Source organism: Ochotona princeps, chromosome 3, assembly GCF_030435755.1.
Source record: "Ochotona princeps isolate mOchPri1 chromosome 3, mOchPri1.hap1, whole genome shotgun sequence".
Classification (NCBI taxonomy): domain Eukaryota; kingdom Metazoa; phylum Chordata; class Mammalia; order Lagomorpha; family Ochotonidae; genus Ochotona; species Ochotona princeps.
The window spans coordinates 299,662-442,436 of NC_080834.1; positions in this window are offsets into that span (position 1 = coordinate 299,662).

Genomic DNA, 142,775 nt, shown 5'->3' on the forward strand with positions numbered 1-142,775 from the left:
GTTTTGGCAGTGTAGCTAACATGTACTTAGTGCTGCAACTGGAGCCAGAGGCTTGGTTTATAAGCGTAGCTGAAAATGGCTTTGGCGCTGAAGTTCTCTCTGAACGTGGAGTTGTCTGCCTTTCAAAGGAGTAGCTAGAGCATTGCTTTGAGTAGAAGCACCATAAGCTCTGTTTCACTATAATGTATTCTATGGCTATTTCGCCCTTTGGGACAAAACTGCTTTTTCGTGCGAAACGGGTTTCATCGTGAAGCTGTTTCTCAGGTGAGACTTCAATGAAGTTGGTTTCAAACAATCGCCATGCTGCCCTGTTTCCCGAAGCATCAGTTTCATCCACATGCTGAGTTGCGTCACTCTAGCTAACATGTACTTAGTGCTGCAACTGGAGCCAGAGGCTTGGTGTATAAGCGTAGCTGAAAATGGCTTTGGCGCTGAAGTTCTCTCTGAACCTGGAGTTGTCTGCCTTTCAAAGGAGCAGCTAGAGCATTGCTTGACTAGAAGCAAAATAAGCTCTGTTTCACTATAATTTGTTCTATGGCTATTTCGCACATTGGGACAAAACTGCTTTTTTGTGCGAAATGGGTTTAATTGTGAAGCTGTTTCTCAGGTGAGACTTCAATGAAGTTGGTTTCAAACAAACGTGATTCTGCCCTGTCATCAACATGCTGCGTTTTGGCACTGTAGCTAACATGTACTTAGTGCTGCAACTGGAGCCAGAGGCTTGGTTTATAAGCTTGGCTGAAAATGGCATTGGCGCTGAAGTTCTCTCTGAACGTGGAGTTGTCTGCCTTTCAAAGGAGCAGCTAGAGCATTGCTTTATAGAAGCAGAATAAGCTCTGTTTCACTATAATGTGTTCTATGGCTATTTCGCACATTGGGACAAAACTGCTTTTCGTGCGAAACGGGTTTCATCGTGAAGATGTTTCTCAGGTGAGACTTCAATGAAGTTGGTTTCAAACAAACGCGATGCTGCCCAGTCATCCGGAGTATAAGCTTCATCCACATGCTGCGTTTTGGCAGTGTAGCTAACATGTACTTAGTGCTGCAACTGGAGCCAGAGACTTGGTTTATAAGCGTAGCTGAAAATGGCTTTGGCGCTGAAGTTCTCTCTGAACCTGGAATTGGCTACCATTCAAAGGAGCAGCTACGCCATTGCTTTCAGTAGAAGCACAATAAGCTCTGTTTCACTATAATGTGTTCTATGGCTATTTCGCACATTGGGACAAAACTGGTTTTTCGTGCGAAACGGGTTTCATCGTGAAGATGTTTCTCAGGTGAGACTTCAATGAAGTTGGTTTCAAACAAACGTGATTCTGCCCTGTCATCAACATGCTGCGTTTTGGCACTGTAGCTAACATGTACTTAGTGCTGCAACTGGAGCCAGAGGCTTGGTGTATAAGCTTGGCTGAAAATGGCATTGGCGCTGAAGTTCTCTCTGAACGTGGAGTTGTCTGCCTTTCAAAGGAGCAGCTAGAGCATTGCTTTACTAGAAGCAGAATAAGCTCTGTTTCACTATAATGTGTTCTATACTATTTCGCACATTGGGACAAAACTGCTTTTTCGTGCGAAATGGGTTTAATTGTGAAGCTGTTTCTCAGGTGAGACTTCATTGAAGTTGGTTTCAAACAATCGCGGCCCTGCCCAGTCATCCGGAGTATAAGCTTCATCAACATGCTGCGTTTTGGCACTGTAGCTAACATGTACTTAGTGCTGCAACTGGAGCCAGAGGCTTGGTTTATAAGCGTAGCTGAAAATGGCTTTGGCGCTGAAGTTCTCTCTGAACGTGGAGTTGTCTGCCTTTCAAAGGAGCAGCTAGAGCATTGCTTTACTAGAAGCAGAATAAGCTCTGTTTCACTATAATGTGTTCTATGGCTATTTCGCACATTTGGACAAAACTGGTTTTTCGTGCGAAACGGGTTTCATTGTGAAGCTGTTTCTCAGAAGAGACTTCAATGAAGTTGGTTACAAACAAACGCGACGCTGCCCTGTCATCCGGAGCATCAGTTTCATCCACATGCTGAGTTGCGTCACTCTAGCTAACATGTACTTAGTGCTGCAACTGGAGCCAGAGGCTTGGTGTATAAGCGTAGCTGAAAATGGCTTTGGCGCTGAAGTTCTCTCTGAACGTGGAGTTGGCTGCCTTTCAAAGGAGCAGCTAGAGCGTTGCTTTGAGTAGAAGCAAAATAAGCTCTGTTTCACTATAATGTATTCCATGGCTATTTCGCACATTGGGACAAAACTGCTTTTCGTGCGAAACGGGTTTAATTGTGAAGCTGTTTCTCAGAAGAGACTTTAATGAAGTTGGTTTCAAACAAACGTGATTCTGCATAGTCATCCGGAGTATAAGCTTCATCAACATGCGGCATTGCGTCACTGTAGCTAACATGTACTTAGTGCTGCAACTGGAGCCAGAGGCTTGGTTTATAAGCGTAGCTGAAAATGGCATTGGCGCTGAAGTTCTCTCTGAACGTGGAGTTGTCTGCCTTTCAAAGGAGCAGCTAGAGCGTTGCTTTGAGTAGAAGCACCATAAGCTCTGTTTCACTATAATGTATTCTATGGCTATTTCGCACATTGGGACAAAACTGGTTTTTCGTGCGAAACGGGTTTCATCGTGAAGCTGTTTCTCAGGTGAGACTTCAATGAAGTTGGTTACAAACAAACGCGACGCTGCCCTGTCATCTGGAGCATCAGTTTCATCCACATGCTGAGTTGCGTCACTCTAGGTAACATGTACTTAGTGCTGCAACTGGAGCCAGAGGCTTGGTGTATAAGCGTGGCTGAAAATGGCTTTGGCGCTGAAGTTCTCTTTGAACGTGGAGTTGGCTGCCTTTCAAAGGAGCAGCTAGAGCATTGCTTGACTAGAAGCAGAATAGGCTCTGTTTCACTATAATGTGTTCTATACTATTTCGCACATTGGGACAAAACTGCTTTTTCGTGCAAAATGGGTTTCATCGTGAAGCTGTTTCTCAGGTGAGACTTCAATGAAGTTGGTTTCAAACAAACGTGATTCTGCCCTGTCATCCGGAGTATAAGCTTCATCAACATGCTGCGTTTTGGCAGTGTAGCTAACATGTACTTAGTGCTGCAACTGGAGCCAGAGGCTTGGTTTATAAGCGTAGCTGAAAATGGCTTTGGCGCTGAAGTTCTCTCTGAACGTGGAGTTGTCTGCCTTTCAAAGGAGTAGCTAGAGCATTGCTTTGAGTAGAAGCACCATAAGCTCTGTTTCACTATAATGTATTCTATGGCTATTTCGCCCTTTGGGACAAAACTGCTTTTTCGTGCGAAACGGGTTTCATCGTGAAGCTGTTTCTCAGGTGAGACTTCAATGAAGTTGGTTTCAAACAATCGCCATGCTGCCCTGTTTCCCGAAGCATCAGTTTCATCCACATGCTGAGTTGCGTCACTCTAGCTAACATGTACTTAGTGCTGCAACTGGAGCCAGAGGCTTGGTGTATAAGCGTGGCTGAAAATGGCTTTGGCGCTGAAGTTCTCTCTGAACGTGGAGTTGTCTGCCTTTCAAAGGAGCAGCTAGAGCATTGCTTGACTAGAAGCAAAATAAGCTCTGTTTCACTATAATTTGTTCTATGGCTATTTCGCACATTGGGACAAAACTGCTTTTTTGTGCGAAATGGGTTTAATTGTGAAGCTGTTTCTCAGGTGAGACTTCAATGAAGTTGGTTTCAAACAAACGTGATTCTGCCTTGTCATCAACATGCTGCATTGTGTCACTGTAGCTAACATGTACTTAGTGCTGCAACTGGAGCCAGAGGCTTGGTTTATAAGCTTGGCTGAAAATGGCATTGGCGCTGAAGTTCTCTCTGAACGTGGAGTTGTCTGCCTTTCAAAGGAGCAGCTAGAGCATTGCTTTATAGAAGCAGAATAAGCTCTGTTTCACTATAATGTGTTCTATGGCTATTTCGCACATTGGGACAAAACTGCTTTTCGTGCGAAACGGGTTTCATCGTGAAGATGTTTCTCAGGTGAGACTTCAATGAAGTTGGTTTCAAACAAACGCGATGCTGCCCAGTCATCCGGAGTATAAGCTTCATCCACATGCTGCGTTTTGGCAGTGTAGCTAACATGTACTTAGTGCTGCAACTGGAGCCAGAGACTTGGTTTATAAGCGTAGCTGAAAATGGCTTTGGCGCTGAAGTTCTCTCTGAACCTGGAATTGGCTACCATTCAAAGGAGCAGCTACGCCATTGCTTTCAGTAGAAGCACAATAAGCTCTGTTTCACTATAATGTGTTCTATGGCTATTTCGCACATTGGGACAAAACTGGTTTTTCGTGCGAAACGGGTTTCATCGTGAAGATGTTTCTCAGGTGAGACTTCAATGAAGTTGGTTTCAAACAAACGTGATTCTGCCCTGTCATCAACATGCTGCGTTTTGGCACTGTAGCTAACATGTACTTAGTGCTGCAACTGGAGCCAGAGGCTTGGTGTATAAGCTTGGCTGAAAATGGCATTGGCGCTGAAGTTCTCTCTGAACGTGGAGTTGTCTGCCTTTCAAAGGAGCAGCTAGAGCATTGCTTTACTAGAAGCAAAATAAGCTCTGTTTCAGTATAATGTGTTCTATACTATTTCGCACATTGGGACAAAACTGCTTTTTCGTGCGAAATGGGTTTAATTGTGAAGCTGTTTCTCAGGTGAGACTTCATTGAAGTTGGTTTCAAACAAACGTGATTCTGCCCTGTCATCCGGAGTATAAGCTTCATCAACATGCTGCGTTTTGGCAGTGTAGCTAACATGTACTTAGTGCTGCAACCCTAGCCAGAGGCTTGGTTTATAAGCGTAGCTGAAAATGGCTTTGGCGCTGAAGTTCTCTCTGAACGTGGAGTTGTCTGCCTTTCAAAGGAGCAGCTAGAGCGTTGCTTTGAGTAGAAGCAAAATAAGCTCTGTTTCACTATAATGTATTCCATTTCTATTTCGCACATTGGGACAAAACTGCTTTTCGTGCGAAACGGGTTTAATTGTGAAGCTGTTTCTCAGAAGAGACTTTAATGAAGTTGGTTTCAAACAAATGTGATTCTGCCCAGTCATCCGGAGTATAAGCTTCATCAACATGCGGCATTGCGTCACTGTAGCTAACATGTACTTAGTGCTGCAACTGGAGCCAGAGGCTTGGTTTATAAGCGTAGCTGAAAATGGCATTGGCGCTGAAGTTCTCTCTGAACGTGGAGTTGTCTGCCTTTCAAAGGAGCAGCTAGAGCGTTGCTTTGAGTAGAAGCACCAAAAGCTCTGTTTCACTATAATGTATTCTATGGCTATTTCGCACATTGGGACAAAACTGGTTTTTCGTGCGAAACGGGTTTCATCGTGAAGCTGTTTCTCAGGTGAGACTTCAATGAAGTTGGTTACAAACAAACGCGACGCTGCCCTGTCATCTGGAGCATCTGTTTCATCCACATGCTGAGTTGCGTCACTCTAGGTAACATGTACTTAGTGCTGCAACTGGAGCCAGAGGCTTGGTGTATAAGCGTGGCTGAAAATGGCTTTGGCGCTGAAGTTCTCTTTGAACGTGGAGTTGGCTGCCTTTCAAAGGAGCAGCTACGCCATTGCTTGACTAGAAGCAGAATAGGCTCTGTTTCACTATAATGTGTTCTATAGCTATTTCGCACATTGGGACAAAACTGCTTTTTCGTGCAAAATGGGTTTCATCGTGAAGCTGTTTCTCAGGTGAGACTTCAATGAAGTTGGTTTCAAACAAACGTGATTCTGCCCTGTCATCCGGAGTATAAGCTTCATCAACATGCTGCGTTTTGGCACTGTAGCTAACATGTACTTAGTGCTGCAACTGGAGCCAGAGGCTTGGTGTATAAGCGTAGCTGAAAATGGCATTGGCGCTGAAGTTCTCTCTGAACGTGGAGTTGTCTGCCTTTCAAAGGAGTAGCTAGAGCATTGCTTTGAGTAGAAGCACCATAAGCTCTGTTTCACTATAATGTATTCTATGGCTATTTCGCCCTTTGGGACAAAACTGCTTTTTCGTGCGAAACGGGTTTCATCGTGAAGCTGTTTCTCAGGTGAGACTTCAATGAAGTTGGTTTCAAACAATCGCCATGCTGCCCTGTTTCCCGAAGCATCAGTTTCATCCACATGCTGAGTTGCGTCACTCTAGCTAACATGTACTTAGTGCTGCAACTGGAGCCAGAGGCTTGGTGTATAAGCGTGGCTGAAAATGGCTTTGGCGCTGAAGTTCTCTCTGAACGTGGAGTTGTCTGCCTTTCAAAGGAGCAGCTAGAGCATTGCTTGACTAGAAGCAAAATAAGCTCTGTTTCACTATAATTTGTTCTATGGCCTTTTCGCACATTGGGACAAAACTGCTTTTTTGTGCGAAATGGGTTTAATTGTGAAGCTGTTTCTCAGGTGAGACTTCAATGAAGTTGGTTTCAAACAAACGTGATTCTGCCCTGTCATCAACATGCTGCATTGTGTCACTGTAGCTAACATGTACTTAGTGCTGCAACTGGAGCCAGAGGCTTGGTTTATAAGCTTGGCTGAAAATCCCATTGGCGCTGAAGTTCTCTCTGAACGTGGAGTTGTCTGCCTTTCAAAGGAGCAGCTAGAGCATTGCTTTATAGAAGCAGAATAAGCTCTGTTTCACTATAATGTGTTCTATGGCTATTTCGCACATTGGGACAAAACTGCTTTTCGTGCGAAACGGGTTTCATCGTGAAGATGTTTCTCAGGTGAGACTTCAATGAAGTTGGTTTCAAACAAACGCGATGCTGCCCAGTCATCCGGAGTATAAGCTTCATCCACATGCTGCGTTTTGGCAGTGTAGCTAACATGTACTTAGTGCTGCAACTGGAGCCAGAGACTTGGTTTATAAGCGTAGCTGAAAATGGCTTTGGCGCTGAAGTTCTCTCTGAACCTGGAATTGGCTACCATTCAAAGGAGCAGCTACGCCATTGCTTTCAGTAGAAGCACAATAAGCTCTGTTTCACTATAATGTGTTCTATGGCTATTTCGCACATTGGGACAAAACTGGTTTTTCGTGCGAAACGGGTTTCATCGTGAAGATGTTTCTCAGGTGAGACTTCAATGAAGTTGGTTTCAAACAAACGTGATTCTGCCCTGTCATCAACATGCTGCGTTTTGGCACTGTAGCTAACATGTACTTAGTGCTGCAACTGGAGCCAGAGGCTTGGTGTATAAGCTTGGCTGAAAATGGCATTGGCGCTGAAGTTCTCTCTGAACGTGGAGTTGTCTGTCTTTCAAAGGAGCAGCTAGAGCATTGCTTTACTAGAAGCAAAATAAGCTCTGTTTCAGTATAATGTGTTCTATACTATTTCACACATTGGGACAAAACTGCTTTTTCGTGCGAAATGGGTTTAATCGTGAAGCTGTTTGTCAGGTGAGACTTCATTGAAGTTGGTTTCAAACAATCGCGGCCCTGCCCAGTCATCCGGAGTATAAGCTTCATCCACATGCTGCGTTTTGGCACTGTAGCTAACATGTACTTAGTGCTGCAACTGGAGCCAGAGGCTTGGTTTATAAGCGTAGCTGAAAATGGCTTTGGCGCTGAAGTTCTCTCTGAACGTGGAGTTGTCTGCCTTTCAAAGGAGTAGCTAGAGCATTGCTTTGAGTAGAAGCACCATAAGCTCTGTTTCACTATAATGTGTTCTATGGCTATTTCGCACATTGGGACAAAACTGGTTTTTCGTGCGAAACGTGTTTCATCGTGAAGATGTTTCTCAGGTGAGACTTCAATGAAGTTGGTTTCAAACAAACGTGATTCTGCCCTGTCATCAACATGCTGCGTTTTGGCACTGTAACTAACATGTACTTAGTGCTGCAACTGGAGCCAGAGGCTTGGTGTATAAGCTTGGCTGAAAATGGCATTGGCGCTGAAGTTCTCTCTGAACGTGGAGTTGTCTGCCTTTCAAAGGAGCAGCTAGAGCATTGCTTTGAGTGCAAGCACAATAAGCTCTGTTTCACTATAATGTGTTCTATACTAGTTCGCACATTGGGACAAAACTGCTTTTTCGTGCAAAATGGGTTTAATTGTGAAGCTGTTTCTCAGGTGAGACTTCATTGAAGTTGGTTTCAAACAATCGCGGCCCTGCCCAGTCATCCGGAGTATAAGCTTCATCCACATGCTGCGTTTTGGCAGTGTAGCTAACATGTACTTAGTGCTGCAACTGGAGCCAGAGGCTTGGTTTATAAGCGTAGCTGAAAATGGCTTTGGCGCTGAAGTTATCTCTGAATGTGGAGTTGGCTGCCTTTCAAAGGAGCAGCTAGAGCATTGCTTTCACTAGAAGCAAAATAAGCTCTGTTTCACTATAATGTGTTCTATGGCTATTTCGCCCTTTGGGACAAAACTGCTTTTTCGTGCGAAACGGGTTTCATCGTGAAGCTGTTTCTCAGGTGAGACTTCAATGAAGTTGGTTTCAAACAAACGTGATTCTGGCCTGTCATCCGGAGTATAAGCTTCATCCACATGCTGCGTTTTGGCACTGTAGCTAACATGTACTTAGTGCTGCAACCCTAGCCAGAGGCTTGGTTTATAAGCGTAGCTGAAAATGGCTTTGGCGCTGAAGTTCTCTCTGAACGTGGAGTTGTCTGCCTTTCAAAGGAGCAGCTAGAGCGTTGCTTTGAGTAGAAGCAAAATAAGCTCTGTTTCACTATAATGTATTCCATGGCTATTTCGCACATTGGGACAAAACTGCTTTTCGTGCGAAACGGGTTTAATTGTGAAGCTGTTTCTGAGAAGAGACTTTAATGAAGTTGGTTTCAAACAAACGTGATTCTGCCCAGTCATCCGGAGTATAAGCTTCATCAACATGCGGCATTGCGTCACTGTAGCTAACATGTACTTAGTGCTGCAACTGGAGCCAGAGGCTTGGTTTATAAGCGTAGCTGAAAATGGCATTGGCGCTGAAGTTCTCTCTGAACGTGGAGTTGTCTGCCTTTCAAACGAGCAGCTAGAGCATTGCTTTGAGTAGAAGCAGAATAAGCTCTGTTTCACTATAATGTGTTCTATGGCTATTTCGCACATTTGGACAACACTGGTTTTTCGTGCGAAACGGGTTTCATCGTGAAGCTGTTTCTCAGGTGAGACTTCAATGAAGTTGGTTACAAGCAAACGCGACGCTGCCCTGTCATCCGGAGCATCAGTTTCATCCACATGCTGAGTTGCGTCACTCTAGGTAACATGTACTTAGTGCTGCAACTGGAGCCAGAGGCTTGGTGTATAAGCGTGGCTGAAAATGGCTTTGGCGCTGAAGTTCTCTTTGAACGTGGAGTTGGCTGCCTTTCAAAGGAGCAGCTAGAGCATTGCTTGACTAGAAGCAGAATAGGCTCTGTTTCACTATAATGTGTTCTATACTATTTCGCACATTGGGACAAAACTGCTTTTTCGTGCAAAATGGGTTTCATCGTGAAGCTGTTTCTCAGGTGAGACTTCAATGAAGTTGGTTTCAAACAAACGTGATTCTGCCCTGTCATCCGGAGTATAAGCTTCATCAACATGCTGCGTTTTGGCAGTGTAGCTAACATGTACTTAGTGCTGCAACTGGAGCCAGAGGCTTGGTTTATAAGCGTAGCTGAAAATGGCTTTGGCGCTGAAGTTCTCTCTGAACGTGGAGTTGTCTGCCTTTCAAAGGAGTAGCTAGAGCATTGCTTTGAGTAGAAGCACCATAAGCTCTGTTTCACTATAATGTATTCTATGGCTATTTCGCCCTTTGGGACAAAACTGCTTTTTCGTGCGAAACGGGTTTCATCGTGAAGCTGTTTCTCAGGTGAGACTTCAATGAAGTTGGTTTCAAACAATCGCCATGCTGCCCTGTTTCCCGAAGCATCAGTTTCATCCACATGCTGAGTTGCGTCACTCTAGCTAACATGTACTTAGTGCTGCAACTGGAGCCAGAGGCTTGGTGTATAAGCGTAGCTGAAAATGGCTTTGGCGCTGAAGTTCTCTCTGAACCTGGAGTTGTCTGCCTTTCAAAGGAGCAGCTAGAGCATTGCTTGACTAGAAGCAAAATAAGCTCTGTTTCACTATAATTTGTTCTATGGCTATTTCGCACATTGGGACAAAACTGCTTTTTTGTGCGAAATGGGTTTAATTGTGAAGCTGTTTCTCAGGTGAGACTTCAATGAAGTTGGTTTCAAACAAACGTGATTCTGCCCTGTCATCAACATGCTGCGTTTTGGCACTGTAGCTAACATGTACTTAGTGCTGCAACTGGAGCCAGAGGCTTGGTTTATAAGCTTGGCTGAAAATGGCATTGGCGCTGAAGTTCTCTCTGAACGTGGAGTTGTCTGCCTTTCAAAGGAGCAGCTAGAGCATTGCTTTATAGAAGCAGAATAAGCTCTGTTTCACTATAATGTGTTCTATGGCTATTTCGCACATTGGGACAAAACTGCTTTTCGTGCGAAACGGGTTTCATCGTGAAGATGTTTCTCAGGTGAGACTTCAATGAAGTTGGTTTCAAACAAACGCGATGCTGCCCAGTCATCCGGAGTATAAGCTTCATCCACATGCTGCGTTTTGGCAGTGTAGCTAACATGTACTTAGTGCTGCAACTGGAGCCAGAGACTTGGTTTATAAGCGTAGCTGAAAATGGCTTTGGCGCTGAAGTTCTCTCTGAACCTGGAATTGGCTACCATTCAAAGGAGCAGCTACGCCATTGCTTTCAGTAGAAGCACAATAAGCTCTGTTTCACTATAATGTGTTCTATGGCTATTTCGCACATTGGGACAAAACTGGTTTTTCGTGCGAAACGGGTTTAATTGTGAAGCTGTTTCTCAGGTGAGACTTCATTGAAGTTGGTTTCAAACAAACGTGATTCTGCCCTGTCATCAACATGCTGCGTTTTGGCACTGTAGCTAACATGTACTTAGTGCTGCAACTGGAGCCAGAGGCTTGGTGTATAAGCTTGGCTGAAAATGGCATTGGCGCTGAAGTTCTCTCTGAACGTGGAGTTGTCTGCCTTTCAAAGGAGCAGCTAGAGCATTGCTTTACTAGAAGCAGAATAAGCTCTGTTTCACTATAATGTGTTCTATACTATTTCGCACATTGGGACAAAACTGCTTTTTCGTGCGAAATGGGTTTAATTGTGAAGCTGTTTCTCAGGTGAGACTTCATTGAAGTTGGTTTCAAACAATCGCGGCCCTGCCCAGTCATCCGGAGTATAAGCTTCATCAACATGCTGCGTTTTGGCACTGTAGCTAACATGTACTTAGTGCTGCAACTGGAGCCAGAGGCTTGGTTTATAAGCGTAGCTGAAAATGGCTTTGGCGCTGAAGTTCTCTCTGAACGTGGAGTTGTCTGCCTTTCAAAGGAGTAGCTAGAGCATTGCTTTGAGTAGAAGCACCATAAGCTCTGTTTCACTATAATGTATTCTATGGCTATTTCGCCCTTTGGGACAAAACTGCTTTTTCGTGCGAAACGGGTTTCATCGTGAAGATGTTTCTCAGGTGAGACTTCAATGAAGTTGGTTACAAACAAACGCGACGCTGCCCTGTCATCTGGAGCATCAGTTTCATCCACATGCTGAGTTGCGTCACTCTAGGTAACATGTACTTAGTGCTGCAACTGGAGCCAGAGGCTTGGTGTATAAGCGTGGCTGAAAATGGCTTTGGCGCTGAAGTTCTCTTTGAACGTGGAGTTGGCTGCCTTTCAAAGGAGCAGCTAGAGCATTGCTTGACTAGAAGCAGAATAGGCTCTGTTTCACTATAATGTGTTCTATACTATTTCGCACATTGGGACAAAACTGCTTTTTCGTGCAAAATGGGTTTCATCGTGAAGCTGTTTCTCAGGTGAGACTTCAATGAAGTTGGTTTCAAACAAACGTGATTCTGCCCTGTCATCCGGAGTATAAGCTTCATCAACATGCTGCGTTTTGGCAGTGTAGCTAACATGTACTTAGTGCTGCAACTGGAGCCAGAGGCTTGGTTTATAAGCGTAGCTGAAAATGGCTTTGGCGCTGAAGTTCTCTCTGAACGTGGAGTTGTCTGCCTTTCAAAGGAGTAGCTAGAGCATTGCTTTGAGTAGAAGCACCATAAGCTCTGTTTCACTATAATGTATTCTATGGCTATTTCGCCCTTTGGGACAAAACTGCTTTTTCGTGCGAAACGGGTTTCATCGTGAAGCTGTTTCTCAGGAGAGACTTCAATGAAGTTGGTTTCAAACAATCGCCATGCTGCCCTGTTTCCCGAAGCATCAGTTTCATCCACATGCTGAGTTGCGTCACTCTAGCTAACATGTACTTAGTGCTGCAACTGGAGCCAGAGGCTTGGTGTATAAGCGTGGCTGAAAATGGCTTTGGCGCTGAAGTTCTCTCTGAACGTGGAGTTGTCTGCCTTTCAAAGGAGCAGCTAGAGCATTGCTTTATAGAAGCAGAATAAGCTCTGTTTCACTATAATGTGTTCTATGGCTATTTCGCACATTGGGACAAAACTGCTTTTCGTGCGAAACGGGTTTCATCGTGAAGATGTTTCTCAGGTGAGACTTCAATGAAGTTGGTTTCAAACAAACGCGATGCTGCCCAGTCATCCGGAGTATAAGCTTCATCCACATGCTGCGTTTTGGCAGTGTAGCTAACATGTACTTAGTGCTGCAACTGGAGCCAGAGACTTGGTTTATAAGCGTAGCTGAAAATGGCTTTGGCGCTGAAGTTCTCTCTGAACCTGGAATTGGCTACCATTCAAAGGAGCAGCTACGCCATTGCTTTCAGTAGAAGCAAAATAAGCTCTGTTTCACTATAATGTATTCTATGGCTATTTCGCACATTGGGACAAAACTGGTTTTTTGTGCGAAACGGGTTTCATCGTGAAGCTGTTTCTCAGGTGAGACTTCAATGAAGTTGGTTACAAACAAACGCGACGCTGCCCTGTCATCTGGAGCATCAGTTTCATCCACATGCTGAGTTGCGTCACTCTAGGTAACATGTACTTAGTGCTGCAACTGGAGCCAGAGGCTTGGTGTATAAGCGTGGCTGAAAATGGCTTTGGCGCTGAAGTTCTCTCTGAACGTGGAGTTGTCTGCCTTTCAAAGGAGCAGCTAGAGCATTGCTTTATAGAAGCAGAATAAGCTCTGTTTCACTATAATGTGTTCTATGGCTATTTCGCACATTGGGACAAAACTGCTTTTCGTGCGAAACGGGTTTCATCGTGAAGATGTTTCTCAGGTGAGACTTCAATGAAGTTGGTTTCAAACAAACGCGATGCTGCCCAGTCATCCGGAGTATAAGCTTCATCCACATGCTGCGTTTTGGCACTGTAGCTAACATGTACTTAGTGCTGCAACTGGAGCCAGAGACTTGGTTTATAAGCGTAGCTGAAAATGGCTTTGGCGCTGAAGTTCTCTCTGAACCTGGAATTGGCTACCATTCAAAGGAGCAGCTACGCCATTGCTTTCAGTAGAAGCACAATAAGCTCTGTTTCACTATAATGTGTTCTATGGCTATTTCGCACATTGGGACAAAACTGGTTTTTCGTGCGAAACGGGTTTCATCGTGAAGATGTTTCTCAGGTGAGACTTCAATGAAGTTGGTTTCAAACAAACGTGATTCTGCCCTGTCATCAACATGCTGCGTTTTGGCACTGTAGCTAACATGTACTTAGTGCTGCAACTGGAGCCAGAGGCTTGGTGTATAAGCTTGGCTGAAAATGGCATTGGCGCTGAAGTTCTCTCTGAACGTGGAGTTGTCTGTCTTTCAAAGGAGCAGCTAGAGCATTGCTTTACTAGAAGCAAAATAAGCTCTGTTTCAGTATAATGTGTTCTATACTATTTCGCACATTGGGACAAAACTGCTTTTTCGTGCGAAATGGGTTTAATCGTGAAGCTGTTTGTCAGGTGAGACTTCATTGAAGTTGGTTTCAAACAATCGCGGCCCTGCCCAGTCATCCGGAGTATAAGCTTCATCAACATGCTGCGTTTTGGCACTGTAGCTAACATGTACTTAGTGCTGCAACTGGAGCCAGAGGCTTGGTTTATAAGCGTAGCTGAAAATGGCTTTGGCGCTGAAGTTCTCTCTGAACGTGGAGTTGTCTGCCTTTCAAAGGAGTAGCTAGAGCATTGCTTTGAGTAGAAGCACCATAAGCTCTGTTTCACTATAATGTATTCTATGGCTATTTCGCCCTTTGGGACAAAACTGCTTTTTCGTGCGAAACGGGTTTCATCGTGAAGCTGTTTCTCAGGTGAGACTTCAATGAAGTTGGTTTCAAACAAACGTGATTCTGGCCTGTCATCCGGAGTATAAGCTTCATCAACATGCTGAGTTGCGTCACTGTAGCTAACATGTACTTAGTGCTGCAACTGGAGCCAGAGGCTTGGTTTATAAGCGTGGCTGAAAATGGCATTGGCGCTGAAGTTCTCTCTGAACGTGGAGTTGTCTGCCTTTCAAAGGAGCAGCTAGAGCATTGCTTTACTAGAAGCAGAATAAGCTCTGTTTCACTATAATGTGTTCTATGGCTATTTCGCACATTTGGACAAAACTGGTTTTTCGTGCGAAACGGGTTTCATCGTGAAGCTGTTTCTCAAAAGAGACTTCAATGAAGTTGGTTTCAAACAAACGCGATGCTGCCCAGTCATCCGGAGTATAAGCTTCATCCACATGCTGCGTTTTGGCAGTGTAGCTAACATGTACTTAGTGCTGCAACTGGAGCCAGAGACTTGGTTTATAAGCGTAGCTGTAAATGGCTTTGGCGCTGAAGTTCTCTCTGAAGCTGGAATTGGCTACCATTCAAAGGAGCAGCTACGCCATTGCTTTCAGTAGAAGCACAATAAGCTCTGTTTCACTATAATGTGTTCTATGGCTATTTCGCACATTGGGACAAAACTGGTTTTTCGTGCGAAACGTGTTTCATCGTGAAGATGTTTCTCAGGTGAGACTTCAATGAAGTTGGTTTCAAACAAACGTGATTCTGCCCTGTCATCAACATGCTGCGTTTTGGCACTGTAACTAACATGTACTTAGTGCTGCAACTGGAGCCAGAGGCTTGGTTTATAAGCTTGGCTGAAAATGGCATTGGCGCTGAAGTTCTCTCTGAACGTGGAGTTGTCTGCCTTTCAAAGGAGCAGCTAGAGCATTGCTTTGAGTGCAAGCACAATAAGCTCTGTTTCACTATAATGTGTTCTATACTAGTTCGCACATTGGAACAAAACTGCTTTTTCGTGCAAAATGGGTTTAATTGTGAAGCTGTTTCTCAGGTGAGACTTCATTGAAGTTGGTTTCAAACAATCGCGGCCCTGCCCAGTCATCCGGAGTATAAGCTTCATCAACATGCTGCGTTTTGGCACTGTAGCTAACATGTACTTAGTGCTGCAACTGGAGCCAGAGGCTTGGTTTATAAGCGTAGCTGAAAATGGCTTTGGCGCTGAAGTTATCTCTGAATGTGGAGTTGGCTGCCTTTCAAAGGAGCAGCTAGAGCATTGCTTTCACTAGAAGCAAAATAAGCTCTGTTTCACTATAATGTGTTCTATGGCTATTTCGCCCTTTGGGACAAAACTGCTTTTTCGTGCGAAACGGGTTTCATCGTGAAGCTGTTTCTCAGGTGAGACTTCAATGAAGTTGGTTTCAAACAAACGTGATTCTGGCCTGTCATCCGGAGTATAAGCTTCATCCACATGCTGCGTTTTGGCACTGTAGCTAACATGTACTTAGTGCTGCAACCCTAGCCAGAGGCTTGGTTTATAAGCGTAGCTGAAAATGGCTTTGGCGCTGAAGTTCTCTCTGAACGTGGAGTTGGCTGCCTTTCAAAGGAGCAGCTAGAGCGTTGCTTTGAGTAGAAGCAAAATAAGCTCTGTTTCACTATAATGTATTCCATGGCTATTTCGCACATTGGGACAAAACTGCTTTTCGTGCGAAACGGGTTTAATTGTGAAGCTGTTTCTGAGAAGAGACTTTAATGAAGTTGGTTTCAAACAAACGTGATTCTGCCCAGTCATCCGGAGTATAAGCTTCATCAACATGCGGCATTGCGTCACTGTAGCTAACATGTACTTAGTGCTGCAACTGGAGCCAGAGGCTTGGTTTATAAGCGTAGCTGAAAATGGCATTGGCGCTGAAGTTCTCTCTGAACGTGGAGTTGTCTGCCTTTCAAAGGAGCAGCTAGAGCATTGCTTTGAGTAGAAGCAGAATAAGCTCTGTTTCACTATAATGTGTTCTATGGCTATTTCGCACATTTGGACAACACTGGTTTTTCGTGCGAAACGGGTTTCATCGTGAAGCTGTTTCTCAGGTGAGACTTCAATGAAGTTGGTTACAAGCAAACGCGACGCTGCCCTGTCATCCGGAGCATCAGTTTCATCCACATGCTGAGTTGCGTCACTCTAGGTAACATGTACTTAGTGCTGCAACTGGAGCCAGAGCTTGGTGTATAAGCGTGGCTGAAAATGGCTTTGGCACTGAAGTTCTCTTTGAACGTGGAGTTGGCTGCCTTTCAAAGGAGCAGCTAGAGCATTGCTTGACTAGAAGCAGAATAGGCTCTGTTTCACTATAATGTGTTCTATACTATTTCGCACATTGGGACAAAACTGCTTTTTCGTGCAAAATGGGTTTCATCGTGAAGCTGTTTCTCAGGTGAGACTTCAATGAAGTTGGTTTCAAACAAACGTGATTCTGCCCTGTCATCCGGAGTATAAGCTTCATCAACATGCTGCGTTTTGGCAGTGTAGCTAACATGTACTTAGTGCTGCAACTGGAGCCAGAGGCTTGGTTTATAAGCGTAGCTGAAAATGGCTTTGGCGCTGAAGTTCTCTCTGAACGTGGAGTTGTCTGCCTTTCAAAGGAGTAGCTAGAGCATTGCTTTCAGTAGAAGCACCATAAGCTCTGTTTCACTATAATGTATTCTATGGCTATTTCGCCCTTTGGGACAAAACTGCTTTTTCGTGCGAAACGGGTTTCATCGTGAAGCTGTTTCTCAGGTGAGACTTCAATGAAGTTGGTTTCAAACAATCGCCATGCTGCCCTGTTTCCCGAAGCATCAGTTTCATCCACATGCTGAGTTGCGTCACTCTAGCTAACATGTACTTAGTGCTGCAACTGGAGCCAGAGGCTTGGTGTATAAGCGTAGCTGAAAATGGCTTTGGCGCTGAAGTTCTCTCTGAACGTGGAGTTGTCTGCCTTTCAAAGGAGCAGCTAGAGCATTGCTTGACTAGAAGCAAAATAAGCTCTGTTTCACTATAATTTGTTCTATGGCTATTTCGCACATTGGGACAAAACTGCTTTTTTGTGCGAAATGGGTTTAATTGTGAAGCTGTTTCTCAGGTGAGACTTCAATGAAGTTGGTTTCAAACAAACGTGATTCTGCCCTGTCATCAACATGCTGCGTTTTGGCACTGTAGCTAACATGTACTTAGTGCTGCAACTGGAGCCAGAGGCTTGGTTTATAAGCTTGGCTGAAAATGGCATTGGCGCTGAAGTTCTCTCTGAACGTGGAGTTGTCTGCCTTTCAAAGGAGCAGCTAGAGCATTGCTTTATAGAAGCAGAATAAGCTCTGTTTCACTATAATGTGTTCTATGGCTATTTCGCACATTGGGACAAAACTGCTTTTCGTGCGAAACGGGTTTCATCGTGAAGATGTTTCTCAGGTGAGACTTCAATGAAGTTGGTTTCAAACAAACGCGATGCTGCCCAGTCATCCGGAGTATAAGCTTCATCCACATGCTGCGTTTTGGCAGTGTAGCTAACATGTACTTAGTGCTGCAACTGGAGCCAGAGACTTGGTTTATAAGCGTAGCTGAAAATGGCATTGGCGCTGAAGTTCTCTCTGAACGTGGAGTTGTCTGCCTTTCAAAGGAGCAGCTAGAGCATTGCTTTACTAGAAGCAGAATAAGCTCTGTTTCACTATAATGTGTTCTATGGCTATTTCGCACATTTGGACAAAACTGGTTTTTCGTGCGAAACGGGTTTCATCGTGAAGCTTTTTCTCAGAAGAGACTTCAATGAAGTTGGTTACAAACAAACGCGACGCTGCCCTGTCATCCGGAGCATCAGTTTCATCCACATGCTGAGTTGCGTCACTCTAGCTAACATGTACTTAGTGCTGCAACTGGAGCCAGAGGCTTGGTGTATAAGCGTAGCTGAAAATGGCTTTGGCGCTGAAGTTCTCTCTGAACGTGGAGTTGGCTGCCTTTCAAAGGAGCAGCTAGAGCGTTGCTTTGAGTAGAAGCAAAATAAGCTCTGTTTCACTATAATGTATTCCATGGCTATTTCGCACATTGGGACAAAACTGCTTTTCGTGCGAAACGGGTTTAATTGTGAAGCTGTTTCTCAGAAGAGACTTTAATGAAGTTGGTTTCAAACAAACGTGATTCTGCATAGTCATCCGGAGTATAAGCTTCATCAACATGCGGCATTGCGTCACTGTAGCTAACATGTACTTAGTGCTGCAACTGGAGCCAGAGGCTTGGTTTATAAGCGTAGCTGAAAATGGCATTGGCGCTGAAGTTCTCTCTGAACGTGGAGTTGTCTGCCTTTCAAACGAGCAGCTAGAGCATTGCTTTGAGTAGAAGCACCAAAAGCTCTGTTTCACTATAATGTATTCTATGGCTATTTCGCACATTGGGACAAAACTGGTTTTTCGTGCGAATCTGGTTTCATCGTGAAGCTGTTTCTCAGGTGAGACTTCAATGAAGTTGGTTACAAACAAACGCGACGCTGCCCTGTCATCTGGAGCATCAGTTTCATCCACATGCTGAGTTGCGTCACTCTAGGTAACATGTACTTAGTGCTGCAACTGGAGCCAGAGGCTTGGTGTATAAGCGTGGCTGAAAATGGCTTTGGCGCTGAAGTTCTCTTTGAACGTGGAGTTGGCTGCCTTTCAAAGGAGCAGCTAGAGCATTGCTTGACTAGAAGCAGAATAGGCTCTGTTTCACTATAATGTGTTCTATACTATTTCGCACATTGGGACAAAACTGCTTTTTCGTGCAAAATGGGTTTCATCGTGAAGCTGTTTCTCAGGTGAGACTTCAATGAAGTTGGTTTCAAACAAACGTGATTCTGGCCTGTCATCCGGAGTATAAGCTTCATCAACATGCTGCGTTTTGGCAGTGTAGCTAACATGTACTTAGTGCTGCAACTGGAGCCAGAGGCTTGGTTTATAAGCGTAGCTGAAAATGGCTTTGGCGCTGAAGTTCTCTCTGAACGTGGAGTTGTCTGCCTTTCAAAGGAGTAGCTAGAGCATTGCTTTGAGTAGAAGCACCATAAGCTCTGTTTCACTATAATGTATTCTATGGCTATTTCGCCCTTTGGGACAAAACTGGTTTTTCGTGCGAAACGGGTTTCATCGTGAAGCTGTTTCTCAGGAGAGACTTCAATGAAGTTGGTTTCAAACAATCGCCATGCTGCCCTGTTTCCCGAAGCATCAGTTTCATCCACATGCTGAGTTGCGTCACTCTAGCTAACATGTACTTAGTGCTGCAACTGGAGCCAGAGGCTTGGTGTATAAGCGTGGCTGAAAATGGCTTTGGCGCTGAAGTTCTCTCTGAACGTGGAGTTGTCTGCCTTTCAAAGGAGCAGCTAGAGCATTGCTTTATAGAAGCAGAATAAGCTCTGTTTCACTATAATGTGTTCTATGGCTATTTCGCACATTGGGACAAAACTGCTTTTCGTGCGAAACGGGTTTCATCGTGAAGATGTTTCTCAGGTGAGACTTCAATGAAGTTGGTTTCAAACAAACGCGATGCTGCCCAGTCATCCGGAGTATAAGCTTCATCCACATGCTGCGTTTTGGCAGTGTAGCTAACATGTACTTAGTGCTGCAACTGGAGCCAGAGACTTGGTTTATAAGCGTAGCTGAAAATGGCTTTGGCGCTGAAGTTCTCTCTGAACCTGGAATTGGCTACCATTCAAAGGAGCAGCTACGCCATTGCTTTCAGTAGAAGCAAAATAAGCTCTGTTTCACTATAATGTATTCTATGGCTATTTCGCACATTGGGACAAAACTGGTTTTTCGTGCGAAACGGGTTTCATCGTGAAGCTGTTTCTCAGGTGAGACTTCAATGAAGTTGGTTACAAACAAACGCGACGCTGCCCTGTCATCTGGAGCATCAGTTTCATCCACATGCTGAGTTGCGTCACTCTAGCTAACATGTACTTAGTGCTGCAACTGGAGCCAGAGGCTTGGTGTATAAGCGTGGCTGAAAATGGCTTTGGCGCTGAAGTTCTCTCTGAACGTGGAGTTGGCTGCCTTTCAAACGAGCAGCTAGAGCATTGCTTGACTAGAAGCAGAATAAGCTCTGTTTCACTATAATGTGTTCTATACTATTTCGCACATTGGGACAAAACTGCTTTTTCGTGCAAAATGGGTTTAATTGTGAAGCTGTTTCTCAGGTGAGACTTCAATGAAGTTGGTTTCAAACAATCGCGGCGCTGCCCAGTCATCCGGAGTATAAGCTTCATCAACATGCTGCGTTTTGGCACTGTAGCTAACATGTACTTAGTGCTGCAACTGGAGCCAGAGGCTTGGTTTATAAGCGTAGCTGAAAATGGCTTTGGCGCTGAAGTTCTCTCTGAACGTGGAGTTGTCTGCCTTTCAAAGGAGTAGCTAGAGCATTGCTTTGAGTAGAAGCAAAATAAGCTCTGTTTCACTATAATGTATTCTATGGCTATTTCGCACATTGGGACAAAACTGCTTTTTTGTGCGAAACGGGTTTCATCGTGAAGCTGCTTCTCAGGTGAGACTTCAATGAAGTTGGTTTCAAACAAACGTGATTCTGCCCTGTCATCAACATGCTGCGTTTTGGCACTGTAGCTAACATGTACTTAGTGCTGCAACTGGAGCCAGAGGCTTGGTTTATAAGCTTGGCTGAAAATGGCATTGGCGCTGAAGTTCTCTCTGAACGTGGAGTTGTCTGCCTTTCAAAGGAGCAGCTAGAGCATTGCTTTACTAGAAGCAGAATAAGCTCTGTTTCACTATAATGTGTTCTATACTATTTCGCACATTGGGACAAAACTGCTTTTTCGTGCGAAATGGGTTTAATTGTGAAGCTGTTTCTCAGGTGAGACTTCATTGAAGTTGGTTTCAAACAATCGCGGCGCTGCCCAGTCATCCGGAGTATAAGCTTCATCCACATGCTGCATTGTGTCACTGTAGCTAACATGTACTTAGTGCTGCAACTGGAGCCAGAGGCTTGGTTTATAAGCGTAGCTGAAAATGGCTTTGGCGCTGAAGTTCTCTCTGAACGTGGAGTTGGCTGCCTTTCAAACGAGCAGCTAGAGCATTGCTTTCACTAGAAGCAAAATAAGCTCTGTTTCACTATAATGTGTTCTATGGCTATTTCGCCCTTTGGGACAAAACTGCTTTTTCGTGCGAAATGGGTTTAATTGTGAAGCTGTTTCTCAGGTGAGACTTCAATGAAGTTGGTTTCAAACAAACGTGATTCTGCCCTGTCATCCGGAGTATAAGCTTCATCAACATGCTGCGTTTTGGCACTGTAGCTAACATGTACTTAGTGCTGCAACTGGAGCCAGAGGCTTGGTTTATAAGCGTAGCTGAAAATGGCTTTGGCGCTGAAGTTCTCTCTGAACGTGGAGTTGTCTGCCTTTCAAAGGAGTAGCTAGAGCATTGCTTTGAGTAGAAGCACCATAAGCTCTGTTTCACTATAATGTATTCTATGGCTATTTCGCCCTTTGGGACAAAACTGCTTTTTCGTGCGAAACGGGTTTCATCGTGAAGCTGTTTCTCAGGAGAGACTTCAATGAAGTTGGTTTCAAACAATCGCCATGCTGCCCTGTTTCCCGAAGCATCAGTTTCATCCACATGCTGAGTTGCGTCACTCTAGCTAACATGTACTTAGTGCTGCAACTGGAGCCAGAGGCTTGGTGTATAAGCGTGGCTGAAAATGGCTTTGGCGCTGAAGTTCTCTCTGAACCTGGAATTGGCTACCATTCAAAGGAGCAGCTACGCCATTGCTTTCAGTAGAAGCACAATAAGCTCTGTTTCACTATAATGTGTTCTATGGCTATTTCGCACATTGGGACAAAACTGGTTTTTCGTGCGAAACGGGTTTCATCGTGAAGATGTTTCTCAGGTGAGACTTCAATGAAGTTGGTTTCAAACAAACGTGATTCTGCCCTGTCATCAACATGCTGCGTTTTGGCACTGTAGCTAACATGTACTTAGTGCTGCAACTGGAGCCAGAGGCTTGGTGTATAAGCTTGGCTGAAAATGGCATTGGCGCTGAAGTTCTCTCTGAACGTGGAGTTGTCTGCCTTTCAAAGGAGCAGCTAGAGCATTGCTTTACTAGAAGCAGAATAAGCTCTGTTTCACTATAATGTGTTCTATACTATTTCGCACATTGGGACAAAACTGCTTTTTCGTGCGAAATGGGTTTAATTGTGAAGCTGTTTCTCAGGTGAGACTTCATTGAAGTTGGTTTCAAACAATCGCGGCCCTGCCCAGTCATCCGGAGTATAAGCTTCATCAACATGCTGCGTTTTGGCACTGTAGCTAACATGTACTTAGTGCTGCAACTGGAGCCAGAGGCTTGGTTTATAAGCGTAGCTGAAAATGGCTTTGGCGCTGAAGTTCTCTCTGAACGTGGAGTTGTCTGCCTTTCAAAGGAGTAGCTAGAGCATTGCTTTGAGTAGAAGCACCATAAGCTCTGTTTCACTATAATGTATTCTATGGCTATTTCGCCCTTTGGGACAAAACTGCTTTTTCGTGCGAAACGGGTTTCATCGTGAAGATGTTTCTCAGGTGAGACTTCAATGAAGTTGGTTTCAAACAAACGTGATTCTGGCCTGTTTCCCGAAGCATCAGTTTCATCCACATGCTGAGTTGCGTCACTCTAGCTAACATGTACTAAGTGCTGCAACTGGAGCCAGAGGCTTGGTTTATAAGCGTAGCTGAAAATGGCATTGGCGCTGAAGTTCTCTCTGAACGTGGAGTTGTCTGCCTTTCAAAGGAGCAGCTAGAGCATTGCTTTACTAGAAGCAGAATAAGCTCTGTTTCACTATAATGTGTTCTATGGCTATTTCGCACATTTGGACAAAACTGGTTTTTCGTGCGAAACGGGTTTCATCGTGAAGCTTTTTCTCAGAAGAGACTTCAATGAAGTTGGTTACAAACAAACGCGACGCTGCCCTGTCATCCGGAGCATCAGTTTCATCCACATGCTGAGTTGCGTCACTCTAGCTAACATGTACTTAGTGCTGCAACTGGAGCCAGAGGCTTGGTGTATAAGCGTAGCTGAAAATGGCTTTGGCGCTGAAGTTCTCTCTGAACGTGGAGTTGGCTGCCTTTCAAAGGAGCAGCTAGAGCGTTGCTTTGAGTAGAAGCAAAATAAGCTCTGTTTCACTATAATGTATTCCATGGCTATTTCGCACATTGGGACAAAACTGCTTTTCGTGCGAAACGGGTTTAATTGTGAAGCTGTTTCTCAGAAGAGACTTTAATGAAGTTGGTTTCAAACAAACGTGATTCTGCATAGTCATCCGGAGTATAAGCTTCATCAACATGCGGCATTGCGTCACTGTAGCTAACATGTACTTAGTGCTGCAACTGGAGCCAGAGGCTTGGTTTATAAGCGTAGCTGAAAATGGCATTGGCGCTGAAGTTCTCTCTGAACGTGGAGTTGTCTGCCTTTCAAACGAGCAGCTAGAGCATTGCTTTGAGTAGAAGCACCAAAAGCTCTGTTTCACTATAATGTATTCTATGGCTATTTCGCACATTGGGACAAAACTGGTTTTTCGTGCGAAACTGGTTTCATCGTGAAGCTGTTTCTCAGGTGAGACTTCAATGAAGTTGGTTACAAACAATCGCCATGCTGCCCTGTTTCCCGAAGCATCAGTTTCATCCACATGCTGAGTTGCGTCACTCTAGCTAACATGTACTTAGTGCTGCAACTGGAGCCAGAGGCTTGGTGTATAAGCGTGGCTGAAAATGGCTTTGGCGCTGAAGTTCTCTCTGAACCTGGAATTGGCTACCATTCAAAGGAGCAGCTACGCCATTGCTTTCAGTAGAAGCACAATAAGCTCTGTTTCACTATAATGTGTTCTATGGCTATTTCGCACATTGGGACAAAACTGGTTTTTCGTGCGAAACGGGTTTCATCGTGAAGATGTTTCTCAGGTGAGACTTCAATGAAGTTGGTTTCAAACAAACGTGATTCTGCCCTGTCATCAACATGCTGCGTTTTGGCACTGTAGCTAACATGTACTTAGTGCTGCAACTGGAGCCAGAGGCTTGGTGTATAAGCTTGGCTGAAAATGGCATTGGCGCTGAAGTTCTCTCTGAACGTGGAGTTGTCTGCCTTTCAAAGGAGCAGCTAGAGCATTGCTTTACTAGAAGCAGAATAAGCTCTGTTTCACTATAATGTGTTCTATACTATTTCGCACATTGGGACAAAACTGCTTTTTCGTGCGAAATGGGTTTAATTGTGAAGCTGTTTCTCAGGTGAGACTTCATTGAAGTTGGTTTCAAACAATCGCGGCCCTGCCCAGTCATCCGGAGTATAAGCTTCATCAACATGCTGCGTTTTGGCACTGTAGCTAACATGTACTTAGTGCTGCAACTGGAGCCAGAGGCTTGGTTTATAAGCGTAGCTGAAAATGGCTTTGGCGCTGAAGTTCTCTCTGAACGTGGAGTTGTCTGCCTTTCAAAGGAGTAGCTAGAGCATTGCTTTGAGTAGAAGCACCATAAGCTCTGTTTCACTATAATGTATTCTATGGCTATTTCGCCCTTTGGGACAAAACTGCTTTTTCGTGCGAAACGGGTTTCATCGTGAAGATGTTTCTCAGGTGAGACTTCAATGAAGTTGGTTTCAAACAAACGTGATTCTGGCCTGTTTCCCGAAGCATCAGTTTCATCCACATGCTGAGTTGCGTCACTCTAGCTAACATGTACTAAGTGCTGCAACTGGAGCCAGAGGCTTGGTTTATAAGCGTAGCTGAAAATGGCATTGGCGCTGAAGTTCTCTCTGAACGTGGAGTTGTCTGCCTTTCAAAGGAGCAGCTAGAGCATTGCTTTACTAGAAGCAGAATAAGCTCTGTTTCACTATAATGTGTTCTATGGCTATTTCGCACATTTGGACAAAACTGGTTTTTCGTGCGAAACGGGTTTCATCGTGAAGCTTTTTCTCAGAAGAGACTTCAATGAAGTTGGTTACAAACAAACGCGACGCTGCCCTGTCATCCGGAGCATCAGTTTCATCCACATGCTGAGTTGCGTCACTCTAGCTAACATGTACTTAGTGCTGCAACTGGAGCCAGAGGCTTGGTGTATAAGCGTAGCTGAAAATGGCTTTGGCGCTGAAGTTCTCTCTGAACGTGGAGTTGGCTGCCTTTCAAAGGAGCAGCTAGAGCGTTGCTTTGAGTAGAAGCAAAATAAGCTCTGTTTCACTATAATGTATTCCATGGCTATTTCGCACATTGGGACAAAACTGCTTTTCGTGCGAAACGGGTTTAATTGTGAAGCTGTTTCTCAGAAGAGACTTTAATGAAGTTGGTTTCAAACAAACGTGATTCTGCATAGTCATCCGGAGTATAAGCTTCATCAACATGCGGCATTGCGTCACTGTAGCTAACATGTACTTAGTGCTGCAACTGGAGCCAGAGGCTTGGTTTATAAGCGTAGCTGAAAATGGCATTGGCGCTGAAGTTCTCTCTGAACGTGGAGTTGTCTGCCTTTCAAACGAGCAGCTAGAGCATTGCTTTGAGTAGAAGCACCAAAAGCTCTGTTTCACTATAATGTATTCTATGGCTATTTCGCACATTGGGACAAAACTGGTTTTTCGTGCGAAACTGGTTTCATCGTGAAGCTGTTTCTCAGGTGAGACTTCAATGAAGTTGGTTACAAACAAACGCGACGCTGCCCTGTCATCTGGAGCATCAGTTTCATCCACATGCTGAGTTGCGTCACTCTAGGTAACATGTACTTAGTGCTGCAACTGGAGCCAGAGGCTTGGTTTATAAGCGTAGCTGAAAATGGCATTGGCGCTGAAGTTCTCTCTGAACGTGGAGTTGTCTGCCTTTCAAACGAGCAGCTAGAGCATTGCTTTGAGTAGAAGCACCAAAAGCTCTGTTTCACTATAATGTATTCTATGGCTATTTCGCACATTGGGACAAAACTGCTTTTCGTGCGAAACGGGTTTCATCGTGAAGATGTTTCTCAGGTGAGACTTCAATGAAGTTGGTTTCAAACAAACGCGATGCTGCCCAGTCATCCGGAGTATAAGCTTCATCCACATGCTGCGTTTTGGCAGTGTAGCTAACATGTACTTAGTGCTGCAACTGGAGCCAGAGACTTGGTTTATAAGCGTAGCTGAAAATGGCATTGGCGCTGAAGTTCTCTCTGAACCTGGAATTGGCTACCATTCAAAGGAGCAGCTACGCCATTGCTTTCAGTAGAAGCAAAATAAGCTCTGTTTCACTATAATGTATTCTATGGCTATTTCGCACATTGGGACAAAACTGGTTTTTCGTGCGAAACGGGTTTCATCGTGAAGCTGTTTCTCAGGTGAGACTTCAATGAAGTTGGTTACAAACAAACGCGACGCTGCCCTGTCATCTGGAGCATCAGTTTCATCCACATGCTGAGTTGCGTCACTCTAGCTAACATGTACTTAGTGCTGCAACTGGAGCCAGAGGCTTGGTGTATAAGCGTGGCTGAAAATGGCATTGGCGCTGAAGTTCTCTCTGAACGTGGAGTTGGCTGCCTTTCAAACGAGCAGCTAGAGCATTGCTTGACTAGAAGCAGAATAAGCTCTGTTTCACTATAATGTGTTCTATACTATTTCGCACATTGGGACAAAACTGCTTTTTCGTGCAAAATGGGTTTAATTGTGAAGCTGTTTCTCAGGTGAGACTTCAATGAAGTTGGTTTCAAACAATCGCGGCGCTGCCCAGTCATCCGGAGTATAAGCTTCATCAACATGCTGCGTTTTGGCACTGTAGCTAACATGTACTTAGTGCTGCAACTGGAGCCAGAGGCTTGGTTTATAAGCGTAGCTGAAAATGGCTTTGGCGCTGAAGTTCTCTCTGAACGTGGAGTTGTCTGCCTTTCAAAGGAGTAGCTAGAGCATTGCTTTGAGTAGAAGCAAAATAAGCTCTGTTTCACTATAATGTATTCTATGGCTATTTCGCACATTGGGACAAAACTGCTTTTTTGTGCGAAACGGGTTTCATCGTGAAGCTGCTTCTCAGGTGAGACTTCAATGAAGTTGGTTTCAAACAAACGTGATTCTGCCCTGTCATCAAATGCTGCGTTTTGGCACTGTAGCTAACATGTACTTAGTGCTGCAACTGGAGCCAGAGGCTTGGTTTATAAGCTTGGCTGAAAATGGCATTGGCGCTGAAGTTCTCTCTGAACGTGGAGTTGTCTGCCTTTCAAAGGAGCAGCTAGAGCATTGCTTTACTAGAAGCAGAATAAGCTCTGTTTCACTATAATGTGTTCTATACTATTTCGCACATTGGGACAAAACTGCTTTTTCGTGCGAAATGGGTTTAATTGTGAAGCTGTTTCTCAGGTGAGACTTCATTGAAGTTGGTTTCAAACAATCGCGGCGCTGCCCAGTCATCCGGAGTATAAGCTTCATCCACATGCTGCATTGTGTCACTGTAGCTAACATGTACTTAGTGCTGCAACTGGAGCCAGAGGCTTGGTTTATAAGCGTAGCTGAAAATGGCTTTGGCGCTTAAGTTCTCTCTGAACGTGGAGTTGTCTGCCTTTCAAACGAGCAGCTAGAGCATTGCTTTCACTAGAAGCAAAATAAGCTCTGTTTCACTATAATGTATTCTATGGCTATTTCGCACATTGGGACAAAACTGCTTTTCGTGCGAAACGGGTTTCATCGTGAAGATGTTTCTCAGGTGAGACTTCAATGAAGTTGGTTTCAAACAAACGTGATTCTGCCCAGTCATCCGGAGTATAAGCTTCATCAACATGCGGCATTGCGTCACTGTAGCTAACATGTACTTAGTGCTGCAACTGGAGCCAGAGGCTTGGTTTATAAGCTTGGCTGAAAATGGCTTTGGCGCTGAAGTTCTCTCTGAACGTGGAGTTGTCTGCCTTTCAAACGAGCAGCTAGAGCATTGCTTTGAGTAGAAGCACCAAAAGCTCTGTTTCACTATAATGTATTCTATGGCTATTTCGCACATTGGGACAAAACTGGTTTTTCGTGCGAAACGGGTTTCATCGTGAAGCTGTTTCTCAGGTGAGACTTCAATGAAGTTGGTTACAAACAAACGCGACGCTGCCCTGTCATCCGGAGCATCAGTTTCATCCACATGCTGAGTTGCGTCACTCTAGCTAACATGTACTTAGTGCTGCAACTGGAGCCAGAGGCTTGGTGTATAAGCGTAGCTGAAAATGGCTTTGGCGCTGAAGTTCTCTCTGAACGTGGAGTTGTCTGCCTTTCAAAGGAGCAGCTAGAGCATTGCTTGACTAGAAGCAGAATAAGCTCTGTTTCACTATAATGTGTTCTATACTATTTCGCACATTGGGACAAAACTGCTTTTTCGTGCAAAATGGGTTTAATTGTGAAGCTGTTTCTCAGGTGAGACTTCAATGAAGTTGGTTTCAAACAATCGCGGCGCTGCCCAGTCATCCGGAGTATAAGCTTCATCAACATGCTGCATTGTGTCACTGTAGCTAACATGTACTTAGTGCTGCAACTGGAGCCAGAGGCTTGGTTTATAAGCGTAGCTGAAAATGGCTTTGGCGCTGAAGTTCTCTCTGAACGTGGAGTTGTCTGCCTTTCAAAGGAGTAGCTAGAGCATTGCTTTGAGTAGAAGCACCATAAGCTCTGTTTCACTATAATGTATTCTATGGCTATTTCGCACATTGGGACAAAACTGGATTTTCGTGCGAAACGGGTTTCATCGTGAAGATGTTTCTCAGGTGAGACTTCAATGAAGTTGGTTTCAAACAATCGCGGCGCTGCCCAGTCATCCGGAGTATAAGCTTCATCAACATGCTGCATTGCGTCACTGTAGCTAACATGTACTTAGTGCTGCAACTGGAGCCAGAGGCTTGGTTTATAAGCGTAGCTGAAAATGGCTTTGGCGCTGAAGTTATCTCTGAACGTGGAGTTTCTGCCTTTCAAACGAGCAGCTAGAGCATTGCTTTCACTAGAAGCAAAATAAGCTCTGTTTCACTATAATGTGTTCTATGGCTATTTTGCCCTTTGGGACAAAACTGCTTTTTCGTGCGAAACGGGTTTCATCTTGAAGCTGTTTCTCATGTGAGACTTCAATGAAGTTGGTTTCAAACAAACGCGACGCTGCCCTGTCATCTGGAGCATCAGTTTCATCCACATGCTGAGTTGCGTCACTCTAGGTAACATGTACTTAGTGCTGCAACTGGAGCCAGAGGCTTGGTTTATAAGCGTAGCTGAAAATGGCATTGGCGCTGAAGTTCTCTCTGAACGTGGAGTTGTCTGCCTTTCAAACGAGCAGCTAGAGCATTGCTTTGAGTAGAAGCACCAAAAGCTCTGTTTCACTATAATGTATTCTATGGCTATTTCGCACATTGGGACAAAACTGCTTTTCGTGCGAAACGGGTTTCATCGTGAAGATGTTTCTCAGGTGAGACTTCAATGAAGTTGGTTTCAAACAAACGCGATGCTGCCCAGTCATCCGGAGTATAAGCTTCATCCACATGCTGCGTTTTGGCAGTGTAGCTAACATGTACTTAGTGCTGCAACTGGAGCCAGAGACTTGGTTTATAAGCGTAGCTGAAAATGGCATTGGCGCTGAAGTTCTCTCTGAACCTGGAATTGGCTACCATTCAAAGGAGCAGCTACGCCATTGCTTTCAGTAGAAGCAAAATAAGCTCTGTTTCACTATAATGTATTCTATGGCTATTTCGCACATTGGGACAAAACTGGTTTTTCGTGCGAAACGGGTTTCATCGTGAAGCTGTTTCTCAGGTGAGACTTCAATGAAGTTGGTTACAAACAAACGCAACGCTGCCCTGTCATCTGGAGCATCAGTTTCATCCACATGCTGAGTTGCGTCACTCTAGCTAACATGTACTTAGTGCTGCAACTGGAGCCAGAGGCTTGGTGTATAAGCGTGGCTGAAAATGGCTTTGGCGCTGAAGTTCTCTCTGAACGTGGAGTTGGCTGCCTTTCAAACGAGCAGCTAGAGCATTGCTTGACTAGAAGCAGAATAAGCTCTGTTTCACTATAATGTGTTCTATACTATTTCGCACATTGGGACAAAACTGCTTTTTCGTGCAAAATGGGTTTAATTGTGAAGCTGTTTCTCAGGTGAGACTTCAATGAAGTTGGTTTCAAACAATCGCGGCGCTGCCCAGTCATCCGGAGTATAAGCTTCATCAACATGCTGCGTTTTGGCACTGTAGCTAACATGTACTTAGTGCTGCAACTGGAGCCAGAGGCTTGGTTTATAAGCGTAGCTGAAAATGGCTTTGGCGCTGAAGTTCTCTCTGAACGTGGAGTTGTCTGCCTTTCAAAGGAGTAGCTAGAGCATTGCTTTGAGTAGAAGCAAAATAAGCTCTGTTTCACTATAATGTATTCTATGGCTATTTCGCACATTGGGACAAAACTGCTTTTTTGTGCGAAACGGGTTTCATCGTGAAGCTGCTTCTCAGGTGAGACTTCAATGAAGTTGGTTTCAAACAAACGTGATTCTGCCCTGTAATCAACATGCTGCGTTTTGGCACTGTAGCTAACATGTACTTAGTGCTGCAACTGGAGCCAGAGGCTTGGTTTATAAGCTTGGCTGAAAATGGCATTGGCGCTGAAGTTCTCTCTGAACGTGGAGTTGTCTGCCTTTCAAAGGAGCAGCTAGAGCATTGCTTTACTAGAAGCAGAATAAGCTCTGTTTCACTATAATGTGTTCTATACTATTTCGCACATTGGGACAAAACTGCTTTTTCGTGCGAAATGGGTTTAATTGTGAAGCTGTTTCTCAGGTGAGACTTCATTGAAGTTGGTTTCAAACAATCGCGGCGCTGCCCAGTCATCCGGAGTATAAGCTTCATCCACATGCTGCATTGTGTCACTGTAGCTAACATGTACTTAGTGCTGCAACTGGAGCCAGAGGCTTGGTTTATAAGCGTAGCTGAAAATGGCTTTGGCGCTTAAGTTCTCTCTGAACGTGGAGTTGGCTGCCTTTCAAACGAGCAGCTAGAGCATTGCTTTCACTAGAAGCAAAATAAGCTCTGTTTCACTATAATGTATTCTATGGCTATTTCGCACATTGGGACAAAACTGCTTTTCGTGCGAAACGGGTTTCATCGTGAAGATGTTTCTCAGGTGAGACTTCAATGAAGTTGGTTTCAAACAAACGTGATTCTGCCCAGTCATCCGGAGTATAAGCTTCATCAACATGCGACATTGCGTCACTGTAGCTAACATGTACTTAGTGCTGCAACTGGAGCCAGAGGCTTGGTTTATAAGCTTGGCTGAAAATGGCTTTGGCGCTGAAGTTCTCTCTGAACGTGGAGTTGTCTGCCTTTCAAACGAGCAGCTAGAGCATTGCTTTGAGTAGAAGCACCAAAAGCTCTGTTTCACTATAATGTATTCTATGGCTATTTCGCACATTGGGACAAAACTGGTTTTTCGTGCGAAACGGGTTTCATCGTGAAGCTGTTTCTCAGGTGAGACTTCAATGAAGTTGGTTACAAACAAACGCGACGCTGCCCTGTCATCCGGAGCATCAGTTTCATCCACATGCTGAGTTGCGTCACTCTAGCTAACATGTACTTAGTGCTGCAACTGGAGCCAGAGGCTTGGTGTATAAGCGTAGCTAAAAATGGCTTTGGCGCTGAAGTTCTCTCTGAACGTGGAGTTGGCTGCCTTTCAAAGGAGCAGCTAGAGCATTGCTTGACTAGAAGCAGAATAAGCTCTGTTTCACTATAATGTGTTCTATACTATTTCGCACATTGGGACAAAACTGCTTTTTCGTGCAAAATGGGTTTAATTGTGAAGCTGTTTCTCAGGTGAGACTTCAATGAAGTTGGTTTCAAACAATCGCGGCGCTGCCCAGTCATCCGGAGTATAAGCTTCATCAACATGCTGCATTGTGTCACTGTAGCTAACATGTACTTAGTGCTGCAACTGGAGCCAGAGGCTTGGTTTATAAGCGTAGCTGAAAATGGCTTTGGCGCTGAAGTTCTCTCTGAACGTGGAGTTGTCTGCCTTTCAAAGGAGTAGCTAGAGCATTGCTTTGAGTAGAAGCACCATAAGCTCTGTTTCACTATAATGTATTCTATGGCTATTTCGCACATTGGGACAAAACTGGATTTTCGTGCGAAACGGGTTTCATCGTGAAGCTGTTTCTCAGAAGAGACTTCAATGAAGTTGGTTTCAAACAATCGCGGCGCTGCCCAGTCATCCGGAGTATAAGCTTCATCAACATGCTGCATTGCGTCACTGTAGCTAACATGTACTTAGTGCTGCAACTGGAGCCAGAGGCTTGGTTTATAAGCGTAGCTGAAAATGGCTTTGGCGCTGAAGTTATCTCTGAACGTGGAGTTGGCTGCCTTTCAAACGAGCAGCTAGAGCATTGCTTTCACTAGAAGCAAAATAAGCTCTGTTTCACTATAATGTGTTCTATGGCTATTTTGCCCTTTGGGACAAAACTGCTTTTTCGTGCGAAACGGGTTTCATCTTGAAGCTGTTTCTCATGTGAGACTTCAATGAAGTTGGTTTCAAACAAACGTGAATCTGCCCTATCATCCGGAGTATAAGCTTCATCCACATGCTGCGTTTTGGCACTGTAGCTAACATGTACTTAGTGCTGCAACTGGAGCCAGAGGCTTGGTGTATAAGCGTAGCTGATAATGGCATTGGCGCTGAAGTTCTCTCTGAACGTGGAGTTGTCTGCCTTTCAAAGGAGCAGCTAGAGCATTGCTTGACTAGAAGCAAAATAAGCTCTGTTTCACTATAATGTGTTCTATGGCTATTTCGCACAAGGGGACAAACCTTCTTTTTCGTGCGAAATGGGTTTAATTGTGAAGCTGTTTCTCAGATGAGACTTCAATGAAGTTGGTTTCAAACAATCCCGACGCTACCCTGTCATCAGGAGCATCAGTTTCATCCACATGCTGAGTTGCGTCACTCTAGCTAACATGTACTTAGTGCTGCAACTGGAGCCAGAGGCTTGGTGTATAAGCGTAGCTGAAAATGGCTTTGGCGCTGAAGTTCTCTCTGAACGTGGAGTTGGCTGCCTTTCAAAGGAGCAGCTAGAGCATTGCTTTCCTAGAAGCAGAATAATCTCTGTTTCACTATAATGTGTTCTATGGCTATTTCGCACATTGGTTCAAAACTGGTTTTTCGTGCAAAACAGGTTTAATTTTGAAGCTGTTTCTCAGGTGAGACTTCATTGAAGTTGGTTTCAAACAAACGCGATGCTGCCCTGTCATCCAGAGCATCAGTTTCATCCACATGTTGAGTTGCGTCACTGTAGCTAACATGTACTTAGTGCTGCAACTGGAGCCAGAGGCTTGGTTTATAAGCGTAGTTGAAAATGGCTTTGGCGCTGAAGTTCTCTCTGAACGTGGAGTTGTCTGCCTTTCAAAGGAGCAGCTAGAGCATTGTTTTGAGTAGAAGCACAATAAGCTCTCTTTGACTATAATGTGTTCTATGGCTATTTCGCACATTGGGACAAACTGGATTTTCGTGCGAAACGGGTTTCATCGTGAAGCTGTTTCTCTGATGAGACTTCAATGAAGTTGGTTTCACCCAAAAGCGATGCTGCCCAGTCTTCCTGAGTTTAAGCTTCATCAACATGCTGCGTTTTGGCACTGTAGCTAACATGTACTTAGTGCTGCAACTGGAGCCAGAGGCTTGGTTTATAAGCGTAGCTGAAAATGGCTTTGGCGCTGAAGTTCTCTCTGAACGTGGAGTTGTCTGCCTTTCAAAGGAGCAGCTAGAGGATTGCTTTCAGTAGAAGCACAATAAGCTCTCTTTCACTATAATGTGTTCTATGGCTATTTAGCATATTGGGACAAACTGGTTTTTCGTGCGAAACGGGTTTAATCGTGAAGCTGTTTCTCAGGCGAGACACCTCAAAGGAGTTGGTTTCACACAAACGCCATGCTGACTTTTCATCTTGAGAATAAGCTTCATCCACATGCTGAGTTGCGTCACTCTAGCTAACATGTACTTAGTGCTGCAACTGGAGCCAGAGGCTTGGTTTATAAGCGTAGCTGAAAATGGCTTTGGCGCTGAAGTTCTCTCTGAACGTGGAGTTGGCTGCCTTTCAAAGGAGCAGCTAGAGCGTTGCTTTGAGTAGAAGCAAAATAAGCTCTGTTTCACTATAATGTGTTCTATGGCTATTTCGCCCTTTGGGACAAAACAGCTTTTTCGTGCGAAACGGGTTTAATCGTGAAGCTGTTTCTCAGGTGAGACTTCAATGAAGTTGGTTTCAAACAAACGTGATTCTGCCCTGTCATCCGGAGTATAAGCTTCATCAACATGCTGCGTTTTGGCACTGTAACTAACATGTACTTAGTGCTGCAACTTGAGCCACAGGCTTGGTTTATAAGCGTGGCTGAAAATGGCTTTGGCGCTGAAGTTCTCTCTGAACGTGGAGTTGTCTGCCTTTCAAAGGAGCAGCTAGAGCATTGCTTTACTAGAAGCAGAATAAGCTCTGTTTCACTGCAATGTGTTCTATGGGTATATCGCACATTGGGACAAAACTGGTTTTTCGTGTGAAACGGGTTTCATCGTGAAGCTGTTTCTCAGGCGAGACACCTCAAAGGAGTTGGCTACAAACAAACGCCATGCTGCCCTGTCATCCAGAGCATCAGTTTCATTCACATGCTGAGTTGCGTCGCTGTAGCTAACATGTACTTAGTGCTGCAACTGGAGCCAGAGACTTGGTTTATAAGCGTAGCTGAAAATGGTTTTGGCGCTGAAGTTTTCTCTGAACGTGGAGTTGTCTGCCTTTCAAAGGAGCAGCTAGAGCATTGTTTTGAGTAGAAGCACAATAAGCTCTCTTTGACTATAATGTGTTCTATGGCTATTTCGCACATTGGGACAAACTGGATTTTCGTGCGAAACGGGTTTCATCGTGAAGCTGTTTCTCTGATGAGACTTCAATGAAGTTGGTTTCACCCAAAAGCGATGCTGCCCAGTCTTCCTGAGTTTAAGCTTCATCAACATGCTGCGTTTTGGCACTGTAGCTAACATGTACTTAGTGCTGCAACTGGAGCCAGAGGCTTGGTTTATAAGCGTAGCTGAAAATGGCTTTGGCGCTGAAGTTCTCTCTGAACGTGGAGTTGTCTGCCTTTCAAAGGAGCAGCTAGAGGATTGCTTTCAGTAGAAGCACAATAAGCTCTCTTTCACTATAATGTGTTCTATGGCTATTTAGCATATTGGGACAAACTGGTTTTTCGTGCGAAACGGGTTTAATCGTGAAGCTGTTTCTCAGGCGAGACACCTCAAAGGAGTTGGTTTCACACAAACGCCATGCTGACTTTTCATCTTGAGAATAAGCTTCATCCACATGCTGAGTTGCGTCACTCTAGCTAACATGTACTTAGTGCTGCAACTGGAGCCAGAGGCTTGGTTTATAAGCGTAGCTGAAAATGGCTTTGGCGCTGAAGTTCTCTCTGAACGTGGAGTTGGCTGCCTTTCAAAGGAGCAGCTAGAGCGTTGCTTTGAGTAGAAGCAAAATAAGCTCTGTTTCACTATAATGTGTTCTATGGCTATTTCGCCCTTTGGGACAAAACAGCTTTTTCGTGCGAAACGGGTTTAATCGTGAAGCTGTTTCTCAGGTGAGACTTCAATGAAGTTGGTTTCAAACAAACGTGATTCTGCCCTGTCATCCGGAGTATAAGCTTCATCAACATGCTGCGTTTTGGCACTGTAACTAACATGTACTTAGTGCTGCAACTTGAGCCACAGGCTTGGTTTATAAGCGTGGCTGAAAATGGCTTTGGCGCTGAAGTTCTCTCTGAACGTGGAGTTGTCTGCCTTTCAAAGGAGCAGCTAGAGCATTGCTTTACTAGAAGCAGAATAAGCTCTGTTTCACTATAATGTGTTCTATAGCTATTTTGCACATTGGGACAAAATTGCTTTTCGTGCGAAACGGGTTTAATTGTGAAGCTGTTTCTCAGGTAAGACTTCAATGAAGTTGGTTTCAAACAAACGCGGCGCTGCCCAATCATCCGGAGTATAAGCTTCATCCACATGCTGCATTGTGTCACTGTAGCTAACATGTACTTAGTGCTGCAACTGGAGCCAGAGGCTTGGTTTATAAGCGTAGCTGAAAATGGCATTGGCGCTGAAGTTCTCTCTGAACGTGGATTTGGCTGCCTTTCAAACGAGTAGCTAGAGCATTGCTTTGACTAGAAGCAAAATAAGCTCTGTTTCAGTATAATGTGTTCTATGGCTATTTCGCACAATGGGACAAAACTGGTTTCATCGTGCGAAACGGGTTTAATCGTGAAGATGTTTCTCAGGTGAGACTTCAATGAAGTTGGTTACAAACAAACGTGATTCTGCCCTGTCATCCGGAGCATCAGTTTCTTCCACATGCTGAGTTGCGTCACTCTAGCTAACATGTACTTAGTGCTGCAACTGGAGCCAGAGGCTTGGTGTATAAGCGTAGCTGAAAATGGCTTTGGCGCTGAAGTTCTCTCTGAACGTGGAGTTGGCTGCCTTTCAAAGGAGTAGCTAGAGCATTGCTTTGAGTAGAAGCACCATAAACTCTGTTTCACTATAATGCAATCTATCTATTTCGCACTTTGGGACAAAACTGGATTTTTGTGCTAAGCGTTCGTAATTGTGAAGCTGTTTCTCACACCTCAAAGGAGTTGGTTTCACACAAAACGATGCTGCCCTCTCATCCAGAGCATCAGTTTCATCCACATGCTGAGTTGCGTCACTCTAGCTAACATGTACTTAGTGCTGCAACTGGAGCCAGAGGCTTGGTTTATAAGCGTAGCTGAAAATGGCTTTGGCGCTTAAGTTATCTCTGAACGTGGAGTTGGCTGCCTTTCAAACGAGCAGCTAGAGCATTGCTTTCACTAGAAGCAAAATAAGCTCTGTTTCACTATAATGTGTTCTATGGCTATTTCGCCCTTTGGGACAAAACTGCTTTTTTGTGCGAAATGGGTTTCATCGTGAGCTGTTTCTTAGGTGAGACTTCAATGAAGTTGGTTTCAAACAAACGTGATTCTGCCCTGTCATCCGGAGTATAAGCTTCATCAACATGCTGCGTTTTGGCACTGTAGCTAACATGTACTTTGTGCTGCAACTGGAGCCAGAAGCTTGGTTTATAAGCGTAGCTGAAAATGGCTTTGGCGCTGAAGTTCTCTCTGAACGTGGAGTTGTCTGCCTTTCAAAGGAGTAGCTAGAGCATTGCTTTGAGTAGAAGCACCATAAGCTCTGTTTCACTATAACGTATTCTATGGCTATTTCGCCCTTTGGGACAAAACTGGATTTTCGTGCGAATCGGGTTTAATCGTGAAGCTGTTTCTCAGGTGAGACTTCAATGAAGTTGGTTTCAAACAATCGCCATGCTCCCCTGTTTCCCGAAGCATCAGTTTCATCCACATGCTGAGTTGCGTCACTCTAGCTAACATGTACTTAGTGCTGCAACTGGAGCCAGAGGCTTGGTGTATAAGCGTAGCTGAAAATGGCTTTGGCGCTGAAGTTCTCTCTGAACGTGGAGTTGTCTGTCTTTCAAAGGAGTAGCTAGAGCATTGCTTGACTAGAAGCAAAATAAGCTCTGTTTCACTATAATTTGTTCTATGGCTATTTCGCACACTGGGACAAAACTGCTTTTTTTTGCGAAATGGGTTTAATTGTGAAGCTGTTTCTCAGGTGAGACTTCAATGAAGTTGGTTTCAAACAAACGTGATTCTGCCCTGTCATCCGGAGTATAACCTTCATCCACATGCTGCGTTTTGGCACTGTAACTAACATGTACTTAGTGCTGCAACTGGAGCCAGAGGCTTGGTTTATAAGCGTAGCTGAAAATGGCTTTGGCGCTGAAGTTCTCTCTGAACGTGGAGTTGGCTGCCTTTCAAAGGAGCAGCTAGAGCGTTGCTTTCACTAGAAGCAAAATAAGCTCTGTTTCACTATAATGTGTTCTATAGCTATTTCGCACATTGGGACAAAACGATTTTGGTGGAAACGGGTTTCATCGTGAAGCTGTTTCTCAGGTGAGACTTCAATGAAGTTGGTTACAAACAAACGCGACGCTGCTCTGTCATCCGGAGCATCAGTTTCATCCACATGCTGAGTTGCGTCACTCTAGCTAACATGTACTTAGTGCTGCAACTGGAGCCAGAGGCTTGGTGTATAAGCGTAGCTGAAAATGGCTTTGGCGCTGAAGTTCTCTCTGAACGTGGAGTTGGCTGCCTTTCAAAGGAGCAGCTAGAGCATTGCTTTCCTAGAAGCAGAATAATCTCTGTTTCACTATAATGTATTCTATGGCTATTTCGCACATTGGTTCAAAACTGGTTTTTCGTGCAAAACAGGTTTAATTTTGAAGCTGTTTCTCAGGTGAGACTTCAATGAAGTTGGTTTCAAACAAACGTGATTCTGCCCTGTCATCCGGAGTATAAGCTTCATCAACATGCTGCGTTTTGGCACTGTAACTAACATGTACTTAGTGCTGCAACTTGAGCCACAGGCTTGGTTTATAAGCGTGGCTGAAAATGGCTTTGGCGCTGAAGTTCTCTCTGAACGTGGAGTTGTCTGCCTTTCAAAGGAGCAGCTAGAGCATTGCTTTACTAGAAGCAGAATAAGCTCTGTTTCACTATAATGTGTTCTATAGCTATTTTGCACATTGGGACAAAATTGCTTTTCGTGCGAAATGGGTTTAATTGTGAAGCTGTTTCTCAGGTAAGACTTCAATGAAGTTGGTTTCAAACAAACGCGGCGCTGCCCAATCATCCGGAGTATAAGCTTCATCCACATGCTGCATTGTGTCACTGTAGCTAACATGTACTTAGTGCTGCAACTGGAGCCAGAGGCTTGGTTTATAAGCGTAGCTGAAAATGGCATTGGCGCTGAAGTTCTCTCTGAACGTGGATTTGGCTGCCTTTCAAACGAGTAGCTAGAGCATTGCTTTGACTAGAAGCAAAATAAGCTCTGTTTCAGTATAATGTGTTCTATGGCTATTTCGCACAATGGGACAAAACTGGTTTCATCGTGCGAAACGGGTTTAATCGTGAAGATGTTTCTTATGTGAGACTTCAATGAAGTTGGTTACAAACAAACGTGATTCTGCCCTGTCATCCGGAGCATCAGTTTCTTCCACATGCTGAGTTGCGTCACTCTAGCTAACATGTACTTAGTGCTGCAACTGGAGCCAGAGGCTTGGTTTATAAGCGTAGCTGAAAATGGCTTTGGCGCTGAAGTTCTCTCTGAACGTGGAGTTGGCTGCCTTTCAAAGGAGTAGCTAGAGCATTGCTTTGAGTAGAAGCACCATAACCTCTGTTTCACTATAATGCAATCTATCTATTTCGCACTTTGGGACAAAACTGGATTTTTGTGCTAAGCGTTCGTAATTGTGAAGCTGTTTCTCACACCTCAAAGGAGTTGGTTTCACACAAAACGATGCTGCCCTCTCATCCAGAGCATCAGTTTCTTCCACATGCTGAGTTGCGTCACTCTAGCTAACATGTACTTAGTGCTGCAACTGGAGCCAGAGGCTTGGTTTATAAGCGTAGCTGAAAATGGCTTTGGCGCTGAAGTTATCTCTGAACGTGGAGTTGGCTGCCTTTCAAACGAGCAGCTAGAGCATTGCTTTCACTAGAAGCAAAATAAGCTCTGTTTCACTATAATGTGTTCTATGGCTATTTCGCCCTTTGGGACAAAACTGCTTTTTTGTGCGAAATGGGTTTCATCGTGAAGCTGTTTCTCAGGTGAGACTTCAATGAAGTTGGTTTCAAACAAACGTGATTCTGCCCTGTCATCCGGAGTATAAGCTTCATCAACATGCTGCGTTTTGGCACTGTAGCTAACATGTACTTAGTGCTGCAACTGGAGCCAGAGGCTTGGTTTATAAGCGTAGCTGAAAATGGCTTTGGCGCTGAAGTTCTCTCTGAACGTGGAGTTGTCTGCCTTTCAAAGGAGTAGCTAGAGCATTGCTTTGAGTAGAAGCACCATAAGCTCTGTTTCACTATAATGTATTCTATGGCTATTTCGCCCTTTGGGACAAAACTGGATTTTCGTGCGAAACGGGTTTAATCGTGAAGCTGTTTCTCAGGTGAGACTTCAATGAAGTTGGTTTCAAACAATCGACATGCTGCCCTGTTTCCCGAAGCATCAGTTTCATCCACATGCTGAGTTGTGTCACTCTAGCTAACATGTACTTAGTGCTGCAACTGGAGCCAGAGGCTTGGTGTATAAGCGTAGCTGAAAATGGCTTTGGTGCTGAAGTTCTCTCTGAACGTGGAGTTGTCTGCCTTTCAAACGAGTAGCTAGAGCATTGCTTGACTAGAAGCAAAATAAGCTCTGTTTCACTATAATTTGTTCTATGGCTATTTCGCACATTGGGACAAAACTGCTTTTTTGTGCGAGATGGGTTTAATTGTGAAGCTGTTTCTCAGGTGAGACTTCAATGAAGTTGGTTTCAAACAAACGTGATTCTGCCCTGTCATCCGGAGTATAAGCTTCATCCACATGCGGCGTTTTGGCACTGTAACTAACATGTACTTAGTGCTGCAACTGGAGCCAGAGGCTTGGTTTATAAGCGTAGCTGAAAATGGCTTTGGCGCTGAAGTTCTCTCTGAACGTGGAGTTGGCTGCCTTTCAAAGGAGTAGCTAGAGCATTGCTTTGAGTAGAAGCACCATAACCTCTGTTTCACTATAATGCAATCTATCTATTTCGCACTTTGGGACAAAACTGGATTTTTGTGCTAAGCGTTCGTAATTGTGAAGCTGTTTCTCACACCTCAAAGGAGTTGGTTTCACACAAAACGATGCTGCCCTCTCATCCAGAGCATCAGTTTCATCCACATGCTGAGTTGCGTCACTCTAGCTAACATGTACTTAGTGCTGCAACTGGAGCCAGAGGCTTGGTTTATAAGCGTAGCTGAAAATGGCTTTGGCGCTGAAGTTCTCTCTGAACGTGGAGTTGGCTGCCTTTCAAACGAGCAGCTAGAGCATTGCTTTCACTAGAAGCAAAATATGCTCTGTTTCACTATAATGTGTTCTATGGCTATTTCGCCCTTTGGGACAAAACTGCTTTTTTGTGCGAAATGGGTTTCATCGTGAAGCTGTTTCTCATGTGAGACTTCAATGAAGTTGGTTTCAAACAAACGTGATTCTGCCCTGTCATCCGGAGTATAAGCTTCATCAACATGCTGCGTTTTGGCACTGTAGCTAACATGTACTTAGTGCTGCAACTGGAGCCAGAGGCTTGGTTTATAAGCGTAGCTGAAAATGGCTTTGGCGCTGAAGTTCTCTCTGAACGTGGAGTTGTCTGCCTTTCAAAGGAGTAGCTAGAGCATTGCTTTGAGTAGAAGCACCATAAGCTCTGTTTCACTATAATGTATTCTATGGCTATTTCGCCCTTTGGGACAAAACTGGATTTTCGTGCGAAACGGGTTTAATCGTGAAGCTGTTTCTCAGGTGAGACTTCAATGAAGTTGGTTACAAACAAACGCGACGCTGCTCTGTCATCCGGAGCATCAGTTTCATCCACATGCTGAGTTGCGTCACTCTAGGTAACATGTACTTAGTGCTGCAACTGGAGCCAGAGGCTTGGTGTATAAGCGTAGCTGAAAATGGCTTTGGCGCTGAAGTTCTCTCTGAACGTGGAGTTGGCTGCCTTTCAAAGGAGAACTAGAGCGTTGCTTTGAGTAGAAGCAAAATAAGCTCTGTTTCACTATAATGTGTTCTATGGCTATTTCGCCCTTTGCGACAAATCTGGTTTTTCGTGCGAAACGGGTTTCATCGTGAAGATGTTTCTCAGGTGAGACTTCAATGAAGTTGGTTTCAAACAAACGTGATTCTGCCCTATCATCCGGAGTATAAGCTTCATCAACATGCTGCGTTTTGGCACTCTAACTAACATGTACTTAGTGCTGCAACTGGAGCCAGAGGCTTGGTTTATAAGTGTAGCTGAAAATGGCTTTGGCGCTGAAGTTCTCTCTGAACGTGGAGTTGTCTGCCTTTCAAAGGAGCAGCTAGAGCATTGCTTTACTAGAAGCAGAATAAGCTCTGTTTCACTATAATGTGTTCTATAGCTATTTTGCACATTGTGACAAAATTGCTTTTCGTGCGAAATTTGTTTAATCGTGAAGATGTTTCTCATGTGAGACTTCAATGAAGTTGGTTACAAACAAACGTGATTCTGCCCTGTCATCCGGAGCATCAGTTTCTTCCACATGCTGAGTTGCGTCACTCTAGCTAACATGTACTTAGTGCTGCAACTGGAGCCAGAGGCTTGGTTTATAAGCGTAGCTGAAAATGGCTTTGGCGCTGAAGTTCTCTCTGAACGTGGAGTTGGCTGCCTTTCAAAGGAGTAGCTAGAGCATTGCTTTGAGTAGAAGCACCATAACCTCTGTTTCACTATAATGCAATCTATTTCGCACTTTGGGACAAAACTGGATTTTTGTGCTAAGCGTTCGTAATTGTGAAGCTGTTTCTCACACCTCAAAGGAGTTGGTTTCACACAAAACGATGCTGCCCTCTCATCCAGAGCATCAGTTTCATCCACATGCTGAGTTGCGTCACTCTAGCTAACATGTACTTAGTGCTGCAACTGGAGCCAGAGGCTTGGTGTATAAGCGTAGCTGAAAATGGCTTTGGCGCTGAAGTTCTCTCTGAACGTGGAGTTGTCTGCCTTTCAAACGAGTAGCTAGAGCATTGCTTGACTAGAAGCAAAATAAGCTCTGTTTCACTATAATTTGTTCTATGGCTATTTCGCACATTGGGACAAAACAGCTTTTTTGTGCTAGATGGGTTTAATTGTGAAGCTGTTTCTCAGGTGAGACTTCAATGAAGTTGGTTTCAAACAAACGTGATTCTGCCCTGTCATCCGGAGTATAAGCTTCATCCACATGCTGCGTTTTGGCACTGTAACTAACATGTACTTTGTGCTGCAACTGGAGCCAGAGGCTTGGTTTATAAGCGTAGCTGAAAATGGCTTTGGCGCTGAAGTTCTCTCTGAACGTGGAGTTGGCTGCCTTTCAAAGGAGCAGCTAGAGCGTTGCTTTCACTAGAAGCAAAATAAGCTCTGTTTCACTATAATGTGTTCTATAGCTATTTCGCACATTGGGACAAAACGATTTTGGTGGAAACGGGTTTCATCGTGAAGCTGTTTCTCAGGTGAGACTTCAATGAAGTTGGTTACAAACAAACGCGACGCTGCTCTGTCATCCGGAGCATCAGTTTCATCCACATGCTGAGTTGCGTCACTCTAGGTAACATGTACTTAGTGCTGCAACTGGAGCCAGAGGCTTGGTGTATAAGCGTAGCTGAAAATGGCTTTGGCGCTGAAGTTCTCTCTGAACGTGGAGTTGGCTGCCTTTCAAAGGAGAACTAGAGCGTTGCTTTGAGTAGAAGCAAAATAAGCTCTGTTTCACTATAATGTGTTCTATGGCTATTTCGCCCTTTGGGACAAATCTGGTTTTTCGTGCCAAACGGGTTTCATCGTGAAGATGTTTCTCAGGTGAGACTTCAATGAAGTTGGTTTCAAACAAACGTGATTCTGCCCTGTCATCCGGAGTATAAGCTTCATCAACATGCTGCGTTTTGGCACTGTAACTAACATGTACTTAGTGCTGCAACTTGAGCCACAGGCTTGGTTTATAAGCGTGGCTGAAAATGGCTTTGGCGCTGAAGTTCTCTCTGAACGTGGAGTTGTCTGCCTTTCAAAGGAGCAGCTAGAGCATTGCTTTACTAGAAGCAGAATAAGCTCTGTTTCACTATAATGTGTTCTATAGCTATTTTGCACATTGGGACAAAATTGCTTTTCGTGCGAAATGGGTTTAATTGTGAAGCTGTTTCTCAGGTAAGACTTCAATGAAGTTGGTTTCAAACAAACGCGGCGCTGCCCAATCATCCGGAGTATAAGCTTCATCCACATGCTGCATTGTGTCACTGTAGCTAACATGTACTTAGTGCTGCAACTGGAGCCAGAGGCTTGGTTTATAAGCGTAGCTGAAAATGGCATTGGCGCTGAAGTTCTCTCTGAACGTGGAGTTGGCTGCCTTTCAAACGAGTAGCTAGAGCATTGCTTTGACTAGAAGCAAAATAAGCTCTGTTTCAGTATAATGTGTTCTATGGCTATTTCGCACAATGGGACAAAACTGGTTTCATCGTGCGAAACGGGTTTAATCGTGAAGATGTTTCTCATGTGAGACTTCAATGAAGTTGGTTACAAACAAACGTGATTCTGCCCTGTCATCCGGAGCATCAGTTTCTTCCACATGCTGAGTTGCGTCACTCTAGCTAACATGTACTTAGTGCTGCAACTGGAGCCAGAGGCTTGGTTTATAAGCGTAGCTGAAAATGGCTTTGGCGCTGAAGTTCTCTCTGAACGTGGAGTTGGCTGCCTTTCAAAGGAGTAGCTAGAGCATTGCTTTGAGTAGAAGCACCATAACCTCTGTTTCACTATAATGCAATCTATCTATTTCGCACTTTGGGACAAAACTGGATTTTTGTGCTAAGCGTTCGTAATTGTGAAGCTGTTTCTCACACCTCAAAGGAGTTGGTTTCACACAAAACGATGCTGCCCTCTCATCCAGAGCATCAGTTTCTTCCACATGCTGAGTTGCGTCACTCTAGCTAACATGTACTTAGTGCTGCAACTGGAGCCAGAGGCTTGGTTTATAAGCGTAGCTGAAAATGGCTTTGGCGCTGAAGTTATCTCTGAACGTGGAGTTGGCTGCCTTTCAAACGAGCAGCTAGAGCATTGCTTTCACTAGAAGCAAAATAAGCTCTGTTTCACTATAATGTGTTCTATGGCTATTTCGCCCTTTGGGACAAAACTGCTTTTTTGTGCGAAATGGGTTTCATCGTGAAGCTGTTTCTCAGGTGAGACTTCAATGAAGTTGGTTTCAAACAAACGTGATTCTGCCCTGTCATCCGGAGTATAAGCTTCATCAACATGCTGCGTTTTGGCACTGTAGCTAACATGTACTTAGTGCTGCAACTGGAGCCAGAGGCTTGGTTTATAAGCGTAGCTGAAAATGGCTTTGGCGCTGAAGTTCTCTCTGAACGTGGAGTTGTCTGCCTTTCAAAGGAGTAGCTAGAGCATTGCTTTGAGTAGAAGCACCATAAGCTCTGTTTCACTATAATGTATTCTATGGCTATTTCGCCCTTTGGGACAAAACTGGATTTTCGTGCGAAACGGGTTTAATCGTGAAGCTGTTTCTCAGGTGAGACTTCAATGAAGTTGGTTTCAAACAATCGACATGCTGCCCTGTTTCCCGAAGCATCAGTTTCATCCACATGCTGAGTTGTGTCACTCTAGCTAACATGTACTTAGTGCTGCAACTGGAGCCAGAGGCTTGGTGTATAAGCGTAGCTGAAAATGGCTTTGGTGCTGAAGTTCTCTCTGAACGTGGAGTTGTCTGCCTTTCAAACGAGTAGCTAGAGCATTGCTTGACTAGAAGCAAAATAAGCTCTGTTTCACTATAATTTGTTCTATGGCTATTTCGCACATTGGGACAAAACTGCTTTTTTGTGCGAGATGGGTTTAATTGTGAAGCTGTTTCTCAGGTGAGACTTCAATGAAGTTGGTTTCAAACAAACGTGATTCTGCCCTGTCATCCGGAGTATAAGCTTCATCCACATGCGGCGTTTTGGCACTGTAACTAACATGTACTTAGTGCTGCAACTGGAGCCAGAGGCTTGGTTTATAAGCGTAGCTGAAAATGGCTTTGGCGCTGAAGTTCTCTCTGAACGTGGAGTTGGCTGCCTTTCAAAGGAGTAGCTAGAGCATTGCTTTGAGTAGAAGCACCATAACCTCTGTTTCACTATAATGCAATCTATCTATTTCGCACTTTGGGACAAAACTGGATTTTTGTGCTAAGCGTTCGTAATTGTGAAGCTGTTTCTCACACCTCAAAGGAGTTGGTTTCACACAAAACGATGCTGCCCTCTCATCCAGAGCATCAGTTTCATCCACATGCTGAGTTGCGTCACTCTAGCTAACATGTACTTAGTGCTGCAACTGGAGCCAGAGGCTTGGTTTATAAGCGTAGCTGAAAATGGCTTTGGCGCTGAAGTTCTCTCTGAACGTGGAGTTGGCTGCCTTTCAAACGAGCAGCTAGAGCATTGCTTTCACTAGAAGCAAAATATGCTCTGTTTCACTATAATGTGTTCTATGGCTATTTCGCCCTTTGGGACAAAACTGCTTTTTTGTGCGAAATGGGTTTCATCGTGAAGCTGTTTCTCAGGTGAGACTTCAATGAAGTTGGTTTCAAACAAACGTGATTCTGCCCTGTCATCCGGAGTATAAGCTTCATCAACATGCTGCGTTTTGGCACTGTAGCTAACATGTACTTAGTGCTGCAACTGGAGCCAGAGGCTTGGTTTATAAGCGTAGCTGAAAATGGCTTTGGCGCTGAAGTTCTCTCTGAACGTGGAGTTGTCTGCCTTTCAAAGGAGTAGCTAGAGCATTGCTTTGAGTAGAAGCACCATAAGCTCTGTTTCACTATAATGTATTCTATGGCTATTTCGCCCTTTGGGACAAAACTGGATTTTCGTGCGAAACGGGTTTAATCGTGAAGCTGTTTCTCAGGTGAGACTTCAATGAAGTTGGTTACAAACAAACGCGACGCTGCTCTGTCATCCGGAGCATCAGTTTCATCCACATGCTGAGTTGCGTCACTCTAGGTAACATGTACTTAGTGCTGCAACTGGAGCCAGAGGCTTGGTGTATAAGCGTAGCTGAAAATGGCTTTGGCGCTGAAGTTCTCTCTGAACGTGGAGTTGGCTGCCTTTCAAAGGAGAACTAGAGCGTTGCTTTGAGTAGAAGCAAAATAAGCTCTGTTTCACTATAATGTGTTCTATGGCTATTTCGCCCTTTGCGACAAATCTGGTTTTTCGTGCCAAACGGGTTTCATCGTGAAGATGTTTCTCAGGTGAGACTTCAATGAAGTTGGTTTCAAACAAACGTGATTCTGCCCTATCATCCGGAGTATAAGCTTCATCAACATGCTGCGTTTTGGCACTCTAACTAACATGTACTTAGTGCTGCAACTGGAGCCAGAGGCTTGGTTTATAAGTGTAGCTGAAAATGGCTTTGGCGCTGAAGTTCTCTCTGAACGTGGAGTTGTCTGCCTTTCAAAGGAGCAGCTAGAGCATTGCTTTACTAGAAGCAGAATAAGCTCTGTTTCACTATAATGTGTTCTATAGCTATTTTGCACATTGCGACAAAATTGCTTTTCGTGCGAAATTTGTTTAATCGTGAAGATGTTTCTCATGTGAGACTTCAATGAAGTTGGTTACAAACAAACGTGATTCTGCCCTGTCATCCGGAGCATCAGTTTCTTCCACATGCTGAGTTGCGTCACTCTAGCTAACATGTACTTAGTGCTGCAACTGGAGCCAGAGGCTTGGTTTATAAGCGTAGCTGAAAATGGCTTTGGCGCTGAAGTTCTCTCTGAACGTGGAGTTGGCTGCCTTTCAAAGGAGTAGCTAGAGCATTGCTTTGAGTAGAAGCACCATAACCTCTGTTTCACTATAATGCAATCTATTTCGCACTTTGGGACAAAACTGGATTTTTGTGCTAAGCGTTCGTAATTGTGAAGCTGTTTCTCACACCTCAAAGGAGTTGGTTTCACACAAAACGATGCTGCCCTCTCATCCAGAGCATCAGTTTCATCCACATGCTGAGTTGCGTCACTCTAGCTAACATGTACTTAGTGCTGCAACTGGAGCCAGAGGCTTGGTGTATAAGCGTAGCTGAAAATGGCTTTGGCGCTGAAGTTCTCTCTGAACGTGGAGTTGTCTGCCTTTCAAAGGAGCAGCTAGAGCATTGCTTTACTAGAAGCAGAATAAGCTCTGTTTCACTATAATGTGTTCTATAGCTATTTTGCACATTGCGACAAAATTGCTTTTCGTGCGAAATGGGTTTAATTGTGAAGCTGTTTCTCAGGTAAGACTTCAATGAAGTTGGTTTCAAACAAACGCGGCGCTGCCCAATCATCCGGAGTATAAGCTTCATCCACATGCTGCATTGTGTCACTGTAGCTAACATGTACTTAGTGCTGCAACTGGAGCCAGAGGCTTGGTTTATAAGCGTAGCTGAAAATGGCATTGGCGCTGAAGTTCTCTCTGAACGTGGAGTTGGCTGCCTTTCAAACGAGTAGCTAGAGCATTGCTTTGACTAGAAGCAAAATAAGCTCTGTTTCAGTATAATGTGTTCTATGGCTATTTCGCACAATGGGACAAAACTGGTTTCATCGTGCGAAACGGGTTTAATCGTGAAGATGTTTCTCAGGTGAGACTTCAATGAAGTTGGTTACAAACAAACGTGATTCTGCCCTGTCATCCGGAGCATCAGTTTCTTCCACATGCTGAGTTGCGTCACTCTAGCTAACATGTACTTAGTGCTGCAACTGGAGCCAGAGGCTTGGTTTATAAGCGTAGCTGAAAATGGCTTTGGCGCTGAAGTTCTCTCTGAACGTGGAGTTGGCTGCCTTTCAAAGGAGTAGCTAGAGCATTGCTTTGAGTAGAAGCACCATAACCTCTGTTTCACTATAATGCAATCTATCTATTTCGCACTTTGGGACAAAACTGGATTTTTGTGCTAAGCGTTCGTAATTGTGAAGCTGTTTCTCACACCTCAAAGGAGTTGGTTTCACACAAAACGATGCTGCCCTCTCATCCAGAGCATCAGTTTCATCCACATGCTGAGTTGCGTCACTCTAGCTAACATGTACTTAGTGCTGCAACTGGAGCCAGAGGCTTGGTTTATAAGCGTAGCTGAAAATGGCTTTGGCGCTGAAGTTATCTCTGAACGTGGAGTTGGCTGCCTTTCAAACGAGCAGCTAGAGCATTGCTTTCACTAGAAGCAAAATAAGCTCTGTTTCACTATAATGTGTTCTATGGCTATTTCGCCCTTTGGGACAAAACTGCTTTTTTGTGCGAAATGGGTTTCATCGTGAGCTGTTTCTCAGGTGAGACTTCAATGAAGTTGGTTTCAAACAAACGTGATTCTGCCCTGTCATCCGGAGTATAAGCTTCATCCACATGCTGCGTTTTGGCACTGTAGCTAACATGTACTTAGTGCTGCAACTGGAGCCAGAGGCTTGGTTTATAAGCGTAGCTGAAAATGGCTTTGGCGCTGAAGTTCTCTCTGAACGTGGAGTTGTCTGCCTTTCAAAGGAGTAGCTAGAGCATTGCTTTGAGTAGAAGCACCATAAGCTCTGTTTCACTATAATGTGTTCTATGGCTATTTCGCCCTTTGGGACAAATCTGGTTTTTCGTGCCAAACGGGTTTCATCGTGAAGATGTTTCTCAGGTGAGACTTCAATGAAGTTGGTTTCAAACAAACGTGATTCTGCCATATCATCCGGAGTATAAGCTTCATCAACATGCTGCGTTTTGGCACTCTAACTAACATGTACTTGGTGCTGCAACTGGAGCCAGAGGCTTGGTTTATAAGTGTAGCTGAAAATGGCATTGGCGCTGAAGTTCTCTCTGAACGTGGAGTTGTCTGCCTTTCAAAGGAGCAGCTAGAGCATTGCTTTACTAGAAGCAGAATAAGCTCTGTTTCACTATAATGTGTTCTATAGCTATTTCGCACATTTGGACAAAACTGGTTTTTCGTGCGAAACGGGTTTCATTGTGAAGCTGTTTCTCAGAAGAGACTTCAATGAAGTTGGTTACAAACAAACGCGACGCTGCCCTGTCATCCGGAACATCAGTTTCATCCACATGCTGAGTTGCGTCACTCTAGCTAACATGTACTTAGTGCTGCAACTGGAGCCAGAGGCTTGGTTTATAAGCGTAGCTGAAAATGGCTTTGGCGCTGAAGTTCTCTCTGAACGTGGAGTTGGCTGCCTTTCAAAGGAGTAGCTAGAGCATTGCTTTGAGTAGAAGCACCATAAACTCTGTTTCACTATAATGCAATCTATCTATTTCGCACTTTGGGACAAAACTGGATTTTTGTGCTAAGCGTTCGTAATTGTGAAGCTGTTTCTCACACCTCAAAGGAGTTGGTTTCACACAAAACGATGCTGCCCTCTCATCCAGAGCATCAGTTTCATCCACATGCTGAGTTGCGTCACTCTAGCTAACATGTACTTAGTGCTGCAACTGGAGCCAGAGGCTTGGTTTATAAGCGTAGCTGAAAATGGCTTTGGCGCTGAAGTTATCTCTGAACGTGGAGTTGGCTGCCTTTCAAACGAGCAGCTAGAGCATTGCTTTCACTAGAAGCAAAATAAGCTCTGTTTCACTATAATGTGTTCTATGGCTATTTCGCCCTTTGGGACAAAACTGCTTTTTTGTGCGAAATGGGTTTCATCGTGAGCTGTTTCTCAGGTGAGACTTCAATGAAGTTGGTTTCAAACAAACGTGATTCTGCCCTGTCATCCGGAGTATAAGCTTCATCCACATGCTGCGTTTTGGCACTGTAGCTAACATGTACTTAGTGCTGCAACTGGAGCCAGAGGCTTGGTTTATAAGCGTAGCTGAAAATGGCTTTGGCGCTGAAGTTCTCTCTGAACGTGGAGTTGTCTGCCTTTCAAAGGAGTAGCTAGAGCATTGCTTTGAGTAGAAGCACCATAAGCTCTGTTTCACTATAATGTGTTCTATGGCTATTTCGCCCTTTGGGACAAATCTGGTTTTTCGTGCCAAACGGGTTTCATCGTGAAGATGTTTCTCAGGTGAGACTTCAATGAAGTTGGTTTCAAACAAACGTGATTCTGCCCTGTCATCTGGAGTATAAGCTTCATCAACATGCTGCGTTTTGGCACTGTAGCTAACATGTACTTAGTGCTGCAACTGGAGCCAGAGGCTTGGTTTATAAGCTTGGCTGAAAATGGCTTTGGCGCTGAAGTTCTCTCTGAACGTGGAGTTGTCTGCCTTTCAAACGAGCAGCTAGAGCATTGCTTTGAGTAGAAGCACCAAAAGCTCTGTTTCACTATAATGTATTCTATGGCTATTTCGCACATTGGGACAAAACTGGTTTTTCGTGCGAAACGGGTTTCATCGTGAAGCTGTTTCTCAGGTGAGACTTCAATGAAGTTGGTTACAAACAAACGCGACGCTGCCCTGTCATCCGGAGCATCAGTTTCATCCACATGCTGAGTTGCATCACTCTAGGTAACATGTACTTTGTGCTGCAACTGGAGCCAGAGGCTTGGTGTATAAGCGTAGCTGAAAATGGCTTTGGCGCTGAAGTTCTCTCTGAACGTGGAGTTGGCTACCTTTCAAAGGAGCAGCTAGAGCATTGATTGACTAGAAGCAGAATAAGCTCTGTTTCACTATAATGTGTTCTATACTGTTTCGCACATTGGGACAAAACTGCTTTTTCGTGCAAAATGGGTTTAATTGTGAAGCTGTTTCTCAGGTGAGACTTCAATGAAGTTGGTTTCAAACAAACGTGATTCTGCCCTGTATCCGGAGTATAAGCTTCATCAACATGCTGCATTGCGTCACTGTAGCTAACATGTACTTAGTGCTGTAACTGGAGCCAGAGGCTTGGTTTATAAGCGTAGCTGAAAATGGCTTTGGCGCTGAAGTTATCTCTGAACGTGGAGTTGGCTGCCTTTCAAACGAGCAGCTAGAGCATTGCTTTCACTAGAAGCAAAATAAGCTCTGTTTCACTATAATGTGTTCTATGGCTATTTTGCCCTTTGGGACAAAACTGTTTTTTCGTGCGAAACGGGTTTCATCGTGAAGCTGTTTCTCATGTGAGACTTCAATGAAGTTGGTTTCAAACAAACGTGAATCTGCCCTATCATCCGGAGTATAAGCTTCATCAACATGCTGCGTTTTGGCACTGTAGCTAACATGTACTTAGTGCTGCAACTGGAGCCAGAGGCTTGGTTTATAAGCGTAGCTGAAAATGGCTTTGGCGCTGAAGTTCTCTCTGAACGTGGAGTTGTCTGCCTTTCAAAGGAGTAGCTAGAGCATTGCTTTGAGTAGAAGCACCATAAACTCTGTTTCACTATAATGTATTCTATGGCTATTTCGCCCTTTGGGACAAAACTGGATTTTCGTGCGAAACGGGTTTCATCGTGAAGCTGTTTCTCAGGTGAGACTTCAATGAAGTTGGTTTCAAACAAACGCGACGCTGCCCTGTCATCCGGAACATCAGTTTCATCCACATGCTGAGTTGCGTCACTCTAGCTAACATGTACTTAGTGCTGCAACTGGAGCCAGAGGCTTGGTTTATAAGCGTAGCTGAAAATGGCATTGGCGCTGAAGTTCTCTCTGAACGTGGAGTTGTCTGCCTTTCAAAGGAGCAGCTAGAGCATTGCTTGACTAGAAGCAAAATAAGCTCTGTTTCACTATAATTTGTTCTATGGCTATTTCGCACAAGGGGACAAACCTTCTTTTTCGTGCAAAATGGGTTTAATTGTGAAGCTGTTTCTCAGATGAGACTTCAATGAAGTTGGTTTCAAACAATCCCGACGCTACCCTGTCATCCGGAGCATCATTTTCATCCACATGCTGAGTTGCGTCACTCTAGCTAACATGTACTTAGTGCTGCAACTGGAGCCAGAGGCTTGGTGTATAAGCATAGCTGAAAATGGCTTTGGCGCTGAAGTTCTCTCTGAACGTGGAGTTGTCTGCCTTTCAAAGGAGCAGCTAGAGCATTGCTTTCCTAGAAGCAGAATAATCTCTGTTTCACTATAATGTGTTCTATGGCTATTTCGCACATTGGTTCAAAACTGGTTTTTCGTGCGAAACGGGTTTCATCGTGAAGATGTTTCTCAGGTGAGACTTCATTGAAGTTGGTTTCAAACAAACGCGATGCCTCCCTGTCATCCAGAGCATCAGTTTCATCCACATGTTGAGTTGCGTCACTGTAGCTAACATGTACTTAGTGCTGCAACTGGAGCCAGAGGCTTGGTGTATAAGCGTAGTTGAAAATGGCTTTGGCGCTGAAGTTCTCTCTGAACGTGGAGTTGTCTGCCTTTCAAAGGAGCAGCTAGAGCATTGCTTTACTAGAAGCAGAATAAGCTCTGTTTCACTGCAATGTGTTCTATGGGTATTTCGCACATTGGGACAAAACTGGTTTTTCGTGTGAAACGGCTTTCATCGTGAAGATGTTTCTCAGGTGAGACTTCAATGAAGTTGGTTACAAACAAACGTGATTCTGCCCTGTCATCCGGAGCATCAGTTTCTTCCACATGCTGAGTTGCGTCACTCTAGCTAACATGTACTTAGTGCTGCAACTGGAGCCAGAACCTTGGTTTATAAGCGTAGCTGAAAATGGCTTTGGCGCTGAAGTTCTCTCTGAACGTGGAGTTGGCTGCCTTTCAAAGGAGTAGCTAGAGCATTGCTTTGAGTAGAAGCACCATAAACTCTGTTTCACTATAATGCAATCTATCTATTTCGCACTTTGGGACAAAACTGGATTTTTGTGCTAAGCGTTCGTAATTGTGAAGCTGTTTCTCACACCTCAAAGCAGTTGGTTTCACACAAAACGATGCTGCCCTCTCATCCAGAGCATCAGTTTCATCCACATGCTGAGTTGCGTCACTCTAGCTAACATGTACTTAGTGCTGCAACTGGAGCCAGAGGCTTGGTTTATAAGCGTAGCTGAAAATGGCTTTGGCGCTGAAGTTCTCTCTGAATATGAAGTTGTCTGCCTTTAAAAGGAGCAGCTAGAGCATTGCTTTGAGTGCAAGCACAATAAGCTCTGTTTCACTATAATGTGTTCTATGGCTATTTAGCATATTGGGACAAACTGGTTTTTCGTGCGAAACGGGTTTCATCGTGAAGCTGTTTCTCAGGCGAGACACCTCAAAGGAGTTGGTTTCACGCAAACGCCATGCTGCCCTGTCATCCAGAGCATCAGTTTCATCCACATGCTGAGTTGCGTCGCTGTAGCTAACATGTACTTAGTGCTGCAACTGGAGCCAGAGGCTTGGTGTATAAGCGTAGCTGAAAATGGCTTTGGCGCTGAAGTTCTCTCTGAACGTGGAGTTGTCTGCCTTTCAAAGGAGCAGCTAGAGCATTGCTTTGAGTAGAAGCACAATAAGCTCTCTTTCACTATAATGTGTTCTATGGCTATTTAGCATATTGGGACAAACCTTCTTTTTCGTGCGAAACGGGTTTCATCGTGAAGCTGTTTCTCAGGCGAGACACCTCAAAGGAGTTGGTTTCACACAAACGCCATGCTGCCCTGTCATCCAGAGCATCAGTTTCATCCACATGCTGAGTTGCGTCGCTGTAGCTAACATGTACTTAGTGCTGCAACTGGAGCAGAGGCTTAGTTTATAAGCGTGGCTGAAATCAGCTTTGGCGCTGAAGTGGTTTCTGATTGTGGAGTTGGTGGCATGTGAAACCCGGCTGTGGAGCCTTCGTTTGTGTGGATGCTCACCAAGATGCATTTCAGGACAATGCACTCAAACAGCATTAAGCATAGTGTGTGAGCTCGTAGTTTGCTTGAGAGCTTGCCTGTCAGCCTGATGGTGTGTGAAGTCAGTGAGCCAAATGGAGTTGTGCTGCCACAAGAACCACTCGGCTGATTCTTCTTCAATATGCAATTCAGCAACATGCAGTGTTGCTTGACGGAATTAGCTCTTACAGCAACATTTGCGTCTAGCGCCTTTGTATTTAGGGCTAGCTGAAAACGGCTTTGGCGCTGCAGGGGTTTCTGAATGTGGAGCTGCTGGCATGTGAAACCCGGCTGTGGAGCCTTCGTTTGTGTGGGATGCTCACCAAGCTGCATTTCAGGACAATGCACTCAAACTGCATTAAGCATAGTGTGTGAACTCGTAGTTTGCTTGAGAGCTGCCTGTCAGCCTGCTGGTGTGTGAAGTCAGTGAGCCAAATGGAGTTGTGCTGCCACAAGAACCACTCGGCTGATTCTTCTTCAATATGCAATTCAGCAACATGCAGTGTTGCTTGATGGAATTCACTCTTACAGCAACATTTGCGTCTAGCGCCTTTGTATTTAGGGCTAGCTGAAAACGGCTTTGGCGCTGCAGGGGTTTCTGAATGTGGAGTTGGTGCATGTGAAACCCGGCTGTGAGCTCTTCGTTTGTGTGGGATGCTCACCAAGCTGCATTTCAGGACAATGCACTCAAACGGCATTAAGCATAGTGTGTGAACTCGTAGTTTGCTTGAGAGCTGCCTGTCAGCCTGATGGGTGTGTGAAGTCAGTGAGCCAAATGGAGTTGTGCTGTCACAAGAACTACCGGGCTGATTCTTCTTCAATATGCAATTTACAACATGCAGTGTTGCTTGATGGAATTAGCTCTTACAGCAACATTTGCGTCTAGCGCCTTTGTATTAGGGCTAGCTGAAAAGGGCTTTGGCGCTGAAGTGGTTTCTGAATGTGGAGCTGCTGGCATGTGAAACTTGCCTGTGGAGACTTCATTTGTGTGGGATGCTCACCAAGCTGCATTTCAGGACAATGCACTCAAACGGCATTAAGCATAGTGTGTGAACTCGTAGTTTGCTTGAGAGCTGCCTGTCAGCCTGCTGGAGTGTGAAGTCAGTGAGCCAAATGGAGTTGTACTGCCACAAGAACCACTCGGCTGATTCTTCTTCAATATGCAATTCAGCAACATGCAGTGTTGCTTGATGGAATTAGCTCTTACAGCAACATTTGCGTCTAGCGCCTTTGTATTTAGGGCTAGCTGAAAAACGGCTTTGGCGCTGAAGGGGTTTCTGAATGTGGAGTTGTTGGTATGTGAAACCCGGCTGTGTAGCTTTCGTTTGTGTGGGATGCTCACCAAGCTGCATTTCAGGACAATGCACTCAAACGGCATTAAGCATAGTGTGTGAACTCGTAGTTTGCTTGAGAGCTGCCTGTCAGCCTGCTGGTGTGTGAAGTCAGTGAGCCAAATGGAGTTGTGCTGCCACAAGAACCACTCGGCTGATTCTTCTTCAATATGCAATTCAGCAACATGCAGTGTTGCTTGATTGAATTAGCTCTTACAGCAACATTTGCGTCTAGCGCCTTTGTATTTAGGGCTAGCTGAAAATGGCTTTGGCGCTGAAGTGGTTTCTGAATGTGGAGTTGTTGTCATGTGAAACCCGGCTGTGTAGCCTTCGTTTGTGTGGGATGCTCACCAAGCTGCATTTCAGGACAATGCACTCAAACGGCATTAAGCATACTTTGCGAAATCGTAGTTTGCTTGAGAGCTGCCTGTCAGCCTGCTGGAGTGTGAAGTCAGTGAGCCAAATGGAGTTGTGCTGCCACAAGAACCACTCGGCTGATTCTTCTTCAATATGCAATTCAGCAACATGCAGTGTTGCTTGATGGAATTAGCTCTTACAGCAACATTTGCGTCTAGCGCCTTTGTATTTAGGGCTAGCTGAAAACGGCTTTGGCGCTGAAGTGGTTTCTGAATGTGGAGTTGTTGGCATGTGAAACCCGGCTGTGGAGCCTTCGTTTCTGTGGGATGCTCACCAAGCTGCATTTCAGGACAATGCACTCAAACGTCATTATTAAGCATACTTTGCGAAATCTGAGTTTGCTTGAGAGCTGCCTGTCAGCCTGCTGGTGTGTGAAGTCAGTGAGCCAATGGGAGTAATGCTGCCACAAGAACCATTCGGCTGATTCTTCTTCAATATGCAATTCAGCAACATGCAGTGTTGCTTGATGGAATTAGCTCTTACAGCAACATTTGCGTCTAGCGCCTTTGTATTTAGGGCTAGCTGAAAACGGATTTGGCGCTGAAGTGGTTTCTGAATGTGGAGTTGGTGGCATGTGAAACCCGGCTGTGTAGCCTTCGTTTGTGTGGGATGCTCACCAAGCTGCATTTCAGGACAATGCACTCAAACGGCATTAAGCATAGTGTGTGAACTCGTAGTTTGCTTGAGAGCTGCCTGTCAGCCCTGATGGTGTGTGAAGTCAGTGAGCCAAATGGAGTTGTGCTGCCACAAGAACCACTCGGCTGATTCTTCTTCAATTCATTTTTAGACACAAACAATACAGCAACATGCAGTGTTGCTTGGTGGAATTAGCTCTTACAGCAACATTTGCGTCTAGCGCCTTTGTATTTAGGGCTAGCTGAAAACGGCTTTGGCGCTGAAGTAGTTTCTGAATGTGGAGTTGTTGGTATGTGAAAAACGGCTGTGTAGCCTTCGTTTGTGTGGGATGCTCACCAAGCTGCATTTCAGGACAATGCACTCAAACGGCATTAAGCATAGTGTGTGAACTCGTAGTTTGCTTGAGAGCTGCCTGTCAGCCTGATGGTGTGTGAAGTCAGTGAGCCAAATGGAGTTGTGCTGCCACAAGAACCACTCGGCTGATTCTTCTTCAATATGCAATTCAGCAACATGCAGTGTTGCTTGATGGAATTAGCTCTTACAGCAACATTTGCGTCTAGCCGCCTTTGTATTTAGGCCTAGCTGAAAACGGCTTTGGCGCTGAAGTGGTTTCTGAATGTGGAGCTGCTGGCATGTGAAACCCGGCTGTGGAGCCTTCGTTTGTGTGGGATGCTCACCAAGCTGCATTTCAAGACAAGGCACTCAAATGGCATTAAGCATTCTTTGCGAAATCTGAGTTTTCTTGAGAGGTGCTTGTCAGCCTGATGGTGTGTGAAGTCAGTGAGCCAAATGGAGTTGTGCTTGCCACAAGAACCACTCGGCTGATTCTTCTTCAATATTGCAATTCAGCCAACATGCAGTGTTGCTTGATGGAATTAGCTCTTACAGCAACATTTTGCGTCTAGTGCCTTTGTATTTAGGGCTAGCTGAAAACAGCTTTGGCGCTGCAGGGGTTTCTGAATGTGAGTTGGTGGCATGTGAAACCCCGGCTGTGTAGCCTTCGTTTGTGTGGGATGCTCACCAAGCTGCATTTCAGGACAAGGCACTCAAACGGCATTAAGCATAGTGTGTGAACTCGTAGTTTGCTTGAGAGCTGCCTGTCAGCCTGATGGTGTGTGAAGTCAGTGAGCCAAATGGAGTTGTGCTGCCACAAGAACCACTCAGCTGATTCTTCTTCAATATGCAATTCAGCAACATGCAGTGTTGCTTGATGCAATTAGCTCTTACAGCAACATTTGCGTCTAGCGCCTTTGTATTTAGGGCTAGCTGAAAAACGGCTTTGGCGCTGAAGTGGTTTCTGAATGTGGAGCTGCTGGCATGTGAAACCCGGCTGTGGAGCCTTCGTTTGTGTGGGATGCTCACCAAGCTGCATTTCAGGACAAGGCACTCACAACGGCATTAAGCATAGTGTGTGAACTCGTAGTTTGCTTGAGAGCTGCCTGTCAGCCTGATGGTGTGTGAAGTCAGAGAGCCAAATGGAGTTGTGCTGCCACAAGAACCACTCGGCTGATTCTTCTTCAATATGCAATTCAGCAACATGCAGTGTTGCTTGATGCAATTAGCTCTTACAGCAACATTTGCGTCTAGCGCCTTTGTATTTAGGGCTAGCTGAAATCGGCTTTGGCGCTGAAGTGGTTTTCTGAATGTGGAGCTGCTGGCATGTGAAACCCGGCTGTGGAGCCTTCGTTTGTGGTGGGATGCTCACCAAGCTGCATGTCAGGACAAATTCTCAAATGGCATTAAGCATACTTTGCGAAATCTGAGTTTTCTTGAGAGCTGCCTGTCAGCCTGATGGTGTGTGAAGTCAGTGAGCCAAATGGAGTTGTGCTGCCACAAGAACCACTTGGCTGATTCTTCTTCAATATGCAATTCAGCAACATGCAGTGTTGCTTGATTGAATTAGCTCTTACAGCAACATTTGAGTCTAGCGCCTTTGTATTTAGGGCTAGCTGAAAACGGCTTTGGCGCTGAAGTGGTTTCTGAATGTGGAGTTGTTGGCATGTGAAACCCGCCTGTGGAGCCTTCGTTTCTGTGGGATGCTCACCAAGCTGCATTTCAGGACAATGCACTCAAACGGCATTAAGCATACTTTGCGAAATCTGAGTTTGCTTGAGAGCTGCTGTCAGCCTGCTGGTGTGTGAAGTCAGTGAGCCAAATGGAGTTATGCTGCCACAAGAACCACTCGGCTGATTCTTCTTCAATATGCAATTCAGCAACATGCAGTGTTGCTTGACACAATTAGCTCTTACAGCAACATTTGCGTCTAGCGCCTTTGTATTTAGGGCTAGCTGAAAACGGCTTTGGCGCTGCAGGGGTTTCTGAATGTGGAGTTGGTGGCATGTGAAACCCGGCTGTGTAGCCTTCGTTTGTGTGGGATGCTCACCAAGCTGCATTTCAGGACAAGGCACTCAAACGCGCATTAAGCATACTTTGCGAAATCTGAGTTTGCTTGAGAGCTGCCTGTCAGCCTGATGGTGTGTGAAGTCAGTGAGCCAAATGGAGTTGTGCTGCCACAAGAACCACTCGGCTGATTCTTCTTCAATATGCAATTCAGCAACATGCAGTGTTGCTTGATGGAATTAGCTCTTACAGCAACATTTGCGTCTAGCGCCTTTGTATTTAGGCTAGCTGAAAACGGCTTTGGCGCTGAAGTGGTTTCTGAATGTGGAGCTGCTGGCATGTGAAACCCGGCTGTGGAGCCTTCGTTTGTGTGGGATGCTCACCAAGCTGCATTTCAGGACAATGCACTCAAATGGCATTAGCATACTTTGCGAAATCTGAGTTTGCTTGAGAGCTGCCTGTCAGCCGATGGGTGTGTGAAGTCAGTGAGCCAAATGGAGTTGTGCTGCCACAAGAACCATTCGGCTGATTCTTCTTCAATATGCAATTCAGCAACATGCAGTGTTGCTTGATGGAATTAGCTCTTACAGCAACATTTGCGTCTAGCGCCTTTGTATTTAGGGCTAGCTGAAAACGGCTTTGGCGCTGAAGTGGTTTCTGAATGTGGAGTTGGTGGCATGTGAAACCCGGCTGTGTAGCCTTCGTTTGTGTGGGATGCTCACCAAGCTGCATTTCAGGACAATGCACTCAAACGGCATTAAGCATAGTGTGTGAACTCGTAGTTTGCTTGAGAGCTGCCTGTCAGCCTGATGGAGTGTGAAGTCAGTGAGCCAAATGGAGTTGTGCTGCCACAAGAACCACTCGGCTGATTCTTCTTCAATATGCAATTCAGCAACATGCAGTGTTGCTTGATGGATTAGCTCTTACAGCAACATTTGCGTCTAGCGCCTTTGTATTTAGGGCTAGCTGAAAACGGCTTTGGCGCTGCAGGGGTTTCTGAATGTGGAGTTGGTGGGCATGTGAAAGCCGCCTGTGGAGCCTTCGTTTGTGTGGGATGCTCACCAAGCTGCATTTCAGGACAATGCACTCAAACGGCATTAAGCATACTTTGCGAAATCTGAGTTTGCTTGAGAGTTGCCTGTCAGCCTGATGGTGTGTGAAGTCAGTGAGCCAAATGGAGTTGTGCTGCCACGAGAACCACTCGGCTGATTCTTCTTCAATATGCAATTCAGCAAACATGGCAGTGTTGCTTGATTGAATTAGCTCTTACAGCAACATTTGCGTCTAGCGCCTTTGTATTTAGGGCTAGCTGAAAACGGCTTTGGCGCTGAAGTGGTTTCTGAATGTGGAGCTGCTGGCATGTGAAACCCGGCTGTGGAGGCTTCGTTTGTGTGGGATGCTCACCAAGCTGCATTTCAGGACAAGGCACTCAAATGGCATTAAGCATACTTTGCGAAATCTGAGTTTGCCTGAGAGCTGCCTGTCAGCCGATGGTGTGTGAAGTCAGTGAGCCAAATGGAGTTGTGCTGCCACAAGAACCATTCGGCTGATTCTTCTTCAATATGCAATTCAGCAACATGCAGTGTTGCTTGATTGAATTAGCTCTTACGCAACATTTGCATCTAGCGCCTTTGTATTTAGGGCTAGCTGAAAACGGGTTTGGCGCTGAAGTGGTTCTGAATGTGGAGTTGGTGGCATGTGAAACCCGCCTGTGGAGCCTTCGTTTGTGTGGGATGCTCACCAAGCTGCATTTCAGGGACAATGCACTCAAACGGCATTAACAATACTTTGCCGAAATCTGAGTTTGCTTGAGAGCTGCCTGTCAGCCTGATGGTGTGTGAAGTCAGTGAGCCAAATGGAGTTGTGCTGCCACAAGAACCACTCGGCTGATTCTTTTTCAATATGCAATTCAGCAACATGCCAGTGTTGCTTGATGGAATTAGCTCTTACAGCAACATTTGCGTCTAGGGCCTTTGTATTTAGGGCTAGCTGAAAACGGCTTTGGCGCTGAAGTGGTTTCTGAATGTGGAGTTGGTGGCATGTGAAACCCGGCTGTGTAGCCTTCGTTTGTGTGGGATGCTCACCAAGCTGCATTTCAGGACAAGGCACTCAAACGGCATTAAGCATAGTGTGTGAACTCGTAGTTTGCTTGAGAGCTGCCTGTCAGCCTGATGGTGTGTGAAGTCAGTGAGCCAAATGGAGTTGTGCTGCCACAAGAACCACTCGGCTGATTCTTCTTCAATATGCAATTCAGCAACATGCAGTGTTGCTTGATGGAATTAGCTCTTAACAGCAACATTTGCGTCTAGCGCCTTTGTATTTAGGGCTAGCTGAAAACGGCTTTGGCGCTGCAGGGGGTTTCTGAATGTGGAATTGTTGGCATGTGAAACCGGCTGTGGAGCCTTCGTTTGTGTGGGATGCTCACCAAGCTGCATTTCAGGACAATGCACTCAAACGGCATTAAGCATAGTGTGTGAACTCGTAGTTTGCTTGAGAGCTGCCTGTCAGCTTGATGGTGTGTGAAGTCAGTGAGCCAAATGGAGTTGTGCTGCCACAAGAATCACTCGGCTGATTCTTCTTCAATATGCAATTCAGCAACATGCAGTGTTGCTTGATGGAATTAGCTCTTACAGCAACATTTGCGTCTAGGGCCTTTGTATTTAGGGCTAGCTGAAAACGGCTTTGGCACTGAAGTGGTTTCTGAATGTGGAGTTGGTGGCATGTGAAACCCGGCTGTGGAGCCTTCGTTTGTGTGGGATGCTCACCAAGCTGCATTTCAGGACAATGCACTCAAACGGCATTAAGCATAGTGTGTGAACTCGTAGTTTGCTTGAGAGCTGCCTGTCAGCCTGATGGTGTGTGAAGTCAGTGAGCCAAATGGAGTTGTGCTGCCACGAGAACCACTCGGCTGATTCTTCTTCAATATGCAATTCAGCAACATGCAGTGTTGCTTGATTGAATTAGCTCTTACAGCAACATTTGCGTCTAGCGCCTTTGTATTTAGGGCTAGCTGAAAACGGCTTTGGCGCTGAAGTGGTTTCTGAATGTGGAGCTGCTGGCATGTGAAACTTGCCTGTGGAGACTTCATTTGTGTGGGATGCTCACCAAGCTGCATTTCAGGACAATGCACTCAAACGGCATTAAGCATAGTGTGTGAACTCGTCGTTTGCTTGAGAGCTGCTGTCAGCCGATGGTGTGTGAAGTCAGTGAGCCAAATGGAGTTGTGCTGCCACGAGAACCACTCGGCTGATTCTTCTTCAATATGCAATTCAGCAACATGCAGTGTTGCTTGATGGAATTAGCTCTTACAGCAACATTTGCGTCTAGCGCCTTTGTATTTAGGGCTAGCTGAAAACGGCTTTGGCGCTGAAGTGGTTTCTGAATGTGGAGCTGCTGGCATGTGAAACCCGGCTGTGGAGCCTTCGTTTGTGTGGGATGCTCACCAAGCTGCATTTCAGGACAAGGCACTCAAATGGCATTAAGCATAGTGTCGTGAACTCGTAGTTTGCCTTGAGAGCTGCCTGTCAGCCGATGGTGTGTGAAGTCAGTGAGCCAAATGGCTTCTTCAATATGCAATTCAGCAACATGCAGTGTTGCTTGATTGAATTAGCTCTTACGCAACATTTGCATCTAGCGCCTTTGTATTTAGGGCTAGCTGAAAACGGCTTTGGCGCTGAAGTGGTTTCTGAATGTGGAGTTGGTGGCATGTGAAACCCGCCTGTGGAGCCTTCGTTTGTGTGGGATGCTCACCAAGCTGCATTTCAGGACAATGCACTCAAATGGCATTAAGCATAGTGTGTGAACTCGTAGTTTGCTTGAGAGCTGCCTGTCAGCCTGATGGTGTGTGAAGTCAGTGAGCCAAATGGAGTTGTGCTGCCACAAGAACCACTCGGCTGATTCTTCTTCAATATGCAATTCAGCAACATGCAGTGTTGCTTGATGGAATTAGCTCTTACAGCAACATTTGCGTCTAGCGCCTTTGTATTTAGGGCTAGCTGAAAACGGCTTTGGCGCTGAAGTGGTTTCTGAATGTGGAGTTGCTGGCATGTGAAACCCGGCTGTGTAGCCTTCGTTTGTGTGGGATGCTCACCAAGCTGCATTTCAGGAAAAGGCACTCAAACGGCATTAAGCATAGTGTGTGAACTCGTCGTTTGCTTGAGAGCTGCCTGTCAGCCTGATGGTGTGTGAAGTCAGTGAGCCAAATGGAGTTGTGCTGCCACGAGAACCACTCGGCTGATTCTTCTTCAATATGCAATTCAGCAACATGCAGTGTTGCTTGATGGAATTAGCTCTTACAGCAACATTTGCGTCTAGCGCCTTTGTATTTAGGGCTAGCTGAAAACGGCTTTGGCGCTGAAGTGGTTTCTGAATGTGGAGTTGGTGGCATGTGAAACCCGGCTGTGGAGCCTTCGTTTGTGTGGGATGCTCACCAAGCTGCATTTCAGGACAAGGCACTCAAACGGCATTAAGCATAGTGTGTGAACTCGTAGTTTGCTTGAGAGCTGCCTGTCAGCCGATGGTGTGTGAAGTCAGTGAGCCAAATGGAGTTGTGCTGCCACAAGAACCATTCGGCTGATTCTTCTTCAATATGCAATTCAGCAACATGCAGTGTTGCTTGATTGAATTAGCTCTTACAGCAACATTTGCGTCTAGGGCCTTTGTATTTAGGGCTAGCTGAAAACGGCTTTGGCGCTGAAGTGGTTTCTGAATGTGGATTTGTTGGCATGTGAAACCGGCTGTGGAGCCTTCGTTTGTGTGGGATGCTCACCAAGCTGCATTTCAGGACAATGCACTCAAACGGCATTAAGCATACTTTGCGATATCTGAGTTTGCTTGAGAGCTGCCTGTCAGCCTGATGGTGTGTGAAGTCAGTGAGCCAAATGGAGTTGTGCTGCCACAAGAACCATTCGGCTGATTCTTCTTCAATATGCAATTCAGCAACATGCAGTGTTGCTTGATGGAATTAGCTCTTACAGCAACATTTGCGTCTAGGGCCTTTGTATTTAGGGCTAGCTGAAAACGGCTTTGGCGCTGAAGTGGTTTCTGAATGTGGAGTTGGTGGCATGTGAAACCCGGCTGTGTAGCCTTCGTTTGTGTGGGATGCTCACCAAGCTGCATTTCAGGACAATGCACTCAAACGGCATTAAGCATAGTGTGTGAACTCGTAGTTTTCTTGAGAGCTGCCTGTCAGCCTGATGGTGTGTGAAGTCAGTGAGCCAAATGGAGTTGTGCTGCCACGAGAACCACTCGGCTGATTCTTCTTCAATATGCAATTCAGCAACATGCAGTGTTGCTTGATTGAATTAGCTCTTACAGCAACATTTGCGTCTAGCGCGTTTGTATTTAGGGCTAGCTGAAAACGGCTTTGGCGCTGAAGTGGTTTCTGAATGTGGAGCTGCTGGCATGTGAAACCCGGCTGTGGAGCCTTCGTTTGTGTGGGATGCTCACCAAGCTGCATTTCAGGACAATGCACTCAAACGGCATTAAGCATAGTGTGTGAACTCGTAGTTTGCTTGAGAGCTGCCTGTCAGCCTGATGGTGTGTGAAGTCAGTGAGCCAAATGGAGCTGTGCTGCCACAAGAACCACTCGGCTGATTCTTCTTCAATATGCAATTCAGCAACATGCAGTGTTGCTTGATGGAATTAGCTCTTACAGCAACATTTGCGTCTAGCGCCTTTGTATTTAGGGCTAGCTGAAAACGGCTTTGGCGCTGAAGTGGTTTCTGAATGTGGAGTTGGTGGCATGTGAAACCCGCCTGTGGAGCCTTCGTTTGTGTGGGATGCTCACCAAGCTGCATTTCAGGACAATGCACTCAAACGGCATTAAGCATAGTGTGTGAACTCGTCGTTTGCTTGAGAGCTGCCTGTCAGCCTGATGGTGTGTGAAGTCAGTGAGCCAAATGGAGTTGTGCTGCCACAAGAACCACTCGGCTGATTCTTCTTCAATATGCAATTCAGCAACATGCAGTGTTGCTTGATGGAATTAGCTCTTACAGCAACATTTGTGTCTAGCACCTTTGTATTTAGGGCTAGCTGAAAACGGCTTTGGCGCTGAAGTGGTTTCTGAATGTGGAGTTGCTGGCATGTGAAACCCGGCTGTGTAGCCTTCGTTTGTGTGGGATGCTCACCAAGCTGCATTTCAGGACAAGGCACTCAAACGGCATTAACAATACTTTGCGAAATCTGAGTTTGCTTGAGAGCTGCCTGTCAGCCTGATGGTGTGTGAAGTCAGTGAGCCAAATGGAGTTGTGCTGCCACAAGAACCATTCGGCTGATTCTTCTTCAATATGCAATTCAGCAACATGCAGTGTTGCTTGATGGAATTAGCTCTTACAGCAACATTTGCGTCTAGGGCCTTTGTATTTAGGGCTAGCTGAAAACGGCTTTGGCGCTGAAGTGGTTTCTGAATGTGGATTTGTTGGCATTTGAAACCCGGCTGTGGAGCCTTCGTTTGTGTGGGATGCTCACCAAGCTGCATTTCAGGACAATGCACTCAAACGGCATTAAGCATAGTGTGTGAACTCGTAGTTTGCTTGAGAGCTGCCTGTCAGCCTGCTGGTGTGTGAAGTCAGTGAGCCAAATGGAGTTGTGCTGCCACAAGAACCACTCAGCTGATTCTTCTTCAATATGCAATTCAGCAACATGCAGTGTTGCTTGATGGAATTCGCTCTTACAGCAACATTTGCGTCTAGCGCCTTTGTATTTAGGGCTAGCTGAAAACGGCTTTGGCGCTGAAGTGGTTTCTGAATGTGGAGTTGTTGGCATGTGAAACCCGGCTGTGGAGCCTTCGTTTGTGTGGGATGCTCACCAAGCTGCATTTCAGGACAATGCACTCAAACGGCATTAAGCATAGTGTGTGAACTCGTAGTTTGCTTGAGAGCTGCCTGTCAGCCTGATGGTGTGTGAAGTCAGTGAGCCAAATGGAGTTGTGCTGCCACAAGAACCACTCGGCTGATTCTTCTTCAATATGCAATTCAGCAACATGCAGTGTTGCCTGATGGAATTAGCTCTTACAGCAACATTTGCGTCTAGCGCCTTTGTATTTAGGGCTAGCTGAAAACGGCTTTGGCGCTGCAGGGGTTTCTGAATGTGGAGTTGTTGGCATGTGAAACCCGGCTGTGTAGCCTTCGTTTGTGTGGGATGCTCACCAAGCTGCATTTCAGGACAATGCACTCAAACGGCATTAAGCATAGTGTGTGAACTCGTAGTTTGCTTGAGAGCTGCCTGTCAGCCTGCTGGTGTGTGAAGTCAGTGAGCCAAATGGAGTTATGCTGCCACAAGAACCACTCGGCTGATTCTTCTTCAATATGCAATTCAGCAACATGCAGTGTTGCTTGATGGAATTAGCTCTTACAGCAACATTTGCGTCTAGCGCCTTTGTATTTAGGGCTAGCTGAAAACGGCTTTGGCGCTGAAGTGGTTTCTGAATGTGGAGTTGCTGGCATGTGAAACCCGGCTGTGTAGCCTTCGTTTGTGTGGGATGCTCACCAAGCTGCATTTCAGGACAAGGCACTCAAATGGCATTAAGCATTCTTTGCGAAATCTGAGTTTGCTTGAGAGCTGCCTGTCAGCCTGATGGTGTGTGAAGTCAGTGAGCCAAATGGAGTTGTGCTGCCACAAGAACCACTCGGCTGATTCTTCTTCAATATGCAATTCAGCAACATGCAGTGTTGCTTGATGGAATTAGCTCTTACAGCAACATTTGCGTCTAGCGCCTTTGTATTTAGGGCTAGCTGAAAACGGCTTTGGCGCTGAAGTGGTTTCTGAATGTGGAGCTGCTGGCATGTAAAACCCGGCTGTGGAGCCTTCGTTTGTGTGGGATGCTCACCAAGCTGCATTTCAGGACAAGGCACTCAAATGGCATTAAGCATAGTGTGTGAACTCGTAGTTTGCTTGAGAGCTGCCTGTCAGCCGATGGTGTGTGAAGTCAGTGAGCCAAATGGAGTTGTGCTGCCACAAGAACCATTCGGCTGATTCTTCTTCAATATGCAATTCAGCAACATGCAGTGTTGCTTGATGGAATTAGCTCTTACAGCAACATTTGTGTCCAGAGCCTTTGTATTTAGGGCTAGCTGAAAACGGCTTTGGCGCTGAAGTGGATTCTGAATGTGGAGTTGTTGGCATGTGAAACCCGCCTGTGGAGCCTTCGTTTGTGTGGGATGCTCACCAAGCTGCATTTCAGGACAATGCACTCAAATGGCATTAAGCATACTTTGCGAAATCTGAGTTTGCTTGAGAGCTGCCTGTCAGCCTGATGGTGTGTGAAGTCAGTGAGCCAAATGGAGTTGTGCTGCCACGAGAACCACTCGGCTGATTCTTCTTCAATATGCAATTCAGCAACATGCAGTGTTGCTTGATGGAATTAGCTCATACAGCAACATTTGCGTCTAGCGCCTTTGTATTTAGGGCTAGCTGAAAACGGCTTTGGTGCTGAAGTGGTTTCTGAATGTGGAGTTGGTGGCATGTGAAACCCGGCTGTGGAGCCTTCATTTGTGTGGGATGCTCACCAAGCTGCATTTCAGGACAATGCACTCAAACGGCATTAAGCATAGTGTGTGAACTCGTAGTTTGCTTGAGAGCTGCCTGTCAGCCTGATGGTGTGTGAAGTCAGTGAGCCAAATGGAGTTGTGCTGCCACAAAAATCACTCAGCTGATTCTTCTTCAATATGCAATTCAGCAACATGCAGTGTTGCTTGATGGAATTAGCTCTTACAGCAACATTTGCGTCTAGCGCCTTTGTATTTAGGGCTAGCTGAAAACGGCTTTGGCGCTGAAGTAGTTTCTGAATGTGGAGTTGTTGGTATGTGAAACCCGGCTGTGTAGCCTTCATTTGTGTGGGATGCTCACCAAGCTGCAATTCAGGACAAGGCACTCACATGGCATTATGCATACTTTGCGAAATCTGAGTTTGCTTGAGAGCTGCCTGTCAGCCTGATGGTGTGTGAAGTCAGTGAGCCAAATGGAGTTGTGCTGCCACAAGAATCTCTCGGCTGATTCTTCTTCAATATGCAATTCAGCAACATGCAGTGTTGCTTGATGGAATTCGCTCTTACAGCAACATTTGCGTCTAGCGCCTTTGTATTTAGGGCTAGCTGAAAACGGCTTTGGCGCTGAAGTGGTTTCTGAATGTGGAGTTGGTGGCATGTGAAACCCGCCTGTGGAGCCTTCGTTTGTGTGGGATGCTCACCAAGCTGCATTTCAGGACAATGCACTCAAACGGCATTAAGCATAGTGTGTGAACTCGTAGTTTGCTTGAGAGCTGCCTGTCAGCCTGCTGGTGTGTGAAGTCAGTGAGCCAAATGGAGTTGTGCTGCCACAAGAACCACTCGGCTGATTCTTCTTCAATATGCAATTCAGCAACATGCAGTGTTGCTTGATGGAATTAGCTCTTACAGCAACATTTGCGTCTAGCGCCTTTGTATTTAGGGCTAGCTGAAAACGGCTTTGGCGCTGAAGTGGTTTCTGAATGTGGAGTTGCTGGCATGTGAAACCCGGCTGTGTAGCCTTCGTTTGTGTGGGATGCTCACCAAGCTGCATTTCAGGACAAGGCACTCAAATGGCATTAAGCATAGTGTGTGAACTCGTAGTTGGCTTGAGAGCTGCCTGTCAGCCTGATGGTGTGTGAAGTCAGTGAGCCAAATGGAGTTGTGCTGCCACAAGAACCACTCGGCTGATTCTTCTTCAATATGCAATTCAGCAACATGCAGTGTTGCTTGATGGAATTAGCTCTTACAGCAACATTTGCGTCTAGCGCCTTTGTATTTAGGGCTAGCTGAAAACGGCTTTGGCGCTGAAGTGGTTTCTGAATGTGGAGCTGCTGGCATGTAAAACCCGGCTGTGGAGCCTTCGTTTGTGTGGGATGCTCACCAAGCTGCATTTCAGGACAAGGCACTCAAATGGCATTAAGCATAGTGTGTGAACTCGTAGTTTGCTTGAGAGCTGCCTGTCAGCCGATGGTGTGTGAAGTCAGTGAGCCAAATGGAGTTGTGCTGCCACAAGAACCATTCGGCTGATTCTTCTTCAATATGCAATTCAGCAACATGCAGTGTTGCTTGATGGAATTAGCTCTTACAGCAAAATTTGTGTCCAGAGCCTTTGTATTTAGGGCTAGCTGAAAACGGCTTTGGCGCTGAAGTGGATTCTGAATGTGGAGTTGGTGGCATGTGAAACCCGCCTGTGGAGCCTTCGTTTGTGTGGGATGCTCACCAAGCTGCATTTCAGGACAATGCACTCAAATGGCATTAAGCATACTTTGCGAAATCTGAGTTTGCTTGAGAGCTGCCTGTCAGCCTGCTGGTGTGTGAAGTCAGTGAGCCAAATGGAGTTGTGCTGCCACGAGAACCACTCGGCTGATTCTTCTTCAATATGCAATTCAGCAACATGCAGTGTTGCTTGATGGAATTAGCTCTTACAGCAACATTTGCGTCTAGCGCCTTTGTATTTAGGGCTAGCTGAAAACGGCTTTGGTGCTGAAGTGGTTTCTGAATGTGGAGTTGGTGGCATGTGAAACCCGGCTGTGGAGCCTTCATTTGTGTGGGATGCTCACCAAGCTGCATTTCAGGACAATGCACTCAAACGGCATTAAGCATAGTGTGTGAACTCGTAGTTTGCTTGAGAGCTGCCTGTCAGCCTGATGGTGTGTGAAGTCAGTGAGCCAAATGGAGTTGTGCTGCCACAAGAACCACTCGGCTGATTCTTCTTCAATATGCAATTCAGCAACATGCAGTGTTGCTTGATGGAATTCGCTCTTAGAGCAACATTTGCGTCTAGCGCCTTTGTATTTAGGGCTAGCTGAAAACGGCTTTGGTGCTGAAGTGGTTTCTGAATGTGGAGTTGTTGGCATGTGAAACCCGGCTGTGTAGCCTTCGTTTGTGTGGGATGCTCACCAAGCTGCATTTCAGGACAATGCACTCAAACGGCATTAACAATACTTTGCGAAATCTGAGTTTTCTTGAGAGCTGCCTGTCAGCCCGATGGTGTGTGAAGTCAGTGAGCCAAATGGAGTTGTGCTGCCACAAGAACCACTCGGCTGAGTCTTTTTCAATATGCAATTCAGCAACATGCAGTGTTGCTTGATTGAATTAGCTCTTACAGCAACATTTGCGTCTAGCGCCTTTGTATTTAGGGCTAGCTGAAAACGGCTTTGGCGCTGAAGTGGTTTCTGAATGTGGAGTTGGTGGCATGTGAAACCCGGCTGTGGAGACTTCGTTTGTGTGGGATGCTCACCAAGCTGCATTTCAGGACAATGCACTCAAACGGCATTAAGCATAGTGTGTGAACTCGTAGTTTGCTTGAGAGCTGCCTGTCAGCCTGATGGTGTGTGAAGTCAGTGAGCCAAATGGAGTTGTGCTGCCACAAGAACCACTCGGCTGATTCTTCTTCAATATGCAATTCAGCAACATGCAGTGTTGCTTGATGGAATTCGCTCTTACAGCAACATTTGCGTCTAGCGCCTTTGTATTTAGGGCTAGCTGAAAACGGCTTTGGCGCTGAAGTGGTTTCTGAATGTGGAGTTGGTGGCATGTGAAACCCGCCTGTGGAGCCTTCGTTTGTGTGGGATGCTCACCAAGCTGCATTTCAGGACAATGCACTCAAACGGCATTAAGCATAGTGTGTGAACTCGTAGTTTGCTTGAGAGCTGCCTGTCAGCCTGCTGGAGTGTGAAGTCAGTGAGCCAAATGGAGTTGTGCTGCCACAAGAACCACTCGGCTGATTCTTCTTCAATATGCAATTCAGCAACATGCAGTGTTGCTTGATGGAATTAGCTCTTACAGGAACATTTGCGTCTAGCGCCTTTGTATTTAGGGCTAGCTGAAAACGGCTTTGGCGCTGAAGTGGTTTCTGAATGTGGAGCTGCTGGCATGTAAAACCCGGCTGTGGAGCCTTCGTTTGTGTGGGATGCTCACCAAGCTGCATTTCAGGACAAGGCACTCAAATGGCATTAAGCATAGTGTGTGAACTCGTAGTTTGCTTGAGAGCTGCCTGTCAGCCTGCTGGTGTGTGAAGTCAGTGAGCCAAATGGAGTTGTGCTGCCACAAGAACCACCCGGCTGATTCTTCTTCAATATGCAATTCAGCAACATGCAGTGTTGCTTGATGGAATTAGCTCTTACAGCAACATTTGCGTCTAGCGCCTTTGTATTTAGGGCTAGCTGAAAACGGCTTTGGCGCTGAAGTGGTTTCTGAATGTGGAGTTGCTGGCATGTGAAACCCGGCTGTGTAGCCTTCGTTTGTGTGGGATGCTCACCAAGCTGCATTTCAGGACAAGGCACTCAAATGGCATTAAGCATTCTTTGCGAAATCTGAGTTTGCTTGAGAGCTGCCTGTCAGCCTGATGGTGTGTGAAGTCAGTGAGCCAAATGGAGTTGTGCTGCCACAAGAACCACTCGGCTGATTCTTCTTCAATATGCAATTCAGCAACATGCAGTGTTGCCTGATGGAATTAGCTCTTACAGCAACATTTGCGTCTAGCGCCTTTGTATTTAGGGCTAGCTGAAAACGGCTTTGGCGCTGAAGTGGTTTCTGAATGTGGAGCTGCTGGCATGTAAAACCCGGCTGTGGAGCCTTCGTTTGTGTGGGATGCTCACCAAGCTGCATTTCAGGACAAGGCACTCAAATGGCATTAAGCATAGTGTGTGAACTCGTAGTTTGCTTGAGAGCTGCCTGTCAGCCGATGGTGTGTGAAGTCAGTGAGCCAAATGGAGTTGTGCTGCCACAAGAACCATTCGGCTGATTCTTCTTCAATATGCAATTCAGCAACATGCAGTGTTGCTTGATGGAATTAGCTCTTACAGCAACATTTGCGTCTAGCGCCTTTGTATTTAGGGCTAGCTGAAAACGGCTTTGGCGCTGAAGTAGTTTCTGAATGTGGAGTTGTTGGTATGTGAAACCCGGCTGTGTAGCCTTCGTTTGTGTGGGATGCTCACCAAGCTGCAATTCAGGACAAGGCACTCAAATGGCATTATGCATACTTTGCGAAATCTGAGTTTGCTTGAGAGCTGCCTGTCAGCCGATGGTGTGTGAAGTCAGTGAGCCAAATGGAGTTGTGCTGCCACAAGAATCTCTCGGCTGATTCTTCTTCAATATGCAATTCAGCAACATGCAGTGTTGCTTGATGGAATTAGCTCTTACAGCAACATTTGCGTCTAGCGCCTTTGTATTTAGGGCTAGCTGAAAACGGCTTTGGCGCTGAAGTGGTTTCTGAATGTGGAGTTGGTGGCATGTGAAACCCGGCTGTGTAGCCTTCGTTTGTGTGGGATGCTCACCAAGCTGCATTTCAGGACAATGCACTCAAAAGGCATTAAGCATAGTGTGTGAACTCGTAGTTTGCTTGAGAGCTGCCTGTCAGCCTGATGGTGTGTGAAGTCAGTGAGCCAAATGGAGTTGTGCTGCCACAAGAACCACTCGGCTGATTCTTCTTCAATATGCAATTCAGCAACATGCAGTGTTGCTTGATGGAATTCGCTCTTACAGCAACATTTGCGTCTAGCGCCTTTGTATTTAGGGCTAGCTGAAAACGGCTTTGGCGCTGAAGTGGTTTCTGAATGTGGAGTTGGTGGCATGTGAAACCCGCCTGTGGAGCCTTCGTTTGTGTGGGATGCTCACCAAGCTGCATTTCAGGACAATGCACTCAAACGGCATTAAGCATAGTGTGTGAACTCGTAGTTTGCTTGAGAGCTGCCTGTCAGCCTGATGGTGTGTGAAGTCAGTGAGCCAAATGGAGTTGTGCTGCCACAAGAACCACTCGGCTGATTCTTCTTCAATATGCAATTCAGCAACATGCAGTGTTGCTTGATGGAATTAGCTCTTACAGCAACATTTGCGTCTAGCGCCTTTGTATTTAGGGCTAGCTGAAAACGGCTTTGGCGCTGAAGTGGTTTCTGAATGTGGAGTTGCTGGCATGTGAAACCCGGCTGTGTAGCCTTCGTTTGTGTGGGATGCTCACCAAGATGCATTTCAGGACAAGGCACTCAAATGGCATTAAGCATACTTTGCGAAATCTGAGTTTGCTTGAGAGCTGCCTGTCAGCCTGATGGTGTGTGAAGTCAGTGAGCCAAATGGAGTTGTGCTGCCACAAGAACCACTCGGCTGATTCTTCTTCAATATGCAATTCAGCAACATGCAGTGTTGCTTGATGGAATTAGCTCTTACAGCAACATTTGCGTCTAGCGCGTTTGTATTTAGGGCTAGCTGAAAACGGCTTTGGCGCTGAAGTGGTTTCTGAATGTGGAGCTGCTGGCATGTAAAACCCGGCTGTGGAGCCTTCGTTTGTGTGGGATGCTCACCAAGCTGCATTTCAGGACAAGGCACTCAAACGGCATTAAGCATACTTTGAGAAATCTGAGTTTGCTTGAGAGCTGCCTGTCAGCCTGATGGTGTGAAGTCAGTGAGCCAAATGGAGTTGTGCTGCCACAAGAACCACTCAGCTGATTCTTCTTCAATATGCAATTCAGCAACATGCAGTGTTGCTTGATGGAATTAGCTCTTACAGCAACATTTGCGTCTAGCGCCTTTGTATTTAGGGCTAGCTGAAAACGGCTTTGGCGCTGAAGTGGTTTCTGAATGTGGAGCTGCTGGCATGTGAAACCCGGCTGTGGAGCCTTCGTTTGTGTGGGATGCTCACCAAGCTGCATTTCAGGACAAGGCACTCAAATGGCATTAAGCATAGTGTGTGAACTCGTAGTTTGCTTGAGAGCTGCCTGTCAGCCGATGGTGTGTGAAGTCAGTGAGCCAAATGGAGTTGTGCTGCCACAAGAACCATTCGGCTGATTCTTCTTCAATATGCAATTCAGCAACATGCAGTGTTGCTTGATGGAATTAGCTCTTACAGCAACATTTGTGTCCAGAGCCTTTGTATTTAGGGCTAGCTGAAAACGGCTTTGGCGCTGAAGTGGATTCTGAATGTGGAGTTGGTGGCATGTGAAACCCGCCTGTGGAGCCTTCGTTTGTGTGGGATGCTCACCAAGCTGCATTTCAGGACAATGCACTCAAATGGCATTAAGCATACTTTGCGAAATCTGAGTTTGCTTGAGAGCTGCCTGTCAGCCTGATGGTGTGTGAAGTCAGTGAGCCAAATGGAGTTGTGCTGCCACGAGAACCACTCGGCTGATTCTTCTTCAATATGCAATTCAGCAACATGCAGTGTTGCTTGATGGAATTAGCTCTTACAGCAACATTTGCGTCTAGCGCCTTTTTATTTAGGGCTAGCTGAAAACGGCTTTGGTGCTGAAGTGGTTTCTGAATGTGGAGTTGGTGGCATGTGAAACCCGGCTGTGGAGCCTTCATTTGTGTGGGATGCTCACCAAGCTGCATTTCAGGACAATGCACTCAAACGGCATTAAGCATAGTGTGTGAACTCGTAGTTTGCTTGAGAGCTGCCTGTCAGCCTGATGGTGTGTGAAGTCAGTGAGCCAAATGGAGTTGTGCTGCCACAAGAACCACTCGGCTGATTCTTCTTCAATATGCAATTCAGCAACATGCAGTGTTGCTTGATGGAATTAGCTCTTACAGCAACATTTGCGTCTAGCGCCTTTGTATTTAGGGCTAGCTGAAAACGGCTTTGGCGCTGAAGTAGTTTCTGAATGTGGAGTTGTTGGTATGTGAAACCCGGCTGTGTAGCCTTCATTTGTGTGGGATGCTCACCAAGCTGCAATTCAGGACAAGGCACTCACATGGCATTATGCATACTTTGCGAAATCTGAGTTTGCTTGAGAGCTGCCTGTCAGCCTGATGGTGTGTGAAGTCAGTGAGCCAAATGGAGTTGTGCTGCCACAAGAATCTCTCGGCTGATTCTTCTTCAATATGCAATTCAGCAACATGCAGTGTTGCTTGATTGAATTCGCTCTTACAGCAACATTTGCGTCTAGCGCGTTTGTATTTAGGGCTAGCTGAAAACGGCTTTGGCGCTGAAGTGGTTTCTGAATGTGGAGTTGTTGGTATGTGAAACCCGCCAGTGGAGCCTTCGTTTGTGTGGGATGCTCACCAAGCTGCATTTCAGGACAATGCACTCAAACGGCATTAAGCATAGTTTGTGAACTCGTAGTTTGCTTGAGAGCTGCCTGTCAGCCTGATGGTGTGTGAAGTCAGTGAGCCAAATGGAGTTGTGCTGCCACAAGAACCACTCGGCTGATTCTTCTTCAATATGCAATTCAGCAACATGCAGTGTTGCTTGATGGAATTCGCTCTTAGAGCAACATTTGCGTCTAGCGCCTTTGTATTTAGGGCTAGCTGAAAACGGCTTTGGTGCTGAAGTGGTTTCTGAATGTGGAGTTGTTGGCATGTGAAACCCGGCTGTGTAGCCTTCGTTTGTGTGGGATGCTCACCAAGCTGCATTTCAGGACAATGCACTCAAACGGCATTAACAATACTTTGCGAAATCTGAGTTTTCTTGAGAGCTGCCTGTCAGCCCGATGGTGTGTGAAGTCAGTGAGCCAAATGGAGTTGTGCTGCCACAAGAACCACTCGGCTGATTCTTTTTCAATATGCAATTCAGCAACATGCAGTGTTGCTTGATGGAATTAGCTCTTACAGCAACATTTGCGTCTAGCGCCTTTGTATTTAGGGCTAGCTGAAAACGGCTTTGGCGCTGAAGTGGTTTCTGAATGTGGAGTTGGTGGCATGTGAAACCCGGCTGTGGAGACTTCGTTTGTGTGGGATGCTCACCAAGCTGCATTTCAGGACAATGCACTCAAACGGCATTAAGCATAGTGTGTGAACTCGTAGTTTGCTTGAGAGCTGCCTGTCAGCCTGATGGTGTGTGAAGTCAGTGAGCCAAATGGAGTTGTGCTGCCACAAGAACCACTCGGCTGATTCTTCTTCAATATGCAATTCAGCAACATGCAGTGTTGCTTGATGGAATTCGCTCTTACAGCAACATTTGCGTCTAGCGCCTTTGTATTTAGGGCTAGCTGAAAACGGCTTTGGCGCTGAAGTGGTTTCTGAATGCGGAGTTGTTGGCATGTGAAACCCGGCTGTGTAGCCTTCGTTTGTGTGGGATGCTCACCAAGCTGCATTTCAGGACAAGGCACTCAAACGGCATTAAGCATACTTTGCGAAATCTGAGTTTGCTTGAGAGCTGCCTGTCAGCCCGATGGTGTGTGAAGTCAGTGAGCCAAATGGAGTTGTGCTGCCACAAGAACCACTCGGCTGATTCTTTTTCAATATGCAATTCAGCAACATGCAGTGTTGCTTGATGGAATTAGCTCTTACAGCAACATTTGCGTCCAGGGCCTTTGTATTTAGGGCTAGCTGAAAACGGCTTTGGCGCTGAAGTGGTTTCTGAATGTGGAGTTGGTGGCATGTGAAACCCGGCTGTGTAGCCTTCGTTTGTGTGGGATGCTCACCAAGCTGCATTTCAGGACAATGCACTCAAAAGGCATTAAGCATAGTGTGTGAACTCGTAGTTTGCTTGAGAGCTGCCTGTCAGCCTGATGGTGTGTGAAGTCAGTGAGCCAAATGGAGTTGTGCTGCCACAAGAACCACTCGGCTGATTCTTCTTCAATATGCAATTCAGCAACATGCAGTGTTGCTTGATGGAATTCGCTCTTACAGCAACATTTGCGTCTAGCGCCTTTGTATTTAGGGCTAGCTGAAAACGGCTTTGGCGCTGAAGTGGTTTCTGAATGTGGAGTTGGTGGCATGTGAAACCCGCCTGTGGAGCCTTCGTTTGTGTGGGATGCTCACCAAGCTGCATTTCAGGACAATGCACTCAAACGGCATTAAGCATAGTGTGTGAACTCGTAGTTTGCTTGAGAGCTGCCTGTCAGCCTGCTGGTGTGTGAAGTCAGTGAGCCAAATGGAGTTGTGCTGCCACAAGAACCACTCGGCTGATTCTTCTTCAATATGCAATTCAGCAACATGCAGTGTTGCTTGATGGAATTAGCTCTTACAGCAACATTTGCGTCTAGCGCCTTTGTATTTAGGGCTAGCTGAAAACGGCTTTGGCGCTGAAGTGGTTTCTGAATGTGGAGTTGCTGGCATGTGAAACCCGGCTGTGTAGCCTTCGTTTGTGTGGGATGCTCACCAAGATGCATTTCAGGACAAGGCACTCAAATGGCATTAAGCATACTTTGCGAAATCTGAGTTTGCTTGAGAGCTGCCTGTCAGCCTGATGGTGTGTGAAGTCAGTGAGCCAAATGGAGTTGTGCTGCCACAAGAACCACTCGGCTGATTCTTCTTCAATATGCAATTCAGCAACATGCAGTGTTGCTTGATGGAATTAGCTCTTACAGCAACATTTGCGTCTAGCGCGTTTGTATTTAGGGCTAGCTGAAAACGGCTTTGGCGCTGAAGTGGTTTCTGAATGTGGAGCTGCTGGCATGTAAAACCCGGCTGTGGAGCCTTCGTTTGTGTGGGATGCTCACCAAGCTGCATTTCAGGACAAGGCACTCAAACGGCATTAAGCATACTTTGAGAAATCTGAGTTTGCTTGAGAGCTGCCTGTCAGCCTGATGGTGTGAAGTCAGTGAGCCAAATGGAGTTGTGCTGCCACAAGAACCACTCAGCTGATTCTTCTTCAATATGCAATTCAGCAACATGCAGTGTTGCTTGATGGAATTAGCTCTTACAGGATCATTTGCGTCTAGGGCCTTTGTATTTAGGGCTAGCTGAAAACGGCTTTGGCGCTGAAGTGGTTTCTGAATGTGGAGTTGTTGGCATGTGAAACCCGGCTGTGGAGCCTTTGTTTGTGTGGTATGCTCACCAAGCTGCATTTCAGGACAATGCACTCAAATGGCATTAAGCATACTTTGCGAAATCTGAGTTTGCTTGAGAGCTGCCTGTCAGCCTGATGGTGTGTGAAGTCAGTGAGCCAAATGGAGTTGTGCTGCCACAAGAACCATTCGGCTGATTCTTCTTAAATATGCAATTCAGCAACATGCAGTGTTGCTTGATGGAATTAGCTCTTACAGCAACATTTGCGTCTAGTGCCTTTGTATTTAGGGCTAGCTGAAAACGGCTTTGGCGCTGAAGTGGTTTCTGAATGTGGAGTTGGTGGCATGTGAAACCCGCCTGTGGAGCCTTCGTTTGTGTGGGATGCTCACCAAGATGCATTTCAGGACAATGCACTCAAATGGCATTAAGCATAGTGTTTGAACTCGTAGTTTGCTTGAGAGCTGCCTTTCAGCCTGATGGTGTGTGAAGTCAGTGAGCCAAATGGAGTTGTGCTGCCACGAGAACCACCCGGCTGATTCTTCTTCAATATGCAATTCAGCAACATGCAGTGTTGCTTGATGGAATTAGCTCTTACAGCAACATTTGCGTCTAGAGCCTTTGTATTTAGGGCTAGCTGAAAACGGCTTTGGCGCTGAAGTAGTTTCTGGATGTGGAGCTGCTTGCATGTGAATCTTGCCTGTGGAGCCTTCATTTGTGTGGGATGCTCACCAAGCTGCATTTCAGGACAATGCACTCAAGCGGCATTAAGCATACTTTGCGAAATCTGAGTTTTCTTGAGAGCTGCCTGTCAGCCTGATGGTGTGAAGTCAGTGAGCCAAATGGAGTTGTGCTGCCACAAGAACCACTCAGCTGATTCTTCTTCAATATGCAATTCAGCAACATGCAGTGTTGCTTGATGGAATTAGCTCTTACAGGAACATTTGCGTCTAGCGCCTTTGTATTTAGGGCTAGCTGAAAACGGCTTTGGCGCTGAAGTGGTTTCTGAATGTGGAGTTGTTGGCATGTGAAACCCGGCTGTGTAGCCTTCGTTTGTGTGGGATGCTCACCAAGCTGCATTTCAGGACAATGCACTCAAACGGCATTATGCATACTTTGAGAAATCTGAGTTTGCTTGAGAGCTGCCTGTCAGCCTGATGGTGTGAAGTCAGTGAGCCAAATGGAGTTGTGCTGCCACAAGAACCACTCGGCTGATTCTTCTTCAATATGCAATTCAGCAACATGCAGTGTTGCTTGATGGAATTAGCTCTCACAGGAACATTTGCGTCTAGCGCCTTTGTATTTAGGGCTAGCTGAAAACGGCTTTGGCGCTGAAGTGGTTTCTGAATGTGGAGTTGTTGGCATGTGAAACCCGGCTGTGTAGCCTTCGTTTGTGTGGGACGCTCACCAAGATGCATTTCAGGACAATGCACTCAAACGGCATTAAGCATAGTGTGTGAACTCGTAGTTTGCTTGAGAGCTGCCTGTCAGCCTGATGGTGTGTGAAGTCAGTGAGCCAAATGGAGTTGTGCTGCCACAAGAACCACTCGGCTGATTCTTCTTCAATATGCAATTCAGCAACATGCAGTGTTGCTTGATGGAATTAGCTATTGCAGCAACATTTGCGTCTAGCGCCTTTGTATTTAGAGCTAGCTAAAAATGGCTTTGGCACTGAAGTGGTTTCTGAAAGTGGAGTTGGTGGCATGTGAAACCCGGCTGTGTAGCCTTCGTTTGTGTGGGATGCTCACCAAGCTGCATTTCAGGACAATGCACTCAAACGGCATTAAGCATAGTGTGTGAACTCGTAGTTTGCTTGAGAGCTGCCTGTCAGCCTGATGGTGTGTGAAGTCAGTGAGCCAAATGGAGTTGTGCTGCCACAACAACCATTCGGCTGATTCTTCTTCAATATGCAATTCAGCAACATGCAGTGTTGCTTGATGGAATTAGCTCTTACAGCAACATTTGCGTCTAGCGCCTTTGTATTTAGGGCTAGCTGAAAACGGCTTTGGCGCTGAAGGGGTTTCTGAATGTGGAGTTGTTGACATGTGAAACCCGGCTGTGTAGCCTTCGTTTGTGTGGGATGCTCACCAAGATGCATTTCAGGACAGTGCACTCAAACGGCATTAAGCATAGTGTGTGAACTCGTAGTTTGCTTGAGAGCTGCCTGTCAGCCTGATGGTGTGTGAAGTCAGTGAGCCAAATGGAGTTGTGCTGCCATGAGAACCACCCGGCTGATTCTTCTTCAATATGCAATTCAGCAACATGCAGTGTAGCTTGACGGAATTAGCTCTTACAGCAACATTTGCGTCTAGCGCCTTTGTATTTAGGGCTAGCTGAAAACGGCTTTGGCACTGAAGTGGTTTCTGAATGTGGAGTTGTTGGCATGTGAAACCCGCCTGTGTAGCCTTCGTTTGTGTGGGATGCTCACCAAGCTGCATTTCAGGACAATGCACTCAAACGGCATTATGCATACTTTGAGAAATCTGAGTTTTCTTGAGAGCTGCCTGTCAGCCTGATGGTGTGAAGTCAGTGAGCCAAATGGAGTTGTGCTGCCACAAGAACCACGCGGCTGATTCTTCTTCAATATGCAATTCAGCAACATGCAGTGTTGCTTGATGGAATTAGCTCTTAGAGGAACATTTGCTTCTAGAGCCTTTGTATTTAGGGCTAGCTGAAAACGGCTTTGGCCCTGAAGTGGTTTCTGAATGTGGAGCTGGTGGCATGTGAAACCCGGCTGTGTAGCCTTCGTTTGTGTGGGATGCTCACCAAGCTGCATTTCAGGACAATGCACTCAAACGGCATTAAGCATAGTGTGTGAACTCGTAGTTTGCTTGAGAGCTGCCTGTCAGCCTGATGGTGTGTGAAGTCAGTGAGCCAAATGGAGTTGTGCTGCCACAAGAACCACTCGGCTGATTCTTCTTCAATATGCAATTCAGCAACATGCAGTGTTGCTTGATGGAATTAGCTATTGCAGCAACATTTGCGTCTAGCGCCTTTGTATTTAGAGCTAGCTAAAAATGGCTTTGGCACTGAAGTGGTTTCTGAAAGTGGAGTTGGTGGCATGTGAAACCCGCCTGTGGAGCCTTCGTTTGTGTGGGATGCTCACCAAGCTGCATTTCAGGACAATGCACTCAAACGGCATTAAGCATACTTTGAGAAATCTGAGTTTGCTAGAGAGCTGCCGGTCAGCATGATGGTGTGAAGTCAGTGAGCCAAATGGAGTTGTGCTGCCACAAGAACCACTCGGCTGATTCTTCTTCAATATGCAATTCAGCAACATGCAGTGTTGCTTGATGCAATTAGCTCTCACAGCAACATTTGTGTCTAGCGCCTTTGTATTTAGGGCTAGCTGAAAACGGCTTTGGCGCTGAAGTAGTTTCTGGATGTGGAGCTGCTGGCATGTGAATCTTGCCTGTGGAGCCTTCGTTTGTGTGGGATGCTCACCAAGCTGCATTTCAGGACAATGCACTCAAACGGCATTAAGCATACTTTGAGAAATCTGAGTTTTCTTGAGAGCTGCCTGTCAGCCCGATGGTGTGAAGTCAGTGAGCCAAATGGAGTTGTGCTGCCACAAGAACCACTCGGCTGATTCTTCTTCAATATGCAATTCAGCAACATGCAGTGTTGCTTGATGGAATTAGCTCTTACAGGAACATTTGCTTCTAGCGCCTTTGTATTTAGGGCTAGCTGAAAATGGCTTTGGCTCTGAAGGTGTTTCTGAATGTGGAGTTGGTGGCATGTGAAACCCGCCTGTGGAGCCTTCGTTTGTGTGGGATGCTCACCAAGCTGCATTTCAGGACAATGCACTCAAACGGCATTAAGCATACTTTGCGAAATCTGAGTTTGCTTGAGAGCTGCCTGTCAGCCTGATGGTGTGTGAAGTCAGTGAGCCAAATGGAGTTGTGCTGCTACAAGAACCACTCGGCTGATTCTTCTTCAATATGCAATTCAGCAACATGCAGTGTTGCTTGATTGAATTAGCTCTTACAGCAACATTTGGGTCTAGCGCCTTTGTATTTAGGGCTAGCTGAAAACAGCTTTGGCGCTGAAGTGGTTTCTGAATGTGGAGTTGTTGGCATGTGAAACCCGGCTGTGGAGCCTTCGTTTGTGTGGGATGCTCACCAAGCTGCATTTCAGGACAATGCACTCAAACGGCATTAAGCATAGTTTGAGAAATCTGAGTTTTCTTGAGAGCTGCCTGTCAGCCTGATGGTGTGTGAAGTCAGTGAGCCAAATGGAGTTGTGCTGCCACAAGAACCACTCGGCTGATTCTTCTTCAATATGCAATTCAGCAACATGCAGTGTTGCTTCACGGAATTAGCTCTTACAGCAACATTTGCGTCTAGCGCCTTTGTATTTAGGGCTAGCTGAAAACGGCTTTGGCGCTGAAGTGGTTTCTGAATGTGGAGCTGCTGGCATGTGAAACTTGCCTGTGGAGCCTTCATTTGTGTGGGATGCTCACCAAGCTGCATTTCAGGACAATGCACTCAAGCGGCATTAAGCATAATTTGCGAAATCTGAGTTTACTTGAGAGCTGCTGTCATCCTGATGGTGTGTTAAGTCAGCGAGCCAAATGGAGTTGTGCTGCCACAAGAACCACTCGGCTGATTCTTCTTCAATATGCAATTCAGCAACATGCAGTGTTGCTTGATGGAATTAGGTCTTACAGCAACATTTGCGTCCAGCGCCTTTGTATTTAGAGCTAGCTAAAAATGGCTTTGGTGCTGAAGTGTTTTCTGAATGTGGAGTTGGTGGCATGTGAAATGCGGCTGTGGAGCCTTTGTTTGTGTGGGATGCTCACCAAGCTGCATTTCAGGACAATGCACTCAAACGGCATTAAGCATACTTTGCGATATCTGAGTTTGCTTGAGAGCTGCCTGTCAGCCTGATGGTGTGTGAAGTCAGTGAGCCAAATGGAGTTGTGCTGCAACAAGAACCACTCGGCTGATTCTTCTTCAATATGCAATTCAGCAACAGGCAGTGTTGTTTTATGGAATTAGTTCTTACAGCAACATTTGCGTCTAGCGCCTTTGTATTTAGGGCTAGCTGAAAACGGCATTGGCGCTGAAGTGGTTTCTGAATGTGGAGTTGCTGGCATGTGAAACCCGGCTGTGTAGCCTTCGTTTGTGTGGGATGCTCACCAAGCTGCATTTCAGGACAATGCACTCAAACGGCATTAAGCATACTTTGCGATATCTGAGTTTGCTTGAGAGCTGCCTGTCAGCCTGATGGTGTGTGAAGTCAGTGAGCCAAATGGAGTTGTGCTGCCACAAGAACCACTCGGCTGATTCTTCTTCAATATGCAACTCAGCAACATGCAGTGTTGCTTGATGGAATTAGCTCTTAGAGGAACATTTGCTTCTAGAGCCTTTGCATTTAGGGCTAGCTGAAAACGGCTTTGGCGCTGAAGGGGTTTCTGAATGCGGAGTTGGTGGCATGTGAAATTTGCCTGTGGAGCCTTCGTTTGTGTGGGATGCTCACCAAGCTGCATTTCAGGACAATGCACTCAAGCAGCATTAAGCATAGTGTGCAAAATCTGAGTTTGCTTGAGAGCTGCCTGTCAGCCTGATGGTGTGTGAAGTCAGTGAGCCAAATGGAGTTGTGCTGCCACAAGAACCACTCAGCTGATTCTTCTTCAATATGCAATTCAGCAACATGCAGTGTTGCTTGATGGAATTAGCTCTTACAGCAACATTTGCGTCTAGCGCCTTTGTATTTAGGGCTAGCTGAAAACGGCTTTGGCGCTGAAGTGGTTTCTGAATGTGGAGTTTTTGGCATGTGAAACCCGCCTGTGGAGCCTTCGTTTGTGTTGGATGCTCACCAAGCTGCATTTCAGGACAATGCACTCAAACGGCATTAAGCATAGTGTGTGAACTCGTAGTTTGCTTGAGAGCTGCCTGTCAGCCTGATGGTGTGTGAAGTCAGTGAGCCAAATGGAGTTGTGCTGCCACAAGAACCACTCGGCTGATTCTTCTTCAATATGCAATTCAGCAACATGCAGTGTTGCTTGATGGAATTAGCTCTTACAGGAACATTTGCGTCTAGCGCCTTTGTATTTAGGGCTAGCTGAAAACGGCTTTGGCGCTGAAGTGGTTTCTGAATGTGGAGTTGTTGGCATGTGAAACCCGGCTGTGTAGCCTTCGTTTGTGTGGGATGCTCACCAAGCTGCATTTCAGGACAATGCACTCAAATGGCATTAAGCATACTTTGCGAAAATTGAGTTTGCTTGAGAGCTGCCTGTCAGCCTGATGGTGTGTGAAGTCAGTGAGCCAAATGGAGTTGTGCTGCCACAAGAACCATTCGGCTGATTCTTCTTCAATATGCAATTCAGCAACATGCAGTGTTGCTTGATGGAATTAGCTCTTACAGCAACATTTGCGTCTAGCGCCTTTGTATTTAGGGCTAGCTGAAAACGGCTTTGGCGCTGAAGTGGTTTCTGAATGTGGAGTTGCTGGCATGTGAAACCCGGCTGTGGAGCCTTCGTTTGTGTTGGATGCTCACCAAGCTGCATTTCAGGACAATGCACTCAAACGGCATTAAGCATAGTGTGTGAACTCGTAGTTTGCTTGAGAGCTGCCTGTCAGCCTGATGGTGTGTGAAGTCAGTGAGCCAAATGGAGTTGTGCTGCCACAAGAACCACTCGGCTGATTCTTCTTCAATATGCAATTCAGCAACATGCAGTGTTGCTTGATGGAATTAGCTCTTACAGGAACATTTGCGTCTAGCGCCTTTGCATTTAGGGCTAGCTGAAAACGGCTTTGGCGCTGAAGTGGTTTCTGAATGTGGAGTTGTTGGCATGTGAAACCCGGCTGTGGCGCCTTCGTTTGTGTGGGATGCTCACCAAGCTGCATTTCAGGACAATGCACTCAAACGGCATTAAGCATACTTTGTGAAATCTGAGTTTGCTTGAGAGCGTCCTGTCAGCCTGATGGTGTGTGAAGTCAGTGAGCCAAATGGAGTTGTGCTGCCACAAGAACCATTCGGCTGATTCTTTTTCAATATGCAATTCAGCAACATGCAGTGTTGCTTGATGGAATTAGCTCTTACAGCAACATTTGCGTCTAGCGCCTTTGTATTTAGGGCTAGCTGAAAACGGCTTTGGCGCTGAAGTGGTTTCTGAATGTGGAGTTGTTGGCATGTGAAACCCGCCTGTGGAGCCTTCGTTTGTGTTGGATGCTCACCAAGCTGCATTTCAGGACAATGCACTCAAACGGCATTAAGCATAGTGTGTGAACTCGTAGTTTGCTTGAGAGCTGCCTGTCAGCCTGATGGTGTGTGAAGTCAGTGAGCCAAATGGAGTTGTGCTGCCACAAGAACCACTCGGCTGATTCTTCTTCAATATGCAATTCAGCAACATGCAGTGTTGCTTGATGGAATTAGCTCTTACAGCAACATTTGCGTCTAGCGCCTTTGTATTTAGGGCTAGCTGAAAACGGCTTTGGCGCTGAAGTGGTTTCTGAATGTGGAGTTGTTGGCATGTGAAACCCGCCTGTGGAGCCTTCGTTTGTGTGGGATGCTCACCAAGCTGCATTTCAGGACAATGCACTCAAACGGCATTAAGCATACTTTGCGAAATCTGAGTTTGCTTGAGAGCTGCCTGTCAGCCTGATGGTGTGTGAAGTCAGTGAGCCAAATGGAGTTGTGCTGCCACAAGAACCATTCGGCTGATTCTTCTTCAATATGCAATTCAGCAACATGCAGTGTTGCTTGATGGAATTAGCTCTTACAGCAACATTTGCGTCTATGGCCTTTGTATTTAGGGCTAGCTGAAAACGGCTTTGGCGCTGAAGTGGTTTCTGAATGTGGAGTTGTTGGCATGTGAAACCCGCCTGTGGAGCCTTCGTTTGTGTTGGATGCTCACCAAGCTGCATTTCAGGACAATGCACTCAAACGGCATTAAGCATAGTGTGTGAACTCGTAGTTTGCTTGAGAGCTGCCTGTCAGCCTGATGGTGTGTGAAGTCAGTGAGCCAAATGGAGTTGTGCTGCCACAAGAACCACTCGGCTGATTCTTCTTCAATATGCAATTCAGCAACATGCAGTGTTGCTTGATGGAATTAGCTCTTACAGGAACATTTGCGTCTAGCGCCTTTGTATGTAGGGCTAGCTGAAAACGGCTTTGGCGCTGACGTGGTTTCTGAATGTGGAGTTGGTGGCATGTGAAACCCGGCTGTGGCGCCTTCGTTTGTGTGGGATGCTCACCAAGCTGCATTTCAGGACAATGCACTCAAATGGCATTAAGCATACTTTGCGAAATCTGAGTTTGCTTGAGAGCTGCCTGTCAGCCTGATGGTGTGTGAAGTCAGTGAGCCAAATGGAGTTGTGCTGCCACAAGAACCACTCGGCTGATTCTTCTTCAATATGCAATTCAGCAACATGCAGTGTTGCTTGATGGAATTAGCTCTTACAGGAACATTTGCGTCTAGCGCCTTTGTATTTAGGGCTAGCTGAAAACGGCTTTGGCGCTGAAGTGGTTTCTGAATGCGGAGTTGTTGGCATGTGAAGCCCGGCTGTGGAGCCTTCGTTTGTGTGGGATGCTCACCAAGCTGCATTTCAGGACAATGCACTCAAATGGCCTTAAGCATACTTTGCGAAATCTGAGTTTGCTTGAGAGCTGCCTGTCAGCCTGATGGTGTGTGAAGTCAGTGAGCCAAATGGAGTTGTGCTGCCACAAGAACCATTCGGCTGATTCTTCTTCAATATGCAATTCAGCAACATGCAGTGTTGCTTGATGGAATTAGCTCTTACAGCAACATTTGCGTCTAGCGCCTTTGTATTTAGGGCTAGCTGAAAACGGCTTTGGCGCTGAAGTGGTTTCTGAATGTGGAGTTGTTGGCATGTGAAACCCGCCTGTGTAGCCTTCGTTTGTGTGGGATGCTCACCAAGCTGCATTTCAGGACAATGCACTCAAACGGCATTAAGCATAGTGTGTGAACTCGTAGTTGGCTTGAGAGCTGCCTGTCAGCCTGATGGTGTGTGAAGTCAGTGAGCCAAATGGAGTTGTGCTGCCACGAGAACCACCCGGCTGATTGCTCTTCAATATGCAATTCAGCAACATGCAGTGTTGGTTGATGGAATTAGCTCTTACAGCAACATTTGCGTCTAGCGCCTTTGTGTTTAGGGCTAGCTGAAAACGGCTTTGGCGCTGAAGTGGTTTCTGAATGTGGAGCTGCTGACATGTGAATCTTGCCTGTGGAGCCTTCATTTGTGTGGGATGCTCACCAAGCTGCATTTCAGGACAATGCACTCAAACGGCATTAAGCATACTTTGCGAAATCTGAGTTTTCTTGAGAGCTGCCTGTCAGCCTGATGGTGTGAAGTCAGTGAGCCAAATGGAGTTGTGCTGCCACAAGAACCACTCAGCTGATTCTTCTTCAATATGCAATTCAGCAACATGCAGTGTTGCTTGATGGAATTAGCTCTTACAGGAACATTTGCGTCTAGCGCCTTTGTATTTAGGGCTAGCTGAAAACGGCTTTGGCGCTGAAGTGGTTTCTGAATGTGGAGTTGTTGGCATGTGAAACCCGGCTGTGTAGCCTTCGTTTGTGTGGGATGCTCACCAAGCTGCATTTCAGGACAATGCACTCAAACGGCATTATGCATACTTTGAGAAATCTGAGTTTGCTTGAGAGCTGCCTGTCAGCCTGATGGTGTGAAGTCAGTGAGCCAAATGGAGTTGTGCTGCCACAAGAACCACTCGGCTGATTCTTCTTCAATATGCAATTCAGCAACATGCAGTGTTGCTTGATGGAATTAGCTCTCACAGGAACATTTGCGTCTAGCGCCTTTGTATTTAGGGCTAGCTGAAAACGGCTTTGGCGCTGAAGTGGTTTCTGAATGTGGAGTTGTTGGCATGTGAAACCCGGCTGTGTAGCCTTCGTTTGTGTGGGACGCTCACCAAGATGCATTTCAGGACAATGCACTCAAACGGCATTAAGCATAGTGTGTGAACTCGTAGTTTGCTTGAGAGCTGCCTGTCAGCCTGATGGTGTGTGAAGTCAGTGAGCCAAATGGAGTTGTGCTGCCACAAGAACCACTCGGCTGATTCTTCTTCAATATGCAATTCAGCAACATGCAGTGTTGCTTGATGGAATTAGCTATTGCAGCAACATTTGCGTCTAGCGCCTTTGTATTTAGAGCTAGCTAAAAATGGCTTTGGCACTGAAGTGGTTTCTGAAAGTGGAGTTGGTGGCATGTGAAACCCGGCTGTGTAGCCTTCGTTTGTGTGGGATGCTCACCAAGCTGCATTTCAGGACAATGCACTCAAACGGCATTAAGCATAGTGTGTGAACTCGTAGTTTGCTTGAGAGCTGCCTGTCAGCCTGATGGTGTGTGAAGTCAGTGAGCCAAATGGAGTTGTGCTGCCACAAGAACCACTCGGCTGATTCTTCTTCAATATGCAATTCAGCAACATGCAGTGTTGCTTGATGGAATTAGCTCTTACAGCAACATTTGCGTCTAGCGCCTTTGTATTTAGGGCTAGCTGAAAACGGCTTTGGCGCTGAAGTGGTTTCTGAATGTGGAGTTGTTGGCATGTGAAACCCGCCTGTGGAGCCTTCGTTTGTGTGGGATGCTCACCAAGCTGCATTTCAGGACAATGCACTCAAACGGCATTAAGCATACTTTGCGAAATCTGAGTTTGCTTGAGAGCTGCCTGTCAGCCTGATGGTGTGTGAAGTCAGTGAGCCAAATGGAGTTGTGCTGCCACAAGAACCATTCGGCTGATTCTTCTTCAATATGCAATTCAGCAACATGCAGTGTTGCTTGATGGAATTAGCTCTTACAGCAACATTTGCGTCTATGGCCTTTGTATTTAGGGCTAGCTGAAAACGGCTTTGGCGCTGAAGTGGTTTCTGAATGTGGAGTTGTTGGCATGTGAAACCCGCCTGTGGAGCCTTCGTTTGTGTTGGATGCTCACCAAGCTGCATTTCAGGACAATGCACTCAAACGGCATTAAGCATAGTGTGTGAACTCGTAGTTTGCTTGAGAGCTGCCTGTCAGCCTGATGGTGTGTGAAGTCAGTGAGCCAAATGGAGTTGTGCTGCCACAAGAACCACTCGGCTGATTCTTCTTCAATATGCAATTCAGCAACATGCAGTGTTGCTTGATGGAATTAGCTCTTACAGGAACATTTGCGTCTAGCGCCTTTGTATGTAGGGCTAGCTGAAAACGGCTTTGGCGCTGACGTGGTTTCTGAATGTGGAGTTGGTGGCATGTGAAACCCGGCTGTGGCGCCTTCGTTTGTGTGGGATGCTCACCAAGCTGCATTTCAGGACAATGCACTCAAATGGCATTAAGCATACTTTGCGAAATCTGAGTTTGCTTGAGAGCTGCCTGTCAGCCTGATGGTGTGTGAAGTCAGTGAGCCAAATGGAGTTGTGCTGCCACAAGAACCACTCGGCTGATTCTTCTTCAATATGCAATTCAGCAACATGCAGTGTTGCTTGATGGAATTAGCTCTTACAGGAACATTTGCGTCTAGCGCCTTTGTATTTAGGGCTAGCTGAAAACGGCTTTGGCGCTGAAGTGGTTTCTGAATGCGGAGTTGTTGGCATGTGAAGCCCGGCTGTGGAGCCTTCGTTTGTGTGGGATGCTCACCAAGCTGCATTTCAGGACAATGCACTCAAATGGCCTTAAGCATACTTTGCGAAATCTGAGTTTGCTTGAGAGCTGCCTGTCAGCCTGATGGTGTGTGAAGTCAGTGAGCCAAATGGAGTTGTGCTGCCACAAGAACCATTCGGCTGATTCTTCTTCAATATGCAATTCAGCAACATGCAGTGTTGCTTGATGGAATTAGCTCTTACAGCAACATTTGCGTCTAGCGCCTTTGTATTTAGGGCTAGCTGAAAACGGCTTTGGCGCTGAAGTGGTTTCTGAATGTGGAGTTGTTGGCATGTGAAACCCGCCTGTGTAGCCTTCGTTTGTGTGGGATGCTCACCAAGCTGCATTTCAGGACAATGCACTCAAACGGCATTAAGCATAGTGTGTGAACTCGTAGTTGGCTTGAGAGCTGCCTGTCAGCCTGATGGTGTGTGAAGTCAGTGAGCCAAATGGAGTTGTGCTGCCACGAGAACCACCCGGCTGATTGCTCTTCAATATGCAATTCAGCAACATGCAGTGTTGGTTGATGGAATTAGCTCTTACAGCAACATTTGCGTCTAGCGCCTTTGTGTTTAGGGCTAGCTGAAAACGGCTTTGGCGCTGAAGTGGTTTCTGAATGTGGAGCTGCTGACATGTGAATCTTGCCTGTGGAGCCTTCATTTGTGTGGGATGCTCACCAAGCTGCATTTCAGGACAATGCACTCAAACGGCATTAAGCATACTTTGCGAAATCTGAGTTTTCTTGAGAGCTGCCTGTCAGCCTGATGGTGTGAAGTCAGTGAGCCAAATGGAGTTGTGCTGCCACAAGAACCACTCAGCTGATTCTTCTTCAATATGCAATTCAGCAACATGCAGTGTTGCTTGATGGAATTAGCTCTTACAGGAACATTTGCGTCTAGCGCCTTTGTATTTAGGGCTAGCTGAAAACGGCTTTGGCGCTGAAGTGGTTTCTGAATGTGGAGTTGTTGGCATGTGAAACCCGGCTGTGTAGCCTTCGTTTGTGTGGGATGCTCACCAAGCTGCATTTCAGGACAATGCACTCAAACGGCATTATGCATACTTTGAGAAATCTGAGTTTGCTTGAGAGCTGCCTGTCAGCCTGATGGTGTGAAGTCAGTGAGCCAAATGGAGTTGTGCTGCCACAAGAACCACTCGGCTGATTCTTCTTCAATATGCAATTCAGCAACATGCAGTGTTGCTTGATGGAATTAGCTCTCACAGGAACATTTGCGTCTAGCGCCTTTGTATTTAGGGCTAGCTGAAAACGGCTTTGGCGCTGAAGTGGTTTCTGAATGTGGAGTTGTTGGCATGTGAAACCCGGCTGTGTAGCCTTCGTTTGTGTGGGACGCTCACCAAGATGCATTTCAGGACAATGCACTCAAACGGCATTAAGCATAGTGTGTGAACTCGTAGTTTGCTTGAGAGCTGCCTGTCAGCCTGATGGTGTGTGAAGTCAGTGAGCCAAATGGAGTTGTGCTGCCACAAGAACCACTCGGCTGATTCTTCTTCAATATGCAATTCAGCAACATGCAGTGTTGCTTGATGGAATTAGCTATTGCAGCAACATTTGCGTCTAGCGCCTTTGTATTTAGAGCTAGCTAAAAATGGCTTTGGCACTGAAGTGGTTTCTGAAAGTGGAGTTGGTGGCATGTGAAACCCGGCTGTGTAGCCTTCGTTTGTGTGGGATGCTCACCAAGCTGCATTTCAGGACAATGCACTCAAACGGCATTAAGCATAGTGTGTGAACTCGTAGTTTGCTTGAGAGCTGCCTGTCAGCCTGATGGTGTGTGAAGTCAGTGAGCCAAATGGAGTTGTGCTGCCACAACAACCATTCGGCTGATTCTTCTTCAATATGCAATTCAGCAACATGCAGTGTTGCTTGATGGAATTAGCTCTTACAGCAACATTTGCGTCTAGCGCCTTTGTATTTAGGGCTAGCTGAAAACGGCTTTGGCGCTGAAGGGGTTTCTGAATGTGGAGTTGTTGACATGTGAAACCCGGCTGTGTAGCCTTCGTTTGTGTGGGATGCTCACCAAGATGCATTTCAGGACAGTGCACTCAAACGGCATTAAGCATAGTGTGTGAACTCGTAGTTTGCTTGAGAGCTGCCTGTCAGCCTGATGGTGTGTGAAGTCAGTGAGCCAAATGGAGTTGTGCTGCCATGAGAACCACCCGGCTGATTCTTCTTCAATATGCAATTCAGCAACATGCAGTGTAGCTTGACGGAATTAGCTCTTACAGCAACATTTGCGTCTAGCGCCTTTGTATTTAGGGCTAGCTGAAAACGGCTTTGGCACTGAAGTGGTTTCTGAATGTGGAGTTGTTGGCATGTGAAACCCGGCTGTGTAGCCTTCGTTTGTGTGGGATGCTCACCAAGCTGCATTTCAGGACAATGCACTCAAACGGCATTATGCATACTTTGAAAAATCTGAGTTTTCTTGAGAGCTGCCTGTCAGCCTGATGGTGTGAAGTCAGTGAGCCAAATGGAGTTGTGCTGCCACAAGAACCACGCAGCTGATTCTTCTTCAATATGCAATTCAGCAACATGCAGTGTTGCTTGATGGAATTAGCTCTTAGAGGAACATTTGCTTCTAGAGCCTTTGTATTTAGGGCTAGCTGAAAACGGCTTTGGCCCTGAAGTGGTTTCTGAATGTGGAGCTGGTGGCATGTGAAACCCGGCTGTGTAGCCTTCGTTTGTGTGGGATGCTCACCAAGCTGCATTTCAGGACAATGCACTCAAACGGCATTAAGCATAGTGTGTGAACTCGTAGTTTGCTTGAGAGCTGCCTGTCAGCCTGATGGTGTGTGAAGTCAGTGAGCCAAATGGAGTTGTGCTGCCACAAGAACCACTCGGCTGATTCTTCTTCAATATGCAATTCAGCAACATGCAGTGTTGCTTGATGGAATTAGCTATTGCAGCAACATTTGCGTCTAGCGCCTTTGTATTTAGAGCTAGCTAAAAATGGCTTTGGCACTGAAGTGGTTTCTGAAAGTGGAGTTGGTGGCATGTGAAACCCGCCTGTGGAGCCTTCGTTTGTGTGGGATGCTCACCAAGCTGCATTTCAGGACAATGCACTCAAACGGCATTAAGCATACTTTGAGAAATCTGAGTTTGCTAGAGAGCTGCCGGTCAGCATGATGGTGTGAAGTCAGTGAGCCAAATGGAGTTGTGCTGCCACAAGAACCACTCGGCTGATTCTTCTTCAATATGCAATTCAGCAACATGCAGTGTTGCTTGATGGAATTAGCTCTCACAGCAACATTTGTGTCTAGCGCCTTTGTATTTAGGGCTAGCTGAAAACGGCTTTGGCGCTGAAGTAGTTTCTGGATGTGGAGCTGCTGGCATGTGAATCTTGCCTGTGGAGCCTTCGTTTGTGTGGGATGCTCACCAAGCTGCATTTCAGGACAATGCACTCAAACGGCATTAAGCATACTTTGAGAAATCTGAGTTTTCTTGAGAGCTGCCTGTCAGCCTGATGGTGTGAAGTCAGTGAGCCAAATGGAGTTGTGCTGCCACAAGAACCACTCGGCTGATTCTTCTTCAATATGCAATTCAGCAACATGCAGTGTTGCTTGATGGAATTAGCTCTTACAGGAACATTTGCTTCTAGCGCCTTTGTATTTAGGGCTAGCTGAAAATGGCTTTGGCTCTGAAGGTGTTTCTGAATGTGGAGTTGTTGGCATGTGAAACCCGGCTGTGGAGCCTTCGTTTGTGTGGGATGCTCACCAAGCTGCATTTCAGGACAATGCACTCAAACGGCATTAAGCATAGTTTGAGAAATCTGAGTTTTCTTGAGAGCTGCCTGTCAGCCTGATGGTGTGTGAAGTCAGTGAGCCAAATGGAGTTGTGCTGCCACAAGAACCACTCGGCTGATTCTTCTTCAATATGCAATTCAGCAACATGCAGTGTTGCTTCACGGAATTAGCTCTTACAGCAACATTTGCGTCTAGCGCCTTTGTATTTAGGGCTAGCTGAAAACGGCTTTGGCGCTGAAGTGGTTTCTGAATGTGGAGCTGCTGGCATGTGAAACTTGCCTGTGGAGCCTTCATTTGTGTGGGATGCTCACCAAGCTGCATTTCAGGACAATGCACTCAAGCGGCATTAAGCATAATTTGCGAAATCTGAGTTTACTTGAGAGCTGCTGTCATCCTGATGGTGTGTTAAGTCAGCGAGCCAAATGGAGTTGTGCTGCCACAAGAACCACTCGGCTGATTCTTCTTCAATATGCAATTCAGCAACATGCAGTGTTGCTTGATGGAATTAGGTCTTACAGCAACATTTGCGTCCAGCGCCTTTGTATTTAGAGCTAGCTAAAAATGGCTTTGGTGCTGAAGTGTTTTCTGAATGTGGAGTTGGTGGCATGTGAAATGCGGCTGTGGAGCCTTTGTTTGTGTGGGATGCTCACCAAGCTGCATTTCAGGACAATGCACTCAAACGGCATTAAGCATACTTTGCGATATCTGAGTTTGCTTGAGAGCTGCCTGTCAGCCTGATGGTGTGTGAAGTCAGTGAGCCAAATGGAGTTGTGCTGCAACAAGAACCACTCGGCTGATTCTTCTTCAATATGCAATTCAGCAACAGGCAGTGTTGTTTTATGGAATTAGTTCTTACAGCAACATTTGCGTCTAGCGCCTTTGTATTTAGGGCTAGCTGAAAACGGCTTTGCGCTGAAGTGGTTTCTGAATGTGGAGTTGCTGGCATGTGAAACCCGGCTGTGTAGCCTTCGTTTGTGTGGGATGCTCACCAAGCTGCATTTCAGGACAATGCACTCAAACGGCATTAAGCATACTTTGCGATATCTGAGTTTGCTTGAGAGCTGCCTGTCAGCCTGATGGTGTGTGAAGTCAGTGAGCCAAATGGAGTTGTGCTGCCACAAGAACCACTCGGCTGATTCTTCTTCAATATGCAACTCAGCAACATGCAGTGTTGCTTGATGGAATTAGCTCTTAGAGGAACATTTGCTTCTAGAGCCTTTGCATTTAGGGCTAGCTGAAAACGGCTTTGGCGCTGAAGGGGTTTCTGAATGCGGAGTTGGTGGCATGTGAAATTTGCCTGTGGAGCCTTCATTTGTGTGGGATGCTCACCAAGCTGCATTTCAGGACAATGCACTCAAGCAGCATTAAGCATAGTGTGCAAAATCTGAGTTTGCTTGAGAGCTGCCTGTCAGCCTGATGGTGTGTGAAGTCAGTGAGCCAAATGGAGTTGTGCTGCCACAAGAACCACTCAGCTGATTCTTCTTCAATATGCAATTCAGCAACATGCAGTGTTGCTTGATTGAATTAGCTCTTACAGCAACATTTGCGTCTAGCGCCTTTGTATTTAGGGCTAGCTGAAAACGGCTTTGGCGCTGAAGTGGTTTCTGAATGTGGAGTTGCTGGCATGTGAAACCCGCCTGTGGAGCCTTCGTTTGTGTTGGATGCTCACCAAGCTGCATTTCAGGACAATGCACTCAAACGGCATTAAGCATAGTGTGTGAACTCGTAGTTTGCTTGAGAGCTGCCTGTCAGCCTGATGGTGTGTGAAGTCAGTGAGCCAAATGGAGTTGTGCTGCCACAAGAACCACTCGGCTGATTCTTCTTCAATATGCAATTCAGCAACATGCAGTGTTGCTTGATGGAATTAGCTCTTACAGGAACATTTGCGTCTAGCGCCTTTGTATTTAGGGCTAGCTGAAAACGGCTTTGGCGCTGAAGTGGTTTCTGAATGTGGAGTTGTTGGCATGTGAAACCCGGCTGTGTAGCCTTCGTTTGTGTGGGATGCTCACCAAGCTGCATTTCAGGACAATGCACTCAAATGGCATTAAGCATACTTTGCGAAAATTGAGTTTGCTTGAGAGCTGCCTGTCAGCCTGATGGTGTGTGAAGTCAGTGAGCCAAATGGAGTTGTGCTGCCACAAGAACCATTCGGCTGATTCTTCTTCAATATGCAATTCAGCAACATGCAGTGTTGCTTGATGGAATTAGCTCTTACAGCAACATTTGCGTCTAGCGCCTTTGTATTTAGGGCTAGCTGAAAACGGCTTTGGCGCTGAAGTGGTTTCTGAATGTGGAGTTGCTGGCATGTGAAACCCGCCTGTGGAGCCTTCGTTTGTGTTGGATGCTCACCAAGCTGCATTTCAGGACAATGCACTCAAACGGCATTAAGCATAGTGTGTGAACTCGTAGTTTGCTTGAGAGCTGCCTGTCAGCCTGATGGTGTGTGAAGTCAGTGAGCCAAATGGAGTTGTGCTGCCACAAGAACCACTCGGCTGATTCTTCTTCAATATGCAATTCAGCAACATGCAGTGTTGCTTGATGGAATTAGCTCTTACAGGAACATTTGCGTCTAGCGCCTTTGCATTTAGGGCTAGCTGAAAACGGCTTTGGCGCTGAAGTGGTTTCTGAATGTGGAGTTGTTGGCATGTGAAACCCGGCTGTGGCGCCTTCGTTTGTGTGGGATGCTCACCAAGCTGCATTTCAGGACAATGCACTCAAACGGCATTAAGCATACTTTGCGAAATCTGAGTTTGCTTGAGAGCGTCCTGTCAGCCTGATGGTGTGTGAAGTCAGTGAGCCAAATGGAGTTGTGCTGCCACAAGAACCATTCGGCTGATTCTTCTTCAATATGCAATTCAGCAACATGCAGTGTTGCTTGATGGAATTAGCTCTTACAGCAACATTTGCGTCTAGCGCCTTTGTATTTAGGGCTAGCTGAAAACGGCTTTGGCGCTGAAGTGGTTTCTGAATGTGGAGTTGTTGGCATGTGAAACCCGCCTGTGGAGCCTTCGTTTGTGTTGGATGCTCACCAAGCTGCATTTCAGGACAATGCACTCAAACGGCATTAAGCATAGTGTGTGAACTCGTAGTTGGCTTGAGAGCTGCCTGTCAGCCTGATGGTGTGTGAAGTCAGTGAGCCAAATGGAGTTGTGCTGCCACAAGAACCACTCGGCTGATTCTTCTTCAATATGCAATTCAGCAACATGCAGTGTTGCTTGATGGAATTAGCTCTTACAGGAACATTTGCGTCTAGCGCCTTTGTATTTAGGGCTAGCTGAAAATGGCTTTGGCGCTGAAGTGGTTTCTGAATGTGGAGTTGTTGGCATGTGAAACCCGGCTATGGCGCCTTCGTTTGTGTGGAATGCTCACCAAGCTGCATTTCAGGACAATGCACTCAAATGGCATTAAGCATACTTTGCGAAATCTGAGTTTGCTTGAGAGCTGCCTGTCAGCCTGATGGTGTGTGAAGTCAGTGAGCCAAATGGAGTTGTGCTGCCACAAGAACCACTCGGCTGATTCTTCTTCAATATGCAATTCAGCAACATGCAGTGTTGCTTGATGGAATTAGCTCTTACAGCAACATTTGCGTCTAGCGCCTTTGTATTTAGGGCTAGCTGAAAACGGCTTTGGCGCTGAAGTGGTTTCTGAATGTGGAGTTGTTGGCATGTGAAACCCGCCTGTGGAGCCTTCGTTTGTGTGGGATGCTCACCAAGCTGCATTTCAGGACAATGCACTCAAACGGCATTAAGCATACTTTGCGAAATCTGAGTTTGCTTGAGAGCTGCCTGTCAGCCTGATGGTGTGTGAAGTCAGTGAGCCAAATGGAGTTGTGCTGCCACAAGAACCATTCGGCTGATTCTTCTTCAATATGCAATTCAGCAACATGCAGTGTTGCTTGATGGAATTAGGTCTTACAGCAACATTTGCGTCTATGGCCTTTGTATTTAGGGCTAGCTGAAAACGGCTTTGGCGCTGAAGTGGTTTCTGAATGTGGAGTTGTTGGCATGTGAAACCCGCCTGTGGAGCCTTCGTTTGTGTTGGATGCTCACCAAGCTGCATTTCAGGACAATGCACTCAAACGGCATTAAGCATAGTGTGTGAACTCGTAGTTTGCTTGAGAGCTGCCTGTCAGCCTGATGGTGTGTGAAGTCAGTGAGCCAAATGGAGTTGTGCTGCCACAAGAACCACTCGGCTGATTCTTCTTCAATATGCAATTCAGCAACATGCAGTGTTGCTTGATGGAATTAGCTCTTACAGGAACATTTGCGTCTAGCGCCTTTGTATGTAGGGCTAGCTGAAAACGGCTTTGGCGCTGACGTGGTTTCTGAATGTGGAGTTGGTGGCATGTGAAACCCGGCTGTGGCGCCTTCGTTTGTGTGGGATGCTCACCAAGCTGCATTTCAGGACAATGCACTCAAATGGCATTAAGCATACTTTGCGAAATCTGAGTTTGCTTGAGAGCTGCCTGTCAGCCTGATGGTGTGTGAAGTCAGTGAGCCAAATGGAGTTGTGCTGCCACAAGAACCACTCGGCTGATTCTTCTTCAATATGCAATTCAGCAACATGCAGTGTTGCTTGATGGAATTAGCTCTTACAGGAACATTTGCGTCTAGCGCCTTTGTATTTAGGGCTAGCTGAAAACGGCTTTGGCGCTGAAGTGGTTTCTGAATGCGGAGTTGTTGGCATGTGAAGCCCGGCTGTGGAGCCTTCGTTTGTGTGGGATGCTCACCAAGCTGCATTTCAGGACAATGCACTCAAATGGCCTTAAGCATACTTTGCGAAATCTGAGTTTGCTTGAGAGCTGCCTGTCAGCCTGATGGTGTGTGAAGTCAGTGAGCCAAATGGAGTTGTGCTGCCACAAGAACCATTCGGCTGATTCTTCTTCAATATGCAATTCAGCAACATGCAGTGTTGCTTGATGGAATTAGCTCTTACAGCAACATTTGCGTCTAGCGCCTTTGTATTTAGGGCTAGCTGAAAACGGCTTTGGCGCTGAAGTGGTTTCTGAATGTGGAGTTGTTGGCATGTGAAACCCGCCTGTGTAGCCTTCGTTTGTGTGGGATGCTCACCAAGCTGCATTTCAGGACAATGCACTCAAACGGCATTAAGCATAGTGTGTGAACTCGTAGTTGGCTTGAGAGCTGCCTGTCAGCCTGATGGTGTGTGAAGTCAGTGAGCCAAATGGAGTTGTGCTGCCACGAGAACCACCCGGCTGATTGTTCTTCAATATGCAATTCAGCAACATGCAGTGTTGGTTGATGGAATTAGCTCTTACAGCAACATTTGCGTCTAGCGCCTTTGTGTTTAGGGCTAGCTGAAAACGGCTTTGGCGCTGAAGTGGTTTCTGAATGTGGAGCTGCTGACATGTGAATCTTGCCTGTGGAGCCTTCATTTGTGTGGGATGCTCACCAAGCTGCATTTCAGGACAATGCACTCAAACGGCATTAAGCATACTTTGCGAAATCTGAGTTTGCTTGAGAGCTGCCTGTCAGCCTGATGGTGTGTGAAGTCAGTGAGCCAAATGGAGTTGTGCTGCCACAAGAACCACTCAGCTGATTCTTCTTCAATATGCAATTCAGCAACATGCAGTGTTGCTTGATGGAATTAGCTCTTACAGGGACATTTGCGTCTAGCGCCTTTGTATGTAGGGCTAGCTGAAAACGGCTTTGGTGCTGAAGTGGTTTCTGAATGTGGAGTTGTTGGCATGTGAAATCCGGCTGTGGAGCCTTCGTTTGTGTGGTATGCTCACCAAGCTGCATTTCAGGACAATGCACTCAAATGGCATTAAGCATACTTTGCGAAATCTGAGTTTGCTTGAGAGCTGCCTGTCAGCCTGATGGTGTGTGAAGTCAGTGAGCCAAATGGAGTTGTGCTGCTACAAGAACCACTCGGCTGATTCTTCTTCAATATGCAATTCAGCAACATGCAGTGTTGCTTGATTGAATTAGCTCTTACAGGAACATTTGCGTCTAGCGCCTTTGTATTTAGGGCTAGCTGAAAACGGCTTTGGCGCTGAAGTGGTTTCTGAATGTGGAGTTGTTGGCATGTGAAACCCGGCTGTGGCGCCTTCGTTTGTGTGGGATGCTCACCAAGCTGCATTTCAGGACAATGCACTCAAACGGCATTAAGCATAGTGTGTGAACTCGTAGTTTGCTTGAGAGCTGCCTGTCAGCCTGATGGTGTGTGAAGTCAGTGAGCTAAATGGAGTTGTGCTGCCACAAGAACCACTCGGCTGATTCTTCTTCAATATGCAATTCAGCAACATGCAGTGTTGCTTCACGGAATTAGCTCTTACAGCAACATTTGCGTCTAGCGCCTTTGTATTTAGGGCTAGCTGAAAACGGCTTTGGTGCTGAAGTGGTTTCTGAATGTGGAGCTGCTGGCATGTGAAACTTGCCTGTGGAGCCTTCATTTGTGTGGGATGCTCACCAAGCTGCATTTCAGGACAATGCACTCAAGCGGCATTAAGCATACTTTGCGAAATCTGAGTTTACTTGAGAGCTGCTGTCAGCCTGATGGTGTGTTAAGTCAGCGAGCCAAATGGAGTTGTGCTGCCACAAGAACCACTCGGCTGATTCTTCTTCAATATGCAATTCAGCAACTCGTAGTTTGCTTGATGGAATTAGGTCTTACAGCAACATTTGCGTCTAGCGCCTTTGTATTTAGAGCTAGCTAAAAATGGCTTTGGCACTGAAGTGGTTTCTGAATGTGGAGTTGGTGGCATGTGAAACCTGCCTGTGGAGCCTTCGTTTGTGTGGGATGCTCACCAAGCTGCATTTCAGGACAAGGCACTCAAGCGGCATTAAGCATACTTTGCGAAATCGGAGTTTGCTTGAGAGCTAGCTGCTTGTCAGCCTGATGGTGTGTGAAGTCAGTGAGCCAAATGGAGTTGTGCTGCCACAAGAACCACCCGGCTGATTCTTCTTCAATATGCAATTCAGCAACATGCAGTGTTGCTTGATGGAATTAGCTCTTACAGCAACATTTACGTCTAGCGCCTTTGTATTTAGGGCTAGCTGAAAATGGCTTTGGCGCTGAAGTAGTTTCTGGATGTGGAGCTGCTGGCATATGAATCTTGCCTGTGGAGCCTTCATTTGTGTGGGATGCTCACCAAGCTGCATTTCAGGACAATGCACTCAAACGGCATAAAGCATATTTTGCGAAATCTGAGTTTGCTTGAGAGCTGCCTGTCAGCCTGATGGTGTGAAGTCAGTGAGCCAAATGGAGTTGTGCTGCCACGAGAACCACCCGGCTGATTCTTCTTCAATATGCAATTCAGCAACATGCAGTGTTGCTTGATGGAATTAGCTCTTACAGGAACATTTGCGTCTAGCACCTTTGTATTTAGGTCTAGGTGAAAATGGCTTTGGCGCTGAAGGGGTTTCTGAATGTGGAGTTGGTGGCATGTGAAACCCGGCTGTGGAGCCTTCGTTTGTGTGGGATGCTCACCAAGCTGCATTTCAGGACAATGCACTCAAACGGCATTAAGCATAGTGTGTGAACTCGTAGTTTGCTTGAGAGCTGCCTGTCAGCCTGATGGTGTGTGAAGTCAGTGAGCCAAATGGAGTTGTGCTGCCACAAGAACCACTCGGCTGATTCTTCTTCAATATGCAATTCAGCAACATGCAGTGTTGCTTGATGGAATTAGCTCTTACAGCAACATTTGCGTCTAGAGCCTTTGTATTTAGGGCTAGCTGAAAACGGCTTTGGCGCTGAAGTGGTTTCTGAATGTGGAGTTGTTGACATGTGAAACCCGGCTGTGTAGCCTTCGTTTGTGTGGGATGCTCACCAAGCTGCATTTCAGGACAGTGCACTCAAACGGCATTAAGCATAGTGTGTGAACTCGTAGTTTGCTTGAGAGCTGCCTGTCAGCCTGATGGTGTGTGAATTCAGTGAGCCAAATGGAGTTGTGCTGCCACAAGAAGCACCCGGCTGATTCTTCTTCAATATGCAATTCAGCAACATACAGTGTTGCTTGATGGAATTAGCTCTTACAGCAACATTTGCGTCTAGGGTCTTTGTATTTAGGGCTAGCTGAAAACGGCTTTGGCGCTGAAGTGGTTTCTGAATGTGGAGTTGGTGGCATGTGAAACCCGGCTGTGTAGCCTTCGTTTGTGTGGGATGCTCACCAAGCTGCATTTCAGGACAATGCACTCAACCGGCATTAAGCATACTTTGCGAAATCTGAGTTTGCTTGAGAGCTGCCTCTCAGCCTGATGGTGTGAAGTCAGTGAGCCAAATGGAGTTGTGCTGCCACAAGAACCATTCGGCTGATTCTTCTTCAATATGCAATTCAGCAACATGCAGTGTTGCTTGATGGAATTAGCTCTTACAGCAACATTTGCGTCTAGCGCCTTTGTATTTAGGGCTAGCTGAAAATGGCTTTGGCGCTGAAGTAGTTTCTGGATGTGGAGCTGCTGGCATGTGAAACCCGGCTGTGTAGCCTTCGTTTGTGTGGGATGCTCACCAAGCTGCATTTCAGGACAATGCACTCAAACGGCATTAAGCATACTTTGCGAAATCTGAGTTTACTTGAGAGCTGCTGTCAGCCTGATGGTGTGTTAAGTCAGTGAGCCAAATGGAGTTGTGCTGCCACAAGAACCACTCGGCTGATTCTTCTTCAATATGCAATTCAGCAACATGCAGTGTTGCTTGATGGAATTAGGTCTTACAGCAACATTTGCGTCTAGCGCCTTTGTATTTAGAGCTAGCTAAAAACGGCTTTGGCACTGAAGTGGTTTCTGAATGTGGAGTTGGTGGCATGTGAAACCCGCCTATGGAGCCTTTGTTTGTGTGGGATGCTCACCAAGCTGCATTTCAGGACAATGCACTCAAACGGCATTAAGCATACTTTGCGATATCTGAGTTTGCTTGAGAGCTGCCTGACAGCCTGATGGTGTGTGAAGTCAGTGAGCCAAATGGAGTTGTGCTGCCACAAGAACCACTCGGCTGATTCTTCTTCAATATGCAATTCAGCAACATGCAGTGTTGCTTGATGGAATTAGGTCTTACAGCAACATTTGCGTCTAGCGCCTTTGTATTTAGAGCTAGCTAAAAATGGCTTTGGCAATGAAGTGGTTTCTGAATGTGGAGTTGTTGGCATGTGAATCTTGCCTGTGGAGCCTTCGTTTGTGTGGGATGCTCACCAAGCTGCATTTCAGGACAATGCACTCAAACGGCATTAAGCATACTTTGAGAAATCTGAGTTTTCTTGAGAGCTGCCTGTCAGCCTGATGGTGTGAAGTCAGTGAGCCAAATGGAGTTGTGCTGCCACAAGAACCACTCGGCTGATTCTTCTTCAATATGCAATTCAGCAACATGCAGTGTTGCTTGATGGAATTAGCTCTTACAGGAACATTTGCTTCTAGCGCCTTTGTATTTAGGGCTAGCTGAAAATGGCTTTGGCTCTGAAGGTGTTTCTGAATGTGGAGTTGGTGGCATGTGAAACCCGCCTGTGGAGCCTTCGTTTGTGTGGGATGCTCACCAAGCTGCATTTCAGGACAATGCACTCAAACGGCATTAAGCATACTTTGCGAAATCTGAGTTTGCTTGAGAGCTGCCTGTCAGCCTGATGGTGTGTGAAGTCAGTGAGCCAAATGGAGTTGTGCTGCTACAAGAACCACTCGGCTGATTCTTCTTCAATATGCAATTCAGCAACATGCAGTGTTGCTTGATTGAATTAGCTCTTACAGCAACATTTGGGTCTAGCGCCTTTGTATTTAGGGCTAGCTGAAAACAGCTTTGGCGCTGAAGTGGTTTCTGAATGTGGAGTTGTTGGCATGTGAAACCCGGCTGTGGAGCCTTCGTTTGTGTGGGATGCTCACCAAGCTGCATTTCAGGACAATGCACTCAAACGGCATTAAGCATAGTTTGAGAAATCTGAGTTTTCTTGAGAGCTGCCTGTCAGCCTGATGGTGTGTGAAGTCAGTGAGCCAAATGGAGTTGTGCTGCCACAAGAACCACTCGGCTGATTCTTCTTCAATATGCAATTCAGCAACATGCAGTGTTGCTTCACGGAATTAGCTCTTACAGCAACATTTGCGTCTAGCGCCTTTGTATTTAGGGCTAGCTGAAAACGGCTTTGGCGCTGAAGTGGTTTCTGAATGTGGAGCTGCTGGCATGTGAAACTTGCCTGTGGAGCCTTCATTTGTGTGGGATGCTCACCAAGCTGCATTTCAGGACAATGCACTCAAACGGCATTAAGCATAATTTGCGAAATCTGAGTTTACTTGAGAGCTGCCTGTCATCCTGATGGTGTGTTAAGTCAGCGAGCCAAATGGAGTTGTGCTGCCACAAGAACCACTCGGCTGATTCTTCTTCAATATGCAATTCAGCAACATGCAGTGTTGCTTGATGGAATTAGGTCTTACAGCAACATTTGCGTCCAGCGCCTTTGTATTTAGAGCTAGCTAAAAATGGCTTTGGTGCTGAAGTGTTTTCTGAATGTGGAGTTGGTGGCATGTGAAATGCGGCTGTGGAGCCTTTGTTTGTGTGGGATGCTCACCAAGCTGCATTTCAGGACAATGCACTCAAACGGCATTAAGCATACTTTGCGATATCTGAGTTTGCTTGAGAGCTGCCTGTCAGCCTGATGGTGTGTGAAGTCAGTGAGCCAAATGGAGTTGTGCTGCAACAAGAACCACTCGGCTGATTCTTCTTCAATATGCAATTCAGCAACAGGCAGTGTTGTTTTATGGAATTAGTTCTTACAGCAACATTTGCGTCTAGCGCCTTTGTATTTAGGGCTAGCTGAAAACGGCTTTGCGCTGAAGTGGTTTCTGAATGTGGAGTTGCTGGCATGTGAAACCCGGCTGTGGAGCCTTCGTTTGTGTGGGATGCTCACCAAGCTGCATTTCAGGACAATGCACTCAAACGGCATTAAGCATACTTTGCGATATCTGAGTTTGCTTGAGAGCTGCCTGTCAGCCTGATGGTGTGTGAAGTCAGTGAGCCAAATGGAGTTGTGCTGCCACAAGAACCACTCGGCTGATTCTTCTTCAATATGCAACTCAGCAACATGCAGTGTTGCTTGATGGAATTAGCTCTTAGAGGAACATTTGCTTCTAGAGCCTTTGCATTTAGGGCTAGCTGAAAACGGCTTTGGCGCTGAAGGGGTTTCTGAATGCGGAGTTGGTGGCATGTGAAATTTGCCTGTGGAGCCTTCATTTGTGTGGGATGCTCACCAAGCTGCATTTCAGGACAATGCACTCAAGCAGCATTAAGCATAGTGTGCAAAATCTGAGTTTGCTTGAGAGCTGCCTGTCAGCCTGATGGTGTGTGAAGTCAGTGAGCCAAATGGAGTTGTGCTGCCACAAGAACCACTCAGCTGATTCTTCTTCAATATGCAATTCAGCAACATGCAGTGTTGCTTGATGGAATTAGCTCTTACAGCAACATTTGCGTCTAGCGCCTTTGTATTTAGGGCTAGCTGAAAACGGCTTTGGCGCTGAAGTGGTTTCTGAATGTGGAGTTGTTGGCATGTGAAACCCGCCTGTGGAGCCTTCGTTTGTGTTGGATGCTCACCAAGCTGCATTTCAGGACAATGCACTCAAACGGCATTAAGCATAGTGTGTGAACTCGTAGTTTGCTTGAGAGCTGCCTGTCAGCCTGATGGTGTGTGAAGTCAGTGAGCCAAATGGAGTTGTGCTGCCACAAGAACCACTCGGCTGATTCTTCTTCAATATGCAATTCAGCAACATGCAGTGTTGCTTGATGGAATTAGCTCTTACAGGAACATTTGCGTCTAGCGCCTTTGTATTTAGGGCTAGCTGAAAACGGCTTTGGCGCTGAAGTGGTTTCTGAATGTGGAGTTGTTGGCATGTGAAACCCGGCTGTGTAGCCTTCGTTTGTGTGGGATGCTCACCAAGCTGCATTTCAGGACAATGCACTCAAATGGAATTAAGCATACTTTGCGAAATCTGAGTTTGCTTGAGAGCTGCCTGTCAGCCTGATGGTGTGTGAAGTCAGTGAGCCAAATGGAGTTGTGCTGCCACAAGAACCATTCGGCTGATTCTTCTTCAATATGCAATTCAGCAACATGCAGTGTTGCTTGATGGAATTAGCTCTTACAGCAACATTTGCGTCTAGCGCCTTTGTATTTAGGGCTAGCTGAAAACGGCTTTGGCGCTGAAGTGGTTTCTGAATGTGGAGTTGCTGGCATGTGAAACCCGCCTGTGGAGCCTTCGTTTGTGTTGGATGCTCACCAAGCTGCATTTCAGGACAATGCACTCAAACGGCATTAAGCATAGTGTGTGAACTCGTAGTTTGCTTGAGAGCTGCCTGTCAGCCTGATGGTGTGTGAAGTCAGTGAGCCAAATGGAGTTGTGCTGCCACAAGAACCACTCGGCTGATTCTTCTTCAATATGCAATTCAGCAACATGCAGTGTTGCTTGATGGAATTAGCTCTTACAGGAACATTTGCGTCTAGCGCCTTTGTATTTAGGGCTAGCTGAAAATGGCTTTGGCGCTGAAGTGGTTTCTGAACGTGGAGTTGTTGGCATGTGAAACCCGGCTATGGCGCCTTCGTTTGTGTGGAATGCTCACCAAGCTGCATTTCAGGACAATGCACTCAAATGGCATTAAGCATACTTTGCGAAATCTGAGTTTGCTTGAGAGCTGCCTGTCAGCCTGATGGTGTGTGAAGTCAGTGAGCCAAATGGAGTTGTGCTGCCACAAGAACCACTCGGCTGATTCTTCTTCAATATACAATTCAGCAACATGCAGTGTTGCTTGATGGAATTAGCTCTTACAGGAACATTTGCGTCTAGCGCCTTTGTATTTAGGGCTAGCTGAAAACGGCTTTGGCGCTGAAGTGGTTTCTGAATGTGGAGTTGTTGGCATGTGAAACCCGCCTGTGGAGCCTTCGTTTGTGTGGGATGCTCACCAAGCTGCATTTCAGGACAATGCACTCAAACGGCATTAAGCATACTTTGCGAAATCTGAGTTTGCTTGAGAGCTGCCTGTCAGCCTGATGGTGTGTGAAGTCAGTGAGCCAAATGGAGTTGTGCTGCCACAAGAACCATTCGGCTGATTCTTCTTCAATATGCAATTCAGCAACATGCAGTGTTGCTTGATGGAATTAGCTCTTACAGCAACATTTGCGTCTATGGCCTTTGTATTTAGGGCTAGCTGAAAACGGCTTTGGCGCTGAAGTGGTTTCTGAATGTGGAGTTGTTGGCATGTGAAACCCGCCTGTGGAGCCTTCGTTTGTGTGGGATGCTCACCAAGCTGCATTTCAGGACAATGCACTCAAATGGCCTTAAGCATACTTTGCGAAATCTGAGTTTGCTTGAGAGCTGCCTGTCAGCCTGATGGTGTGTGAAGTCAGTGAGCCAAATGGAGTTGTGCTGCCACAAGAACCATTCGGCTGATTCTTCTTCAATATGCAATTCAGCAACATGCAGTGTTGCTTGATGGAATTAGCTCTTACAGCAACATTTGCGTCTAGCGCCTTTGTATTTAGGGCTAGCTGAAAACGGCTTTGGCGCTGAAGTGGTTTCTGAATGTGGAGTTGTTGGCATGTGAAACCCGCCTGTGTAGCCTTCGTTTGTGTGGGATGCTCACCAAGCTGCATTTCAGGACAATGCACTCAAACGGCATTAAGCATAGTGTGTGAACTCGTAGTTGGCTTGAGAGCTGCCTGTCAGCCTGATGGTGTGTGAAGTCAGTGAGCCAAATGGAGTTGTGCTGCCACGAGAACCACTCGGCTGATTGTTCTTCAATATGCAATTCAGCAACATGCAGTGTTGGTTGATGGAATTAGCTCTTACAGCAACATTTGCGTCTAGCGCCTTTGTGTTTAGGGCTAGCTGAAAACGGCTTTGGCGCTGAAGTGGTTTCTGAATGTGGAGCTGCTGACATGTGAATCTTGCCTGTGGAGCCTTCATTTGTGTGGGATGCTCACCAAGCTGCATTTCAGGACAATGCACTCAAACGGCATTAAGCATACTTTGCGAAATCTGAGTTTGCTTGAGAGCTGCCTGTCAGCCTGATGGTGTGAAGTCAGTGAGCCAAATGGAGTTGTGCTGCCACAAGAACCATTCAGCTGATTCTTCTTCAATATGCAATTCAGCAACATGCAGTGTTGCTTGATGGAATTAGCTCTTACAGCAACATTTGCGTCTAGCGCCTTTGTATTTAGGGCTAGCTGAAAACGGCTTTGGTGCTGAAGTGGTTTCTGAATGTGGAGTTGTTGGCATGTGAAATCCGGCTGTGGAGCCTTCGTTTGTGTGGTATGCTCACCAAGCTGCATTTCAGGACAATGCACTCAAATGGCATTAAGCATACTTTGCGAAATCTGAGTTTGCTTGAGAGCTGCCTGTCAGCCTGATGGTGTGTGAAGTCAGTGAGCCAAATGGAGTTGTGCTGCTACAAGAACCACTCGGCTGATTCTTCTTCAATATGCAATTCAGCAACATGCAGTGTTCCTTGATGGAATTAGCTCTTACAGCAACATTTGCGTCTAGCGCCTTTGTATTTAGGGCTAGCTGAAAACGGCTTTGGCGCTGAAGTGGTTTCTGAATGTGGAGTTGGTGGCATGTGAAACCCGGCTCTGGAGCCTTCGTTTGTGTGGGATGCTCACCAAGCTGCATTTCAGGACAATGCACTCAAACGGCATTAAGCATAGTGTGTGAACTCGTAGTTTGCTTGAGAGCTGCTGTCAGCCTGATGGTGTGTGAAGTCAGTGAGCTAAATGGAGTTGTGCTGCCACAAGAACCACTCGGCTGATTCTTCTTCAATATGCAATTCAGCAACATGCAGTGTTGCTTCACGGAATTAGCTCTTACAGCAACATTTGCGTCTAGCGCCTTTGTATTTAGGGCTAGCTGAAAACGGCTTTGGTGCTGAAGTGGTTTCTGAATGTGGAGCTGCTGGCATGTGAAACTTGCCTGTGGAGCCTTCATTTGTGTGGGATGCTCACCAAGCTGCATTTCAGGACAATGCACTCAAGCGGCATTAAGCATACTTTGCGAAATCTGAGTTTACTTGAGAGCTGCTGTCAGCCTGATGGTGTGTTAAGTCAGCGAGCCAAATGGAGTTGTGCTGCCACAAGAACCACTCGGCTGATTCTTCTTCAATATGCAATTCAGCAACTCGTAGTTTGCTTGATGGAATTAGGTCTTACAGCAACATTTGCGTCTAGCGCCTTTGTATTTAGAGCTAGCTAAAAATGGCTTTGGCACTGAAGTGGTTTCTGAATGTGGAGTTGGTGGCATGTGAAACCTGCCTGTGGAGCCTTCGTTTGTGTGGGATGCTCACCAAGCTGCATTTCAGGACAAGGCACTCAAGCGGCATTAAGCATACTTTGCGAAATCGGAGTTTGCTTGAGAGCTAGCTGCTTGTCAGCCTGATGGTGTGTGAAGTCAGTGAGCCAAATGGAGTTGTGCTGCCACAAGAACCACTCGGCTGATTCTTCTTCAATATGCAATTCAGCAACATGCAGTGTTGTTTTTTGGAATTAGCTCTTACAGCAACATTTGCGTCTAGCGCCTTTGTATTTAGGGCTAGCTGAAAACGGCTTTGGCGCTGAAGTGGTTTCTGAATGTGGAGCTGCTGACATGTGAATCTTGCCTGTGGAGGCTTCATTTGTGTGGGATGCTCACCAAGCTGCATTTCAGGACAATGCACTCAAACGGCATTAAGCATACTTTGCGAAATCTGAGTTTGCTTGAGAGCTGCCTGTCAGCCTGATGGTGTGAAGTCAGTGAGCCAAATGGAGTTGTGCTGCCACAAGAACCACTCAGCTGATTCTTCTTCAATATGCAATTCAGCAACATGCAGTGTTGCTTGATGGAATTAGCTCTTACAGGAACATTTGCATCTAGCGCCTTTGTATTTAGGGCTAGCTGAAAACGGCTTTGGTGCTGAAGTGGTTTCTGAATGTGGAGTTGTTGGCATGTGAAATCCGGCTGTGGAGCCTTCGTTTGTGTGGTATGCTCACCAAGCTGCATTTCAGGACAATGCACTCAAATGGCATTAAGCATACTTTGCGAAATCTGAGTTTGCTTGAGAGCTGCCTGTCAGCCTGATGGTGTGTGAAGTCAGTGAGCCAAATGGAGTTGTGCTGCCACAAGAACCATTCGGCTGATTCTTCTTCAATATGCAATTCAGCAACATGCAGTGTTGCTTGATGGAATTAGCTCTTACAGCAACATTTGCGTCTAGAGCCTTTGTATTTAGGGCTAGCTGAAAACGGCTTTGGCGCTGAAGTGGTTTCTGAATGTGGAGTTGTTGGCATGTGAAACCCGGCTGTGTAGCCTTCGTTTGTGTGGGATGCTCACCAAGCTGCATTTCAGGACAAGGCACTCAAACGGCATTAAGCATAGTGTGTGAACTCGTAGTTTGCTTGAGAGCTGCCTGTCAGCCTGATGGTGTGTGAAGTCAGTGAGCCAAATGGAGTTGTGCTGCCACAAGAACCACCCGGCTGATTCTTCTTCAATATGCAATTCAGCAACATGCAGTGTTGCTTGATGGAATTAGCTCTTACAGCAACATTTGTGTCTAGCGCCTTTGTATTTAGGGCTAGCTGAAAATGGCTTTGGCGCTGAAGTAGTTTCTGGATGTGGAGCTGCTGGCATATGAATCTTGCCTGTGGAGCCTTCATTTGTGTGGGATGCTCACCAAGCTGCATTTCAGGACAATGCACTCAAACGGCATAAAGCATACTTTGCGAAATCTGAGTTTGCTTGAGAGCTGCCTGTCAGCCTGATGGTGTGAAGTCAGTGAGCCAAATGGAGTTGTGCTGCCACAAGAACCACTCGGCTGATTCTTCTTCAATATGCAATTCAGCAACATGCAGTGTTGCTTGATGGAATTAGCTCTTACAGGAACATTTGCGTCTAGCGCCTTTGTATTTAGGTCTAGGTGAAAATGGCTTTGGCGCTGAAGGGGTTTCTGAATGTGGAGTTGGTGGCATGTGAAACCCGGCTGTGGAGCCTTCGTTTGTGTGGGATGCTCACCAAGCTGCATTTCAGGACAATGCACTCAAATGGCCTTAAGCATACTTTGCGAAATCTGAGTTTATTGAGAGCTGCCTGTCAGCCTGATGGTGTGTGAAGTCAGTGAGCCAAATGGAGTTGTGCTGCCACAAGAACCACTCGGCTGATTCTTCTTCAATATGCAATTCAGCAACATGCAGTGTTGCTTGATGGAATTAGCTCTTACAGCAACATTTGCGTCTAGAGCCTTTGTATTTAGGGCTAGCTGAAAACGGCTTTGGCGCTGAAGTGGTTTCTGAATGTGGAGTTGTTGACATGTGAAACCCGCCTGTGTAGCCTTCGTTTGTGTGGGATGCTCACCAAGCTGCATTTCAGGACAGTGCACTCAAACGGCATTAATCATAGTGTGTGAACTCGTAGTTTGCTTGAGAGCTGCCTGTCAGCCTGATGGTGTGTGAATTCAGTGAGCCAAATGGAGTTGTGCTGCCACAAGAAGCACCCGGCTGATTCTTCTTCAATATGCAATTCAGCAACATACAGTGTTGCTTGATGGAATTAGCTCTTACAGCAACATTTGCGTCTAGGGTCTTTGTATTTAGGGCTAGCTGAAAACGGCTTTGGCGCTGAAGTGGTTTCTGAATGTGGAGTTGGTGGCATGTGAAACCCGGCTGTGTAGCCTTCGTTTGTGTGGGATGCTCACCAAGCTGCATTTCAGGACAATGCACTCAACCGGCATTAAGCATACTTTGCGAAATCTGAGTTTGCTTGAGAGCTGCCTGTCAGCCTGATGGTGTGAAGTCAGTGAGCCAAATGGAGTTGTGCTGCCACAAGAACCATTCGGCTGATTGTTCTTCAATATGCAATTCAGCAACATGCAGTGTTGCTTGATGGAATTAGCTCTTACAGCAACATTTGCGTCTAGCGCCTTTGTATTTAGGGCTAGCTGAAAATGGCTTTGGCGCTGAAGTAGTTTCTGGATGTGGAGCTGCTGGCATGTGAAACCCGGCTGTGTAGCCTTCGTTTGTGTGGGATGCTCACCAAGCTGCATTTCAGGACAATGCACTCAAACGGCATTAAGCATACTTTGCGAAATCTGAGTTTACTTGAGAGCTGCTGTCAGCCTGATGGTGTGTTAAGTCAGTGAGCCAAATGGAGTTGTGCTGCCACAAGAACCACTCGGCTGATTCTTCTTCAATATGCAATTCAGCAACATGCAGTGTTGCTTGATGGAATTAGGTCTTACAGCAACATTTGCGTCTAGCGCCTTTGTATTTAGAGCTAGCTAAAAACGGCTTTGGCACTGAAGTGGTTTCTGAATGTGGAGTTGGTGGCATGTGAAACCCGCCTATGGAGCCTTTGTTTGTGTGGGATGCTCACCAAGCTGCATTTCAGGACAATGCACTCAAACGGCATTAAGCATACTTTGCGATATCTGAGTTTGCTTGAGAGCTGCCTGACAGCCTGATGGTGTGTGAAGTCAGTGAGCCAAATGGAGTTGTGCTGCCACAAGAACCACTCGGCTGATTCTTCTTCAATATGCAATTCAGCAACATGCAGTGTTGCTTGATGGAATTAGGTCTTACAGCAACATTTGCGTCTAGCGCCTTTGTATTTAGAGCTAGCTAAAAATGGCTTTGGCAATGAAGTGGTTTCTGAATGTGGAGTTGTTGGCATGTGAAACCCGGCTTTGGAGCCTTCGTTTGTGTGGGATGCTCACCAAGCTGCATTTCAGGACAATGCACTCAAACTGCATGAAGCAAAGTGTGTGAACTCGTAGTTTGCTTGAGAGCTGCCTGTCAGCCTGATGGTGTGTGAAGTCAGTGAGCCAAATGGAGTTGTGCTGCCTCGAGAAGGACCCGGCTGATTCTTCTTCAATATGCAATTCAGCAACATGCAGTGTTGCTTGATGGAATTAGCTCTTACAGGAACATTTGCGTCTAGAGCCTTTGTATTTAGGGCTAGCTGAAAACGGCTTTGGCGCTGAAGTAGTTTCTGGATGTGGAGTTGCTGGCATGTGAATCTTGCCTGTGGAGCCTTCATTTGTGTGGGATGCTCACCAAGCTGCATTTCAGGACAATGCACTCAAACGGCATTAAGCATAGTGTGTGAACTCGTACTTTGTTTGAGAGCTGCTGTCAGCCTGATGGTGTGTGAAGTCAGTGAGCCAAATGGAGTTGTGCTGCCATGAGAACCACTCAGCTGATTCTTCTTCAATATGCAATTCAGCAACATGCAGTGTTGCTTGATGGAATTAGCTCTTACAGCAACATTTGCGTCTAGCGCCTTTGTGTTTAGAGCTAGCTGAAAATGGCTTTGGCGCTGAAGTGGTTTCTGAATGTGGAGTTGGTGGCATGTGAAACCCGCCTGTGGAGCCTTCGTTTGTTTGGGATGCTCACCAAGCTGCATTTCAGGACAATGCACTCAAACGGCATTAAGCATAGTGTGTGAACTCGTAGTTTGCTTGAGAGCTGCCTGTCAGCCTGATGGTGTGTGAAGTCAGTGAGCCAAATGGAGTTGTGCTGCCACAAGAACCACTCGGCTGATTCTTCTTCAATATGCAATTCAGCAACATGCAGTGTTGCTTGATGGAATTAGCTCTTACAGCAACATTTGCGTCTAGCGCCTTTGTATTTAGGGCTAGCTGAAAACGGATTTGGCGCTGAAGGGGTTTCTGAATGTGGAGTTGTTGGCATGTGAAACCCGGCTGTGGAGCCTTCGTTTGTGTGGGATGCTCACCAAGCTGCATTTCAGGACAATGCACTCAAACAGCATTAAGCATACTTTGCGATATCTGAGTTTGCTTGAGAGCTGCCTGTCAGCCTGATGGTGGATGGTGTGTTAAGTCAGTGAGCCAAATGGAGTTGTGCTGCCACAAGAACCACTCGGCTGATTCTTCTTCAATATGCAATTCAGCAACATGCAGTGTTGCTTGATGGAATTAGCTCTTACAGCAACATTTGCATCTAGTGCCTTTGTATTTAGGGCTAGCTGAAAACGGCTTTGGCGCTGAAGTGGTTTCTGAATGTGGAGCTGCTGGCATGTGAAACCCAGCTGTGGAGCCTTCGTTTGTGTGGGATGCTCACCAAGCTGCATTTCAGGACAATGCACTCAAACGGCATTAAGCATAGTGTGTGAACTCGTAGTTTGTTTGAGAGCTGCTGTCAGCCTGATGGTGTGTGAAGTCAGTGAGCCAAATGGAGTTGTGCTGCCACAAGAACCACTCAGCTGATTCTTCTTCAATATGCAATTCAGCAACATGCAGTGTTGCTTGATGGAATTAGCTCTTACAGCAACATTTGCGTCTAGCGCCTTTGTGTTTAGAGCTAGCTGAAAACAGCTTTGGCGCTGAAGTGGTTTCTGAATGTGGAGTTGGTGGCATGTGAAACCCGCCTGTGGAGGCTTCGTTTGTGTGGGATGCTCACCAAGCTGCATTTCAGGACAATGCACTCAAACGGCATTAATCATAGTGTGTGAACTCGTAGTTTGCTTGAGAGCTGCCTGTCAGCCTGATGGTGTGTGAAGTCAGTGAGCCAAATGGAGTTGTGCTGCCACAAGAACCACTCGGCTGATTCTTCTTCAATATGCAATTCAGCAACATGCAGTGTTGCTTGATGGAATTAGCTCTTACAGCAACATTTGGGTCTAGCGCCTTTGTATTTAGGGCTAGCTGAAAACGGCTTTGGCGCTGAAGTGGTTTCTGAATGTGGAGTTGTTGGCATGTGAAACCCGGCTGTGGAGCCTTCGTTTGTGTGGGATGCTCACCAAGCTGCATTTCAGGACAATGCACTCAAATGGCATTAAGCATACTTTGAGAAATCTGAGTTTGCTTGAGAGCTGCCTGTCAGCCTGATGGTGGATGGTGTGTGAAGTCAGTGAGCCAAATGGAGTTGTGCTGCCACAAAAACCACTCGGCTGATTCTTCTTCAATATGCAATTCAGCAACATGCAGTGTTGCTTGATGGAATTAGCTCTTACAGCAACATTTACGTCTAGCGCCTTTGTATTTAGGGCTAGCTGAAAACGGCTTTGGCGCTGAAGTGGTTTCTGAATGTGGAGTTGGTGGCATGTGAAACCCGCCAGTGGAGCCTTCGTTTGTGTGGGATGCTCACCAAGCTGCATTTCAGGACAATGCACTCAAACGGCATTAAGCAGACTTTGCGAAATCTGAGTTTGCTTGAGAGCTGCCTGTCAGCCTATGGTGTGTGAAGTCAGTGAGCCAAATGGAGTTGTGCTGCCACAAGAACCATTCGGCTGATTCTTCTTCAATATGCAATTCAGCAACATGCAGTGTTGCTTGATGGAATTAGCTCTTACAGCAACATTTGGGTCTAGCGCCTTTGTATTTAGGGCTAGCTGAAAACGGCTTTGGCACTGAAGTGGTTTCTGAATGTGGAGTTGTTGGCATGTGAAACCCGGCTGTGGAGCCTTCGTTTGTGTGGGATGCTCACCAACCTGCATTTCAGGACAATGCACTCAAACGGCATTAAGCATAGTGTGCGAAATCTGAGTTTGCTTGAGAGCTGCTGTCAGCCTGATGGTGTGTGAAGTCAGTGAGCCAAATGGAGTTGTGCTGCCACGAGAACCACTCGGCTGATTCTTCTTCAATATGCAATTCAGCAACATGCAGTGTTGCTTGATGGAATTAGCTCTTACAGCAACATTTGCGTCTAGCGCCTTTGTATTTAGGGCTAGCTGAAAACGGCTTTGGCGCTGAAGTGGTTTCTGAATGTGGAGTTGGTGGCATGTGAAACCCGGCTGTGGAGGCTTCGTTTGTGTGGGATGCTCACCAAGCTGCATTTCAGGACAATGCACTCAAACGGCATTAAGCATAGTGTGTGAACTCGTAGTTTGCTTGAGAGCTGCCTGTCAGCCTGATGGTGTGTGAAGTCAGTGAGCCAAATGGAGTTGTGCTGCCACAAGAACCACTCGGCTGATTCTTCTTCAATATGCAATTCAGCAACATGCAGTGTTGCTTGATGGAATTAGCTCTTACAGCAACATTTGGGTCTAGCGCCTTTGTATTTAGGGCTAGCTGAAAACGGCTTTGGCGCTGAAGTGGTTTCTGAATGTGGAGTTGTTGGCATGTGAAACCCGGCTCTGGAGCCTTCGTTTGTGTGGGATGCTCACCAAGCTGCATTTCAGGACAATGCACTCAAACGGCATTAAGGATACTTTGCGAAATCTGAGTTTGCTTGAGAGCTGCCTGTCAGCCTGATGGTGGATGGTGTGTGAAGTCAGTGAGCCAAATGGAGTTGTGCTGCCACAAGAACCACTCGGCTGATTCTTCTTCAATATGCAATTCAGCAACATGCAGTGTTGCTTGATGGAATTAGCTCTTACAGCAACATTTGCGTCTATGGCCTTTGTATTTAGGGCTAGCTGAAAATGGCTTTGGACCTGAAGTGGTTTCTGAATGTGGAGTTGGTGGCATGTGAAACCCGGCTGTGGAGCCTTCGTTTGTGTGGGATGCTCACCAAGCTGCATTTCAGGACAATGCACTCAAACAGCATTAAGCATACTTTGCGAAATCTGAGTTTGCTTGAGAGCTGCCTGTCAGCCTGATGGTGTGTGAAGTCAGTGAGCCAAATGGAGTTGTGCTGCCACAAGAACCACTCGGCTGATTCTTCTTCAATATGCAATTCAGCAACATGCAGTGTTGCTTGATGGAATTAGCTCTTACAGCAACATTTGTGTCTAGCGCCTTTGTATTTAGGGCTAGCTGAAAACGGCTTTGGCACTGAAGTGGTTTCTGAATGTGGAGTTGGTGGCATGTGAAACCCGGCTGTGGAGCCTTCGTTTGTGTGGGATGCTCACCAAGCTGCATTTCAGGACAATGCACTCAAACAGCATTAAGCATACTTTGCGAAATCTGAGTTTGCTTGAGAGCTGCCTGTCAGCCTGATGGTGTGTGAAGTCAGTGAGCCAAATGGAGTTGTGCTGCCACAAGAACCACTCGGCTGATTCTTCTTCAATATGCAATTCAGCAACATGCAGTGTTGCTTGATGGAATTAGCTCTTACAGCAACATTTGTGTCTAGCGCCTTTGTATTTAGGGCTAGCTGAAAACGGCTTTGGCACTGAAGTGGTTTCTGAATGTGGAGTTGGTGGCATGTGAAACCCGCCTGTGGAGCCTTCGTTTGTGTGGGATGCTCACCAAGCTGCATTTCAGGACAATGCACTCAAACGGCATTAAGCATACTTTGCGAAATCTGAGTTTGCTTGAGAGCTGCCTGTCAGACTGATGGTGTGTGAAGTCAGTGAGCCAAATGGAGTTGTGCTGCCACGAGAACCACCCGGCTAATTCTTCTTCAATATGCAATTCAGCAACATGCAGTGCTGCTTGATGGAATTAGCTCTTACAGCAACATTTGTGTCTAGCGCCTTTGTATTTAGGGCTAGCTGAAAACGGCTTTGGCGCTGAAGTGGTTTCTGAATGTGGAGTTGTTGGCATGTGAAACCCGGCTGTGGAGCCTTTGTTTGTGTGGGATGCTCACCAAGCTGCATTTCAGGACAATGCACTCAAATGGCATTAAGCATACTTTGCGAAATCTGAGTTTGCTTGAGAGCTGCCTGTCAGCCTGATGGTGTGTGAAGTCAGTGAGCCAAATGGAGTTGTGCTGCCACAAGAACCATTCGGCTGATTCTTCTTCAATATGCAATCCAGCAACATGCAGTGTTGCTTGATGGAATTAGCTCTTACAGCAACATTTGCGTCTAGCGCCTTTGTATTTAGGGCTAGCTGAAAATGGCTTTGGCGCTGAAGTGGTTTCTGAATGTGGAGCTGCTGGCTTGTGAAACTTGCCTGTGTAGCCTACATTTGTGTGGGATGCTCACCAAGCTGCATTTCAGAACAATGCACTCAAACGGCATTAAGCATAGTGTGTGAACTCGTAGTTTGCTTGAGAGCTGCCTGTCAGCCTGATGGTGTGTGAAGTCAGTGAGCCAAATGGAGTTGTGCTGCCACAAGAACCATTCGGCTGATTCTTCTTCAATATGTAATTTAGCAACATGCAGTGTTGCTTGATGGAATTAGCTCTTACAGCAACATTTGCGTTTAGCGCCTTTGTATTTAGGGCTAGCTGAAAACGGCTTTGGCGCTGAAGTGGTTTCTGAATGTGGAGCTGCTGGCATGTGAAACCCGGCTGTGGAGCCTTCGTTTGTGTGGGATGCTCACCAAGCTGCATTTCAGGACAATGCACTCAAACGGCATTAAGCAGACTTTGCGAAATCTGAGTTTGCTTGAGAGCTGCCTGTCAGCCTGATGGTGTGTGAAGTCAGTGAGCCAAATGGAGTTGTGCTGCCACGAGAACCACTCAGCTGATTCTTCTTCAAAATGCAATTCAGCAACATGCAGTGTTGCTTGATGGAATTCGCTCTTACAGCAACATTTGCGTCTAGCGCCTTTGTATTTAGGGCTAGCTGAAAACGGCTTTGGCGCTGAAGCAGTTTCTGAATGTGGAGTTGTTGGCATGTGAAACCCGGCTGTGGAGCCTTCATTTGTGTGGGATGCTCACCAAGCTGCATTTCAGGACAAGACACTCAAATGGCATTAAGCATAGTGTGCGAAATCTGAGTTTGTTAGAGAGCTAGCTGCCTGTCAGCCTGATGGTGTGTGAAGTCAGTGAGCCAAATGGAGTTGTGCTGCCACAACAACCACTCGGCTGATTCTTCTTCAATATGCAATTCAGCAACATGCAGTGTTGCTTGACGGAATTAGCTCTTACAGCAACATTTGCGTCTAGCGCCTTTGTATTTAGGGCTAGCTGAAAACGGCTTTGGCGCTGAAGTGGTTTCTGAATGTGGAGCTGCTGGCATGTGAAACCCGGCTGTGGAGCCTTCGTTTGTGTGGGATGCTCACCAAGCTGCATTTCAGGACAATGCACTCAAACGGCATTAAGCATAGTGTGTGAACTCGTATTTTGCTTGAGAGCTGCCTGTCAGCCTGATGGTGTGTGAAGTCAGTGAGCCAAATGGAGTTGTGCTGCCACGAGAACCACTCAGCTGATTCTTCTTCAATATGGAATTCAGCAACATGCAGTGTTGCTTGATGGAATTAGCTCTTACAGCAACATTTGCGTCTAGCGCCTTTGTATTTAGGGCTAGCTGAAAACGGCTTTGGCGCTGAAATAGTTTCTGGATGTGGAGCTGCTGGCATGTGAAACCCGGCTGTGTAGTCTTCGTTTGTGTGGGATGCTCACCAAGCTGCATTTCAGGACAATGCACTCAAACGGCATTAAGCATACTTTGCGAAATCTGAGTTTACTTGAGAGCTGCTGTCAGCCTGATGGTGTGTTAAGTCAGTGAGCCAAATGGAGTTGTGCTGCCACAAGAACCACTCGGCTGATTCTTCTTCAATATGCAATTCAGCAACATGCAGTGTTGCTTGATGGAATTAGGTCTTACAGCAACATTTGCGTCTAGCGCCTTTGTATTTAGAGCTAGCTAAAAACGGCTTTGGCACTGAAGTGGTTTCTGAATGTGGAGTTGGTGGCATGTGAAACCCGCCTATGGAGCCTTTGTTTGTGTGGGATGCTCACCAAGCTGCATTTCAGGACAATGCACTCAAACGGCATTAAGCATACTTTGCGATATCTGAGTTTGCTTGAGAGCTGCCTGACAGCCTGATGGTGTGTGAAGTCAGTGAGCCAAATGGAGTTGTGATGCCACAAGAACCACTCGGCTGATTCTTCTTCAATATGCAATTCAGCAACATGCAGTGTTGCTTGATGGAATTAGGTCTTACAGCAACATTTGCGTCTAGCGCCTTTGTATTTAGAGCTAGCTAAAAATGGCTTTGGCAATGAAGTGGTTTCTGAATGTGGAGTTGTTGGCATGTGAAACCCGGCTTTGGAGCCTTCGTTTGTGTGGGATGCTCACCAAGCTGCATTTCAGGACAATGCACTCAAACTGCATGAAGCAAAGTGTGTGAACTCGTAGTTTGCTTGAGAGCTGCCTGTCAGCCTGATGGTGTGTGAAGTCAGTGAGCCAAATGGAGTTGTGCTGCCTCGAGAAGGACCCGGCTGATTCTTCTTCAATATGCAATTCAGCAACATGCAGTGTTGCTTGATGGAATTAGCTCTTACAGCAACATTTGCGTCTAGCGCCTTTGTGTTTAGAGCTAGCTGAAAATGGCTTTGGCGCTGAAGTGGTTTCTGAATGTGGAGTTGGTGGCATGTGAAACCCGCCTGTGGAGCCTTCGTTTGTTTGGGATGCTCACCAAGCTGCATTTCAGGACAATGCACTCAAACGGCATTAAGCATAGTGTGTGAACTCGTAGTTTGCTTGAGACCTGCCTGTCAGCCTGATGGTGTGTGAAGTCAGTGAGCCAAATGGAGTTGTGCTGCCACAAGAACCACTCGGCTGATTCTTCTTCAATATGCAATTCAGCAACATGCAGTGTTGCTTGATGGAATTAGCTCTTACAGCAACATTTGCGTCTAGCGCCTTTGTATTTAGGGCTAGCTGAAAACGGATTTGGCGCTGAAGGGGTTTCTGAATGTGGAGTTGTTGGCATGTGAAACCCGGCTGTGGAGCCTTCGTTTGTGTGGGATGCTCACCAAGCTGCATTTCAGGACAATGCACTCAAACAGCATTAAGCATACTTTGCGATATCTGAGTTTGCTTGAGAGCTGCCTGTCAGCCTGATGGTGGATGGTGTGTGAAGTCAGTGAGCCAAATGGAGTTGTGCTGCCACAAAAACCACTCGGCTGATTCTTCTTCAATATGCAATTCAGCAACATGCAGTGTTGCTTGATGGAATTAGCTCTTACAGCAACATTTGCATCTAGTGCCTTTGTATTTAGGGCTAGCTGAAAACGGCTTTGGCGCTGAAGTGGTTTCTGAATGTGGAGGTGCTGGCATGTGAAACCCAGCTGTGGAGCCTTCGTTTGTGTGGGATGCTCACCAAGCTGCATTTCAGGACAATGCACTCAAACGGCATTAAGCATAGTGTGTGAACTCGTAGTTTGTTTGAGAGCTGCTGTCAGCCTGATGGTGTGTGAAGTCAGTGAGCCAAATGGAGTTGTGCTGCCACAAGAACCACTCAGCTGATTCTTCTTCAATATGCAATTCAGCAACATGCAGTGTTGCTTGATGGAATTAGCTCTTACAGCAACATTTGCGTCTAGCGCCTTTGTGTTTAGAGCTAGCTGAAAACAGCTTTGGCGCTGAAGTGGTTTCTGAATGTGGAGTTGGTGGCATGTGAAACCCGCCTGTGGAGGCTTCGTTTGTGTGGGATGCTCACCAAGCTGCATTTCAGGACAATGCACTCAAACGGCATTAATCATAGTGTGTGAACTCGTAGTTTGCTTGAGAGCTGCCTGTCAGCCTGATGGTGTGTGAAGTCAGTGAGCCAAATGGAGTTGTGCTGCCACAAGAACCACTCGGCTGATTCTTCTTCAATATGCAATTCAGCAACATGCAGTGTTGCTTGATGGAATTAGCTCTTACAGCAACATTTGCGTCTAGCGCCTTTGTATTTAGGGCTAGCTGAAAACGGCTTTGGCGCTGAAGTGGTTTCTGAATGTGGAGTTGTTGGCATGTGAAACCCGGCTGTGGAGCCTTCGTTTGTGTGGGATGCTCACCAAGCTGCATTTCAGGACAATGCACTCAAATGGCATTAAGCATACTTTGAGAAATCTGAGTTTGCTTGAGAGCTGCCTGTCAGCCTGATGGTGGATGGTGTGTGAAGTCAGTGAGCCAAATGGAGTTGTGCTGCCACAAAAACCACTCGGCTGATTCTTCTTCAATATGCAATTCAGCAACATGCAGTGTTGCTTGATGGAATTAGCTCTTACAGCAACATTTACGTCTAGCGCCTTTGTATTTAGGGCTAGCTGAAAACGGCTTTGGCGCTGAAGTGGTTTCTGAATGTGGAGTTGGTGGCATGTGAAACCCGCCTGTGGAGCCTTCGTTTGTGTGGGATGCTCACCAAGCTGCATTTCAGGACAATGCACTCAAACGGCATTAAGCAGACTTTGCGAAATCTGAGTTTGCTTGAGAGCTGCCTGTCAGCCTATGGTGTGTGAAGTCAGTGAGCCAAATGGAGTTGTGCTGCCACAAGAACCACTCGGCTGATTCTTCTTTAATATGCAATTCAGCAACATGCAGTGTTGCTTGATGGAATTAGCTCTTACAGCAACATTTGCGTCTAGCGCCTTTGTATTTAGGGCTAGCTGAAAACGGCTTTGGCGCTGAAGCAGTTTCTGAATGTGGAGTTGTTGGCATGTGAAACCCGGCTGTGTAGCCTTCGTTTGTGTGGGATGCTCACCAAGCTGCATTTCAGGACAATGCACTCAAACGGCATTAAGCATACTTTGCGAAATCTGAGTTTGCTTGAGAGCTGCCTGTCAGCCTGATGGTGTGTGAAGTCAGTGAGCCAAATGGAGTTGTGCTGCCACGAGAAAAAACCCGGCTGATTCTTCTTCAATATACAATTCAGCAACATACTGTGTAGCTTGCTGGAATTAACTCTTACAGCAACATTTACGTCTAGCGCCTTTGTATTTAGGGCTAGCTGAAAACGGCATTGGCGCTGAAGGGGTTTCTGAATGTGGAGTTGGTGGCATGTGAAACTTGCCTGTGGAGCCTTCATTTGTGTGGGATGCTCACCAAGCTGCATTTCAGGACAATGCACTCAAACGGCATTAAGCATAGTTTGAGAAATCTGAGTTTGCTTGAGAGCTGCCTGTCAGCCTGATGGTGCGTGACGTCAGTGAGCCAAATGGAGTTGTGCTGCCACGAGAACCACACGGCTGATTCTTCTTCAATATGCAATTCAGCAAAATACTGTGTTGATTGATGGAATTAGGTCTTACAGCAACATTTGCGTCTAGCGCCTTTGTATTTAGGGCTAGCTGAAAACGGCTTTGGCGCTGAAGTGGTTTCTGAATGTGGAGCTGGTGGCATGTGAAACTTGCCTGTGGAGCCTTCATTTGTGTGGGATGCTCACCAAGCTGCATTTCAGGACAATGCAATCAAAAGGCCTTAAACATAGTGTGTGAACTCGTAGTTTGCTTGAGAGCTGCCTGTCAGCCTGATGGTGTGTGAAGTCAGTGAGCCAAATGGAGTTATGCTGCCACAAGAACCACTCGGCTGATTCTTCTTCAATATGCAATTCAGCAACATGCAGTGTTGCTTGATGGAATTAGCTCTTACAGCAACATTTGCATCTAGCGCCTTTGTATTTAGGGCTAGCTGAAAACGGCTTTGGCGCTGAAGTGGTTTCTGAATGTGGAGTTGGTGGCATGTGAAACCCGCCTGTGGAGCCTTCGTTTGTGTGGGATGCTCACCAAGCTGCATTTCAGGACAATGCACTCAAACGGCATGAAGCATAGTGTGTGAACTCGTAGTTTGCTTGAGAGCTGCCTGTCAGCCTGATGGTGTGTGAAGTCAGTGAGCCAAATGGAGTTGTGCTGCCACAAGAACCATTCGGCTGATTCTTCTTCAATATGCAATTCAGCAACATGCAGTGTTGCTTGATGGAATTAGCTCTTACAGCAACATTTGGGTCTAGCGCCTTTGTATTTAGGGCTAGCTGAAAACGGCTTTGGCACTGAAGTGGTTTCTGAATGTGGAGTTGTTGGCATGTGAAACCCGGCTGTGGAGCCTTCGTTTGTGTGGGATGCTCACCAACCTGCATTTCAGGACAATGCACTCAAACGGCATTAAGCATAGTGTGCGAAATCTGAGTTTGCTTGAGAGCTGCTGTCAGCCTGATGGTGTGTGAAGTCAGTGAGCCAAATGGAGTTGTGCTGCCACGAGAACCACTCGGCTGATTCTTCTTCAATATGCAATTCAGCAACATGCAGTGTTGCTTGATGGAATTAGCTCTTACAGCAACATTTGTGTCTAGCGCCTTTGTATTTAGGGCTAGCTGAAAACGGCTTTGGCGCTGAAGTGGTTTCTGAATGTGGAGTTGGTGGCATGTGAAACCCGGCTGTGGAGGCTTCGTTTGTGTGGGATGCTCACCAAGCTGCATTTCAGGACAATGCACTCAAACGGCATTAAGCATAGTGTGTGAACTCGTAGTTTGCTTGAGAGCTGCCTGTCAGCCTGATGGTGTGTGAAGTCAGTGAGCCAAATGGAGTTGTGCTGCCACAAAAACCACTCGGCTGATTCTTCTTCAATATGCAATTCAGCAACATGCAGTGTTGCTTGATGGAATTAGCTCTTACAGCAACATTTGCATCTAGCGCCTTTGTATTTAGGGCTAGCTGAAAACGGCTTTGGCGCTGAAGTGGTTTCTGAATGTGGAGTTGGTGGCATGTGAAACCCGGCTGTGGAGCCTTCGTTTGTGTGGGATGCTCACCAAGCTGCATTTCAGGACAATGCACTCAAGCGGCATTAAGCATACTTTGAGAAATCTGAGTTTGCTTGAGAGCTGCCTGTCAGCCTGATGGTGTGTGAAGTCAGTGAGCCAAATGGAGTTGTGCTGCCACAAGAACCACTCGGCTGATTCTTCTTTAATATGCAATTCAGCAACATGCAGTGTTGCTTGATGGAATTAGCTCTCACAGCAACATTTACGTCTAGCGCCTTTGTATTTAGGGCTAGCTGAAAACGGCTTTGGCGCTGAAATAGTTTCTGGATGTGGAGCTGCTGGCATGTGAAACCCGGCTGTGTAGTCTTCGTTTGTGTGGGATGCTCACCAAGCTGCATTTCAGGACAATGCACTCAAACGGCATTAAGCATACTTTGTGAAATCTGAGTTTGCTTGAGAGCTGCCTGTCAGCCTGATGGTGTGTGAAGTCAGTGAGCCAAATGGAGTTGTGCTGCCACGAGAAAAAACCCGGCTGATTCTTCAATATACAATTCAGCAACATACTGTGTAGCTTGATGGAATTAGCTCTTACAGCAACATTTGCGTCTAGCGCCTTTGTATTTAGGGCTAGCTGAAAACGGCTTTGGCGCTGAAGTGGTTTCTGAATGTGGAGTTGTTGGCATGTGAAACCCGGCTCTGGAGCCTTCGTTTGTGTGGGATGCTCACCAAGCTGCATTTCAGGACAATGCACTCAAACGGCATTAAGCATAGTGTGTGAACTCGTAGTTTGCTTGAGAGCTGCCTGTCAGCCTGATGGTGTGTGAAGTCAGTGAGCCAAATGGAGTTGTGCTGCCACAAGAACCACTCGGCTGATTCTTCTTCAATATGGAATTCAGCAACATGCAGTGTTGCTTGATGGAATTAGCTCTTACAGCAACATTTGCGTCTAGCGCCTTTGTATTTAGGGCTAGCTGAAAATGGCTTTGGCGCTGAAGGGGTTTCTGAATGTGGAGTTGGTGGCATGTGAAACCCGCCTGTGTAGGCTTCGTTTGTGTGGGATGCTCACCAAGCTGCATTTCAGGACAATGCACTCAAACGGCATTAAACATAGTGTGTGAACTCGTAGTTTGCTTGAGAGCTGCCTGTCAGCCTGATGGTGTGTGAAGTCAGTGAGCCAAATGGAGTTGTGCTGCCACAAGAACCACTCGGCTGATTCTTCTTCAATATGCAATTCAGCAACATGCAGTGTTGCTTGATGGAATTAGCTCTTACAGCAACATTTGCGTCTATGGCCTTTGTATTTAGGGCTAGCTGAAAATGGCTTTGGACCTGAAGTGGTTTCTGAATGTGGAGTTGGTGGCATGTGAAACCCGGCTGTGGAGCCTTCGTTTGTGTGGGATGCTCACCAAGCTGCATTTCAGGACAATGCACTCAAACAGCATTAAGCATACTTTGCGAAATCTGAGTTTGCTTGAGAGCTGCCTGTCAGCCTGATGGTGTGTGAAGTCAGTGAGCCAAATGGAGTTGTGCTGCCACAAGAACCACTCGGCTGATTCTTCTTCAATATGCAATTCAGCAACATGCAGTGTTGCTTGATGGAATTAGCTCTTACAGCAACATTTGTGTCTAGCGCCTTTGTATTTAGGGCTAGCTGAAAACGGCTTTGGCACTGAAGTGGTTTCTGAATGTGGAGTTGGTGGCATGTGAAACCCGGCTGTGGAGCCTTCGTTTGTGTGGGATGCTCACCAAGCTGCATTTCAGGACAATGCACTCAAACGGCATTAAGCATACTTTGCGAAATCTGAGTTTGCTTGAGAGCTGCCTGTCAGACTGATGGTGTGTGAAGTCAGTGAGCCAAATGGAGTTGTGCTGCCACGAGAACCACCCGGCTAATTCTTCTTCAATATGCAATTCAGCAACATGCAGTGCTGCTTGATGGAATTAGCTCTTACAGCAACATTTGTGTCTAGCGCCTTTGTATTTAGGGCTAGCTGAAAACGGCTTTGGCGCTGAAGTGGTTTCTGAATGTGGAGTTGCTGGCATGTGAAACCCGGCTGTGGAGCCTTCGTTTGTGTGGGATGCTCACAAAGCTGCATTTCAGGACAATGCACTCAAACGGCATTAAGCATAGTGTGTGAACTCGTAGTTTGCTTGAGAGCTGCCTGTCAGCCTGATGGTGTGTGAAGTCAGTGAGCCAAATGGAGTTGTGCTGCCACGAGAACCACTCAGCTGATTCTTCTTCAATATGCAATTCAGCAACATGCAGTGTTGCTTGATGGAATTAGCTCTTACAGCAACATTTGCGTCTAGGGCCTTTGTATTTAGGGCTAGCTGAAAACGGCTTTGGCACTGAAGTAGTTTCTGAATGTGGAGTTGGTGGCATGTGAAACCCGGCTGTGGAGCCTTTGTTTGTGTGGGATGCTCACCAAGCTGCATTTCAGGACAATGCACTCAAATGGCATTAAGCATACTTTGCGAAATCTGAGTTTGCTTGAGAGCTGCCTGTCAGCCTGATGGTGTGTGAAGTCAGTGAGCCAAATGGAGTTGTGCTGCCACAAGAACCATTCGGCTGATTCTTCTTCAATATGCAATCCAGCAACATGCAGTGTTGCTTGATGGAATTAGCTCTTACAGCAACATTTGCGTTTAGAGCCTTTGTATTTAGGGCTAGCTGAAAACGGCTTTGGCGCTGAAGTGGTTTCTGAATGTGGAGCTGCTGGCATGTGAAACTTGCCTGTGTAGCCTACATTTGTGTGGGATGCTCACCAAGCTGCATTTCAGAACAATGCACTCAAACGGCATTAAGCATAGTGTGTGAACTCGTAGTTTGCTTGAGAGCTGCCTGTCAGCCTGATGGTGTGTGAAGTCAGTGAGCCAAATGGAGTTGTGCTGCCACAAGAACCATTCGGCTGATTCTTCTTCAATATGTAATTTAGCAACATGCAGTGTTGCTTGATGGAATTAGCTCTTACAGCAACATTTGCGTTTAGCGCCTTTGTATTTAGGGCTAGCTGAAAACGGCTTTGGCGCTGAAGTGGTTTCTGAATGTGGAGTTGGTGGCATGTGAAACCCGCCTGTGGAGCCTTCGTTTGTGTGGGATGCTCACCAAGCTGCATTTCATGACAATGCACTCAAACGGCATTAAGCATAGTTTGCGAAATCTGAGTTTGCTTGAGAGCTGCCTGTCAGCCTGATGGTGTGTGAAGTCAGTGAGCCAAATGGAGTTGTGCTGCCACAAGAACCATTCGGCTGATTCTTCTTCAATATGTAATTTAGCAACATGCAGTGTTGCTTGATGGAATTAGCTCTTACAGCAACATTTGCGTTTAGCGCCTTTGTATTTAGGGCTAGCTGAAAACGGCTTTGGCGCTGAAGTGGTTTCTGAATGTGGAGCTGCTGGCATGTGAAACCCGGCTGTGGAGCCTTCGTTTGTGTGGGATGCTCACCAAGCTGCATTTCAGGACAATGCACTCAAACGGCATTAAGCAGACTTTGCGAAATCTGAGTTTGCTTGAGAGCTGCCTGTCAGCCTGATGGTGTGTGAAGTCACTGAGCCAAATGGAGTTGTGCTGCCACGAGAACCACTCAGCTGATTCTTCTTCAAAATGCAATTCAGCAACATGCAGTGTTGCTTGATGGAATTCGCTCTTACAGCAACATTTGCGTCTAGCGCCTTTGTATTTAGGGCTAGCTGAAAACGGCTTTGGCACTGAAATGGTTTCTGAATGTGGAGTTGTTGGCATGTGAAACCCGGCTGTGGAGCCTTCGTTTGTGTGGGATGCTCACCAAGCTGCATTTCAGGACAAGGCACTCAAATGGCATTAAGCATACTTTGCGAAATCTGAGTTTGCTTGAGAGCTGCCTGTCAGCCTGATGGTGTGTGAAGTCAGTGAGCCAAATGGAGTTGTGCTGCCACAAGAACCACTCGGCTGATTCTTCTTCAATATGCAATTCAGCAACATGCAGTGTTGCTTGATGGAATTAGCTCTTACAGCAACATTTGCGTCTAGCGCCTTTGTATTTAGGGCTAGCTGAAAACGGCTTTGGCGCTGAAGCAGTTTCTGAATGTGGAGCTTTTGGCATGTGAAACCCGGCTGTGGAGCCTTCGTTTGTGTGGGATGCTCACCAAGCTGCATTTCAGGACAAGACACTCAAATGGCATTAAGCATAGTGTGCGAAATCTGAGTTTGTTAGAGAGCTAGCTGCCTGTCAGCCTGATGGTGTGTGAAGTCAGTGAGCCAAATGGAGTTGTGCTGCCACAACAACCACTCGGCTGATTCTTCTTCAATATGCAATTCAGCAACATGCAGTGTTGCTTGATGGAATTAGCTCTTACAGCAACATTTGCGTCTAGCGCCTTTGTATTTAGGGCTAGCTGAAAACGGCTTTGGCGCTGAATTGGTTTCTGAATGTGGAGCTGCTGGCATGTGAAACCCGGCTGTGGAGCCTTCGTTTGTGTGGGATGCTCACCAAGCTGCATTTCAGGACAATGCACTCAAACGGCATTAAGCAGACTTTGCGAAATCTGAGTTTGCTTGAGAGCTGCCTGTCAGCCTGATGGTGTGTGAAGTCAGTGAGCCAAATGGAGTTGTGCTGCCACGAGAACCACTCAGCTGATTCTTCTTCAAAATGCAATTCAGCAACATGCAGTGTTGCTTGATGGAATTAGCTCTTACAGCAACATTTGCGTCTAGCGCCTTTGTATTTAGGGCTAGCTGAAAACGGCTTTGGCACTGAAATGGTTTCTGAATGTGGAGTTGTTGGCATGTGAAACCCGGCTGTGGAGCCTTCGTTTGTGTGGGATGCTCACCAAGCTGCATTTCAGGACAAGGCACTCAAATGGCATTAAGCATAGTGTGCGAAATCTGAGTTTGTTAGAGAGCTAGCTGCCTGTCAGCCTGATGGTGTGTGAAGTCAGTGAGCCAAATGGAGTTGTGCTGCCACAACAACCACTCGGCTGATTCTTCTTCAATATGCAATTCAGCAACATGCAGTGTTGCTTGACGGAATTAGCTCTTACAGCAACATTTGCGTCTAGCGCCTTTGTATTTAGGGCTAGCTGAAAACGGCTTTGGCGCTGAAGTGGTTTCTGAATGTGGAGCTGCTGGCATGTGAAACCCGGCTGTGGAGCCTTCGTTTGTGTGGGATGCTCACCAAGCTGCATTTCAGGACAATGCACTCAAACGGCATTAAGCATAGTGTGTGAACTCGTATTTTGCTTGAGAGCTGCCTGTCAGCCTGATGGTGTGTGAAGTCAGTGAGCCAAATGGAGTTGTGCTGCCACGAGAACCACTCAGCTGATTCTTCTTCAATATGCAATTCAGCAACATGCAGTGTTGCTTGATGGAATTAGCTCTTACAGCAACATTTGCGTCTAGCGCCTTTGTATTTAGGGCTAGCTGAAAACGGCTTTGGCGCTGAAATAGTTTCTGGATGTGGAGCTGCTGGCATGTGAAACCCGGCTGTGTAGTCTTCGTTTGTGTGGGATGCTCACCAAGCTGCATTTCAGGACAATGCACTCAAACGGCATTAAGCATACTTTTCGAAATCTGAGTTTGCTTGAGAGCTGCCTGTCAACCTGATGGTGTGTGAAGTCAGTGAGCCAAACGGAGTTGTGCTGCCACAAGAACCACTCGGCTGATTCTTCTTCAATATGCAATTCAGCAACATGCAGTGTTGCTTGACGGAATTAGCTCTTACAGCAACATTTGCGTCTAGCGCCTTTGTATTTAGGGCTAGCTGAAAACGGCTTTGGCGCTGAAGTAGTTTCTGAATGTGGAGTTGGTTGCATGTGAAACCCGGCTGTGGAGACTTCATTTGTGTGGGATGCTCACCAAGCTGCATTTCAGGACAATGCACTCAAACGGCATGAAGCATAGTGTGTGAACTCGTAGTTTACTTGAGAGCTGCCTGTCAGCCTGATGGTGTGTGAAGTCAGTGAGCCAAATGGAGTTGTGCTGCCACAAGAACCACTCGGCTGATTCTTCTTCAATATGCAATTCAGCAACATACTGTGTTGCTTGATGGAATTAGCTCTTACAGGAACATTTGTGTCTAGGGCCTTTGTATTTAGGGCTAGCTGAAAACGGCTTTGGCGCTGAAGTGGTTTCTGAATGTGGAGTTGGTGGCATGTGAAACCCGCCTGTGGAGCCTTCGTTTGTGTGGGATGCTCACCAAGCTGCATTTCAGGACAAGGCACTCAAACGGCATTAAGCATACTTTGCGAAATCTGAGTTTGCTTGAGAGCTGCCTGTCAGCCTGATGGTGTGTGAAGTCAGTGAGCCAAATGGAGTTGTGCTGCCACGAGAACCACACGGCAGATTCTTCTTCAATATGCAATTCAGCAACATGCAGTGTTGCTTGATTGAATTAGCTCTTACAGCAACATTTGCGTCTAGAGCCTTTGTATTTAGGGCTAGCTGAAAACGGCTTTGGCGCTGAAGGGGTTTCTGAATGTGGAGATGGTGGCATGTGAAACCCGCCTGTGGAGCCTTCGTTTGTGTGGGCTGCTCACCAAGCTGCATTTCAGGACAATGCACTCAAACGGCATTAAGCATAGTGTGTGAACTCGTAGTTTGCTTGAGAGCTGCCTGTCAGCCTGATGGTGTGTGAAGTCAGTGAGCCAAATGGAGTTGTGCTGCCACAAGAACCACTCGGCTGATTCTTCTTCAATATGCAATTCAGCAACATGCAGTGTTGCTTGACGGAATTAGCTCTTACAGCAACATTTGTGTCTAGGGACTTTGTATTTAGGGCTAGCTGAAAACGGCTTTGGCGCTGAAGGGTTTTCTGAATGTGGAGATGGTGGCATGTGAAACCCGGCTGTGGAGCCTTCGTTTGTGTGGGATGCTAACCAAGCTGCATTTCAGGACAATGCACTCAAATGGCATTAAGCATAGTGTGCGAAATCTGAGTTTGCTAGAGAGCTAGCTGCCTGTCAGCCTGATGGTGTGTGAAGTCAGTGAGCCAAATGGAGTTGTGCTGCCACAAGAACCACTCGGCTGATTCTTCTTCAATATGCAATTCAGCAACATGCAGTGTTGCTTGACGGAATTAGCTCTTACAGCAACATTTGTGTCTAGGGCCTTTGTATTTAGGGCTAGCTGAAAACAGCTTTGGCGCTGAAGGGTTTTCTGAATGTGGAGATGGTGGCATGTGAAACCCGCCTGTGGAGCCTTCGTTTGTGTGGGATGCTCACCAAGCTGCATTTCAGGACAATGCACTCAAACGGCATTAAACATAGTGTGTGAACTCGTAGTTTGCTTGAGAGCTGCCTGTCAGCCTGATGGTGTGTGAAGTCAGTGAGCCAAATGGAGTTGTGCTGCCACAAGAACCACTCGGCTGATTCTTCTTCAATATGCAATTCAGCAACATGCAGTGTTGCTTGATGGAATTAGCTCTTACAGCAACCTTTGCGTCTAGCACCTTTGTATTTAGGGCTAGCTGAAAACGGCTTTGGCGCTGAAGTAGTTTCTGAATGTGGAGTTGGTGGCATGTGAAACCCGGCTGTGGAGACTTCGTTTGTGTGGGATGCTCACCAAGCTGCATTTCATGACAATGCACTCAAATGGCATTAAGCATACTGTGTGAACTCGTAGTTTGCTTGAGAGCTGCCTGTCAGCCTGATGGTAGTGAAGTCAGTGAGCCAAATGGAGTTGTGCTGCCACGAGAACAACACGGCTGATTCTTCTTCAATATGCAATTCAGCAACATGCAGTGTTGCTTGATGGAATTAGCTCTTACAGCAACATTTGTGTCTAGCGCCTTTGTATTTAGGGCTAGCTGAAAACGGCTTTGGCGCTGAAGTGGTTTCTGAATGTGGAGTTGGTGGCATGTGAAACCCGGCTGTAGAGCCTTCGTTTGTGTGGGATGCTCACCAAGCTGCATTTCAGGACAATGCACTCAAACGGCATGAAGCATAGTGTGTGAACTCGTAGTTTGCTTGAGAGCTGCCTGTCAGCCTGATGGTGTGTGAAGTCAGTGAGCCAAATGGAGTTGTGTTGCCACGAGAATCACTCGGCTGATTCTTCTTCAATATGCAATTCAGCAACATGCAGTGTTGCTTGATGGAATTAGCTCTTACAGCAACATTTGCGTCTAGCGCCTTTGTATTTAGGGCTAGCTGAAAACGGCTTTGGCGCTGAAGTGGTTTCTGAATGTGGAGTTGGTGGCATGTGAAACCCGCCTGTGGAGCCTTTGTTTGTGTGGGATGCTCACAAAGCTGCATTTCAGGACAATGCACTCAAACGGCATTAAGCATAGTGTGTGAACTCGTAGTTTGCTTGAGAGCTGCCTGTCAGCCTGATGGTGTGTGAAGTCAGTGAGCCAAATGGAGTTGTGCTGCCACAAGAACCACTCGGCTGATTCTTCTTCAATATGCAATTCAGCAACATGCAGTGTTGCTTGATGGAATTAGCTCTTACAGCAACATTTGTGTCTAGGGCCTTTGTATTTAGGGCGGGCTGAAAACGGCTTTGGCGCTGAAGTAGTTTCTGAATGTGGAGTTGGTGGCATGTGAAACCCGGCTGTGTAGCCTTCGTTTGTGTGGGATGCTCACCAAGCTGCATTTCAGGACAATGCACTCAAACGGCATTAAGCATAGTGTGCGAAATCGGAGTTTACTTGAGAGCTGCCTCTCAGCCTGATGGTGTGTGAAGTCACTGAGCCAAATGGAGTTGTGCTGCCACAAGAACCACTCGGCTGATTCTTCTTCAATATGCAATTCAGCAACATGCAGTGTTGCTTGATGGAATTAGCTCTTACAGCAACATTTGCGTCTATGGCCTTTGTGTTTAGGGCTAGCTGAAAACGGCTTTGGTGCTGAAGTGGTTTCTGAATGTGGAGTTGGTGGCATGTGAAACCCGGCTGTGGAGCCTTCGTTTGTGTGGGATGCTCACCAAGCTGCATTTCATGACAATGCACTCAAACGGCATTAAGCATACTGTGTGAACTCGTAGTTTGCTTGAGAGCTGCCTGTCAGCCTGATGGTAGTGAAGTCAGTGAGCCAAATGGAGTTGTGCTGCCACGAGAACAACACGGCTGATTCTTCTTCAATATGCAATTCAGCAACATGCAGTGTTGCTTGATGGAATTAGCTCTTACAGCAACATTTGTGTCTAGCGCCTTTGTATTTAGGGCTAGCTGAAAACGGCTTTGGCGCTGAAGTGGTTTCTGAATGTGGAGTTGGTGGCATGTGAAACCCGGGTGTAGAGCCTTCGTTTGTGTGGGATGCTCACCAAGCTGCATTTCAGGACAATGCACTCAAACGGCATTAAGCATAGTGTGTGAAATCTGAGTTTGCTTGAGAGCTGCCTGTCAGCCTGATGGTGTGTGAAGTCAGTGAGCCAAATGGAGTTGTGTTGCCACGAGAATCACTCGGCTGATTCTTCTTCAATATGCAATTCAGCAACATGCAGTGTTGCTTGATGGAATTAGCTCTTACAGCAACATTTGCGTCTAGCGCCTTTGTATTTAGGGCTAGCTGAAAACGGCTTTGGCGCTGAAGTGGTTTCTGAATGTGGAGTTGGTGGCATGTGAAACCCGCCTGTGGAGCCTTTGTTTGTGTGGGATGCTCACAAAGCTGCATTTCAGGACAATGCACTCAAACGGCATTAAGCATAGTGTGTGAACTCGTAGTTTGCTTGAGAGCTGCCTGTCAGCCTGATGGTGTGTGAAGTCAGTGAGCCAAATGGAGTTGTGCTGCCACAAGAACCACTCGGCTGATTCTTCTTCAATATGCAATTCAGCAACATGCAGTGTTGCTTGATGGAATTAGCTCTTACAGCAACATTTGTGTCTAGGGCCTTTGTATTTAGGGCGGGCTGAAAACGGCTTTGGCGCTGAAGTAGTTTCTGAATGTGGAGTTGGTGGCATGTGAAACCCGGCTGTGTAGCCTTCGTTTGTGTGGGATGCTCACCAAGCTGCATTTCAGGACAAGGCACTCAAACGGCATTAAGCATAGTGTGCGAAATCGGAGTTTACTTGAGAGCTGCCTGTCAGCCTGATGGTGTGTGAAGTCAGTGAGCCAAATGGAGTTGTGCTGCCACGAGAACCACTCGGCTGATTCTTCTTCAATATGCAATTGAGCAACATGCAGTGTTGCTTGATGGAATTAGCTGTTACAGCAACCTTTGCGTCTAGTGCCTTTGTATTTAGGGCTAGCTGAAAACGGCTTTGGCGCTGAAGTGGTTTCTGAATGTGGAGTTGGTGGCATGTGAAACCCGGCTGTGTAGCCTTCATTTGTGTGGGATGCTCACCAAGCTGCATTTCAGGACAATGCACTCAAACAGCATTAAGCATACTTTGCAAAATCTGAGCTTGCTTGAGAGCTAGCTGCCTGTCAGCCTGATGGTGTGTGAAGTCAGTGAGCCAAATGGAGTTGTGCTGCCACAAGAACCACTCGGCTGATTCTTCTTCAATATGCAATTCAGCAACATGCAGTGTTGCTTGATGGAATTAGCTCTTACAGCAACCTTTGCGTCTAGCGCCTTTGTATTTAGGGCTAGCTGAAAACGGCTTTGGCGCTGAAGTAGTTTCTGAATGTGGAGTAGGTGGCATGTGAAACCCGGCTGTGGAGCCTTCGTTTGTGTGGGATGCTCACCAAGCTGCATTTCAGGACAATGCACTCAAACGTCATTAAGCATAGTGTGTGAACTCGTAGTTTGCTTGAGAGCTGCCTGTCAGCCTGATGGTAGTGAAGTCAGTGAGCCAAATGGAGTTGTGCTGCCACAAGAACCACTCGGCTGATTCTTCTTCAATATGCAATTCAGCAACATGCAGTGTTGCTTGATGGAATTAGCTCTTACAGCAACATTTGCGTCTAGCGCCTTTGTATTTAGGGCTAGCTGAAAACGGCTTTGGCGCTGAAGTGGTTTCTGAATGTGGAGTTGGTGGCATGTGAAACCCGCCTGTGGAGCCTTTGTTTGTGTGGGATGCTCACCAAGCTGCATTTCAGGACAATGCACTCAAGCGGCATTAAGCATAGTGTGTGAACTCGTAGTTTGCTTGAGAGCTGCCTGTCAGCCTGATGGTGTGTGAAGTCAGTGAGCCAAATGGAGTTGTGCTGCCACAAGAACCACTCGGCTGATTCTTCTTCAATATGCAATTCAGCAACATGCAGTGTTGCTTGATGGAATTAGCTCTTACAGCAACATTTGCGTCTAGCGCCTTTGTATTTAGGGCTAGCTGAAAACGGCTTTGGCGCTGAAGTGGTTTCTGAATGTGGAGTTGGTGCCTGTGAAACCCGCCTGTGGAGCCTTCGTTTGTGTGGGATGCTCACCAAGCTGCATTTCAGGACAATGCACTCAAACGGCATTAAGCATAGTGTGCGAAATCGGAGTTTGCTTGAGAGCTAGCTGCTTGTCTGCCTGATGGTGTGTGAAGTCAGTGAGCCAAATGGAGTTGTGCTGCCACAAGAATCACTCGGCTGATTCTTCTTCAATATGCAATTCAGCAACATGCAGTGTTGCTTGATGGAATTAGCTCTTACAGCAACATTTGCGTCTAGCGCCTTTGTATTTAGGGCTAGCTGAAAACGGCTTTGGCGCTGAAGTGGTTTCTGAATGTGGAGCTGCTGGCATGTGAAACCCGGCTGTGGAGCCTTCGTTTGTGTGGGATGCTCACCAAGCTGCATTTCAGGACAATGTACTCAAACGGCATGAAGCATAGTGTGTGAACTCGTATTTTGCTTGAGAGCTGCCTGTCAGCCTGATGGTGTGTGAAGTCAGTGAGCCAAATGGAGTTGTGCTGCCACAAGAACCACTCGGCTGATTCTTCTTCAATATGCAATTCAGCAACATGCAGTGTTGCTTGACGGAATTAGCTCTTACAGCAACATTTGCGTCTAGCGCCTTTGTGTTTAGGGCTAGCTGAAAACGGCTTTGGCGCTGAAGTAGTTTCTGAATGTGGAGTTGTTGGCATGTGAAACCCGGCTGTGGAGCCTTCGTTTGTGTGGGATGCTCACCAAGCTGCATTTCAGGACAATGCACTCAAACGGCATGAAGCATAGTGTGTGAACTCGTAGTTTACTTGAGAGCTGCCTGTCAGCCTGATGGTGTGTGAAGTCAGTGAGCCAAATGGAGTTGTGCTGCCACAAGAACCACTCGGCTGATTCTTCTTCAATATGCAATTCAGCAACATGCAGTGTTGCTTGATGGAATTAGCTCTTACAGCAACATTTGGGTCTATGGCCTTTGTGTTTAGGGCTAGCTGAAAACGGCTTTGGCGCTGAAGTGGTTTCTGAATGTGGAGTTGGTGGCATGTGAAACCCGGCTGTGGAGCCTTCGTTTGTGTGGGATGCTCACCAAGCTGCATTTCAGGACAAGGCACTCAAATGGCAATTAGCATACTTTGCGAAATCTGAGTTTGCTTGAGAGCTGCCTGTCAGCCTGATGGTGTGTGAAGTCAGTGAGCCAAATGGAGTTGTGCTGCCACAAGAACCACTCAGCTGATTCTTCTTCAATATGCAGTTCAGCAACATGCAGTGTTGCTTGATGGAATTAGCTCTTACAGCAACATTTGTGTCTATGGCCTTTGTATTTAGGGCTAGCTGAAAACGGCTTTGGCGCTGAAGTGGTTTCTGAATGTGGAGTTGGTGGCATGTGAAACCCGCCTGTGGAGCCTTCGTTTGTGTGGGATGCTCACCAAGCTGCATTTCAGGACAATGCACTCAAACGGCATGAAGCATAGTGTGTGAACTCGTAGTTTGCTTGAGAGCTGCCTGTCAGCCTGATGGTGTGTGAAGTCAGTGAGCCAAATGGAGTTGTGCTGCCACAAGAACCACTCGGCTGATTCTTCTTCAATATGCAATTCAGCAACATGCAGTGTTGCTTGATGGAATTAGCTCTTACGGCAACATTTGTGTCTAGCGCCTTTGTATTTAGGGCTAGCTGAAAACGGCTTTGGCGCTGAAGTAGTTTCTGAATGTGGAGTTGGTGGCATGTGAAACCCGCCTGTGGAGCCTTCGTTTGTGTGGGATGCTCACCAAGCTGCATTTCAGGACAAGGCACTCAAATGGCATTAAGCATACTTTGCGAAATCTGAGTTTGCTTGAGAGCTGCCTGTCAGCCTGATGGTGGATGGTGTGTGAAGTCAGTGAGCCAAATGGAGTTGTGCTGCCACAAGAACCACTCGGCTGATTCTTCTTCAATATGCAATTCAGCAACAAGCAGTGTTGCTTGACGGAATTAGCTCTTACAGCAACATTTGCGTCTAGCGCCTTTGTATTTAGGGCTAGCTGAAAATGGCTTTGGCACTGAAGTAGTTTCTGAATGTGGAGTTGGTTGCATGTGAAACCCGGATGTGGGGCCTTCGTTTGTGTGGGATGCTCACCAAGCTGCATTTCAGGACAAGGCACTCAAACGGCATTAAGCATATTGTGCGAAATCTGAGTTTGCTTGAGAGCTGCCTGTCAGCCTGATGGTGTGTGAAGTCAGTGAGCCAAATGGAGTCGTGCTGCCACAAGAACCACTTGGCTGATTCTTCTTCAATATGCAATTCAGCAACATGCAGTGTTGCTTGATGGAATTAGCTCTTACAGCAACCTTTGCGTCTAGAGTCTTTGTATTTAGGGCTAGCTGAAAACGGCTTTGGCGCTGAAGTGGTTTCTGAATGTGGAGTTGTTGGCATGTGAAACCCGGCTGTGGAGCCTTCGTTTGTGTGGGATGCTCACCAAGCTGCATTTCAGGACAATGCACTCAAACGGCATTAAGCATACTTTGCGAAATCTGAGTTTGCTTGAGAGCTGCCTGACAGCCTGATGGTGTGTGAAGTCAGTGAGCCAAATGGAGTTGTGCTGCCACAAGAACCACTCGGCTGATTCTTCTTCAATATGCAATTCAGCAACATGCAGTGTTGCTTGATGGAATTAGCTCTTTCAGCAACATTTGCGTCTAGAGCCTTTGTATTTAGGGCTAGCTGAAAACGGCTTTGGAGCAGAAGTGGTTTCTGAATGTGGAGTTGGTGGCATGTGAAACCCGGCTGTGGAGCCTTCGTTTGTGTGGGATGCTCACCAAGCTGCATTTCAGGACAATGCACTCAAACGGCATTAAGCATAGTGTGTGAACTCGTAGTTTGCTTGAGAGCTGCCTGTCAGCCTGATGGTGTGTGAAGTCAGTGAGCCAAATGGAGTTGTGCTGCCACAAGAACCACTCGGCCGATTCTTATTCAATATGCAATTCAGCAACATGCAGTGCTGCTTGATGGAATTGGCTCTTACAGCAACATTTGCGTCTAGCGCCTTTGTGTTTAGGGCTAGCTGAAAACGGCTTTGGCGCTGAAGTGGTTTCTGAATGTGGAGTTGGTGGCATGTGAAACCCGCCTGTGGAGCCTTCGTTTGTGTGGGATGCTCACCAAGCTGCATTTCAGGACAATGCACTCAAACGGCATTAAGCATAGTGTGTGAACTCGTAGTTTGCTTGAGAGCTGCCTGTCAGCCTGATGGTAGTGAAGTCAGTGAGCCAAATGGAGTTGTGCTGCCACGAGAAGCACCCGGCTGATTCTTCTTCAATATGCAATTCAGCAACATGCAGTGTTGCTTGATGGAATTAGCTCTTACAGCAACATTTGTGTCTAGCGCCTTTGTATTTAGGGCTAGCTGAAAACGGCTTTGGCGCTGAAGTGGTTTCTGAATGTGGAGTTGGTGGCATGTGAAACCTGGGTGTGTAGCCTTCGTTTGTGTGGGATGCTCACCAAGCTGCATTTCAGGACAATGCACTCAAACGGCATTAAGCATAGTGTGCGAAATCTGAGTTTGCTTGAGAGCTAGCTGCCTGTCAGCCTGATGGTGTGTGAAGTCAGTGAGCCAAATGGAGTTGTGCTGCCACAAGAACCACTCAGCTGATTCTTCTTCAATATGCAATTCAGCAACATGCAGTGTTGCTTGATGGAATTAGCTCTTACAGCAACCTTTGCGTCTAGAGTCTTTGTATTTAGGGCTAGCTGAAAACGGCTTTGGCGCTGAAGTGGTTTCTGAATGTGGAGTTGGTGGCATGTGAAACCCGGCTGTGGAGCCTTCGTTTGTGTGGGATGCTCACCAAGCTGCATTTCAGGACAATGCACTCAAACGGCTTTAAGCATAGTGTGTGAACTCGTAGTTTTCTTCAGAGCTGCCTGTCAGCAAGATGGCGTGTGAAGTCAGTGAGCCAAATGGAGTTGTGCTGCCACAAGAACCACTCGGCTGATTCTTCTTCAATATGCAATTCAGCAACATGCAGTGTTGCTTGATGGAATTAGCTCTTACAGCAACATTTGCGTCTAGCGCCTTTGTATTTAGGGCTAGCTGAAAACGGCTTTGGCACTGAAGTGGTTTCTGAATGTGGAGTTGTTGGCATGTGAAACCCGGCTGTGTAGCCTTCGTTTGTGTGGGATGCTCACCAAGCTGCATTTCAGGACAATGCACTCAAACGGCATTAAGCATAGTGTGTGAACTCGTAGTTTGCTTGAGAGCTGCCTGTCAGCCTGATGGTGTGTGAAGTCAGTGAGCCAAATGGAGTTGTGCTGCCACAAGAACCACTCGGCCGATTCTTCTTCAATATGCAATTCAGCAACATGCAGTGCTGCTTGATGGAATTGGCTCTTACAGCAACATTTGCGTCTAGCGCCTTTGTATTTAGGGCTAGCTGAAAACGGCTTTGGCGCTGAAGTGGTTTCTGAATGTGGAGTTGGTGGCATGTGAAACCCGCCTGTGGAGCCTTCGTTTGTGTGGGATGCTCACCAAGCTGCATTTCAGGACAATGCACTCAAACGGCTTTAAGCATAGTGTGTGAACTCGTAGTTTGCTTGAGAGCTGCCTGTCAGCCTGATGGTAGTGAAGTCAGTGAGCCAAATGGAGTTGTGCTGCCACGAGAAGCACCCGGCTGATTCTTCTTCAATATGCAATTCAGCAACATGCAGTGTTGCTTGATGGAATTAGCTCTTACAGCAACATTTGTGTCTAGCGCCTTTGTATTTAGGGCTAGCTGAAAACGGCTTTGGCGCTGAAGTGGTTTCTGAATGTGGAGTTGGTGGCATGTGAAACCTGGGTGTGTAGCCTTCGTTTGTGTGGGATGCTCACCAAGCTGCATTTCAGGACAAGGCACTCAAACAGCATTAAGCATACTTTGCAAATTCTGAGTTTGCTTGAGAGCTAGCTGCCTGTCAGCCTGATGGTGTGTGAAGTCAGTGAGCCAAATGGAGTTGTGCTGCCACAAGAACCACTCGGCTGATTCTTCTTCAATATGCAATTCAGCAACATGCAGTGTTGCTTGATGGAATTAGCTCTTACAGCAACATTTGCGTCTAGCGCCTTTGGATTTAGGGCTAGCTGAAAACGGCTTTGGCGCTGAAGTGGTTTCTGAATGTGGAGTTGTTGGCATGTGAAACCCGGCTGTGGAGCCTTCGTTTGTGTGGGATGCTCACCAAGCTGCATTTCAGGACAATGCACTCAAACGGCATTAAGCATAGTGTGTGAACTCGTAGTTTGCTTGAGAGCTGCCTGTCAGCCTGATGGTGTGTGAAGTCAGTGAGCCAAATGGAGTTGTGCTGCCACGAGAACCACTCGGCTGATTCTTCTTCAATATGCAATTCAGCAACATGCAGTGTTGCTTGATGGAATTAGCTCTTACAGCAACCTTTGCGTCTAGAGTCTTTGTATTTAGGGCTAGCTGAAAACGGCTTTGGCGCTGAAGTGGTTTCTGAATGTGGGGTTGGTGGCATGTGAAACCCGGCTGTGGAGCCTTCGTTTGTGTGGGATGCTCACCAAGCTGCATTTCAGGACAATGCACTCAAACGGCTTTAAGCATAGTGTGTGAACTCGTAGTTTGCTTCAGAGCTGCCTGTCAGCAAGATGGCGTGTGAAGTCAGTGAGCCAAATGGAGTTGTGCTGCCACAAGAACCACTCGGCTGATTCTTCTTCAATATGCAATTCAGCAACATGCAGTGTTGCTTGATGGAATTAGCTCTTACAGCAACATTTGCGTCTAGCGCCTTTGTATTTAGGGCTAGCTGAAAACGGCTTTGGCGCTGAAGTGGTTTCTGAATGTGGAGTTGTTGGCATGTGAAACCCGACTGTGGAGCCTTCGTTTGTGTGGGATGCTCACCAAGCTGCATTTCAGGACAATGCACTCAAACGGCATTAAGCATAGTGTGTGAACTCGTAGTTTGCTTGAGAGCTGCCTGTCAGCCTGATGGTGTGTGAAGTCAGTGAGCCAAATGGAGTTGTGCTGCCACAAGAACCACTTGGCTGATTCTTCTTCAATATGCAATTCAGCAACATGCAGTGTTGCTTGATGGAATTAGCTCTTACAGCAACCTTTGCGTCTAGCGCCTTTGTATTTAGGGCTAGCTGAAAACGGCTTTGGCGCTGAAGTGGTTTCTGAATGTGGAGTTGGTGGCATGTGAAACCCGGCTGTGGAGCCTTCGTTTGTGTGGGATGCTCACCAAGCTGCATTTCAGGACAATGCACTCAAACGGCATTAAGCATAGTGTGTGAACTCGTAGTTTGCTTGAGAGCTGCCTGTCAGCCTGATGGTAGTGACGTCAGTGAGCCAAATGGAGTTGTGCTGCCACGAGAACCACTCGGCTGATTCTTCTTCAATATGCAATTCAGCAACATGCAGTGTTGCTTGATGGAATTAGCTCTTACAGCAACATTTGCGTCTAGCGCCTTTGTATTTAGGGCTAGCTGAAAACGGCTTTGGCGCTGAAGTGGTTTCTGAATGTGGAGTTGTTGGCATGTGAAACCCGGCTGTGGAGCCTTCGTTTGTGTGGGATGCTCACCAAGCTGCATTTCAGGACAATGCACTCAAACAGCATTAAGCATAGTGTGTGAACTCGTAGTTTGCTTGAGAGCTGCCTGTCAGCCTGATGGTGTGTGAAGTCAGTGAGCCAAATGGTGTTGTGCTGCCACGAGAACCACTCGGCTGATTCTTCTTCAATATGCAATTCAGCAACATGCAGTGTTGCTTGATGGAATTAGCTCTTACAGCAACATTTGTGTCTAGGGCCTTTGTATTTAGGGCTAGCTGAAAACGGCTTTGGCGCTGAAGTGGTTTCTGAATGTGGAGTTGGTGGCATGTGAAACCCGGCTGTGGAGCCTTCGTTTGTGTGGGATGCTCACCAAGCTGCATTTCAGGACAATGCACTCAAACGGCATTAAGCATACTGTGCGAAATCTGAGTTTGCTTGAGAGCTAGCTGCCTGTCAGCCTGATGGTGTGTGAAGTCAGTGAGCCAAATGGAGTTGTGCTGCCACAAGAACCACTCGGCTGATTCTTCTTCAATATGCAATTCAGCAACATGCAGTGTTGCTTGATGGAATTAGCTCTCACAGGAACATTTGCGTCTAGCGCCTTTGTATTTAGGGCTAGCTGAAAACGGCTTTGGCGCTGAAGTAGTTTCTGAATGTGGAGTTGGTGGCATGTGAAACCCGCCTGTGGAGACTTCGTTTGTGTGGGATGCTCACCAAGCTGCATTTCAGGACAATGCACTCAAACGGCATGAAGCATAGTGTGTGAACTCGTAGTTTGCTTGAGAGCTGCCTGTCAGCCTGATGGTAGTGATGTCAGTGAGCCAAATGGAGTTGTGCTGCCACGAGAACCACTCGGCTGATTCTTCTTCAATATGCAATTCAGCAACATGCAGTGTTGCTTGACGGAATTAGCTCTTACAGCAACATTTGCGTCTAGCGCCTTTGTATTTAGGGCTAGCTGAAAACGGCTTTGGTGCTGAAGTGGTTTCTGAATGTGGAGTTGGTGGCATGTGAAACCCGGCTGTACAGCCTTCGTTTGTGTGGGATGCTCACCAAGCTGCATTTCAGGAAAAGGCACTCAAACGGCATTAAGCATACTTTGCGAATTCTGAGTTTGCTTGAGAGCTAGCTGCCTGTCAGCCTGATGGTGTGTGAAGTCAGTGAGCCAAATGGAGTTGTGCTGCTACAAGAACCACTCTGCTGATTCTTCTTCAATATGCAATTCAGCAACATGCAGTGTTGCTTGATGGAATTAGCTCTTACAGCAACATTTGTATCTAGGTCCTTTGTATTTAGGTCTAGCTGAAAACGGCTTTGGCGCTGAAGTGGTTTCTGAATGTGGAGTTGTTGGCATGTGAAACCCGGCTGTGGAGCCTTCGTTTGTGTGGGATGCTCACCAAGATGCATTTCAGGACAATGCACTCAAACGGCATTAAGTATAGCGTGTGAACTCGTAGTTTGCTTGAGAGCTGCCTGTCAGCCTGATGGTGTGTGAAGTCAGTGAGCCAAATGGAGTTGTGCTGCCACAAGAACCACTCGGCTGATTCTTCTTCAATATGCAATTCAGCAACATGCAGTGTTGCTTGATGGAATTAGCTCTTACAGCAACATTTGTGTCTAGGGCCTTTGTATTTAGGGCTAGCTGAAAATGGCTTTGGCGCTGAAGTGGTTTCTGAATGTGGAGTTGGTGGCATGTGAAACCCGGGTGTGTAGCCTTCGTTTGTGTGGGATGCTCACCAAGCTGCATTTCAGGACAAGGCACTCA